Consider the following 144179-nt stretch of genomic DNA (forward strand, 5'->3'; position numbering starts at 1 on the left):
AGAAAGAAATGAGAAATTGCTTTATACAAAGGATTCATTAAAATACCTCTAGTCTATGCTCGTTCAAATAGACAGCTAGAATGGCTTGGCAATGTAGGAGTGTGAGTGCGGGCTCACCTACAAGATTAGGCCAACATTATCTTTCTCCCAGATGTAGCGTTCCTATTTGCATCACAGAAAGTACAAATTTGCATCTTATACAGTACATTTTCTAAAATGATCTTAAAAATCTACTCAGCCTTGTGTTGAATATTCAAAAACATTTACAAATGCACTTTTGCTAGGCATAGGCCATATCAATAAAGTGTTTTTCCATTAGTTCTCACCAATGTACTTTTCTTATTTTAAAATGTTTGGTACATTTGTGTTGTGAGGGAGACTAGCTCATCCTTATTATTTTGTAAGTGTTACAGTAACCAGGTTTCCATCCAACCATTTCATGCAGATACAATGTGTCGCTAGAACTTCCTAATGTCGACAAAAACAAAAAAAGTTAGACACGGAGGGATATTTATTTTGTTGATGAAGTAGATTATGCGACAGTGGAAACTCATTTATGAGCAAATAATGATAGAAAAAACATAATGATGCAGTAAACTTGGGAGTCACGAGATGCTGTAGCCTACTATTACCACGACATGGAAAAGCATGTCGAGTTTTTAGTCAGATAGAATAAGTTATGATGAACTACATTTGCATCTTACTACATAACTACATAACTTATTACTACATAACTACATAACTTATTACTACATAACTACATAACTTATTACTACATAACTACATAACTTATGGGACTCCCGGGTGGCGCAGTGGTCTAGGGCACTGCATCGCAGTGCTAACTGCGCCACCAGAGTCTCTGGGTTCGCGCCCAGGCTCTGTCGCAGCCGGCCGCGACCGGGAGGTCCGTGGGGCGACGCACAATTGGCATAGCGTCGTCCGGGGTAGGGAGGGTTTGGCCGGTAGGGATATCCTTGTCTCATCGCGCTCCGCCAGGGCGCAGTGCGCGCCAACCAAGGGGGCCAGGTACACGGTGTTTCCTCCGACACATTGGTGCGGCTGGCTTCCGGGTTGGAGGCGCGCTGTGTTAAGAACCTTCGTCTCTCCCGAGCCCGTACGGGAGTTGTAGCGATGAGACAAGGTAGTAATTACTAGCGATTGGATACCACGAAAATTGGGGAGAAAATGGGATAAAAAAATAAATAAAAAAACTACATAACTTATTACTACATAACTACATAACTTTTTCCTACATAACTACATAACTTATTACTACAGAACTTATTTCATAACTTACGGTGGTTAAGTGCACGATGATAAACTTCAACCAAATTTCCAATAGATAGAAGGTAGGCTATCATTTGAATGATGCTGGGGACATGATCCGTGCTTGGGATTATTTACTTTTTTTATTAAAAAAGGGGATCTTGGTTTGATCCATTTATTAACCAAGCCTGTACACTGTATCAGCAAACTTGTCTACAGAGCATGCGTCAAAACCAGATTGGGCAAGTATGCCATTTATCGCAACAGTTTGCGACAAAACCATCCTTAAGAGTTGAAAATGCAATGGATACACATTTGTTACACAATCCCCGTGCCGAGAGCGCTAATGGACACGATGTCACTGTTTGTGTGAGCATTTGTTTATTTGCTTTCTGGAGTCATGCTGTCTGACTCTCACCCATCCTCGCCCTTTCATTGTAAATAAGAATTTGTTCTGAACTGACTTTCCTAGTTAAATAAAGGTTAAATAAAATAAATAAATCAAAATTCTCCCCCTCACGTGAGAGATCGATATCTCCTCCAGCTCATGGCTCAGCCAATCGGACAATAGCCATGTGTCTCACCACTGTGCATGCTCTAGCCATGCAGTCTCTCCAGGTCCTGATAGGCTAGCCAGCCTGCCCCACACTCTCCAAGGGAGTAAATATTGTCAGGTACGGTGTTATTCCAGTCTGTGAGTGTGGGTGTATATATGTGCATGGGATGCGTGGACACAGAAAACATACCCATGTTCATCTTCTCCTGTGTGTGATTAAAGTTTCTGTGTGTGTTAACTCTTGGGCTCCTTTATTCCCCTCTAACCGGGGGCGGTGTCAGTGAGTCACAAACCAGTCAAATACCTAAAACTGGGTCGCTGTCTTTCAACATTAAAAGTCAGTTTGATGGAAACACATCTGGTGGGAAAATGCACATATTTTTCTATGCAGAAAATTTGTCGCCAATTGGATGGAAACCTAGCTAGTGGTAAGCTTTAATTCCTAGGTAAAATCTCTACAAATGTCTCAAAGAGGCGTTCTAATCCGTGTAATAAATGGTGTTATTGACTTAAAAGTCAATCATCCAAAATCAATATCAACAGGATATTAAGACCCTGGCAAAACATTCTGTTCAAACTAATAAAGTGTTCAAACAATGTCTGAGCTTAGCTCCAAATGAACAAATGCTGTATCTCAAATGTAGAACTAACCAAACAGGGAGGATAGAGATCTGACTTATACTCGAGGGTCTCATATCACATCAGAATTTGGGGCTCTAAATTCAACTGATTCAGAGCCCGCTAACTACAGTTTGTGTAATAGAGTAATTCCAAAAATGAGAGGGGAAAAGCCTTTGATACCAGCAAACAGGTTACTTTTTATTGCAAGTCGCGTTACGTCAAACAAACACAACAAAGGTTTGCGCAAACATTGTCCTAATCACTGAGACCACACAACCACACACTAAAACAAGGTACTGACATCCCTAGAATGAATAGGCCTACCACAGTGTCCTCTACTGGGCGAAAAAACAATATCCCACATCGCCTCGGCGCTACAGGATCAGTATGCACATGTATGGAGCTACAGGATCAGTATGCACATGTATGGAGCTACAGGATCTGTATGCACATGTATGGAGCTACAGGATCAGTATGCACATGTACAGAGCTACAGGATCAGTATGCACATGTATGGAGCTACAGGATCAGTATGCACATGTATGGAGCTACAGGATCAGTATGCACATGTATGGAGCTACAGGATCAGTATGCACATGTATGGAGCTACAGGATCTGTATGCACATGTATGGAGCTACAGGATCAGTATGCACATGTATGGAGCTACAGGATCTGTATGCACATGTATGGAGCTACAGGATCAGTATGCACATGTATGGAGCTACAGGATCTGTATGCACATGTATGGAGCTACAGGATCTGTATGCACATGTATGGAGCTACAGGATCTGTATGCACATGTATGGAGCTACAGGATCAGTATGCACATGTATGGAGCTACAGGATCTGTATGCACATGTATGGAGCTACAGGATCAGTATGCACATGTATGGAGCTACAGGATCTGTATGCACATGTATGGAGCTACAGGATCTGTATGCACATGTATGGAGCTACAGGATCTGTATGCACATGTATGGAGCTACAGGATCAGTATGCACATGTATGGAGCTATGCAAACGCCATCTGAGGGCAATGATAAAACAAAAAGACCACAATTAAGGCTGCATTATTAATCAAACAATAAGCCCTGCTCTGGCAACTTTCTAGAGATTGAAACATCAGATTGGTTTGATTTGGTTTTGTATGCCAATGTTGAGAATCAAGAAACAATGTAGAAAATGATTTTATAGCCTGTAAAATGCACGGTCAATGACTATTATGTCATCACCCAAGATATTTCATGCAATCAATACAAAGGCTATAGAAGTAGCCTAACTCGGTCAACATCAGCCTATTGTCACGGTTTCTCTCCTCCTCTTCGTCTGAAGAGGAGGAGTAGGGATCAGACCAAAATGCAGCGGGTTGAGAACACATAATGATTTATTTGACAAGACGAACACTGACACGAAATACACTTGATTAAACTACAAAACAAATAAACAATGTAGACAGACCTGAACTAACGAACTTACACAAACACGAAGAACGCATGAAACAGGTACAGACTACATAAACGAACGAACAAACCGAAACAATCCCGTGTGCTGCAACATACACAGCCACAGGAGACAACCACCCACAACAAACAATGTGAAACAACCTCCCTATATATGGTTCTCAATCAGAGGAAAACGTAAAACACCTGCCTCTGATTGAGAGCCATACAAGGTCAATTAAACCTGACACTTAACATAGAACAAACAACACAGACAGCCCACCCAGCTCACGTCCTGACCCACTAAACACAACTATACAAAAGGAAAACAAGGTCAGTAACGTGACACCTATCCCAGTTCCAATGTATCAAAATAGCACAGCATGATGTTATACATTTGTCTGGGGTTTGCAACTATTTCAAAGTCTTAAAACAATAAGGCTCCCCCAGTGTGCCTTTCTCACAAGGCTTATACAACATGTTTTTTAGGGTGACGTAGACGTAAACATTTCATATTTTCTGCAGGAGATGTAGGCGTATGAACAGTCAGGTTATAGGGAAAATATCATGGTCACTTTGCTAAACGTGTTATCCAGGCGCCAAGGTGTAGAACCTCAAAAGCGTTGCTTCTTGTTAAAAAACATTGTGCTCAATCAGAGCAGGGTAGCTGAGATTTGTTAGTGAAGATAACTATAGTTTGACAAGGCATCAATATAACACTTATCATATAGGGGCTGTCTGACAGCTGCTGCCAGCAAAGAAGAAAAATACATCTCAGAGGACACCAAGTTTCTACGATGCTCTTAAAATGTAGAGAATGTGCAAAAGGATGATCTTATGGAAATGATGCAAATAATAACACTGCCATCTCCTATAAATAAGTGACAGCATTACATTCTGCAATCAAACTAATGGTATTCCTCCTTAAGAATGATGGTGTGCATGCATTAAAGCAGCATACATTAACATCTGCTTATGAGAACATCTAGCAAAGGAATTACAGCCCTGCATTAGGCCAATTTACAATTCAGGAATACACTGCTATGCTGGTGTGACCCCTCTGCATCTGGAAATTTACTGCCAGTACTATGGATATGGAAGGACTAAAAACCTCACAAAATTAACCTTAGACTAGGCCTACTGAGTAGGTTTACAGGTTCACAGCCAACCTACATAATTGAACACTGTATTTTCTTGCACTGCAATAATGCACATTATAACATAATTCATATAGTAAACAAAAACAATGTTTTGAATTGTTTTTAAAAACAATGTTTTTAGCCTGCATATTTAATTTACCCATACCTGATTTGGTGGCGGGAAGAGTAAGATGTTTACGAAGTTAAAGTTTCAATCCCAACAAGGCTATTAAATACTGCAATATATTTTTGTTCATTTCCATAAGAAGCGCTTGTAGGCTAATAAATATCCTACCTTTGTAGACTCCTCGCGGTTAACGCAGAGTTGACTGACTGGCCTAGCTTCGAGACCTCGTGGTACAATGCGAGCTGACAGTTCTGGGTCTGGTAATAACTGGTGAGTTTTCCCTGAAATGCGAAGTACCGCGACACACATTGAAAAATACGGGTTATTAAAATCATAGGCTAGCTAGCCATTGCAATAAATACTGTTTTCCAGCTACACGTGGTAACATGAGAAACACGGGGTCAATGACTACAAATAAAAACTAATCTGAATACCAACTAAAAAAGTTACTTTTCTTAAAACAAAATTGGAGGATAACGTCATAGATTGAGTCTTTTGGGATAATGGTGTCATTTGACAATACGCACTAGCCCAAAACCGGCAGGTGACGATATTGAGTCGTGTCATTTTACATGATTCAATCTCGCCATCTGCCGGCCTTTGGGCTAGATACCCACTTGGACGTCACTAGTTACCACAGTCAGTCATAAACCCCGCATATTTCTACAATTTCTCTTAAAATGTGATTTTAAACCTAACCATAACCACACTGCTAACCTTAAATTAAAACCAAAAATAAAATGTTGGTTTTCATGAATTTTGACGGTAGTCAAATATAGCCAAGTATAGTCAAGTATAGCCAAGTATGACTTTGTGGCTGTGTTATTTAGTGGAAACCTACGCACTGGGGAAGAGTTTTTCGGCACCAACCGCTCGTAAATGTTTGTTGCAGCGTGTAAACTACACGCATATTTCTTCTGGTCACTTCGATAATATCCAGCAGCAAGGGCGTGCGTTTTGTAGTTATAACGTTGTATGTTGAGTGGTGAATTCCTCATATTTATTCGTCAAATGTTAATGTGATATTATATCCACATTTGTGGAAATGTTTTATTTGTTAGCCATCGATATTGAAACAAGTGAAAAGTAGGCTATTGATTATTGAAGCAATAATACATGCGAGGCCATGTGTTACGACATTTTTATCATGGCTGTGATGTGGTCATAACCAGGAAGCGAACCGAGTGGTGCCATGATTTAAAAAAGGCGTATCACATGGTCTCTTATGTATTATTGCTTTTATACAACGGTTACCAGAATAAAACATCTAGATTATTTCACAAACCATCCATTTTTCAACAAAACGTGATGCTACATTCACTAACACTGCTTTCTGCATGTATAACATTAACGCTGGGCCCAGGTTGCTGGTCCACTTTCTCTTGTTTAATATCTTTAATATCCTCCGCCTCTTCTTGTTGGCACCATTCATTAAACGTTAGTGGATAAAACAAAGGCCGTCATTGAGAATAAGAATTTGTTCTTAACTGACTTGCCTAGTTAAATAAAGGTAAAATAAAAAATAAATAAAACAGGTGCTAAGAATAATAGTTGTAAAAGTGATAGTGTGTTGCTATGTAACGATGTAAAGATGTCACTTTATAAGAAGGTGGCCTTGTGTATGTTGTCTCATATGTCATGGGCAGGAGAGGCTCTAACAATGGGAATTCCAAACCACCTGTTGTATAATACACATAATAATGTTAATTTATGAAATAACCTACTTGTTCAGTTGCATTTTGGATTATCCCAGTGTAACGGATGTGAAATGGCTAGCTAGTTAGCGGGTACCCGCTAGTAGCATTTCAATCAGTTACGTCACTTGCTCTGAGACTTAAGTAGGGTTTCCCCTTGCTCTGCAAGGGCCGTGGCCTTTGTGGAGCGATGGGTAACGATGCTTCGTGGGCAACCGTTGTTGATGTGTGCAGAGGGTCCCTGGTTCGCGCCCGTCTCGGGACGACGTAAAGTTATACTGTTACATTGATGCTGTTTACCCGGATCACTGGTTGCTGCGGAAAAGGAGGAGGTTGAAAGGGGGGTGAGTGTAACGGATGTGAAATGGCTAGCTAGTTAGCGGGTACGCGCTAGTAGCATTTCAATCAGTTACGTCACTTGCTCTGAGACTTAAGTAGGGTTTCCCCTTGCTCTGCAAGGGCCGCGACCTTTGTGGAGCGATGGGTAACGATGCTACGTGGGCAACCGTTGTTGATGTGTGCAGAGGTTCCCTGGTTCACGCCCGCGAAGGGACGAGGTAAAGTTATACTGTTACACCAGTGTTAGGGATGGGCATAGGGATGGGCCAGAAACATAAAACATATATTTTCTATAAAAAAATGTATGTTTGAATTTTCTATCTAGTTTTCATTGGGAAGACATATGAAGTGCTTTTATCAAAAGCAAGCACTTTTGCATGGTAAAAAACATAATCTTATTAATTACTACACACGCTTTATTATGTAACTATTGTTTTGAGCCAACTTGGACAGAGCTGGGCAAAACACGCCTACAAGGGCGCCCAGGCAAGATTAATTGAACCCTCTTATTGGTTTCCTAAAGCAGAGGTTCCCAACCTTTTTTTGGTTACTGTACCACCGACTGAATTTTGCCCAGAGTATTGCTGAAGTACCCCCTCATGTGTATTTTACCAGTAGGTCTATGGTCTTCTCAAGTATCCCCCGTGGATAGGCCAAGTACCCCCAGGGGTCCTAGTACCCTTGGTTGGGAACCACTGCCCTAAAGCATGCTCATTTGACAGCGTACTTCCTACCTAAAAGGCAGGATGTAGAACTATTGTTTGTTTTTAGGCCATTGCCCTATGCTTCTCTGAATTGAGAATTAATTTACTTAGATGCATACTTTTCTATCATCAGTGAGAACAAGAGTTTCTATTGGCAATTTCAGGTAGGCCCCTCCTCATTTCGTTCTGATTGCTTCCGTTTGGTTCTGTTTGGTTCCTAGTGAATACACCCCTGATGTTAACTTTCTGTAAGCTAATTCTACGTTTGCAACCAAGTGGGAAGTGGGGAATTTACCACATATAGGACTGGGAAAAGGAACCTTGAACGGCCCTCCAACTGGTAGGTACTAGTGAGAAAACTCGTCTATCATCCTGAGCTCATATTTCTCCCACATGCTGACCTCTGATGTCACCTACTAAGGAAATGACCTTGATAAAAGCATTTTTGGTAGTTTGATGCAACAGCAAAACATTATTTATAAAAAGCAATCTATTAATATGCACTCTAAAAAGAAAAGGTTCCTGGAGTATCCTTTAGGGGTTCTTCAAATTGAAACTGTTGGGGAATCCCTATAAGTTCCTCAAAGAACCCCTTAAAATGAATCCTCAAAGAACCTTTTGAATAACATTTTGGCGTTAATTTTTGAACAACCCCCCTCCCCTATTATTATTATTAATAATAATAATACACACAACAATAGCACAATACTTTAGTTGTCAGTGTTTATTATGATTTTAGTGGCAAAGCAGAAGAAAAAAAGATATATATGAGGTAAACTCCCAGCAGAGCCCCATGTCCAATATATCCTCTGAGGTATTGATATTAATGTGTTGATGTTCTCCTTATCCGTAGCCAGAATGTTTTTGCAGTGCATGGTGATCGAACAGGTTTCCTGTTATATTCATCAGAGGTGTAGGGAGGATGAAAAAATTGTAATTATACAGATGACTAACAAAACATGCACATGACAGTATTCATACCTTGGTTTTTGTGGTAAATGTGAATGAAAAAAACTTTGGGATAATGGTTTTCATACACATACCTTGTCCATAATGTAGAGGCCTATGGGATATTAATTGAATAGCTTCAGTAAGGGAGGAGGATGGTAAATGTGCTCTGCACAACATACCAATACCAATTGACATACCTTTGTATACCTCCTCGTCTGTATACCTGCAGACACAGACACAAAAGTGAGCAGTTCAGTCATCTGCACCCAATACAGCTAGCCTTCAACATATTCTTATAGCCTACATATTCTTACCTATTTGTTGATTGATATCCATTGAATTGTGTCCATTTTCTGCTTTAGAAATATTTGCACAAGTATGAAAAGATAGATGGTATCATCGTAAAACAATATAAATGTAGATCATACAAGGGACACACCTTACCTTAAATTGAGGAGATCTTTACATTGTTCAGTTAAGTGCCTGCACCTGCTGTCCTTTCAAATTCAAATCTAAATGTTTCAGTTGGGCAGTTAGGTTCCTGCAAGAACCCCCACCAACTAAGGAGGTTCCTCGATGAACCCCACCTCCTATGAGGTTCCTGGAAAAACCTTTTGGGGGCAATTTTCAGTACTAAGAACCCTAAGCTTCTTCAAAGAACTTTGAGGATCTTAGAAGGACCCTTGTTGAACCCCTAATGTTTAGACAATAACAATCATTTGTTTACAACCATGATAGCTGTACTTTTAGTTGATGGTTTACGCAGCTTGTTGGCCAATCGGTGTTTCCCAATGAGTTCAAAGCACTTGAATATATAAAAGCATTATTTACGACTTCACTACTGGTAAATTCCCACCTCCCACTTGGATACGAATGCAACATTATCCTGGGACTTGTAAATAAGTGAATGCCCAGTCAAATACATTTTGTGTGTAGGCTACAGGATTTAAATGTTGGCACACTACTCCACTATGCCATTTTGCTTTTGTTCAGTTCAGAACATTACAGCCCCTAAAAAGATGTGACAAGACAAAATGTCGAATGGTACACAGACATGTTGTCACTTGAGACACATTTCAAGACGTATTCCATTCTAATGCGTCAAACTAAAAGACATGTTCATGTGTGAATGGTTGTGAGATGTTATGGCCAAATCTTGCAATTCGCATGTACACATTTCATGTCATGGCATATTCTCTTTTTTTGTTCTCTCATAGACATTTGGAACATAGAATGATGTCTAACACAAGCCATGTCACTTTGGTATTTTCTTCATGCCAGAATTTATTGAAGTAGTGAAAAACTATGATGCCACCAAGAAGAACTGGCTACATGCAGAGCTGGAGCTGAAGAGACACAAGGAGCTGCTGGTGAAGTCAGACATAGCCCAGGCTGCCCTGGAGGTTAAACTGAAAAAATGTCGCAACCAGGTCAATGTGGAGATTAAGAAGCGCTATAAGGCCGAAGCATACTTTCAGCACTTGGTATGGATCCCTTTTTAACTTTGTTAGGCTGTCCTATTGGAGCTCATGATTTAGACTTTGAGGTCAAGAATGACTGCCACATTATCATGGTACGTGTCCGATTGTTATTAGCACCATCATCTCAAACTTCCCAACATGCTTCTCATAAACTGAAGCTAGTGACAGTTTGTTGATCAATAAATGCATGGTTTATTTGGTTAATGTTGTACTTTCTGCAGTCTGTAAGATGATGGAATAAACTCTTACTTTAAATGTCATACAGTACATTCGGAAGGTATTCAGACCCCTTTACTTTTCCCAAATTGTTAACTGACAGCCTTATTTTAAAATGTATTAAATCGTTTTTTTCCTCATCAATCTACACACAATACCCTATAATGATAAAGCAAATATCACATTTACATAAGGATTCAGACCCTTTACTCAGTACTTTGTTGAAGCACCTTTGTCAGTGATTACAGCCTCAAGTCTTCTTGGGTATGACGCTACAAGCCTGGTACAAATGTATTTGGGGAGATTCTCTCATTCTTCTCTGCAGATCCTCACAAGATCTGTCAGGTTGGATGGGGAGCGTCGCTGCACAGCTATTTTCAGGTATCATCAGATATGTTTGATCGGGTTCAAGTCTGGCTCTGGCTATGTTCTGTTGGAAGGTGAACCTTCGCCCCAGTCTGAGGTCCTGAGTGTTTTGGAGCAGGTTTTCATCAAGGATCTCTCTGTACTTTGCCCCATTCATCTTTCCCTCAATCCTGACTAGTCTCCAAGCCCCTGCCTCTGAAAAACATCCACACCTCATGATGCTGCCAGCACCATGCTTCACCGTAGGGATGGTGGCAGGTTACCTCCAGACGTAACACTTGGCATTCAGGCCAGAGAATCTTGTTTTCCAGGTCTGAAAGTCCTTTAGGTGACTTTTGGCAATCTCCAAGCGGGCTGTCATGTGCCTTTTACTGAGGAGTGGCTTCCATTTGAAAACTCAACCATAAAGGCCTAATTGGTGGAGTGCTGCAGAGATGTTTGTCCTTCTGGAAAGTTCTCCCATCTCCATAGAGGAACTCTGGAGCTCTGTCAGAGTAACCATCGGGTTCTTGGTCACCTCCCTGACCAAGGCCCTTCTCCCCCAATTGCTCAGTTTGGCCGGGTGGCCAGCTCTAGGAAGAGTCTTGGTGCTTCCAAACTTCTTCCATTTAAGAATGATGGAGGCCACTGTGTTCTTGGGGACCTTCAATTCTGCAGACATTTTTTGGTAACCTTTCCCAGACCTGTGCCTCGACAATCCTGTCTTGGAGCTCTACAGACATTTCCTTCGACCTCGTGGCTTGGTTTTTGCTCTGACATTGACTGTCAACTCTGGGACCTTATATAGACAGGTGTGTGCCTTTCCAAATCATGTCCAACCAATTGAATTTGCCACAGGTGAACTCCAATCAAGTTGTAGAAACATCTCAAGGATGATCAATGGAAACAGGATGCACCTGAGCTCAATTTCGAGTCTCATAGCAAAGGGTCAGAATACTTATGTAAATATGGTATTTCTGTTTTGTATTATTCATAAATGTGCAAACATTTCTAAAAACCTGTTTTCGCTTTGTCATTATGGGGTATTGTGTGTAGATTGATGAGATTCTTTAAATTTTTTAATACATTTTAGAATAAGGCTGTAATTTAACAAAATTAGGAAAAAGTGAAGTGGTCTGAATATTTTCAGAATGCACTGTATACCCTCACAGCGGCGACAATTGCAACTGATGTGTGATATACTGGTCCACGACAGCAAGTCCAATCCATGCCGGACTGATGAGCAGAGATCTATGCTGGCCAACTTCAACCACAGGGGAGCCAACGTCACCCAACACAAGAGCAAACGATAGGCTACTACCAGTATAGTCATATCCCAGTTATTTTTATATGACCTCATACTTTATTCATTTGGGTTTTGTTTCTATTGATTTCTCATTCGATTATCTGTCATCGACGAGTCTTCATTCCCGTCTCACTCTGATATTAGTTATGATGGAAATTATGATGACACTTTCTCACTGAAAATCCACATTTAAAGATTAAATTATTTTATATGTACCCTATATGACAGTGTAAAATCTTGTGGCTTGTGGATGGTTCTTGTATCACTCTTTCACATAGTGTTTCAATGTGTACAGGACCTCGATGTAACAGTGGTAAACCACTTAAGTCGAGGGCAAGAGAAAAAAGGCTAAGTGTGGGCCAGAGGACTCTAGTGGGAGGAGTTATAGGAGGATGGGCTCATTGTAATAGCTGGAATGGATTTAATGGAACGGAGTCAAACGTTGTTTCCATATGTTTGATGTGTTTTGTTACCAATCCATCCTCCCACCAGCCTCCTATGGTGTGGACCTCTTGAGGTTGAAGTTATGATTCATTTTGATAGATCTTTGACCCATGTTCTGCACTTTTGGGCATTCCAAGCTATCTTCCATGAGACCGAATGCAGGTGCTCCCGCTGGAAAGACAGGAAGAGTAGGTGGTCGCTCAGAAGATCACCTTGGTGGAAGACCAGTGGAAAAGGTAAGCAGAGGCATAATGTGGATTTGACCCCTACTCTATGGATTGTTTAACTTTAATAATTAGAAAACAATTCACTGGGGTTTCAGTTTCAACCACATAAAAACTATGAACTGAATTGTTCAAGTTGAAAATCGATTCTTTGTCCTTTGTTTCAAAATTGATGCTTCTGGTTTTACACTAAATCTTTTACTAATAAGTATTGGCCTTCACAATGCAATAGCAGTCCAGTTTTCTGAATTTTATTTGAACCACCTGGAGTGGACCTAAGGCCTTTTTACCAGGGAGACAGTTACTTGGTTCAGCCAGTCTATCTTAAGCCTTTGGCCAAAAACATGTATTTATTTTTAGTTCAAACGAATAGATTAATTTGATCAGCCGGTCGTTAGAGTTGACATGTCTTTGAAAATAAATCATTAGACATTGTGTGGGATAGAAAGAACCTTACTGGATAATCAATTAACAGAGAACCCTTAATATACTCCATGATTTGTCTAGTGTTACAGTTACAGAAACATGAATGCAGAATCATCTGATGTGTCCCTGTAGTTGGACCTAGTGTGTTGTCACTTCCTATTAGCTGGCGTATTCATCAGGCCCTCTGCTCAGCGTCATCCTCTCAGTGCACAGAGCAGCACACCTGTCTGCTCAGATGGAAATAGCACATGACCACTCGCATTGTCTGCGTCCCAAATGGCACCCTATTCCCTATATAGTTAACTACACTATATATACAGAATTATGTGGACACCCCTTTAAATTAGTAGATTCGGCTATTTCAGCCACACCCATTGCTGACAGGTGTATAAAATAGAGCACACAGCCATGCAATCTCCATAGCCAAACATTGGCAGTAGAATGGCCTTACTGAAGAGCTCAGTGACTTTGATTTTATTTTAGATTTCATTTTTTGATCTCTTTTAGTCCCCATTTGGACTAATCTTCCAAGAGTCCTTAAACATTAGAATACAATTTATAATACGAACACATTTCCACATATAACACACTATTACAAACATACATAATATACTAACATAATGACCCAATAAATACTCAATCTAAAAAAATATTGATTCTTCATCTACTATAGTCCCACAACATTTCTATGTATTATATTTAAATCGTTTTTTTAAAAAAAATTACATTTATTTATTGAAAGGTTTCTGGTTTGCTCAGTTAATTTATTCCATTTCTTTATTGCTCTAAATCGAAATGTTCTTTTTTCCTATTTCTCTTTTCTGTCTGGATAACACATAGATGGTGGACAATCTATTCCTAGTATTTACTGAATGTCTGTCTCTTACCAACTGAATACCGTTGTGAATATAACTTGGCCGTTTTAAACGATGTACATTATGAAATAAAATAAGCATGTTCCTTTCAATTATCTTATCGATTGATGACCAACCAAAAACAATCCTTGCTGCTTTGTTCTGTGCATTCTGCAGCCTCCTAACTTCACTTGATGATGCATTTCCCCAGACCACAGAACAGTAGTTCACCTGACTCTCAATTAATGCTTGTGTTATTTGCTGAATATTTTTTCCTGGTAAATATTTAGCTATCCTTCTGATTATGCATGCTGTTTTTATTTTATTTTTTACATAGATTAGTTATTTGAGACGACCATGATAAGCAGTTGTCTAGCTGCACTCCCAATAGTTTGGCTTCTGCCACTTCTTCAATTTGTACTCCTCCCATACTTAATTATATCCCATACTGTTTTGGCCTTTTCCTAGTTGAACAGACCAACATAACTTTGGTTTTCTTGGTGTTTAAAACAAGTTTGTTTTGGCAAACCCACTCCCTGATATTCTCAAAATCTCCTTGTAAAGCCTGCTGTACCTGTTGAACTGATTGTCTTGCTGCATAAATTGTAGTATCATCTGCAAATATAGTTGCTTGAGTTTCAACTAAGGCATAGGGAAGGTCGTTGGTATATATTAAATATAGAAGTGGCCCAAGGCAGCTGCCCTGCGGTATTCCACAGTTTAACACATGAGGGGAAGAACATGAACCATTGATATTGGTGGACTGTTTCCTGTCAGTTAGATATGACTGTACCCAATTCAATGCTACCTCCTTAAAACCATAATGCATTAATTTTGTCAAAGTTATTTAATGATCCACTAAATCAAATGCTGCACTGAAATCTAAAAATAGTACACCCACAAACTTGCAATTATGCATAGCATTGAGCCACTGGTCAATCATGTCAACCAATGCAGTGGTAGTGGAATGGTTTTTGCAATAAGCATGCTGATTGGCTATAATCAGATCATTCTTTTCCATTTATTCCCATATTTGTCAACTCACAATACCCTCCAATATCTTACTGAGTGTAGGGAGTAGACAAATTGGTCGACTATTGACCATCCCCTTTTCCAGTGACCGATTAAATATGTATCTCATTGGAACTGCAATCTGGGGAGCAGCACAGCGAAGCAAAAAATTGTCCATAAGACCATAACCTGTAGATTTACCATCAGGTAATGACTTCAATAGGTTTAACACCTCCTCCACTGACACCGTTTGCAGACTAAAAGAGCAGATCTTGTTGCTCATAATATGATCATCAATCCATTGGACAATAGCTTGTTTGGAAGAATGTATGTTTACATTGTTGTTCTGTAAATTAATTTTCTTTGTAAAAAAAATCAGCAAAATGATTGGCAATATCAACTCATTTTGTTATTATTCTCCCGTCAACCTCTACACTAGATGGGCATGATGAGATAGATGTACCAAGTAAGCCCTTAACTGTGTTCCATACCTTTTTAGAATCATTTTTAGAATCAATAAAAGCATTGTTGTAAAATAACTTTTTTTTCGATTCAATTTAACTGCATAATTATGTAATGTTCTATAATTCTGTTGATTAATTTCTAATTTTGACTTGGCTGCTAAGACTTTTGCCATATTTCTTTGAGAAAAAGCCTCACCCAGTTCATCATCAATCCATGGAGATGGACGAGCACCAACTGTACTCTTTCTTATAGGGGCATGATGGTCCATTACCTCAGTGAGCAAATCAATAAAACATTCTGTAGCGTGATTTAAATCATCCTTTAGATAAATCAGCTCCCAGAGTACAGCAGCCAAATCATTTAGAAATAGCTCATGATTAATTTTTTTTAAATTTCTCTTAACCACAATCCTAGGGGGTTTCTTTGGAACCTTGGTGTTCATGGTTATGGTCACAATATTATGGTCTGTCCAGCCCACTGGCATTGACCTGGCTTTTAAGCATTGCAATGGTATATTACAGAAGATCAGATCAATGCATGTGTCTGAACGATGACCCAACTTAATTGATGATCTAGTAGTATCATTAACTGCTTGTTTCAAACCACAGTTCTTGGCATATCTCATCAATGTTGTTACATTCAAATTATTATGATCCTTCCAATATATATTAAAATCACCCAAGATAAATACATCTCTGTTACTATCTGTGGCCTGGTCAAACCCAGTACATAAGTCACCCAGATAGGACACCTTAGAGCTAGGAGGTCTATACACACATCCTACCAATATGGGTGCCTGGTGAGGCAGATGTACCTGAGCCCATAGTGCCTCTACTTGACATACATTAAGGTCATCCCTCCTCTTAAAAGGTATATGATTCTGAATGTACAGTGCTACACCCCCACCATTCCTATTCCTATCTCTTCTCAGTAGACTATATCCATGAATGATAATTTGCCCATCATTTACAGATGCATCTAAATGTGTTTTGGTCAAAGCCAAAATATGAATATTATTAATGTTGACCAAGTTAAAAATCTCATGTATTTTGTTAGGAAGGCTACATACATTAACCTGAGCTATATGCAACCCTTTCCTTATCAAGTGAAGATCAATAGAGCATGTATTCGTTATAGTTGAAGTTGTCATGATACACTACAACACACAAACTCAGATTTGAACATTAAATTAAAATAGCCAGGGACTTACTCCAGAGTCCCGATACAATTGCCCGTTGATATAAAGTTTATCCATCACCATGGAGACTCGTTGATTCAGGCAACGCTTTTCTTTCATGATGGGACATCGTTTTTTTCTCCTTTCATTGATCTCGGTGGGGAAGTGATCATTCATTCCAAAATCAAATCAAATCAAATGTATTTATATAGCCCTTCTTACATCAGCTGATATCTCAAAGTGCTGTACAGAAACCCAGCCTAAAACCCCAAACAGCAAGCAATGCAGGTGTAGAAGAACGGTGGCTAGGAAAAACTCAGTGTTTCAGTGTGTTTCAGTGTTTCTGAGTTATCTGCCCATGTTCTTCGTCATTTCCTTTTGCTTAAATTTGTCAAAACATGCAATAATAGCCCGTGGCCTATTTCCAGAGGACTTACCTATTCTATGGACTCTGGAGAAAGTGACATTACGCACAACATCGGTGGGCAGTTTTAGTTTAGTTGACATAAAGTCTCGGACTGTGTCCTCACAGCCTCTGCTGTTGTCATTCTCCGTTATCCCTGAAAATATTAGATTGTTCCGCATTGATGGACACTGTACATCAAGTAAGGTTTCTTTAAGTTGTTTGTTCTCCCTTTGCACCACCTCCACCTTGCCAGGAATAGAGTCTACAGTACCTTTCAGCTCCATGTTCTCTTTCCTTAGATCATCAATCTGACGTTGGCTGAATTCTAGATTTGCACATAATGCATTGATGTCCTCTCGTAATATATCCAAGATATAAAGTTTGGCAAGCCTTTCATTGATGGATTTGAACAAGTCCACATCCATATCAGTAAACCTCCCCCCACTTGCGCCCTCTTACTAGGGGATGGTTTGGTTCCATCATTGATACCTATTGGCCAACCTGGTTTTGGTTTGTTTTGTTGATTGGGTTGGTTGTCCTTAACAATGCTTGAATCCTCCAACTTTCAACGTGTTACAGTCATAGGATGCCACCTTTCCAACAAGTCAGTGCCCCACTCAACTGTAAGTGCTGTTATTGTGAAGTGGAAACGTCTAGGAGCAACAATGGCACAGCCGAGAAGTGGTAGGCCACACAAGCTCATGGAACGGGATCGTCAAGCGTGTAGTGTGTAAAAATCGTCTGTCCTCGGTTGCAACACTCACTACCGAGTTTCAAACTGCCTCTGGAAGCCACGTCAGCACATAACTGTTCGTCGGGAACGTCATGAAATGGGTTTCCATGGCCAAGCAGCCGCACACAAGCCTAAGATCACCATGCGCAATGCCAAGCGTCGCCTGGAGTGGTGTAAAGCTCTCCCTCATTGGACTCTGGAGCAGTGGAAACGTGCTCTCTGGAGTGATGAAGCGCGCTTTACCATTTGGCAGTTTGACAGACGAATCTGGGTTTGGCGGATGCCAGGAGAATGCTACCTGCCCGAATGCATAGTGCATTCTGTTTTTCATGGTTCGGGCTAGGCCCCTTAGTTCCAGTGAAGAAAAATCTTAACACTACAGCATACATTCTAGACGATTCTGTGCTTCCAACTTTGTGGCAACAGTTTGGGGAAGGCCCTTTCCTGTTTCAACATGACAATGCCCTGTGCACAAAGCGATGTCCAAACAGAAATGGTTTGCTGAGGTTGGTGTGGAAAAACTTGACTGGCCTGCACAGAACCCTGACCTCAACTCCATCGAACACCTTTGGGATGAATTGGAACGCCAAATGCGAGCCAGGTCTAATCGCCCAACTTCAGTGTCCAACCTAACTAATGCTCTTGTGGCTGAATGGAAGCAAGTCCCCATAGCAATGTTACAACATCTAGTGGAAAGCCTTAACAGAATAATGGAGGCTGTAACAGCAGCAAAGGGGCGGCCAACTCCTTATTAATGCCCATGATTTTGAAATGAGATGTTCGATGAGCAGGTGTCCACATACTTTTGGTCATGTAGTGTATATACACTGGGTGTACAAAACATTAAGGACGCCTGCTCTTTCCATGACACAGACTGACTAGGTGAATCCAGGTGAAAGCTTTGATTCCTTATTGATGTCACTTTTTTAAATCCACTTCAAACAGTGTAGAGGTGGCAGGTAGCCTAGCGGTTAGAACATTGGGCCAGTAACCGAAAGGTCACTGGTTCGAATACCTGAGCCGTCGAGGTGCCCTTGAGCAAGGCAGTTAACGCTAATTTCCTCCAGGGGCGCCTTACTACTAAGGTTGACCATGTAAAACAACACATTTCACTGTACCTATCTGGTGTATGTGACAATAAAACAAGTTCTATTAGAGTTTTTTTCTACTACTTTTAGTGGGATGTAGCCTTTCTGACTGCCTCGGTCACATTTTTTGTCCTCCCACATGCACTGTAGAGATCACTTCACTCTGAGGGAGCAAAAACTATTCAGCACTGTGTGACTCACTCCATTAGCATGGGATCACCAGATTAGTTCATTAAATATGACTAGGCCCACTCATTAATCTTGAAAATGGCAAGTGTTTCATACTTTTATTCAGGAAGTTGAGACTACGATTGTGAAAGCAACCGTCACAAACCCAGAGACTTTCCGGCAAGAGCATTTGGAAAGGACAATAAAGCCTACTTAACTCAATCCCTGTGGCTCAAGCTGTTTTTCCCCAATTCCTATGCAATAGAATTGTCAATGTTTCTCCCAATGATGAAACCACTGATGACCCTGAAACTACCGTGGAGCTCGACACCATAGCAGAGATGGAAATGACCACCACCACAGAGCCCAGACTCAAACGGGTCTTCACTCCCACTTTGAGACACTACTTCCTGTCTAAAACAGTAAGAACTGTCTCATAGATACCATCTTCTCATGTTAAACTACAGTTGAAGTCGGCTGTTTACATACACCTTAGCCAAATACATTTAAAATCAGGTTTTCACAATTCCGGACATTTAATCCTAGTAAAGCTTCCTTGTCTTAGGTCAGTTAGGATCGCCACTTCATTTTAAGAATGTGAAATGTCAGAATAATAGTAGAAAGATTGATTTATTTCAGCTTTTATTTCTTTCATCACATTGCCAGTGGGTCAGAAGTTTACATATTAGTATTTGGTTGCATTGCCTTTAAATTGTTTAACTTGGGTCAAACGTTTCGGGTAGCCTTCCACAAGCTTCCCACAATAACTTGGGTGAATTTTGGCCCATTCCTCCTGACAGAGCTGGTGTAACTGAGTCAGGTTTGTAGGCCTCCTTGCTCGCACACGCTTTTTCAGTTCTGACCACACATTTTCTATAGGATTGAGGTCAGGGCTTTGTGATGGCCATTCTAATACCTTGACTTTGTTGTTCTTTTTTTTTTTTTTTTTTTTTATCCCATTTTCTCCCCAATTTTCGTGGTATCCAATCGCTAGTAATTACTACCTTGTCTCATCGCTACAACTCCCGTACGGGCTCGGGAGAGACGAAGGTCGAAAGCCCTGCGTCCTCCGAAGCACAACCCAACCAGCCGTACTGCTTCTCAACACAGCGCGCCTCCAACCCGGAAGCCAGCCGCACCAATGTGTCTGTGTCGGAGGAAACACCGTGTACCTGGCCCCCTTGGTTGGCGCGCACTGCGCCCGGCCCGCCACAGGAGTCGCTGGAGCGCGATGAGACAAGGATATCCCTACCGGCCAAACCCTCCCTACCCCGGACGACGCTATGCCAATTGTGCGTCGCCCCACGGACCTCCCGGTCGCGGCCGGCTGCGACAGAGCCTGGGCGCGAACCCAGAGACTCTGGTGGCGCAGTTAGCACTTCGATGCAGTGCCCTAGACCACTGCGCCACCCGGGAGGCCCGACTTTGTTGTTCTTAAGCCATTTTGCCACTACTTTGGAAGTATGCTTGTGGTTATTGTCCATTTCGAAGACCCATTTGCGACCAAGCTTTAACTACCTGACTGATGTCCTGAGATGTTGCTTCAATATATGCACATCATTTTCCCCCCCTCATGATGCCATCTATTTTTTGAGGTGTACCAGTCCCTCCTGCAACAAAGCACCCCCACAACATGATGCTGCCAAACAGTTCTATTTTTGTTTCATCAGACCAGAGGACATTTCTCCAAAAAGTATGATCTTTGTCCCCATGTGCAGTTGTAAACCGTAGTCTGGCTTTTTTATGGCGGTTTTGGAGCAGTGGCATCTTCCTTGCTGAGCGGCCTTTCAGGTTATGTCGATATAGGACTCGTTTTACTGTGGATATAGATACTTTTGTACCTGTTTCCTCCAGTATCTTCACAAGGTCCCTTGCTGTTGTTCTGGGACTGATTTGCACTTTTCGCACCAAAGTACGTTCATCTCTAGGATACAGAACGCGTCTTCTTCCTGAGCGGTATGACGGCTGCGTGGTCCTATGGTGTTTATACTTGCGTACTATTGTTTGTACAGAAATTGGAAATTGCTCCCAAGAATTAACCAGACATGTGGAGGTCTACAATTTCTTTTGATTTTCCCATGATGTCAAGCAAAGAGGCACTTTGTTTGAAGGTAGAATTTTCACATTCTAGTCATGCATTTGGGTGTTATTGGGAGACTAAGTGAAAATTTTGAGTTGAGTGGAAGTTAGGATTCCCCCCTGAGCGTGTGAAGCACGATTTCTGAGTGTTGCACGCAAAGTGATTTGGCCTCTGGTTTGAAGCCACACTAAAGTATCTGAACTACGTCATCTACATGAATATAATGATTGATGCAGTGCATTTGGCAGTAACGCTCATGGATGGATTTTTAATGAACATCTCAAAATCGCCTCGCAAACCTTTAGGTATGAAGTGTTGAAGAATGTTTACACTTAACCTCATCCATTCAGGGCAGATGGTTATTTCCTTGTTGTAATATGACTCCCTGATGACTGTAAAACTCCCTGATGACTAAAACAATCAACACTCAATATTTCTCTCAGCCCAGTTTGTCTACTTCCAGCATATTAATTTCAATCTTATATATGGTCTTGAGTGAAGAGTAAGTGGTCATTTGTGGCATGCTGGGAATGAGCCCATTTAAATCAGTCTCTCTCGCTCTCTGCCTCAAAGCCAATTGACTTTAGGACATAACACCAACCCTTTTGTAAATTGCATAGAGATGTCTGAAGGAGCCCAGGGCATATGCCATCCACAAAACGACTAATGCTACAAAGAACTATAATGTATCTCTAGAGGCCTTCTGAGTCATAATGTAGTGAGTGAATCAACGAAGAGATTATAATTGCCAGAGGGAGTGTAGATTTTGAGGTATAACGTTATTGTATGTCTCTCAGCATTTTTTTCTGCTGTTCTTTGTCCTAAGGGCCTCACTGATGGGCTGTGTATCGCTTACAGAGATTACAAATGACGACAACAGCGCAGCAATCATTTACCAGGCCATAGCAGATCTGCCAAAGCCTAGCAGAGACACACTGGCTTTCCTCATGCTGTATCTGCAGAGGTAACACCTAAGGGTGATGGGATACCTCTCTGTCTTTAGAGTGATTATTTTTTTTTTCCCCTGAGAGGGTACTATTTCCTCAACTTACAGTTCCATAAATGACGAATTCTATAACTTGTCAGGAAATTGAGCAAAATTGGACCACTCAGATGCAGGTTATTGCAAGAGTAAACAGGAAGTTTATATTCAATAAGAGGTTAATGTCTTCTTAATAAGTTTATTGCACACTGCCTTACTGCCCACTGTAGGGTCCGGCAGAGCCCCTTGTGTCAAATGGACCAGAACAGAACAATTTGTCCAGGATGTTTGGACCAACCATTTTGGGACATGGAATGGCAGAGCCCTTCCCTACGACCCTTATGAAACAAACACTAAGCCAAAGGTGGGCACTGTCTTGTGTATAAATGTCATGCAATTGTGATCTTCACTATTTCGCAGTGTTTCAGTATTTAAAAAAAATATCAAGTGCCACATTGAGTATTTCCATTGATCTGGTCCTTTCAGTGCTGTAACATTTCTGCAATGTCACCCATGTAGATGCATGCAATATGTGTAATGCCTCTGCATTTGTGAACCAGGTTACTGTTGATTTCATCATCTCTCAGATCACAGGCTGAATGCTGTCATTCCCTGCCGAGAACTGGAAACGCCACCTCATGGTGTAGAAACAGGTTATATCAGTGATCGATGCCAATGTCAGCCACAGCATAGACCGAGGGAAACAAACAACCTGACACCGACACTCAGCTGCTGTGTGCTATCGAAAAACTCACTGTCAATGACTACTCAACAGCCTTTGCCCAAATGTAACTGGGGTCATGTGTCAGTTTTAATGTACATGATGCTGGATTATGACAAAAGCTGAATCCTCATGGTGCCTCCAACATGATCTCTTCAGATCGTCTGTTTAACCCGCCGACTTCCCGAGCTGAGTAAATACCCTAAGACTCCTACCAGTGGTTCCCTGAAGGGCAGAACGAAGAATGCCTTCAATACATAAGACCACTTTTTCTTATTAAAATTGTTTTTGAAATTATTAACACTTTTGAAATTTGTTTAAATAGTTTTGCGGATGGCATATGACAATTTCCTACCTTTTCTCATTGTTCTTGTTAGAATTGACTTTTTTTGCAGTAGTAGGGCAAAGACTGACAAGGTTAAAAAGTTATTTACGTCCCTCAACTGATATCACTGTGGTTTCCTGACTTATTTAAATTGGATTAGTTTTGTGTGGATAGTTCAGTGGAATGAAGAACATTGGTATGTTGTTGGGAAAATAAAAGCACTTTACATTTGACTACATGTCTTTGTGTAAGTGTTAAATATTATATGAAATGTTAAGTATTGTAAAATGGAGTATGATGGTGCTGTGTACATTTGAGGAACTCTCAGCACTAATGCATGACAAACACAACTGGGTAGCTGTGATTGAATAAAACGGCATTATGAAACATTTCTGCATGATCGTGAGAATCAATGTTTTTTTTCTTAAACTTGGAGCTGATGGTTGCAATTCTGTTACAAAAAACACTTTTAGTAATAAAGAGGTAAAAACTCAGTCTGAAACATAAGTGATTGATTAAAGCCAAAATCATTCCATTTCAAATTGAGTCACGCAGGAACAAAATTTAACACTGGTTAACTATATCCCATTATGATTGTCACAAATAACAAAGTACAGAATCGAAGGCCAGAATCTCCAGGTCACCTGTTATGTTCAAATTTCAAGCAAACATTTCTTGATTGCTATTTAAAAGTGGAAACCGACGAATGGTACATCCATTTTGGGACTTTTGCAGATTGCCCCTTTAATCAAAAGAAACATGAGACGGACAACAATGTATTTCAGAGAAGAATGTCAGAATAACTCTTGCAATTAAAACGGTCACGTTTTAAATCAAAACACTCATGTTAAAAGGCCCCCAAATTACCCCTCATAATTAAACAGTTTGTAACCAATTCCTTCAATTTTGCAATCTTATAAAAGTCTGCAGCAGATTAGTTTACATTTTCAGGATGCAATTTCTGAGTAACAAAAGGTTAGCACCACCACCTAAAGAAAGTATTGCCAGTAACCCCATGACAAAATATGACCATTATTTTACAATTCCCCTTACATGGTAGTCAATCCATCATACAGAGCTCATTATAGGACTAGTGCAGAAATGTAACAGTTAAAATACATTTTATGAAATGTACGTTTCATAAAAGTGGTGGGATGACATTCAGACGTGTCGAAGTAATCAAACCAACCAACGCTCATCAGCCTCCCAAAGCATCTCAAATTATGGTAACGTCAGCTAATGCATAAAGGCAAAAAAACACACAATATCAAATCTAGAACTTTCCAAACACCTAAACAAGTGTCATCTCCTTTTTAGATATTTATCTTATGTACAATAACCCAGAGGAAGTGGCATTGTTTTTCAAGCTAAAATCCTTCATTTGGTTTGACACTAAATGAACAGAGCACACAGAAAATTAACTACAATATAATTTGGTTTTTGAAGCTCCGGTTGAGGTCTTTGTATGGCAGAACAATTGAGTTGAGAATGATTACCTCGGCCGGGATAGTTACATTACAACCTGAAAAAAATAGCAACATTAAAACATTGTAATGGTTACATGCTCCAAAAATCAACCTTTTCACACTATTGCCCTGAAACGCACTGTGCTGGCTCAGATATTTCCTTTTCAGCACAGTTACAGCAACTATGGTGGATGCGTAACCAGCCCAGCTCAACTCAATGTTATAAGTTATAGTCAACTTACCAAGAATGGTGATTGATGGCGTGAGTTTTCCATCTCTGAAGAGTGTTTCACTATCTATTTTGGCAAAGGGGTCATTTGGATTGGGGTCACTGGGAGTTCCTTCAACTCTGGCCCACTTGCCAATAGTGCTGTCCCATCCCACTATACAGTTCAACACACAACTGTGATCCTAAAAGAACCATATGAAAATGGAATTAGGTCAGTGTCAATTATCAATCCTACTTTAAACAAGTGGACATAATAAATAAAACATGATCTGTGAGCTATGATCATGGGAAGAACAGCCATTTCAGCATTTATTTTTTGACTGAGGAACTGGCCAATTTTTTTCCAAACAATAATTTGCCATAAAGGTAAGGTAGGCCAATAGGAACTGCTTGCCTGTAGAGTAGCCCCATGGAGAATGATGGACTCCCTCACTCGCACCCCAGCCCCGATGGTCACACCTGTGCCTATGGAGACGTTGGGACCCAACTATAGAAAGAGATTTATTTCGATGTTTTATTAGGTATCATTTATTGTCTTTTTGTTGTTGTAGCATGTAGTGTCTTTGACTGTTGAGTTGAATTGTATAGTATATACACTACCATTCAAAAGTTTGAGGTCACTTAGACATTACCTTGTTTTTGAAAGAAAAGCACATTTTTTGTCCATTAAAATAACATCAAATTGATCAAAAATACAGTGTAGACATTTTTAATGTTGTAAATGACTATTGTAGCTGAAAACGGCAGATTTATGGAATATCTACATAGGCGTACAGAAGCCCATTATCAGCGACCATCACTCCTGTGTTCCAATGGCACGTTGTGTTAGCTAATCCAAGGTTTTCATTTTAAAAAAGCTAATTGATCATTAGAACCCTTTTGCAATTATGTTAGCACAGCTGAAAACTGTTGTTCTGATTAAAGAAGCAATAAAACTGGCCTTCTTTAGACTAGTTGAGTATCTGGAGCGTCAGCATTTGTGGGTTCGATTACAGGCTCAAAAGGGCCAGAAACAAAGAATTTCTTCTGAAACTCGTCAGTCTATTCTTGTTCTGAGAAATGAAGGCTATTCCATGGGAGAAATTGCCAAGAAACTGAAGATCTCGCTGTGTACTACTCCCTTCACTGAACAGCGCAAACTGGCTCAAACCAGAATATAAAGAGTGGGAGGCCCCGGTGCACAACTGAGCAAGAGGACAAGTATATTACTGTGTCTAGTTTGAGAAACAGACATCTCACAAGTCCTCAACTGGCAGCTTCATTAAATAGTACCCGCAAAACACCAGTCTCAACGTGAAAGTGAAGAAGCGACTCCGGGATGCTGGCCTTCTAGGCAGAGTTGCAAAGAAAAAGCAATCTCTCAGACTGGCCAATAATAATAAAATATTAAGATGGGCAAAATAACAGACACTGGACAGAGGAAGATTGGGAAAAAAAGTGTTATGGACAGACGGATCTAAGTTTGAGGTGTTCGGATCACAAAGAACAACATTCGTGAGACGCAGAAAAAATGAAATGATCTGTCAAGCATGGTGGATGCAATGTGATGGTCTGGGGGTGCTTTGCTGGTGGTAAAGTGTGAGATTTGTACAGGGTAAAAGGGATCTTGAAGAAGGCTATCACTCCATTTTGCAACACCATGCCATACCCTGTGGACGGCACTTAATTGGAGCCTATTTCCTCCTACAACAGGACAATCACCCAAAGCACAGCGCCAAACTATGCAAGAACTATTTAGAGAAGAAGCAGTCAGCTGGTATTCTGTCTATATTGGCCAGCACAGTCACCGGATCTAAACCCTATTGAGCTGTTGTGGGAGCAGCTTGACCGTATGGTACGTAAGATGTGCCCATCAAGCCAATCCAACTTGTGGGAGGTGCTTCAGGAAGCATGGGGTGAAATCTCTTCAGATTACCTCAACAAATTGACAACTAGAATGCCAAAGGTCTGCAAGGCTATAATTTCTGCAAATGGTGGATTCTTTGACAAAAGCAAAGTTTGAAGGACACAATTATTATTTCAATTAAAAACCAATATTTATAATCTTGTCAACGTCTTGACTATATTTCCTATTCATTTTGCAACTAATTTCATGTATGTTTTCAAAGAAAACAATAACATTTCTAAGTGATCAAACTTTTGAATGGTACTGTATGTAGGTAAGTAGTAAGAGCAAGGATAAGCACTTACCACCGCAGTAGGGTCAATATTGGCTGTTGGGTGAATGTAAACATTTCCTGGGACAACAAAAATAAATAATTGGTATAAATACACTTGTAAAGACAACCAACAACTTCAAAAAGGTAACAAAAGGCAAGTACTGTACTATAACCTACCACTTATTCTAGGCCCCCCTTCCTTGTTTGTAGCCAGTCTTTCAGGGTGGGTTTTATGGTACTGGTTGAGGTACAAGCGACTGGCGTATATTGCAGACCTGTCATTTTTTTATTTACAAAAAGCAAATTGTAAAATGGGGAAATGTAAGATCACTAAAGTTAATGAACACAGCAAAAAAAGAAAAGTCCCCTTTTCAGGACCCTGTCTTTCAAAGATAATTCGTGAAAATCCAAATTACTTCACAGACCTTCATTGTAAAGGGTTTAAACACTGTTTCCCATGCTTGTTCAAAGTAAGACACTAACAGTTTACAGGCGGTAGGCAATTAAGGTCACAGTTATGAAAACTTAGGACACTAAAGAGGCCTTTCTACTGACTCTGAAAAACACCAAAATAAAGATGCCCAGGGTCCCTGCTCATCTGCGTGAACGTGCCTTAGGCATGCCGCAAGGAGGCATGAGGACTGCAGATGTGGCCAGGGAAATAAATTGCAATGTCTGTACTGTGAGACGCCTAAGACAGCGCTACAGGGAGACAGGACGGACAGCTGATTGTCCTCGCAGTGACAGACCACGTGTATCAACATCTGCACAGGATTGGTACATCCAAACATCACACCTGCGGGACAGGTACAGGATGGCAACAAATGCCCGAGTTACACCAGGAACGCACAATCCCTCCCGTGCTTAGACTGTCCGCAATAGGCTGAGGGAGGCTGAACTGAGGGTTTTAGGCCTGTTGTAAGGCAGGTCCCCACCAGACATCACCGGCAACAATGTCGCCTATGGGCACAAACCCACCGTCACTGGACCAGACAGGACTGGCAAAAAAAATGCTCTTCACTGACGAGTCGCGGTTTTGTCTCACTAGGGATGATGGTCGGATTCGCGTTTATCGTCGAAGGAATGAGCGTTACACCGAGGCCTGTACTCTGGAGCGGGATCGATTTGGAGGTGGAAGGTCAGTCATGGTCTGGGGCGGTGTGTGTCAGCATCATCGGACTGAGGTTGTTGTCATTGCAGGCAATCTCAACGCTGTGCGTTACAGGGAAGACATCCTCCTCCCTCATGTGGTACCCTTCCTGCATGCTCATCCTGACATCAGCATGACAATGCCACCAACCATACTGCTCGTTCTGTGCGTGATTTCCTGCAAGACAGGAATGTCAGTGTTCTGCCATGGCCAGCAAAGAGCCGGATCTCAATCCCATTGAGCACGTCTGGGACCTGTTGTATCGGAGGGTGAGGGCTAGGGCCATTCCCCCAGAAATGTCCGGGAACTTTCAGATGCCTTAGTGGAAGAGTGGGGTAACATCTCACAGCAAGAACTGGCAAATCTGGTGCAGTCCATGAGGAGAAGATGCACTGCAGTACTTAATGCAGCTGGTGGCCACACCAGATACTTACTGTTACTTTTGATTTTGACCCCCCCTTTATCAGGGACAAAATTATTCAATTTCTGTTAGTCACATGTCTGTGACTCAGTTGATAGTGAGAGGATGTTTCTTTTTTTGCTGAGTTTATTTAGTTTAGAGTGATCAATGCAAGGATTAGCATATTTTGAGTTTCTGTAATACACGATTTCCAGTGTTCTATTTGTAACTCCGGGTGCATGTTATTGGTCACTAGACTAGTTGCTGAATGTTAGGGATTATTCTCATATCTGTTGATAGCGAATGCCGCCAGACTGGAGGTATAAGGACAAAAGACACATTATTCACGGTTGTATTGATGACATTCGGTGAACACTGCATAGTTCTGTGGCAACTGACAAAATCACTGCCTTCTGGTTTTGAGCTCTTACAAGCCTCTCGGGCTGGCTTTTACAGAACTTTTGGTGATTTCTGATTAAGATATAAGGGCCTACTCAGAGAAGGCCAGTTAGACATTTTCCTGTGCCTGTTGCAACTCTTAATAAAAAATCTATCCGGCTTATTACCTTTATCTATGACTGGTCTCCTTTTTGTTCACCTGTAAATTCCTATTACACAGATTCAGAAGATGGTTGAGTATCCTACTCCAACATCTTCAGGTCCTGACCACACAAGTTATTCACAGATTGAGACGACCTACTCACCCTGCAGATTTGATTTGGCTCCAGATGGCAGGTGTTTTGTAGACATAGAGCTTGCCCTGCCCAGCCAGGGCTGTGAAGATGTCCTGTTCTAACCGAATGGCCTCAGCCCGATGCCAGCCGTTGCCATTGGTCTGCTCGTCTCTGTGAGGAAGAGACCAATCTATGAGACCATGCTCTTAACATTTATCTCTGGGCACGTTTGTTTTGCATCATCCGGTAGCCACATTTTAGACCATTCAATTGGTTTTAAAGTGATAACTCCACCCACCCAGAGCACCAGGCGATGCAAAACAAGCGTGCTAAATAATTCTCTAGTACAGTGTTTTCTAAATGTTAGCTCACAACCACTTCCGATTGGATTGTGACCTAAGGCTAGCTTGAAGGTCACAAGAAAGTTTGAAAGACTTTAGATGGGTCATTAACAGCACCAAAGTCACCAAGAAGAGTTGTCAAAAAGAGTAATTGATTCACCAAGTGCCCAAGGATACAGTGGGGATTGTTAAAAGTTGATAAAGCACGGTAGTATTAAAATGGATTGTGAAAGCAAAAGTAATTTGACAAAAGAGGGATCAGAGGCAACATGGTTGACTTGAGTAATGGAACACATACTCAAGGAAGTCCAAAGATATTCTTATATCAAGGTCAATGTCACAACAATCCCTTTGAATGGGTCCAAATTTGATATTTAAATATTTGATTGTGCGATTTACTACTAACAATTGTATAAATGTGTATGCCAACTCCTTCAATCTTGACAAATGATGATGATGATGTGCACATCAAAAGATAAGTGAGTGTGTGGAAATAAACCTTCCAAAACACACCTTTTGAGAGTGATTTATCACCCCATGCGCTAGTATTGTGAATCAAGGAAGAGATACGCTTTTTAGATATATATTTTTGTGTGACGTATTTGACTAATGCGTATCTCTACTCTAAAACCACACTGTGCAGTGGCCTAGTTGTACCGACTTACCCCTCGTATGGATATCTGGTGATGGGGGACGGGAAACAGAATGATGGCAGGAAAGGGAAAAGGGAAAAAGACAAATGAGGAGAAACAAGGATAGGATATTATCACATTTGCATGCACCACTCCCACACATAGAGATCCTAGGATGTCCCACGATAGGGTCCCTGAGGGATCCCTCCCACTCACAACAGCATGTCCTGCTGGTTCTTCTGGAAGACTGCCCCAATGTGTTGGAAGATCTCCGGGGTAAACAGGTAGATTCCACAGTTGATGATGTCACTCACAAAAGTGCTAGGCTTCTCCACATAATGTAAAACCTGAAATAAGAGCAAGAGAAATACTTGTTGGATCAAGTAATAACAGTCATAATTGTAAATATATAAGCGTGACTAAAATGTGCTGCATCACCTCATTCGTTTGCTGGTTTTCCACAATACAGCCATAGTTCATGGACTGCTTTCTGTTTGCCTGCAAAATCAAGAAAAATTAAACAAGTGAAAGACAAATAATGATATCCCATTGTCTCCAAGTATATTCCCAACTTTTCCCTGTATTGTTGAAGGCCTAAGCCAAGGACGTCTCCTCACAGTTGTCCCCAGGATGACGAAACTGCTAGGCTCTCCGTGTTCTTTCTGGAAGTTGAGCATCTCTGGTAGAGGAAACTCAGAGCACACGTCAGCATTCATAATGAAGAATGCCTCAGGGCCACCAGATAGAATCTGATCTCTGAAATGGTAGATGCCACCTCCAGTGCCCAAAGCAGCATACTCCTGCAAATACCTACATAGTTTCAACAAGTTTATCAATTAGACTACTGTCCATCCATGTGTTCTATGCTTTGTCTTATTATGACAACGTTGATACAAAATTACTATGATCCTCTCCTTTACCTGATTGAGATTTTGAATTCCTGCTGTGCGCTACACATGAATCTGGTAAGTTCTTCATTTGGCTGGTAAAAGCCAATTAGCAAAATCTCCTTCATATTTGGCACCTATGGGAAAAATGCAAACCATGTTTCTTTCTACCAATGATGAAGATGAAGACAGGGACATTTATTATTTTGTCAGTGCTAGCCTACCTTGGCACATTCTTCAACGTGATGCTGAAGCATGGGCACACCAGCCACTGGAAACAAGGGTTTCGGGACCTCAAAGGACAATGGTCGAAACCGTGTACCTGTATGACAAGTAGGGCAAAAGTCACCTCCTCAGTTGATCATAATTATATTTTGATGACCTGTCTATCCTCGATCAGCACACCAGTTCTTTCTGGAAATAATTAGAAGATACCTTGGGGAAAGTAAAGAAGCTATACTATCCTTGATTCTATTCTATGGAGTTGAAAGCACCCCTATTCTATTATTTTCTTATCTATTTTGGTCTAGTGTTGAAAGCACCCAACTTGTTCAATGTGACAATTCAAGTATCTAGCACAGAATGTCTATGCCAGGCTATCTTGACAGCTAGCTGTCAGCCCTTTTTCGACAACGCTTATCGGCAAAATTCTTAGATATGGCAAACTGCACCTGAGGGTTTCCATGATCACGCCACGTCATTCATTAGCCTACAACTCGGGTGTATTCATTATGCAGATTATCTTGCAACACGTTTTGCTCCAAACGCTATTTAACGTGACGGAGAAGTGGTTTTCTTAAACGTAAATTGTCGTTCATTTTAATTGTATGGTTTCCACACGTTGCCATTCAAATCTGTAATAGTCTGCGAAGTGTTTGGCACAAGCAACTATCATTCGGCTATGCGGTGAAGTTGAGTGAAGTCCGCTTATTTTTTATGAAGAGAAACACGACTTAACTTGAACTTCCGTTTATGAACCAAACGGAACTCAACAGCGTTTGGAATAAACGGTTTCTGTTGCAAAAAGTTTTGTAACAGAATTGTCGTAACGAATACACCCCTAGGTTAGCCCTTCAGAGCCAGGCTAGCTAACAGCTAGCTAGATATGTGGCTCTAGATAGCAGAACTGGAGGAATTAACATGTATGCATTTGCAAATTAGTAATTAACTTAACACTCACCTTTCTGTGGGCCTCCAATGAGAATCACAGATTTCAGCATCTTGAATTTGTTGTAGGTAATGTTAGCTGTCTACTAGTAATCTGGATCAAATCCTGACTTTCTTGTCTTCTTCCTGTTTGTTTTTGCTTATTACGTCATCACGTAAAACGGAGGCTTGTGGGAAGTGGTGTTTTGTATACCTTTGTATATCAGAGGCATGTCAAATAATGAGTGGATGAATGCTGTAATGTTATATTCTGCTAGTTGTGACATGAATTATATTTTATTGTAAAACTTTAATGGGGGATTTACATGAATTTATCCTGCTCATCACATTCTCTTTTTCCCACTACTAGGATTCCTTCATGTCTCTCCAAAGTCAGTTCAAACCGGGTCAAACACATGCTTCACACTGATACCTGTTGTTTCACATCATATTTATGCATGAAAAATGCCTAAGGTCAAAGAAGATCATGAACTTCAATAAAAGAGAACTATACATAAACAGATACAATAACAGAGGAGTTTACTTTCTTATTTGCTCATTAAAATGTAACCTGCAGTAAAATGATCTCCCAAGCGGTTTCTAAAGCACATCTTTTCCACGTTAACTATAACATATGCAAATCCACAGATAGTGTTTGTATCAAAACGAATGGAACACCATACTCTGCAATAATCATAAAATGAGATAAGAGTCTCTTTGGAGAAGTTAGGCCTCTTCAGCACTCAAAATATGCAATTAGAGAGACATGCTTATAGCAGCAGTAAGCATGAGGCTGGATCTGCTGCTATTCTTAACTCCTAAAGCATGTCATATAGGACTTGAATTTGAATAAACCAGCACATGTAAAGTACTCTATCTACCCATTTCCCTACCCTTCACAAGAACAAAAGGATTAACCACTAGGGTGCAGCAGCATAATAAGATTATGACATTTCAGGATGTCAGTACTGCATATGTTTAGTTAACGACAATGCAAAAAGTCACCTCCAAAATGTTTGGCACCTATAATAAAGATGAACAAAAAATATAATACCAGTAGTAAACTGTCATTTTCTAACATGTGGGATTATATTTTTCTCTATTAATGATTCAATGGAATTAAACAAAATGACACATCTCAAATCCAATTTAAAAAGTAGCCAAAAACGAAGTGTCATAATTATTGGCACCCCTGTTTTCAATACTTTGTGCACTGAGACTTTTCTGTAATGTTATATGAGATTGGAGAACACATTGGGACAGATCTTAGACCATTCCTCGATACAGAATATTTCCAGATCCTTGATATCCTTTGGTCTGCACTTAATGACTGCCCTCTTCATTTCAAACCACAGGTTTTTAATGGGGTACAAGTCAGGAGAATGAGATGGCCATTGCGGGAAAAAAATTTTTTTTGTCAACAAACCATTTCTTTGTGGATTTTCATGTGTGCTTGGGGGTCATTTTCTTGCAGGAAGATTCACTTGGGGCCAAGTTATAGCCTCCTGACAGAGGCAACCAGGTTTTTGGATAAACTGTCATTTTTGGGCACATTCTCACCATAATTCTGTAAATTCTGATCTTCATACTGTATATCTGGTACACCTGGGTCATTTGGATTTATATTCTACATCACTGTAAATATATATATATAAACACACACTCTACCGTTCAAAAGCTTGGGGTCACTTAGAAACATCCTTGTTTTTTAAAGAAAAGTGAATTTCAAAAAATGCTGTGATCTCATACAAACACCAGTCTCAACTTCAACAGTGAAGAGGCGTTGTACCAGATCTTCAGTTTCTTGGCAATTTCTCACATAGAATAGCCTTCGTTTCTCAGAACAAGAATAGACTGATGAGTTTCAGAAGAAATTCTTTGTTTATGGCCATTTTGAGCCTGTAATCAAACCCATAAATGCTGATGCTCCAGATACTCAACTAGTCTAAAGGCCAGTTTTATTGGTTCTTTAATCAGCACAACAGTTTTCAGCTGTGCTACCATAATTTGCAAAAGGGTTTTCTAATGATCAATTAGGCTTTTAAAATGATGAACTTGGAATAGCTAACACAACATGCAATTGGAACACAGGACTGATGGTTGCTGATAATGGGCCTCTTTACGCCTATGTAGATATTCCATTTAAAAAATCTGCCGTTTCCAGCTACAATAGTCATTTACAACATTAACAATGTCTACACTGTATTTCTGATCACATTGATGTTATTTTGAAAGAAAATTGCCTTTCTTTCAAAAAGCAAGGAAATTTCTAAGTGACCCCCAACTTCTGAACGGTAGTGTAGATACAGTTGAAGTCGGAAGTTTACATACACTTAGGTTGGAGTCATTAAAACTTGTTTCTCAACCACTCCACAAAAGTATTGTTAATAACAAACTATAGTTTTGGCAAGTCGGTTAGGACAACTACTTTGTGCATGGCATACTCATTTTTCCAACAATTGTTTACAGACAGATTATTTCACTTATAATTCACTGTATCACAATTCCAGATGGTCAGAAGTTCCCATACACTAAATTGACTGCCTTTAAACAGCTTGGAAAATTTCAGAAAATTAGGTCATGGCTTTAGAAGCTTCTGACAGGCTAATTGACATCATTTGAGTCAATTGGAGGTGTACCTGTGGATGTATTTCAAGGCCTACCTTCAAACTCAGTGCCTCTTTGCTTGACATCATGGGAAAATCAAAGGAAATCAGTCAAGACCTCAGAAAAATAATTGTAGACCTCCACATGTCTGGTTCATCCTTGGGAGCAATTTCCAAATGCCTGAAGGTACCACGTTCATCTGTACAAACAATAGTACGCAAGTATAAACACCATGGGACCACGCAGCCGTCATACCGCTCAGGAAGGAGACGCGTTCTGCCTCCTAGAGATGAATGTACTTTGGTGCAAAAAGTGCAAATCAATCCCATAACAACAGCAAAGGACCTTGTGAAGATGATGGAGGAAACAGGTACAAAAGTATCTATATCCACAGTAAAACAAGTCTTATATCGACATAACCTGATAGAACGCTCAGCAAGGAAGAAGCAAATACTCCAAAACCCTGATTAAAAAGCCAGACGACGGTTTCAACTGCACATGGGGAGAAAGATCATACTTTTTGGAGAAATGTCCTCTGGTCTGATGAAACAAAATTAGAACTGTTTGACCATAATGACCATTGTTATGTTTGGAGGAAAAAGGGGGAGGCTTGCAAGCTGAAGAACACCAAACCAATCCGTGAAGCACAAGGGTGGCAGCATCATGTTGTGGGGGTGCTTTGCTGCATGAGGGACTGGTGCACTTCACAAAATAGATGGCATCATGAGGAGGACAATTGTGTGGATATATTGAAGCAACATCTCAAGACATCAGTCAGGTAGTTAAAGCTTGGTCGCAAATGGGTCTTCCAAATGGGCAAAAGCCCCAAGTATACTTCCAAAGTTGTGGCAAAATGGCTTAAGAACAACAAAGTCAAGGTATTGGAGTGGCCATCACAAAGCCCTGACTTCAATCCTATAGAAAATCTGTGGGCAGAACTGAAAAAGCATGTGCGAGCAAGGAGGCCTACAAACCTGACTCAGTTACACCAGCTCTGTCAGGAGGAATTGGCCAAAATTCACCCAACTTATTGTGGGAAGCTTGTGGAAGGCTACCCGAAACATTTGACCCAAGTTTAAAGGCATTTTAATGGCAATGCTACCAAATACTAATTGAGTGTATGTAAACTTCTGACCCACTGAGAATGTGATGAAAGAAATAAAAACTGAAATAAATAATTCTCTCTACTATTATTCTGAAATTTCACATTCTTAAAATAAAGTGGTGATCCTAACTGGCCTAAGATTGGGAATATTTACTAGGATTAAATGTCAGGAATTGTGAAAACCTGAGTTGAAATGTATTTGGCTAAGGTGTATGTAAACTTCTGACTTCAACTGTATATATTGTGGCGTACAGCAGGTCAGATACCGGGGAGAGTCGTTGAGGCCTGGTGACAGACGGAGTATACATCACGAGGCGATGGCTCCATCTGCTGGACGTGCCAGGTCTCGACGGGCTTTCCAGCCTGGACTAATTGGGGCTGATTGGGAGCTGGTGAGTAATCAAGGGCTGATTGCTCACCAGCTGTGCAAGGTCCATAAAGCTGCCAGAAGGGCAGCAACACAAAGGAGTGCAGGGGAAGAAAGGACTCCCGTATAGTTGAGGACGGTTGCAGAGGTATGTGCAGGAAGTTCAGTTTTTGTGCCCGACAGGATACAGCAAGACCCGGAGCCCAGAAGACGGTTTCCCGGAGAGGGTCTCATGGGGGAGACCTATCCTTTTCTTTTTGATGTATTATTTAAATAAACACCCTTGAAACCGAGCTAATCATACTCTGTCCGTATCTGATCTGTGTAAACGTCTTGACCAAACCCCCTGGTCTGCCACAAGTGGTGGAGAAAGCGGGCATTCTGATAATGTGGTCAGATCAGGTTTGACGTTTACACAGCATCAGCATGGACGAGTTGATAGCTCAGTTCGTCCGGGCCCAACAAGCACAACAGGCGGTTCAGGAACGAATGCTGGAAGAACAGTGACTGCAAAATGTCTGCCTCGTTGAGGAAAACAGGAAGCTGCAAGGAGGAGCGTCTCCTGAATGACATCCCAACCAGTTTTTAATCAAGCTAACGGAAGACGATAACATCGAAACATATCTCTACGTTTGAACGGACAGTGCTACGGGAAGGATGGGCAAGGCCAAAGTGGGCTAGTCTGCTGGCCCCGTTCCTCTCTAGGAATGCCCAAAATGTGTATTGGGATCTGAACGACGAACAGGCAGCTAACTACGACGGACTCAAACGGGAGATACTCCGCCGATACGGGTACAGCCTGGCCCATCGGGCTCAACGGTTCCACGACTGGAGGTTCGTACCCGATGCATCCCCGCGAGCCCTTATAAGCGACCTACTGCGAGTCACCAGGGCATGGCTCCTAACCGACGTATTCACCCTCTCCATCCTCGACAAAATGGTCCTGGATCACTTCTTATGGGTGCTACCCCACGACATGAAGAGGGCAGCAAGTCTATGCGCACCCCAGACCTTGGAGGGCCTCCTGGAAGCAGTGGAGACGCATCAGAACACTCAGGCCCTGCTGAGTGGGAGCCGGAACGAGTCAGTGACCCGTTCGAGGGGACGGAAGGACAGCCCCACCGCTATATCCCTGAACCAACAGTCGGCAGTGCCAAAGGACCGCAAACCTTTGGAGAGACCTGCGGCCGACCCGCCACCAACGACTCCAGGTAGATGGAGACCAAAGGAAGTGTTTTGAGTGTGTCGCCCGGGGGCACATTGCCTGGAATTGCCTGGCTTGAGAGGAGTCGATGCCATCAGCTAGCCTCAGACACGAGGTGGGTCACGCCGTAAACTATGTGACCTCCTGTTGGGCGCACCACGAATCAACTGCACCCATGGTCCCGGTGAAGGTTGACGGACACGATACGGAAGCGCTGTTAGACTCCGGAAGTATGGTTACGCTCGTAACCACGAGCCTGCTGAACCAGGAGACCGAAGGGGGTAGGGAGACACAAAGTGGTATCCAATCATATGGACCAACCTCGTGACGCCACCAGGGAGCTGCCAGATGATGGTGGGTGCAGTACCAGAGTTGCCGGTACCTCTCCTAGTGGGACGGGATTGTCCGCTGTTTGCGGCCCTATGGGGGCACGAGTTGAGGAAAAATATACGAGCCGGCCGAAGAAGAGAGCGGGGACGACCCATAGCCTGTGCGGCCCGGAAGCAACCGGTTAACCAACCTGTATCGACAGGTCCGGAGTCGGAGGCGGAGGGGGCCAACTGAGGGGACAATTCGGGACGGCCCAGTGGGAGGATCCGAACTTGAAAGCCGCCCCCAGCCCAAGTGATAGCGGTGGATGGACAGCTACTTCCGGGGGTGAGTGACTGGCGATACCCCCATTTCCAAATCAAGAATAACCTTTTGTATCAGGTGACGCACCAACAGGGGGAACTTTGAGAGGTATTGTTGCTGCCCCGACGGTAGGTGGGAACCATTCTTCAGCTGGCCCACACCCACCTGTTGGGGGCACACCTGGGAATGGAGAAGACCCGGGAACGGATCGCTGCCCGATTCCACTGGCCCGGGATGAGGAGGACAGTGGAAGACTACTGTCACAGCTGCCCGGAGTGTCAACTCACTGCCCCGAAAGCCCACTTCCAAAACCCATTGGTCCCCCTACCGATCATCGGGGTGCCCTTTGAATGTATCGCCATGGACATAGTGGGACCCCTGGTTAAAACAGCATGAGGTCACCGGTACATCTTGGTGATAGTAGATTATGCCACCCGGTATCCCGAGGCCATTCCCCTACGGGTGGCGGTATCCAAGGGAATCGCCCGGGAGCTGTGCCACCTTTTTAGCCGGATGGTCATCCCGAACGAGATCCTGACCGACCAAGGTACTAAGTTTATGTACCGCCTAATGAAAGAGTGGTGTGCTCTCTTGCAGATTAAGCAGATCCAGACCTCCGTCTTTCACACGCAGACGGATGGGCTCATCGAGCGCTTCAATAAAACACTCAAACAAATGCTGCGGAAGGTCATTGAGTAGGACGGGAAGAACTGGGACCAGCTACTAACCCACCTACTGTTCTCAATCCGAGAAGTATCCCAGTCTTCCCCTGGGTTTTCCCTTTCGAACTCCTCTACGGGAGGAGGCCACGCGGCTTACTGGACCTCGCCAAGGAGGTGTGGGAAGCCCAACCGACCCCATTACACAGCGTGGTAGTGCACGTGGAGACGATGAGGGAGCAGATGACAGCCATATGGCCAGTCATGAGGGAACATATGGAGAAGGCCCAACGTGCCCAAGCCCAGGTCTACAAATCGGGGAGCCCAGCCCCGAGAATTCCAGGTGGGGTCTTAATCCCCATGGCCGAAAGTAAGTTCCTGGCAACATGACACGGGCCATACGAGGTGATCGAGAAGTTGGGACCGGTCAATTACCGAGTACGGCAACCGGGGAGACGGAAAACCCAAAATATTTACCACGTGAACCTGTTGAAGAAGTGACACGAGAGGACAGCCTTGGCCGTGTTATGGTCGGGACCCAGGACGCCAACAGTACCAGTGGTAGTCCCGAGCAATGAGGACCTTGACCCGGCCCAGAAGCAAGAGCTCAGGGAGCTCGTCGATCAGAACATGTGTTCTCCGAGAAGCGGTGTTCTCCGAGAAGCCGGGCCGCACAACCCTCATTGAACACCACATCCGTACCCGGCCCGGGGAAACAGTAGGATAAAGGCCATATCGGATTCCGGAGGCCCGAAGGAAGGCCGTGAAACAAGAAGTGGAGGCTATGCTGAGGATGGAGGTCATTGACGAGTCCTACAGTGCATGGTGCAGCCCCATCGTGTTGGTGCCCAAACTGGACGGTAGCTTCCGCTTCTGTAATGATTTCCGGGGTGTGAACGCCATAAGTTTATTCGATGCCTACCCCATGCCAAGGGTGGACGAGCTCATCGACCGATTGGGAAAGGCCCGGTACATCAGCACCCTTGACCTGACCAAAGGATATTGGCAGGTACCGTTGGCCTCCCAGGGAGTTCAGTTTTTGTGCCCGACAGGATACAGCAAGACCCGGAGCCCAGAAGACGGTATCTTTGTGATTTATTATTTAAATAAACACCCTTGAAACCGAGCTATTCATACTCTGTCCATGTCTGATCTGTGTAAACGTCTTGACCAAACCCCCTGGTCTGCCTCAATATATATATACACTGCTTAAAAAAATAAAGGGAACACTTAAACAACACAATGTAACTCAAAGTGAGTCACACTTCTGTGAAATCAAACTGTCCACTTAGGAAGCTAAGTGGTGGACAGTGGACAGTTTGATTTCACAGAAGTGTGACTCACTTTGAGTTACATTGTGTTGTTTAAGTGTTCCCTTTATTTTTTTGAGCAGTGTATACATATACTATATATAAACTCAGCAAAAAAAGAAATGTCCCTTTTTCAGGACCCTGCCTTTCAAAGATAATTAGCAAAAATCCAAATAACTTCACAGACACATTGTAAAGGGTTTAAACACTGTTTCCCATGCTTGTTCAATGAACCATAAACAATTAATGAACATGCACCTGTGGAACGGTCGTTAAGACACTAACAGCTAATATGTGGTAGGCAATTACGGTCACAGTTATGATGACTTAGGACACTAAAGAGGCCTTTCTACTGACTCTGAAATATAACAAAATTAAGATGCCCAGGGTCCCTGCTCATCTGTGTGGACGTGCCTTAGGCATGTTGCAAGGAGGCATAAGGACTGCAGATGTAGCCAGGGCAAAAAATTGCTATGTCTGTACTGTGAGATGCCTAAGACAGCGCTACAGAGAGACAGGACGGACAGCTGATCGCAGTGGCAGACTACGTGTAACAACAGGATTGGTACATCCGAACATCACACCTGCGGGACAGGTACAGGATGGCAACAACAACTGCCCGAGTTACACCAGGAACTCACAATCCCTCCATCAGTGCTCAGATTGTCCGCATTAGGTTGAGAGAGGCTGAACTGAGGGCTTGTAGGCCTGCTTTAAGGCAGGTCCCCACCAGACATCACCTGCAACAACATCGCCTATGGGCACAAACCCACTGTCGCTGGGCCAGACAGGACTGGCAAAAAGTGCTCTTCACTGACGAGACGCGATTTTCTCTCACCAGGGATGATGGTCGGATTCGCGTTTATCGTCAAAGGAATGAGCATTACACCGAGGCCTGTACTCTGGAGTGGGATCGATTTGAAGGTGGAGGGTCCGTCATGGTCTGGGGCGGTGTGTCACAACATCATTGGACTGAGCTTGTTGTCATTGCAGGCAATCTTAATGCTGTGCGTTACAGGGAAGACATCCTTCTCCCTCATGTGGTATTCTTCCTGCAGGCTCATCCTGACATGACCCTCCAGCATGACAATGCCACCAGCCATACTGCTCGTTCTGTGTGTGATTTCCTGCAAGACAGGAATGTCAGTGTTTTTCCAAGGCCAGGCGAAGTGCCCAGATCTCAATCCCATTGTGCACATCTGGGACCTGTTGGATTGGAGGGTGAGAGCTAGGGCCATTCCCCCCAGAAATGTCCGGGAACTTTCAGATGCCTTGGTGGAAGAGTGGGGTAAAATCTCACAGCAAGAACTGGCAAATCTAGTGCAGTCCTTGAGGAGAAGATGCACTGTAGTACTTAATGCAGCTGGTGGCCACACCAGATACTGTTACTTTTTATTTTGACCCCCCCCCCCCCCCCCCCCCTTTGTTTAGGGACACATTATTCAATTTCTGTTTGTCACGTGTGTGTGGAACTTGTTCAGTTTATGTCTCAGTTGTTGAATCTTATGTTCCAGTTGTTGAATCTTGTTATGTTCATACAAATATTTACACATGTTAAGTTCGCTGAAAATAAACGCATTTGACAGTGAGAAGATGTTTATTTGGGCAGTCTCCAATTATATTTCATACAGGTATGGTCATGCGAAATTGTCCCAAAGATCTCATTGAGTTGTTTGATGGTCCTTTTGAAAAAAGGCTTCTGTGGGGTTAATGTATAAATTATATGATGGCCCTGTATCTACACATCTTTTCAAAGCCCTGTTCTAGCCACGTTTGCGCAAGTTACAATCCAAACACATAGCTGCCCCAATACATGGAATTCTATGGCTAAGCTTCCAACATTCTAATGTCAATGCTCAATGGCACAATATGGGGGATTTTTAACTAATAGTTGTAGCTGGTGCTTACAAAGTTTGCTGTTTTGTTGATCATTTGAAAGGTAATTTCATGACCTTTCAGAACCAATTGTCAAACTGGTAATTCTGATATGCACCCTAGAGGTCAAAGGACAATGTTCTGTTGACCAGAACATTCTGAAAATGAATGGGATGGAGGGATGAAAGAAAGAGTGATAACACAGAAAGCTACCATTGCTGCACTGCTATCAAACATTTACCAACTCTCGGGACATAGACTTTCAAAAAAATCACTATGCAACATCGTCGGCCCAAGTGAGCCCGACGGTCCAAATTTGGGGTCTGGCTCATGGACTATTTGGTTTAAATATTAGATACAAGCATCATGAAACTGATGGGGGTCACCTTGGTGTCATGATAAGGGCTGCACCAAATGATTGATGTATTATAATAATTGCTTATGCTTATGTTGTATTAATAGAAGGGGAAGGGCTATAAGACCCTCCCCCACTACATTTATAGGGTCCTGGACCACAGATTAGCAATATATGCATCATAAGGTTTAATACTGTTCCACCGTTCTTTTCTAGTCTCTGCCTCTTATAAGAAACAGTCTGAGCAGATGTGTGAGCCATTGCAGTCAAAGCAGGGTGTCTGTGAGAAAGCACCTCAAAGGCTAAAAGAGATACATAGACACAGACCCCTACAGGGGAGTAAATAGATAAGAGACAGGTCAGACATACCACTCACTGTAAGCCACACGTGAATGGAAAATCACTGCTGAGCCCTTAGAAAACACGGGACTATTGTTTTCTCCTGCAGGTTTGTATAACAGTATATGCATGGGCTTGGTCTCATGAGTAGAAGGTGATGACGTAGGCAGTAACATCACTAGGGGTTGACTGCAAGTATATTAAAGCAACTTTGACCTTTTTATTTTGCAGAACTTACTCTGAAACGTGTGTGCTGTGTTTCCGTTGTCAACTTCTGTCTGCAATTTCATTAATAAAGGTTTGATTGATTTACTTAAAGAAGATATTGTCTGATTGCTGATTTCACCAATAAGCCAATGATTGACAAGGAACAAGAAACCTACCCCAACAAAACCTAACACAATAAATTCATTTAAGTTCATTTAAGTTAATTTAACAGTTTTTGGACATCACTTGCTCACCACTATTTCCATGTGGTTTCTTCCTCCACAGACTCCATGAAATGACCTCTTATTAACTCTTATGAATTTTGTGTATGGTTTCCTCGAAACAAGAGCAGCTCAACTTACCCCTATGACTCAACTTACCCCACTCTCCCCTGATTGGTAAAGTGCATGATGTAGTTGACCTTAGGTGTTTTTAACAACGCGGGTGCATTTACATACATTTAAAGCAACGCTAGTATATTTGGTTGCACGAAAACAGTCCATGGGAAGCCAGAAGTTAAATATAATTCCATTTCAACTTACTGTGCCGGTGGGCATGGTGGTTGGTCATTATGACGGGCAGAATTTGAGACAAAATATCTAAAGGATCAAATTATTAAACAGACTTTCCAAACGTGGGTCTGTTGTAGACCCACTTCCTCTCTGCTTACCTGTAAGAACTAACACATCTATCTGATCATACCACCATTATTCAAGTGCCAATGCCTTTTAGCAAACTCCAGGCGTTAACATTGGTTGGTTACTCTGAATAAAGGCTTTTTTCTGGCAACCCTTCCAAAGAGACTATTTTCATGGAGGTGGCGTCTAATTGTAGATTTGGAGACTTGGTGACCCCAAGATGCAACCAAGTTCTGTAATTCTCCAACTGTGACCGTTAGATTTTTCTTGGCCTCTGGAAACATCTTCCTCACTGTGTTTGGGGACAAGATACACTTGCATCCTCTACCGGGCAAGTTTACCACTGTTACAGTGGTTTTAAACTTCTTAATTATTGCCCTAATAGCGGTAAGTGGTATATTTAAGCTATAAGGCCCAAGGAGTTGTGGTCTATGGCCAATATACCACAGCTAACAGCTGTTCTTATGCACAACTCAACACGGAGTGCCTGGACACAGGCCGTAGCTGTGGTATATTGGCCTTATATCATAAACCCCCGAGCTGCCGTATTGCTATTATAAACTGGTTACTAATGTAATTAGAGCAGTAAAAATAAATGTTTTGTCATACCAGTGGGATACGGTCTGATATACCACGACTGTCAGCCAATCAGCATCCAGGGCTTGAACCACCCAGTTTATAATACATGTTAAATAATAAAAAATTGTACTACATTGGGTGATCTATGAAGGTCAAGAACCATTTGTCTCTTTTTGTTTGTGAGTTCTTTGCCTTTCATCATGGTGAAGGTGTAACGGCTGTCCTCCTCTTCTTCATCCGAAGAGGAGCAGGGATTGAACCAAGGCGCAGTGGAGTTTGAATACATAATGAATTTAATGACAAGACGAAAAAACACGAACTTGACTATACACTAACAAAACAAATAAACGGTGTAGAACAGATCTGAACGACGGACTCACATAACACACGAGAACGCACGAACAGGGAAAAAGCCTACACATAAATGACACTTAACAAACAAACCGAAACCAGTCCCGTGTGGCGCAACGACATACACAAACACAGGAGACAATCACCCACAACGAACACTGTGACAACGCCTACCTAAATATGACTCTTAATTAGAGGAACGCCAAACACCTGCCTCTAATTAAGAGCCATACCAGGCAACCCAAAACCAACACAGAAACAGAAAACATAGAATGCCCACCCAACCTCACGTCCTGACCAACTAACACACATAACAACTAACATAAATAGGTCAGGAACGTGACATTACCCCCCCCACAAGGTGCGAACTCCGGACGCACCAGCACAAAGTCTAGGGGAGGGTCTGGGTGGGCATCTAACCACGGTGGTGGCTCAGGCTCCGGGCGAGGTCCCCACCCCACCATAATCCATCCTAGCTTCCTCCCTCTAAGAATGTCCACCCTCTTTTTTCCCCCACAACATCCTCTTAATAACCTCACTAATAAGGACAGCACTGGGACAGAGAGATAAATCAAGACAGAGGGATAGATAAGAATATAGAGGTAGATTAAGATAGAGAGGGAGATCAGGATAGAGGGGCAACTCCGGACTGAAAGGCAGCTCCGGACAGAGAGACAGCTCTGGACTGATGGGCAGTTCTGGGTATCTAGCCGTTTCAGGCTGAAGGGCAGCTCATGGCTGACTGACGAATCTCGACGCTCATGGCTGGCTGACGGCTCTCGACACTCATGGCAGGCTGACGGCTCTCGACGCTCATGGCAGGCTGACGGCTCTCGACGCTCATGGCAGGCTGACGGCTCTCGACGCTCATGGCAGGCTGACGGCTCTCGACGCTCATGGCAGGCTGACGGCTCTCGACGCTCATGGCAGGCTGACGGCTCTCGACGCTCATGGCAGGCTGACGGCTCTCGACGCTCATGGCAGGCTGACGGCTCTCGACCCTCATGGCAGGCTGACGGCCCTCGACGCTCATGGCGCTCTGACGGCTCTGGCTGCTCATGGCGCTCTGACGGCTCTGGCTGCTCATGGCTCTCTGACGGCTCTGGCTGCTCATGGCTCTCTGACGGCTCTGGCTGCTCATGGCTCGCTGACGGCTCTGGCTGCTCATGGCTCGCTGACGGCTCTGGCTGCTCATGGCTCGCTGGCGGCTCTGGCAGATCCTGTCTGGTTGGCGGCTCTGGCAGATCCTGTCTGGTTGGCGGCTCTGGCAGATCCTGTCTGGTTGGCGGCTCTGGCAGATCCTGTCTGGTTGGCGGCTCTGGCAGATCCTGTCTGGCTGACGGCTCTAGCGGCTCCTGTCTGGCTGACGGCTCTAACGGCTCCTGTCTGGCGGATGGCTCTGAAGGCTCATGGCAGACGGGCGGCTTTGCAGGCTCATGGCAGACGGGCGGCTTTGCAGGCTCCTGGCAGACGGATGGCTCAGACGGCGCTGGGGAGACGGATGGCTCAGATGGCGCTGGGGAGACGGATGGCTCAGATGGCGCTGGGGAGACGGATGGCTCAGATGGCGCTGGGGAGACGGATGGCTCTGGCCGGATACGGTGCACTGTAGACCTGGTACGTGGTGCCGGAACTGGAGGCACCGGGCTAAGGATAAGCACCTTCCTACTAGTGCGGGGAGCAGGGACAGGGCACACTGTATTCTCAAAGCCCACTCTATAACTGATGTGTGGTACCGGCACTGGTGACGCCGGGCTGAGGACAAGCACATCAGGATTAGTAGGGGGAGAAGATACAGTTTGTACAGGGCTCTGGAGACGCACTGGTAGCTTAGTGCGTGGGGCCGGAACTGGAGGCACCGGGCTAGATACACGCACTACAGGGAGAGTGCGTGGAGGAGGAACAGGGCTCAGGATACGCACTGGTAGCCTAGTGCGTAGTGTAGACACTGTAGGTACTAGGCTGGGGCGGGGAGGTGGTGCCGGAAATACCGGACCGTGGAGGCGTACTGGCACTCTTGAGCATTGAACCCGCCCAACCTTACCTGGTTGAATGCTCCCGGTCGCCCGACCAGTGCGGGGAGGTGGAATAACCCGCACCGGCCTATGTAGGCGAACCGGGGAAACCATGCGTAAGGCCGGTGCCATGTATGCCGGCCCGAGGAGACGCACTGGAGACCAGACGCGTTGAGCCGGCCTCATGACACCTGGCTCAATACTCAATCTAGCCCTACCAGTGCGGGGAGGTGGAATAACCCGCACTGGGCTATGCACTCGTACAGGAGACACCGTGCGCTCTACTGCGTAACACGGCGCCTGCCCGTACTCCCGCTCTCCACGGTAAGCCTGGGAAGTGGGCGCAGGTCTCCTACCTGCCCTTGGCCCACTACCTCTTAGCCCCCCCCCCAAGAAATTTTTGGGAATTACTTACGGGCTTTTCGGGCTTCCGTGCCAGACGCGTTCCCTCATAGCTCCGGTTCCTCTCTCCGGTAGCCTCTGCTCTCCCCAGTGCCTCCAGCTGCTCCCATGGCTTTTCGGGCTTCCAGCCACGTCTCCTTGCTGCCTCCTCAAACCACCGCTCCTGGGCTTTAGCTGCCTCCCTCTCTTCCTGAGAACGGCGATTTTCTCCTGCCTTAGCCCAGGGACCTTCTCCATTCATTATCTGCTCCCAAGTCCAGAAATCCTTGTTTTCCCGTCCCTTTCTCCATCGACTCCGCTGCTTGGCTCTGGAGTGGTGGGTGATTCTGTAACGGCTGTCCTCCTCTTCTTCATCCGAAGAGGAGCAGGGATTGAACCAAGGCGCAGTGGAGTTTGAATACATAATGAATTTAATGACAAGACGAAAAAACACGAACTTGACTATACACTAACAAAACAAATAAACGGTGTAGAACAGATCTGAACGACGGACTCACATAACACACGAGAACGCACGAACAGGGAAAAAGCCTACACATAAATGACACTTAACAAACAAACCGAAACCAGTCCCGTGTGGCGCAACGACATACACAAACACAGGAGACAATCACCCACAACGAACACTGTGACAACGCCTACCTAAATATGACTCTTAATTAGAGGAACGCCAAACACCTGCCTCTAATTAAGAGCCATACCAGGCAACCCAAAACCAACACAGAAACAGAAAACATAGAATGCCCACCCAACCTCACGTCCTGACCAACTAACACACATAACAACTAACATAAATAGGTCAGGAACGTGACAGAAGGATGACATTGGGAGAATCTCAATTGTGTACTCCTCGCATCCTCACTTTTTTTAAACCCATTGGAGGAGAAGATGAGATGGAGGGACCTCTGGCTTGCTCATCCAACGGGTTTTGAGAAGGAAGCGAGAACTACGCAAATGACATTCTCCCAAAGGGAAACAACCCTTTGTGTATTTCACAATTTTTACACCCCAGTGAAAAAGTAAGCCATGGAAGAGCATAATACAGTTCCTAAAACCAAGATTATTATTTTTTTAAATGGTGACTAATGCAGTCTTTTTTTATATATAAGAATTTTTAGGCATTCAAATTATTTTGACATGATTACTTAAATTTGAGATTTTTGGTTCCAACAACCATGTCTTTGTGAGACACAGTAGGTGAACTGATGGATGGTTCCCACCGTGAAGCAAGGAGGAGGTGTGATGGTGCTTTTCTGGTGACACTGTCAGTAATTTTACTTAGAATTCAAGGCACACTTAACCATCATGGCTACCACGGCATTCTGCAGCGAAACGCCATCCCATCTGGTTTGTGCTTAGACTGTCATTTGTTTTTCAACAGGACAATGACCCCAAACACATCCAGTTTGTGTAAGGGCTATTTGACCAAGCAGTACTGCATCAGAGTGATGGAGTACTGCATCAGATGACCTGGCCTCCACATTCACCCAACCTCAACCCAATTCAGAGGGTTTGGGATGACTTGGACGGCAGAGTGAAGGAAAAGCAGCCAACAAGTGCTCAGCATATGTGGGAACTCCTTCAAGAATGTTGGAAGCATTCCAGGTGAAACTGGTTGAGAGAATGCCAAGCATGTGCAAAGCTGTCATTTTTAACCAGGTAAGCTAGTTGAGAACAAGTTCTCATTTACAACTGCGACCTGGCCAAGATAAAGCACAGCAGTGCGACACAAACAACAACACAGAGTTACACATGGAATAAACAAGCGTACAATCAATAACACAATAAGGAAAAAAAGAAAGTCTATATACAGTGTGTGCAAATGGCGTGAGGAGGTAAGGCAATAAATAGGCCATAGTAGCGAAGTAATTACAATGTAGCAAATTAACACTGGAGTGATAGATGAGCAGATGGTGATGTGCAAGTAGAAATACTAGTGAGCAAAACAGCAGAAAAGTAAATAAAAACAATATGGGGATGAGGTAGGTAGATTGGATGGGCTATTTACAGATGGGCTATGTACAGCTGCAGCTATCGGTTAGCTGCTCAGATAGCTGATGTTTAAAGTTAGTGAGGGAAATATTAGTCTCCAGCTTCAGCGATTTGTGCAATTCGTTCCAGTCATTGGCAGCAGAGAACTGGAAGGAAAGTCGGCCAAATTAGGTGTTGGCTTTGGGGATGACCATTGAGAAATACCTGCTGGAGTGCGTGCTACGGGTGGGTGTTGTTCTTGTGACCAGTGAGCTGAGATAAGGCGGCGCTTTACCTAGCATAGACTTATAGATGAACTGGAGCCAGTGGGTCTGGCGACGAATATGTAGCGAGGACCAGCCGACTAGAGCATACAGGTTGCAGTGGTGGGTGGTATAAGTGGCTTTGGTGACAAAACAAATGGCACTGTGATAGACTGCATCCAGTTTGCTGAGTAGAGTATTGGAAGCTATTTTGTAAATGACATTGCCGAAGTCGAGGATCGGTAGGACAGCCAGTTTTACGAGGGTATGTTTGGCGGCGTGAGTGAAGGAGGCTTTGTTGCGAAATAGGAAGCTGATTCTAGATTTAATTTTGGATTAGAGATGTTTAATATGAGGCTGGAAGGAGAGTTACAGTCTAGCCAGACACGTAGGTATTTATAGTTGTCCACATATTCTAAGTCAGATCCGTCCAGAGTAGTGATGCTAGTCGGGTGGGCGGGTGCGGGCAGCGAATGGTTGAAAAGCATGCATTTGGTTTTACTAGCGTTTAAGAGCAGTTGTAGGCCACAGAAGGAGTGTTGTATGGCAGTGAAGCTCGTTTGGAGGTTAGTTAACACAGTGTCCAAAGAAGGGTCAGATGTATACAGAATGGTGTCATCTGCATAGAGGTGGATCAGGGAATCACCAGCAGCAAGAGCGACATCGTTGATATATACAGAGAAAAGAGATCAGATCAAATGTGATGACCAATTTATGCAGAAATCCAGGTAATTCAAAAGGGTTCACATACTTTTTCTTGACACTGTATACAGTAGTGGTGGAAAAAAGACCCAATTGTCATACTTGAGTAAAAGTAAAGATACCTAAAATTACTCAAGGAAAAGTGAAAGTAACCTGGTAAAATACTACTTGATTAAAAGTCTTCAAATATTTGGTTTTAAATATACTTAAGTATCAAAAGTAAATGTCATTTCTAAAATATACTTAAGCATTAAAAGTAAAATAATTAATAGTTTCCAATTCCATATATTAAGCAAAACAGATGGCACCATTTTTATTTCAGGATAGCCAGGGGCATACTCCAACACTCAGACATCATTTACAAACAAAGCATGTGTTTAGTGAGTCCGCCAGATCAGAGGCAGTAGGGATGACCAGGGATGTTCTTTTGATACAGTGGAAAGTATTCAGACCCCTTGACTTTTTCCACATTTTGTTACGTTTCAGCCTTATTCTAAAATTGATTACATTCTTTTTTCCCCTCATCAATCTACACATGGGGCGGCAGGTTGCTGGAGGTTGCTGGATCAAATCCCAGAGCTGACAAAGTAAAAATCTGTCGTTCTGCCCATGAACAAGGCACTGTTCCCCGGTAGGCCATCATTGTAAATAAGAATTTGTTCTTGACTTAGTTAACTGACTTAGTTAAAACATTTACATAAGTATTCAGAACCTTTACTCAGTACTTTGTTGAAGCACCTTTGGAAGCGATTACAGCCTCAAATCTTCTTGGGTATGACGCTGCCTGTATTTGGGGAGTTTCTCCCATTCTTCTCTGCAGATCCTCTCAAGCTCTGTCATGTTGGATAGGGGGCGTCGCTGCACATCTATTTTCAGGTCTATCCAGAGATGTTTTTTTTATTTATTTTTTTATCCCCTTTTCTCCCCAATTTTCGTGGTATCCAATCGCTAGTAATTACTATCTTGTCTCATCGCTACAACTCCCGTACGGGCTCGGGAGAGACGAAGGTCGAAAGCCATGCGTCCTCCGAAGCACAACCCAACCAAGCCGCACTGCTTCTGTAACACAGCGCGCCTCCAACCCGGAAGCCAGCCGCACCAATGTGTCGGAGGAAACACCGTGCACCCGGCCCCCTTGGTTAGCGCGCATTGCGCCCGGCCCGCCACAGGAGTCGCTGGAGCGCGATGAGACAAGGATATCCCTACCGGCCAAACCCTCCCTAACCCGGACGACGCTAGCCCAATTGTGCGTCGCCCCACGGACCTCCCGGTCGCGGCCGGCTGCGACAGAGCCTGGGCGCGAACCCAGAGACTCTGGTGGCGCAGTTAGCACTGCGATGCAGTGCCCTAGACCACTGCTCCACCCGGGAGGCCCCCTCCAGAGATGTTTGATCAAGTTCAAGTCCGGGCTCTGGCTGGGCCACTCAATGACATTCAGAGACCTGTCCCGAAGCCACTCCTGTATTGTCTTGGCTGTGTGTTAAGGGTCATTGTCCTATTGGAAGGTGAACCTTCGCCCCAGTCTGAGGTCCTGAGCGCTCTGGAACAGATTTTCATCAAGGATCTCTCTGTACTTTGCTCCCAGTCCCTGATGCTGAAAAATATCCCCACAGCATGATGCTGCCACCACCATGCTTCACCGTAGGGATGGTGCCAGGTAACACTTGGCACAGGCCAAAGAGTTGAATCTTGATTTCATCAGACCAGAGAATCTTGTTTCTCATGATCTGAGTCCTTTAGGTGCCTTTTGGCAAACCTCAAGCGGGCTGTCATGTGCCTTTTACTGAGGAGTCGCTTCCGTCTGGTGGTGGAGAGACAACAGAGTTGGTTGTCCTTCTGGAAGGTTCTCCTATCTCCACAGAGGAACTATGGAGCTCTTTCACTTGACCATCGGTTTCTTGGTCACCTCCCTGACCAAGGCCCTTCTCCCCCGATTGCTCAGTTTGCCCGGGTAGCCACCTCTAGGAAGAGTCTTGGTGGTTCCAAACTTCTTCCATTTAAGAATGATGGAGGCCACTGTGTTCTTGGCGACCTTCAATGCTGCAGAAATGTTTTGGTACGCTTACCCCAATCTGTGCCTCGACACAATCCTATCTCAGAGCTCTGTGGACAATTCCTTTGACCTCACGGCTTGGTTTTTGCTCTGACATTGGCTGCTGTATTTAACATTCAGAAAAAAAAAGCTTGCGTCCCTCCTGGAATAGTCTATTGGTATAAGAAATGTCAAAAAAATATCCAGCAAGCTATTCTAGTCTAGCTTTTCCTGCATGGCACTACAAGAGCTAAGGAGCGTTTTTTAAAGAGGCCAGTAGAGCACAGATACTTGCGTATTGCACAAGAGACAGAGGCTATAAGTTAAAAGCTTATTATGCATAACCCATCGTTCAATTCAATACATATCAGGCTAATACTCCATTGAATGTATTACCTGAAAATGGTAGGCTAGGACATCTATATATATGGCAATATATCAATCTAGAACAGGATTATGTATTTTGGATGCAATTTTAATGGAGTTGATGGAGAGAGAGTGCTCAAGCATGCACTGATTTAAAGCAACGACATTCGAGTGATGGGCTTTTTTAAAAACTTTGCAGCTACAATTAAAAATAAAACATTTTTACAAGTAAAAATAAAGGTGAGGCCAGGGGTTTTCAAACTGACCCCCGAAAGCCAGATGGAGATGGGTAAATTAGACATGAATTATATTACTGTAGCATAGGCTATGCTGCAGCAAATGTAGGCCTACATGTCACAATAATAAAAGATTCGATGATGAGATGATAAGTCTACATGCATTGTGAACTGCGCTGGCTGTCCCCATCCTGAGCGTTGATTCATCATACAGAGGCCGTAGAGAAACTAATTTCATTTCACGCCATGGTGTTCATGTAAATAATTTACAGGTTTCTCGCAGTTATTTATCTCAGGAAAAGGGAGTGGTTTTGGGCGGTAAATCTTGGTAACCGTGTTCCCGCCATTCAATCCTAATTGACACCGCCTCTAGCGTTGCAGTGGTCATAGACTCTGCAGACCCACAGAGAGTTGAGGTGGGTGATGGGTCATGGTTATGCCTACTTTGTAAATATTACTTTTTCTCTCTTGAAATAATACTCCCTCTTGAAATAGTTGGGACACTATGAAGTCTATATCATGTTAATATACAACACATATGGTGAGGTAGGAATACTACATGCTATACAGTGGATTTCAGTAAATAAGTCACTATCCACAAGGTTATTTGGGGGCGATTGATGCAACCCAGAGCAATACATTTTTAGATGTAAATTTATGGATGAGCCTCTGAAAGTGCTTTTACTGACTGTCATAATGGCTCATTATCTCATGTGGCACTTCCTCTTTGCCGGAATAAGACCCTCTTTGATTGGATGTAGCCAGCTCTGGTGCCAATCTGGCCTCTGTCCCATATGCATACAATGATTGCTTAGTCTGGATTAGGCCAGGGTTTTCAAAATTTTCTTGCCCAGAGACCCCCGCACAGGCAAACCAGTGACCCCCATCATGTCAGCAAGAAAAAAAGAGTCACGTCTTATCATTAGGTGAATAATACTGGCAAGTAGAAGTAATCAACGTTTTAAAATGAATACATTTGGTAGACAGTTTCATTATTTATACCTCCCCACAGTTCATTGGAAGAGGAAGTGTAAAATTCTAACATAGTGTATTAGCTAGAAAAGAGTCTTGGCAGCGTAGAGAATGTTCCTGTTGTAAAGCACATTTTCAGCAATTCTACACATATTTCCATTGAATTGAGCATTTTTTTGTTGCTGCACTTTTTAAGGTAATTTCCAGTCATTTAACACTGTTTGGCATAGAGCAGAGAGATAATGTCACGATCGTTGTATGAGTGAGACCAAGGCGCAGCGTGGTATGCGTACATTCTCTTTTAATGAATGATACACTGAACAAAAACAACAAAATCAACAAACGAAACGTGAAGCTATACAAATAGTGCAGACAGGCAACTAAACATAGACAAGATCCCAAAAACACAAATGAGGAAAATGGCTACCTAAATATGATCCCCAATCAGAGACAACGATAAACAGCTGCCTCTGATTGGGAACCATATCAGGCCACCATAGAAATACAAAACACCTAGTTGACCCACCCAAGTCACTATCACGCCCCAACCAACACAGAGGATAAACAGCTTACTATGGTCACGGCGTGACAGTACACCCCCCCCCCCCCCCCCCCAAAGGTGCGGACTCCGACCGCAAAACCTGACTCAATAGGGGAGGGTCCGGGTGGGCATCTATGATGGATGACACAGGGCGTCGGGGGCGGCTCGGGTGCGAAGCTCCGGACCATGGATCGTCGCCGGAGACTCCGGACCGTGGATCGTCGCCAGAGGCTCCGGACCGTGGATCGTCGCCGGAAGCTCTGGACTGGGAACTGTCGCCGGAAGCTCTGGACTGGGAACTGTCGCCGGAAGCTCTGGACTGGGAACTGTCGCCGGAAGCTCTGGACTGGGAACTGTCGCCGGAAGCTCTGGACTGGAAACTATCGCCGGAAGCTCTGGAATGTGGAGGCTGGGGTCTTTGACCATTTTTATGGCCTTCCTCTGACACCGCCTGGTGTAGAGGTCCTGGATGGCAGGCAGCTTAGCCCCAGTGATGTACTGGGCCGTACGCACTAACCTCTGTAGTGCCTTGCAGTCAGGGGCCCAGCAATTGCCGTACCAGGCAGTGATGCAACCAGTCAGGATGCTCTCGATGTTGCAGCTGTAGAACCTTTTGAGGATCTCAGGACCCATGCCAAATCTTTTTAGTTTCTCGAGGGTGAACATATTTTGTCATGCCCTCTTCACAACTGTCTTGGTGTGTTTGGACCATTTTAGTTTATTGTTGATGTGGACACCAAGGAACTTGAAGCTCTCAACCTGCTCCATTACAGCCCGGTCGATGAGAATGGGGGCGTGCTCGGTCATCCTTTTCCAGAAGTCCACAATCATCTCCTTAGTCTTGGTTATGTTGAGGGATAGGTTGTTATTCTGGCACCACCCGGCCAGGTCTCTGACCTCCTCCCTATAGGCTGTCTCGTCGTTGTCGGTGATCAGGCCTACCACTGATGTGTCATCTGGTGTTAATAATGGTGTTGGAGTCGTGGGTGAACAGGGAGTACAGGAGGGGAGGATAAGTGTTGAGGATAAGCGTGGCAGATGTGTTGCTACCTACCCTCAACACCTGGGGGCGGCCCATCAGGAAGTCCAGGATCCAGTTGCAAAGGGAGGTGTTTAGTCCCAGGATCCTTCGCTTAGTGATGAGCTTTGAGGCTACTATGGTGTTGAACGCTGAGCTGTAGTCAATGAATAGCATTCTCACATAAGTGTTTATTTTGTCCAGGTGGAAAAGGGCAGTGTGGGGTGCAATAGAGATTGCATCATCTGTGGATCTGTTTGGGCGGTATGCAAATTGGAGTGGGTCAAGGGTTTCTCGGATGATGGTGTTGATGTGAGCCATTACCAACCTTTCAAAGCACTTCATGGCTATGGACGTGAGTGCTACGGGTCTGTAGTCATTTAGGCAGGTTGCCTTTGTGTTCTTGGGCACAGGGACTATGGTGGTCTGCTTGAAACATGTTGGTATTACAGACTCAATTAGGGACATGTTGAAAATGTCAGTGAAGACACCTGCCAGTTGGTCAGCGCATGCCCGGAGCACACGTCCTGGTAATCCGTCTGGCCCCGCAGCCTTGTGTATGTTGACCTGTTTAAAGGTCTTACTCACGTCGGCTACGGAGAGCGTGATCACACAGTCGTCCGGAACAGCTGATGCTCTCATACATGCCTCAGTGTGGTTTGCCTCGAAGCGAGCATAGAAGTGATTTAGCTCGTCTGGTAGGCTCGTGTCACTGGGCAGCTCAGGGCTGTGCTTCCCTTTGTAGTCTGTAATAGTTTGCAAGCCCTACCACATAAGACGAGCGTCGGAGCCGGTGTAGTATGATTCAATCTTAGCCCTGTATTGACGCATTGCCTGTTTGATGGTTCGTCGCAGGGCATAACAGGATTTCTTGTAAGCTCCTGGGTTAGAGTCCCGCACCTTGAAAGCGGCAGCTCTACCCTTTAGCACAGTGCGAATGTTGCCTGTAATCCATAGCTTCTGGTTGGGGTATGTACGTACAGTCACTGTAGGGATGCCGTCCTCGATGCACTTATTGATAAAGCCAGTGACTGATGTGGTGTACTCCTCAATGCCATTGGAAGAATCACGGAACATGTTCCAGTCTGTGATAGCAAAACAGTCCTGTAGTTTAGCATCTGCTTCATCTGACCGCTTTTTTATAGACCGAGTCACTGGTGCTTCCTGCTTTAATTATTGCTTGTAAGCAGGAATCAGGAGGATAGAGTTGTGGTCGGAGGGCGAGGGAGAGCTTTGTACGCGTCTCTGTGTGTGGAGTACAGGTGATCTAGAATTTTTTCCCCTCTGGTTGCACATTTAACATCTGGATAGAAATTTGATAGAACTGATTTAAGTTTCCCTGCATGAAAGGCCACTAGGAGCGCCGCCTCTGGGTGAGTGGTTTCCTGTTTGCTTATTTCCTTATATAGCTGACTGAGTGCAGTCAACCCTACTCCTCTGATCAACCCTACTCCTCGTCCAGAGAATCCAGTGTGGCTCAGAACGTTCGGAGATCGAAACGATCGAATTTACCAATGGACAATCTGACAATGCACTGAATTTACAAACACTCAAAGCGCACTCTGAGCACACTCTGGCACTCCAGATTGAATTTACAAACACACCCTTAATATATGGTTCTGGTGTAGCCTATTTAGTGATTTAATATGATATGGATGTTTACCCTTGTCACGCCATGACCATAGAGAGCTTTGTATTATCTATGTTGGTTAGGTCGGGGTGTGAGTAGGGTGGGTTACCTAGGTGTTTTATATATCTATGATGGCCTGGTATGGTTCCCAATCAGAGGCAGCTGTTTATCGTTGTCTCTGATTGCGGATCATATTTGGGCAGCCATTTCCCCACTGTGCTTTCTGGGATCTTGACTATATATAGTTAGTTACCTGTGAGCACTATTGTAGCGTCACGTTTTACGATTTTTTTTTTTTTTCTTTGAGTTGCTCTTCAAAAAATAAAGAGAATGGAAACATACCACGCTGCATCTTGGTCCACTCCTTATAACGATCGTGACAACCCTGTTGATGATAACTGATGCTTCTCTAACCCTTTAGGCAGTCCTTGAGAATGAAAGGGTGATTTTAGAAGCAATCCTCTGCACACAAAAACACTGGTGAGAACAGAGAGTGTAACGGATGTGAAATGGCTAGCTAGTTAGCGGGTGCGCGCTAGTAGCATTTCAATCAGTTACGTCACTTGCTCTGAGACATTAAGTAGGGTTGCCCCTTGCTCTGCAAGGGCCGCGGCCTTTGTGGAGCGATGGGTAACGATTCTTCGTGGGCAACCGTTGTTGATGTGTGCAGAGGTTCCCTGGTTCGCGCCCGTGTCGGGGCGAGGGGACGTTTTAAAGTTATACTGTTACATTGATGCTGTTGACCCGGATCACTGGTTGCTGCGGAAAAGGAGGAGGTTGAAAGGGGGGTGAGTGTAACGGATGTGAAATGGCTAGCTAGTTAGCGGGTGCGCGCTAGTAGCATTTCAATCAGTTACGTCACTTGCTCTGAGACATTAAGTAGGGTTGCCCCTTGCTCTGCAAGGGCCGCGGCTTTTGTGGAGCGATGGGTAACGACGCTTCGTGGGTGTCAGTTGCTGATGTGTGCAGAAGGTCCCTGGTTCGCGCCCGGGTCGGGGCGAGGGGACGACGTAAAGTTTATACTGTTACAAGAGCACCATTGCTTTTAATGCAAATTACTATGGATCTATTCAAATATTAAATGCAATGTGATATTAAGTTCACATGTTCTGTTTAGGTTCATTTCCACACATTTATAATGGGATATAAAGTACCTTTTTTTTTTATTATTGACATTTTTCCATTTTAACCCTAGGGACCACAGTGGGGGTGACAAAAGACTTAAACTCCACAGCTCATGTCGTGTTTATGGGGAATGCAACAGAAAACATTCCTGGCCTCACACAGTAAGTCTTGGCCACAGCTGCTTAGTAAATCATTATTCTATCTTCGACTGCTTTTTGTTGTACAACATACGTTGTAGTGAAAATTCTAGTTAAGGCAAACTTTTTCTATGGGAAATTGCATGTAATATGCCCAATTCTGTGATACAATGTCAAAGGAAGTTGGAACGTGTCATTGATATTGATCCAGAGGGCAAACATGCATTTCACTTGCTAAACAGAATGTCAACAGCAGTTTCCATTCCACTGTCTTTTAATTGGTCTTCTATAGATATGGAGTATAATTTCTTCTCCGATGACAAAATCTGTAAAAGGTCCAATTACTCACTGTGATATCACAGTTTCTCAGTATCATTGGCTTGTATTAACCGTGTGAATCAGTAAATATGAATCCAATTATTTCAGATTTAGGCCACATGAACTACTGTATATCAGTGGTGTAAAAACACTTGAAACTTCAGCTTAAGTAGTTTTTTAGGGAATCTGTACTTTACTATTTATTTTTGACAACCTTGACTTTTATTTCACTACATTCCTAAAGAACATAATGTACTTTTGACTCCATATATATTCCCTGACACCCAAAAGTAATCGTTACATTTCGACAATTGTCTAATTCACACACTTACAGTGCACTTGGAAAGAATTCAACGCCTTTTTCCACATTTTGTTACATTACAGCCTTATTTTAAAATGTATTAAATAAATTTTTTCCCCTCATCAAACTACACACCCATAACAACAAAGGGGAAATTGAGCTCAGGTGCATCCTGTTTCCAGTGATCTTCCTTGAGATGTTTCTACAACTTGATTGAGTCCACCTGTGGTAAATTCAATTGATTGGACATGATTTGGAAATGTACACACCTGTCTATATAATGTCCCACAGTTGACTGTGCATGTCAGAGCAAAAACCAAGCCATGAGGTTGAAGGAATTGGCTTCTGTAGAATTTAATTGAATTTTCCATAGATGGACTCCAATGAAATTGTAGAAACATCTCAAGGATGATCAACGGAAACAGGATGCACCTGAGCTCAATTTAAAGAGATCTTCCGTAGCCAACAGATGGCCTTTTCGCTTCGCATCCCTAGGAAACTATGCAGTATTTTTTTATTTTATTATTTCTTACATTGTTACCCCAGGAAATCTTAAGTCTTATTACATGCTAATTAACTCACTCACCGAATCAGCGTATTCAACAATGTTTTTGTCCGACGCTATCGTGATCGAGGCAATTTTGAAGCGTGGAATCCGATTGGTATCCGAACCAGCGTTGAACAGACCTGAGCACGAGCGTTTCCTGTTTTAGTTTCTGTCTATAGGCTGGGAGCAACAAAAGGGTGTCGTGGTCAGATTTTCCAAAAGGAGGGCGGGGGAGGGCTTTGTATGCGACCCAGGAGTCATATTAATGTTTTAGACATGTTTCATGGGAATGTTGCAAAAACATCCTATTTCTTTGGGACCGTCTGGAAAGGACCTGATGACTGACACACAGGAATGTTCTTGCAACGTTCCAATGAAACATGTCTAGAACATTATCTTATATTCTGAGAATATTCTGAGAACATGGCAGTCGTGTTCTGTGTATGTTTGGTGGGACGTTGATGGAAAAAAAAAATGGTATGTGGATGAAGGTCATGCTTAGGGAAATAAATGCATTTAGCTATTTTATGAAATGTTGTTTTTAGAAAAGGGATGTATTTTTGGGTACCGGGGTACAAGACTTCCGGGTCAGTTGGCATGTATCAACCACTGTATCTACGTCTTCAGTTACATCCTTTGCACCCAATTCTAGTGCCACTCCAGAGAAAACCCTATTGATAGGCACCCTGCTTCCCATATCCACACATGACACATTCCAATCTGATATTTTTCAGGTGCAAAGCACACTCCTTCTGCTCCTTGGACGCACAAAGTAAAAATATGTCCACTTCTTCTTAACCTCTGACACAAGCGTATCCAACCCATCTGCAATGTGTTTGCTGCTGTAATCCATTCCTTCTCACGCTCATCTCCGCCATCAGTATCAAACAAAACATCCGCTTCCGTCATCTGTGCTACCCTTTCCCCTCCTCCTAGTCATGCTGTGTTGTCCATGCCAACCACGAACCATAGCAAAGTCTGAATTCCCATTTATACACTTATATTAATTACATATTGATTACACATACAGTTTAGCGCTGTCAAGTGAGAGTCTACAAGCAAAGAAACGGAAAACTAGCTAACCCACCCAAGGGTCCGCCAATGTGGTGTTAGGTAATTAGCCCAGATCCATTTCGGTCACTATTCCCCTATGCCTCCACTTCTACAGTGAAGTGTTATCTACTGGTAGTGTATGAAATGTAAGTAATATTGTAGGCTATCAAACTATGAAACATTGTTGACACATTCTTACAGATTAAGGGGAAATGTAACTATTTTGTAGTGACTAATTCAAAGGTTTCTAGTTGAAAGCTGGGTTATTCAGATGGATAATATATTGAACTACACTACCGGTCAAAAGTTTTAGAACACCTACTCATTCAAGGGTTTTTCCTTTTTTTTGATATTTTCTAGAATAATAGTGAAGACATCAAAACTATGAAATATCACATATGGAATCATGTAACCAAAAACGTGTTAAACAAATCAAAATATATTTTATATTTGAGATCCTTCAAATAGCCACCCTTTGCCTTGATGACAGCTTTGCACACTCTTGGCATTCTCTCAACCAGCTTCATGAGGTAGTCACCTGTAATGCATTTTAATTAACTGGTGCGTCTTGTTAAAAGTTAATTTGGTGGAATTTCTTTCCTTCTGAATGCGTTTGAGCCAATCAGTTGTGTTGTGACAAGTTAGGGTTGGTATACAGAAATAGCCCTTTTTGGTAAAAGACCAAGTCTATATTATGGCAAGAACATATCAAATTAGCAAAGAGAAACGACAGTCCATCATTACTTTAAGACATGAAGGTCAGTCAATACAGAAAATTTTGGAGAAGAACTTTGGAGAAGTTCATTAGAGTTGCCAGCCTCAGAAATTGCAGGCCAAATAGATTCTTCACAGAGTTCAAATAACAGACACATCTCAACATCAACTGTTCAGAGGAGACTGTGTGAATCAGGCCTTCATGGTCAAATTGCAGCAAAGAAACCACTACTAAAGAACACCAATAAGAAGAGACTTGCTTCGGCCAAGAAACACGAGCAATGGACATTAGACCAGTGGAAATTTGTCATTTGGTCTGGAGTCCAAATTGGAGATTTTTGGTTCCAACCGCCGTGTTTTTGAGAGACGCGGTGTGGGTGAACGGATGATCTCCGCATGTGTATTTCTTGGCCCAAGCAAGTCTCTTCTTATTGGTGTCCTTTAGTAGTGGTTTCTTTGCAGCAATTTGATCACGAAGGCCTGATTCACATAGTCTCCTCTGAACAGTTGATGTTGAGATGTGTCTGTTACTTGTACTCTGTGATCTGCTGGGTATTGTGGAAAAGATGATGTTATCAAACGTGTCATGTCAACTATGCAAGAATCCCATAACCTATTTGATAAGAAGTTACTGCGACTTTGTATTTTAAACCCCAAATGCCCCACCTGTCATTTGTAATTATGTGATGTCATTGTCGTAGTGTTTTCCTCTTACCCCTCTGTCTTATAAAGGTGCCCATATCGTATCATAATGTCAAAGTCGGATTTCCCTCTAGCCTATGAAGATGCACTACATGGCCCCAGGCATGGGAACTACCCACAGCCCCGACCAGGATACGGGTTACCTGCACCCCAAACACCACCATCTGATGGACCATACCCAGCTCAGTCCTCAGCTCAATACCCAGGACAAGCAGGGTACCATCTGGGCTACCCTCCATCCTGGAGGCCCTATTCCATTCCTCTAGGAATGCTCACCTCCAACCCAGGTTCTGGAGCTATGTAGCACAAAGAAATTATGTTGATATGTGAAGTTTGCCAAAATAGTTTTACTTGGTCATTACTGACTTCATGTCTTAACTCACTTATTTCTAATGCAGTGGAATATGATGAATTTACATATTCTACTGCATGGGAAAGCACTTCTATTCGAGATGCATTCATCTGAAAAGTATGAGACCTTATACCTTTAACACATTAAACTCATACCTACTTATACTTGCTGTGATCATTATTTTTATCAGGTATATATTACGTCACTGTATCAATTGTGGCTGTGTTAACATTTGTGTAAGTGTCAACAATGTACTGTATCGTTTCTGTCTTACCATTTCATATTAATGTGAGCTGTTTTCTGTTTGTGTTTTCATACATTTTTTGTATTTGTGTAATGGTAACATTTTAACATTTAATCTATTTTACAGTGAGGAAGTACGTGTTTTTGTAATTAAAAACCCAGTTGTGTATTGGACATCATTGTAAGTACTTCATATTTAATTTAGCCTTCATTAAGGCCTTACTACATTCATTACTCATTAATTATTACTGAATTATATAATATCGTAACACATTTCTACATGAGAAACTTTGAGGTTGAAATATTTTTTACCTATCATAGTAATAGCTTGTTTTTCTTACAGCACATTTTTTTTTGTCACCTACTGTATTGTTGTCTGCTGCAAAGGGCCAATATAATATTATCCATGCCCTTTTCATACTGTATATACACAACAGTACAGTGTTAAACATCGGAGATTGATATTTGATCTTAATAATCTGTGTTTAGGAGGCGCTTTCCTTTGAATTTCGTGCTGCTGGCCATTTTTGTCAGTATTGATTGCACAAAATAATCTCATGTTTTAACCGATGACAATACATAATGGAAATATATCTACAGTATAGATATTTTAAGACTTTGTTTTATATTTCATATTTTAGAAAGTGGCCATGTCCTACATGACAGGAACAATATCAAGGTTTGTAATAGCGTTTTAATATTTTTTTATATTGTTTTTACACAATGCTACTAGAAATACTCATGTAAGGTGCAGTGTAATTTTTGTTTTGTCACTCAATCTACTTTGAATTTCTTGCAGTTACTATGACACAAAAGCAGTGTTTCTGACCGATGGAATAACAACAATTGTGCGTATAATTGTCAGTATCTTCTGCATTCAAACTAAGGTACATGTTGTAATAACCCTGCCTCTTTAGAACCGACAGCGTTGTTTGTGAGAGTGTCTTTGTTGTCAGTGTCAAATGCCTCCTTTGTCTAGGATTACAACGGGCGACTGTTTTTAAGACCTGTTGGGTAAGATCTTGCGCAATTCCTCCTTATGAAACCAATGATCTAAATAGCATAAATGTATGCTTATTGTACTGTTACACATTCCACGGTTTGTTTTTTTTAGACCTTCTATATGAAGTTAGTTCATAGCCCATTCATGTGCCATCTTATGAAACATTCCAACAATTTGACCTTATTGTCGTATGACCAAGGATGTGAATAACATGTAGCTATGTCTATGCTCATGGCAGGTGGATTTTACATCTTGTGGGGGACTTTTCGGTATTCTTGCCATCGTAGTCTTAGTTACTGGGATAATCACCGCCATAGTACTATCCTTCACGTATGTAAGTGCCTCGGTGTGGTCAAATGTTAAACTACTGAAAAAAAAGCTGAAATAATAATATGCATGCATCTTTTTCACATCAAATGCACTTCAATAGTAAGGTGTATCTCTATTTGTAAGTACACTATATATACAAAAGTAGGTGAACACCCCTTAAAATTAGTGGATTCGGCTATTTCAGCCACACCCGTTGCTGACAGGTGTATAAAATCGAGCACACAGCCATGAAATCTCCGTAGACAACCATTGACAGTAGAATGGCCTTACCGAAGAGCTCAGTGATTTTCAATGTGGCACCGTCATAGGATGCCACCATTCCAACAAGTTCATGAAATTTCTGCCCTGCTAGAGCTGCCCCGGTCAACTGTAAGGGCTGTTAATGTGAAGTGAAAACGTCTAGGAGAAACAACAGCTCAGTCGGGAAGTGGTAGGCCACACAAGCTCACAGAAAAGTACTTCCAAGTGCTGAAGCGCGTAAACATCATCTGTCCTCGGTTGCAACACTCACTACCAAGTTCCAAACTGCCTCTGGAAGCAAGGTCAGCACAATAACTGTTTGTCGGGAGGTCCATGAAATGGGTTTCCATGGCCGAGCAGCCGCACACAAGACTAAGATCACCATGTGCAATGCTAAGCATCGGATGGAGTGGTGTAAAGCTCACCACCATTGGACTATGGAACAGTGGAAACGCATTCCCTGGAGTGATGAATCACGCTTCACCATCTGGCAGTCCGACTAACGAATCTGGGTTTGGTGGATGCCAGGAGAACGCTACCTGCCCGAATGCATGGTGCCAACTGTAAAGCTTGGTGGAGAAGGAATAATGGTCTGGGACTGTTTTTCATGGTTCAGGCTAGGCCCCTTAGTTCCAGTGACGGGAAATCTTAATGCTACAGCATACAATGACATTCTAGACAATTCTGTGCTTCCAACTTTGTGGCAACAGTTTGGGCAAGGCCCTTTCCTGTTTTAGCATGACAATGCCCCCGTGTGCAAATTGAAGTCCATAAAGAAATGGTTTGTTGAGATCGGTGTGGAAGAACTTGACTGGCCTGCACAGAGCCATGACCCCAACCTCATCGAACATCTTTGGTATGAATTGGAACGCCAACTGCGAGCCAGGCCTATCACCCAACATCAGTTCCCAACCTCACTAATGCTCTTGTAGCTTAATGGAATAAAGTCCCTGCAGCAATGTCCCAACATCTAGTGGAAAGCCTTCCTATAAGAGTGGAGGCTGTTAGGCAGCAAAAGGGGGACAAACTCCATATTAATTCCCATGATTTTGTAATGAGATGTTTTATTTTTATTTAACTAGGCAAGTCAGTTAAGAACAAATTCTTATTTACGATGCTGGGCCAATTGTGCGCCGCCCTATGGGACTCCCAATCACGGCTGGTTGTAATACAGCCTGGATTCAAACCAGGGTGTCTGTAGTGATGCCTCTAGCACTGAGATGCAGTGCCTTAGACCGCTGCACCACCCGGGAGCCCGTGTTTGACAAGCAGGAATCCACATACTTCTGGTCATGTCGTGTATGTGATAAATGTAGGCCTATACATACCGTACAGAAGGTCCTGTGTTTTCTTCTACTCGCAGGTCTCACGGCTTCACATGCTATATGCTGTAATCTGAGCTGTCGTTTACACACTGGTTGAGTTCATTGAAAACCCTCAGTATTTCAGAGGGAATTGGAGAAATTGACATTTCTCTTGAACCAACCTGTATGGAATTAACCATTTTTATTTTGACATTTTAGCACCTAGCTACTCATCGGAAAACGTGAGCTTTCCATCACCCCAGAGGAGTGTTTTTGGAGTACTTTCACTTTATGTTGACATCGTCCAGATCTTCATTTTCCTCTTGCAACTAGTTGGCGCTTCCACAGAACAAAGGCAGGAGGATGACATTTGACCTGGTGTGGATCATCCTTCTATTGTATTTATTCACTCAATCTGTCGCTGCTCCTAAACAAATTTTTTTTTTGTCTTTTGACACCATTAACATGGTAACCTTATGAGAGTGCTGCACACTTTCAATTAAGATGAAATGTATATTTATTATTCCCAGAATGGATGTTATGAATGCAACAGGCTTGTCTGAATGACATGACTTGACCTATGTTTTTTTTTCAAAAACTTTGTCCTTACGTTGCCTCTTTTCCTGAAACAGAACACATTTAAAACATAATTAAATATTGTCAATACAGTAAATGTTAAAAAAGCTCAATCAACTGTGCGCTTGTATGCATCCATTGATACTATATTACAAATGACAGTGTATTCTAACATCGCTTCTCTTAGAAATTGTATGTGATACACTGTAGAAAGGGATGAAGTTTCCTTGATATACATTTCTGATGATCAGAAGCCCTCCTTAATCGAGACAAGTATATATCAGAAGGATTCTGCAGTTCGGTCTGTGAAAAAGCAATTATTCCATGGGGACTTAATTACAACCCAATCACCAACCTAACTGATTTAGGATGGAATAGAGGGGGGATGTAATGAAAAAAGCATGTTCTCATATACAGCTTATCAGTGTAGAGACTTTTCCAATTATGAGCCTACTGATGAGTTCTTCCCTTGAGTTGATTTCAGACACTATTCCTTTCAGTGCCATTTCACCATGGTGCTTTTCCTGACAAAAAGCGCTTTATCATGTCCACCAATTATAAAAAGTATAATGAACCCTGAAATATGTTTCAAACATGACATCAGACGTCCCCACAGGTAATCAAAAGACTTCTACATTGTTTCTCAAGTAACCAGGCTTGTAGTGATAAAAACGCCCGAATGAATCACTGGAGAAAAGCAAGCTCCTTGGCACATTGTCTATAGCAAAGAATGTGTGGAATACGATAGGGGTTGTTTCTCCCATAAAAGAACGCAAAGAAAGTGAAATGTGCTTTTGAAGTTCTTAATACTTTTTACTTTAAAAACATCAAACAATTACAACTTAAATGTCAACAGACCATGATTATTTATTAGTCATACCTCGTAGTGTGACGAAGACTGGTATCAAAGTTGATCAACCCCATAGAAAAGTGTTAAGAAATACAACACATGTTTAGTAATCCATAGGTGAGCCTAAGCCAACACATCCCTTAATCATATTCCACTTCTGTATTGTGTATTAAGACTCTTTCTACCTTATATTATCAATCTATTTCTTCATGTGTCATTTTCTATTACTGAATACCGTTGACCGTAGTACCCTGGCTTGGTTCTCTATTTGTTAATCGCAGTAGCACTTCAGTGTCGTGGCACTAATTTCTCAACTCTGTCTGGTGTATTGGAGATGAATATAGATTCCCATGTCCTGCATCTGTCTCCAGTGGCGATGGCCGTTCAGGGGGTCAAGCGTTTGGGGTCACGGGGGAACATGGAGACCTGGCGGATATTGTGAAGACCCAGGTAGAGCATGCAAACTCTTTCCAGCCCTGAGGGAGAGAACTCACCGTCACCGTACACTTACGATGAGTATATTTAGAGTACCTTTATTTTTTCCCCCATAATGACTATATTTACAATAGATTTCATATTGAGAGGGTATGGATTTAGAATAAGCATTTCATGTCTTACCAATGCCACCACCTCCGTGTGGGGGAGCTCCGTAACGGAAAGAGTCGATGTAGGACTTGATCTTCTCCAGATCTGCATCAACACTTTACATATCAGCACCAGCCACCAGTGTATTGGTAACATAGTAAAAATATGCTTATTTTCTAGCAATCGCTTGAGATTTCTAGCAATCGCTTGAGAGGGAAGGAAGCATTTGAGTGACAAATATTGCCGCCTTGAATAACAAGGCAGAGTTGTCTAATTACCGATGTTGTGGTGAATGGCCCTCTCAGTGAGCAGCTGGGCATCGTGGATCCTCTGAGCGCCGGAGAGGATCTCCTCTCCTCTCATGAACATGTCGTAGGAGTTGGAGTATTTCTGAGGAGGAAACATCAGTCGTATAACAAGTTCAATGAATGCCACAATGGTGTCATGAGCATATGTTGTGTGTGTGTGTGTGTGTGTGTGTGTGTTTAGTGACGCGCATACTTTGTCATTGGGGTCAGGCATGGTGTAGAAGGGCCTCACTGCCAGGGGGTACTTGTCGAGCACATAGAAGTCAGTGTCATACTAACAGAAAGGAAACAGAGATGAGTTAGTCCAAATTACAGACAGAAAAGACCTGCATGTGTACCTATAAGTAACTGCCAAAAATAAAGGAAACACCAACTTTAGTATCTTAATAGGGTATAGGGAAACCACGAGCCCAACAGCTTCGATGCACCTTGGCATAGATTCTACAAGTATCTGGAACTCTATTGAAGGGATGTAACGCCATTCTTCCACAAGAAATTCCATAATTTGGTGTTTTGCTGGTGGTGGGAAATGCTGTCAGGCGCCGCTCCAGAATCTCTCATAAGTGTTCAATTGTGTTGAGATCTGGTGACTGAGACAGCCATGGCATATGGTTTACATCATTTTCATGCTCATCAAACCATTCAGTGACCACTCGTGCCCTGTGATTTGTTATCCTATGGGGGCACAGCCATGGTAGCCAAAATAATGGCCTACCCAGCATTTTTACACATGATTAACTCAGAAACCACACCTGTGTGGAAGCACCTGCTTTCAATATACTTTGTATCCCTTGTTTTTTCAAGTGTTTCCAATATTTGGGCAGTTACCTGTAGATACAAAGAGTAATATAACTACATTTGTTGTCACCCCAAGAAGTCAATGGCATGATAACATACCTTTTCTTTCACCAGACGACCGAGCAACTTCTCATTTGGAGTGCTGTGAAAAACGTTCAACAATTTACTTTAGATCAATTAAAAGATAAACGAGAAAAACATCAGTTCCCGACTTAAAAACAAAGCTGTCTGTATTTGAACTTTACTTTAAGGTGTTATCAACAACAGGTTTAAACGTAACACTGCTGCAAACTCTTGACCTGCCACAGACCTGAGGTCCTCCTCGTCTCCCATGTCCACCCCGGCCTCCCGGAGCATGGCCACGCCCTCCGTGTACTCCAGCCTCAGAGTGGGCTCCAGGAACTTGAAGGGCTCACTGGAGTACTGCTTCCCCACCGTCTGGATCTCAGTCTGGAACCTGGACAACACACACACAGATAAACAAACAAGCGAGTGCACATACACATCGCCGAGTCATTCAACGGACACCTGCTACCTCAGCACAGATGCCGTGCCCTTCCAGCGGTGTACTTTCTATAGAGCGTCATCCATGTGTTCAGTTATAGCCCTGTAATAGGCCTAAAGATTAAACCGTACTCATTCACTTTGCTTGCAAATATGGGTTAGAAGTGCATCACATCTTACTTGTCTCTGAGCCCTTTGAAGATCTGCACCATAGTGTCGGTGATGGACTCGATCACTTCGTGGTAGTGGTAGTTGAACGCCAACTCAATATCCAGACCTACAAACTCTGTCAGATGACGATGGGTGTTGGAGTCCTCTGCTCTGAACACTGGAATGGAGAACATCTTCAGTTAGTATCAGCACCACTGTATTTCACGAAGAGGATTAGATCCATCACCCCAGAGGTAAACATAGACATCGGAGGCAGCGTCTCAAATGGCACCCTATTCCCTTTATAGTGCACTATTTCGACCAGGGCACATTGACCAGACATATGAGACTGCAGTGGGGGGAAGAAGTCATTACTCCCCTGGTTATGTGTGGATCTGGCCAGGTGATGGCCCTGTTGAGCTACCTCACAGAGAAGAGACTGGGGACATTATGCAACCAAGCACAAGCCAGTGAGATAAATGTTTCCTATTGCTCAACATGTGCGTAGTCACAACACCATCTACATATGTATCAAATAATCTGTGTATATGTGGTAATCCGCCCAGGTTTAATATTGTGTCGGTCACTTTTCCTGAATACTGTTTGTTTGTTGACTACATAACTAGCGACTGATGTATTCAACACAACAATTTAATGAATTCCCATTATTGGATAGCGTTCATTGGGGAGTGAAAAGGGGTTAGGTGAAGGGCTTAGAGATGTTGTCTTTTCAATATATATATCTTTTTATATTTGACACTTTATTCAGATGGCTTGAAACAAAAGGGGAGACAGTCAAGCAGGGGCACAGAAGTAAGGGAGGACGCGAGGATTGAACCCTGGTCTCCGGTGGGGAGTAAAGTATATGTACCTGGCGGGAAGCATTACAGCCAGACCACAGGTTCTGCACTAGATATTGCCTTACCTGGTCCCACACAGAACACCTTGTCAAAGTCAGCACAGATACACATCTGTTTGTAGAGCTGGGGAGACTGGGCCAGGTAGGCGCTGGTTTTGAAGTAGGACACAGTGAAGACGTTCGCACCACCCTCACTGGCAGCTAGCGAGGAGAAAGATACCTTTTAGTCAAACTATCCCAGAAGAGAAGCAACACATGACCCAAAATAATATTTTTTAACTAACCTATGTGATAATTCAATTTCCTACCAATGTAAGCATTTCACTGTTAATCTACAGCTGCTGTTTACGAAGCATGTGACAAATACAATTTGATTCAATTTTGATTCCCACCATTAAAAGAGATTCTACAGCACTTTTAGCTAGTAGTTCTAAAAGTAGCGGTCACGGCCAAAAGTGGTCCCCGGGAAATTGTGTATTAGTTCACAACAGATATGTGCCCCACTTCATTGCTCTCTCACTCTTTAAAATGTTGTATATGTTTGTGTTTTTTAAACTAATTTACCGACTTCGGTTCAATTATTTTAATTCCATTATGTTTTTTTCCTTTCTGTGAGCTCAATGTGCAGTTTCTGTAGCGATAAATCAGATCAAGCCTAAACTGTGCGATGTTGTCGTTTCCAACAGGCCAATATTCTACATAGTTTAGTGCAGGAAACGTGGTAATTAACAACAATGACCATAATCCATTGCGCGTTTGCCTACTTGTACGGTCTGTATTGAGCTATAATAAGAACAGTGTGGGAAGACATGGAGACAGGAGGAGAAAACTTGCGATCAAGAGGGATAGAAAGCAGTTGCTTCGTGAGCTATCACTACCTGAAAATACCTGATCTAAGTGATTGATAGTTGGTATTCAGCAGTCATAAAAGTATGCCTTTTACTTCTGAAACTTGTGATTTTGTCAGGCAGCAGCTTTATAGAGATGAGATGACTTGGAATTAAATAAAGTCATGTGAATAAATTATGGTTAATAAAGGATAAGCAGTAATGGGCAGTCAATACCCTTAATTTTAGATTAAAGAAAAAACCTGTATTTAATGTAAGAAGATTGAAACCGAAACCAGTGGTTATTTTTGTAGAATCTAACTGTAACCAAACCAACCTCGAAAAAGCACTAACATTGACACATCCAGCCCAAAGCGGGGGGTTTAAAAAAATACATAGTAGGCACCACATTTCTGGAGCATGTCTCTAACTTACGTATGAGCCATATTTGACATTCACATCATAGTAGATCCTGTGATAGGTGTTGTCCTTTACAGAAGGGTGGTCACAGAGTACATTTTGTACAGTGTACGTGTGATGGGTGTTGGCAGAGGAAAATGTGTTTTTTTTTTAGTAGTACACACTGTTGATACACAGCTGCTTGCATCTAAAAGGCGGCAATTTTAAATGTGTCAATGACAGGCTGGGCTCATTTCATTGGCTCCTACAGTTGAGGAAGTGAAAGGAACACGTGTTACACCACAGCTCAGTACACTACACGAGGTTGTACATGTTGTGCTGTGGTGGAATGTACAGCAGTAAACAACACTGTTATGTCTTACATTAGTTTAAAGCTTATTTCTATCGCTACAAAATATGACACATGCTCACTCATTAGGTGCTCACACTTGTGACGTGCAGTTTAGCTCATCAATAAGAGCACGAATGACCAGACAAAGTCGAGCCTGCACTGCTCCATAAGATAACTGGTAGACATAATCCTACTGTGAATTATCTCAAGGTTATGTGAACTAGAAACCCTATCAGCAATAGAGGAATAAATGGCCTTTTGAGCTTGAATTTCTACTCTACTCCCCACCCTCCATTACCCAAACCCATCTGAACATGAAAGAGCATGTATCCTTGAGTCAGTTTGCACTTTGCAGCCAAAATAGTGGAAAAGTACCTCGTCTTCCTACTACCTGTACTTAATAGAAGTCAAGTAGTCATCTAAAGGCCAATATTGTTCGCCTTTAAACTTTTAATTGACAAATAATGTCCAGTCTAAGACACAGGGGCACGTTGGTGGTACCTGATATGATTTTGGGGGTCTGGATCTCCACAAAGTCCTTGTTGGTCAGGGTGTCTCTAAAGAGCTGGCAAACTCCAGCCTGCAGGCGGAAGATGGCCTGGCTGGTCGTTGTCTACCAGCGGAGAAACAAGCATAAACAACAAGAGTCAACAGAGGTATTACACAATGGCAAAGATGAGTCAATAACACTGCTTTGTGTCACATCTTGCCTCATACAGTCTCGACACCTTTAATTTCATTAAAGGGAGTGGAAATAGTAAAGGCTTGGCCTATTTTCAAATGGAAAACTCAATTTGACCTTTTTATTTGACTTTTTCAAATTGGACTTTTTGCCGTTGATTCGAGTTAAAGAGTAGGGTGCATTTCACACTAATGTAAGCCTTTAGAAAATAAACAAGAGATATCAAGCTTTGTTCTCTTTTTAAAACCTAACATTGGCAAACAAGTTCATCTGAAATTCCCTATTCACATACAAATATACAGTCACATATAAAACCAGCTTTGAGCAATCTGGTTGTATACAGAGGTCAACTTAGTTGCATAGAAAAAGAACCCGATCATCAAAACAACTCGTGATGAGGCACGTCAATGAGCTGGGTATCACACAGAACAACTGGGAAAGAGCAGAGGAACAGTTGAAAACCCCCCCAACCCTGTGACCGTTGGGCTACAAACAGCATTGTGAATAGGTGTGTTCTTTCTTAGTTCTCAGTTGACTCATTTCTTAATATGACTGGTGTTATCAGTAAGGATTTATTCAACCAGTTCTATCTGGTTTCATGCATCTACATAAAGCCAGGGCCGGGCACTTTGATGAATACAAAAAGCTCAACATCCTGAATCGAAAAATGGCTCACATTTCTATCTTCTAGACTTTCCCGGGAGTTTTCTGTGTGACTATCCTATTGTCAGACAATGAATCTGCAGACAATGACTCTGGTCCAGTCAGACTTTAGTCCAGGGCCCTGTTAGAAATGGTCAACTCATGGATTATATGTATAGTTTGACATAGGTCGGAAAATAACTACTGCTCTGATGAATAAAAACACTTCTGAGGAACCCTAGAAAAAAACACCAGACAAATACCCAGCGAGCCAACCAACTGCTATGATAGCCTGAGTAGGAACTGACATATCAAAAGTATTTACATAACTCTTGTGATTTCCTGTGTAAAACACCTCTCTACTGTGAGCAGATGGGCGGGCTGTGGTGTCATCACTTCTCTTTCGACATCCCCACACCAGGGTGGAGGGTATAAAAGAGAGTGAGAGCAAAATAGCTCAGTGCGTCACTCTCGTTGACATTCAAGCTCTCAAAACAAGTCTCTAACGGGCCATGGCTTGTGGTTTGTCACCTGCCACCACCACCACCACTCAGATTGTGACTTACTGCTATTGTCTTTCATTACAGTGCAGCAAATTTATTTTCATCAAAATGTCTAGCTAATATATCTATTTCTCAAAGGGAGTTCCCAAACAAAGTCTGTGAACTAATCCTTCCATTTTCACAACAACTTGGAAAACCGAGCCTGGTGTGTTAGGAGCCGTTTCATTACTTTTGACCCTTGATTGTTGAGCCGGGTTTGGGGTGTGTGTGAAAACCTGTTTACGGGTTTACTGTTCATTTAAGTGTGGTTGTGATAACAGGCCCAAGTCCATGAGCTCAAAGAGACATTGTGTAGAAACAGGTGTTGTGACAAAGCCAGTCTGAGGCGAGCGCTAGAGCTGTTTCCCTGCTGCTGCCACATCAGTGTGGGCGCCTCAGAACAGAGCACAACAATGAGACCTCTAGCAAACCTTTCCTTTCCTCTCTGAATCCCTGCAGTTCTATACTGCACTCTACAAGCAGGCTAACTCGGTGCCTGCCTGCGAAAAGGGACATATGCCATGATTCTGTCACAAATGCCATCTCATCATTACAATATTTTTTGATGCAAATGTAATGTCTTCAAACCCAATAAAATCATTATATTTATTTTTGGTGTAATTCATTTGTCATCGAAGAAGGTAACACTGGCTTAAGAGTGATAGTGTAGAACTTACTCTGAGATCAATGACTCGGTTGTCCAGTCTGGTGTCCTGGTTGACCGTCGCTCTTCCATCCTGAGGAGACACACAACCATAATTTCACCATATTACAAAACATTGAAGTATTTAAGACATCTGAAGAACATTGGAACAAGCTATTCAATTAGACAAGTGAGAAAACTGTACCTACAGTATGATATTTAAATGTATAAAATGTGTCCTACAGTATACGTACACTGAGCTATCCAAACATTAGGAACACCTTCCTAATACTGAGTTGCGCATCCTGGTCATAGAAACCCTGGTCACCTGACCAGTCATAGAAATAAAAAGTGTACTTAATGTTTTGTACACTCAGTGTATATCTATGTCTGCTTGTATATAAACAAAGCAGGTCTATAAGGTTTAAAAATAGAACAGGGTAGCACACCAAAAAATATATTATAGCAGTAAATATACAAATAGTATGTAAACATTACTAAAGTGACCAGTGTTCAAAGACTATGTTCATGGAGCAGCAGTCTCTAAGGTGCAGGATAGAGTACCCGGTGGTAGCCGGCTATTGACAGTGACTAAGGAGCAGAGTAGGGTAATGGGCAGAGGCCGTCATGTGATGGCTGTTTAAAAGTCTGATGGCCTGGGTGTGGAAGCTGTTTATCAGTCTCTCGGTCCCAGCTTTGAAGCACCTGTACTGTTGCCGCCTTCTAGATGGTAGTGGGGTAAACAGGCCATGACTCGGGTGGCTGAGGTCCTTGATGATCTTCTTGACCTTCCTGTGACACCGGGTGCAGAAGTTGACCTGGAAGGCAGGCAGTGTGCCTTATGCTTGATGATTGAGCTGGAGACGTGCATGGCCACGCAGTCATGGATGAACAGGGAGCACAGGAGGGGGCTGAGCACACACCCATGTGAGGCTCCCGTGTTGAGGATCAGCGTGGTTGTGGTGTTTGTTACCGTACGCCACGGTATTTAGCTGGCAGCCACATGCATGGCCATCATATTTCTAATGTTTATCATAGAAAGAATGTTTCCAACTACATTTCCAATATTTTTTGCTTAAAGTTAATCTTTCATTTTACCAGAAAAAAGTAGGTTGGCTACACTGACAAAAGTACCGGAGAAAAGTAGCTACACATCAGCCGGAGCGCTGTCTGCTTATCGAATGCCCGTTTGTGAATTCTCATCCGAGTGGAGAAGTGCAACTGAAGCCCAAAATGAGTCTGATGCCGAGCAGAAACTACAAGAAGCATTTAAGATCTGCGTTTTATATTTTGTTTTTCCTGTGTGGAAAAAAACACAACTCTGCGTTAACACGACCTCTAAGTTGAAGCAAGTGGCTGAATAAATAAGTTGACGGGGCATTATATAGTGTTCACTTTCTGCTGTATTTGAGAAGTCCAAGCTCAATGGGCGAGTTATCTGTACAGCTGATTTCCTTGAGTTTTTTTCTCCTCTGTTCTCGGCCTGTCTGCTCCTCCCCCCTCTCCTCCGAGCAGAGCCGGCAGGCCCGTTGCCCTAGCGACTCCATACTCCACACAGACAAAGCGTGTACATAGTACTGTTCTTCCTTCAGACAAGCATGTGTCAAAACTTTGTTCATTAGCACAATGTCTCTCGTTCACGTTCACTTGTATATGTCTTCCCGTTTTCCCCACTTGCTTCAAGATGTCCGACATCGTCCCTGTACCCAAGAAAAGAGAAGGTAACTGAACTAAATTACTTTTGCCCCGTAGCACTCACTTCTGTAATCATGAAGTGCTTTGAGAGGCTATTTAGGGACTATATTACCTAGATCTTACCCAACACACTAGATACACTACAATTTGCATACCGCCCCAACAGATACACAGACAATGCAATCACCATTGAACTGCATTGAATACGACCAATTCCAATCATATAAAAGATTAAAAGAGCACAGAAGCTCCTAAATATGCCCAAGGCTGTCAGGCTTCCTGGAACTCACGTGGGGTTAAAACGGCCTGTGAACACGGTTCACACATCCTGCTCAGACAGGGAGACAGAGCCAGCCCTCCCTGTAACGGACAGACAGGCAGACAGGCCCAGCCCAATCTCCTCCCCAACGGCAGGTGCTGTAACGGACAGACAGGCAGACAGGCCCAGCCCAGTCTCCTCCCCAACGGCAGGTGCTGTAACGGACAGACAGGCAGACAGGCCCAGCCCAGTCTCCTCCCCAACGGCAGGTGCTGTAACTTAGTGACAGACAGACAACACCTGGGCCGCATCTGCAGCTGGGTTTGGCTTATTGCATAAACACTGACATCCTTCAGCTGTCTCTGAACTGAACCATACTAGAGAGAGACGACCCTTTAGACAGACACCGACCGAGAACATGGCGGTATAGAACCAACACAACTCCAAAACAACAGCGACAGGCCTTGATTGTGGGGACCAAGTCATGTATTTTTCATCCAGTGTCTGTGTTGAACTGGAACAGCATTAGAAGAGAGGAACATCTCTGAATGCAATGTGTTTGACATTTGATTAGCTACAAAGGGCTGCCTGCGGGAGGCCCAGGAGCCCTGGCCCTCATCCTCACCTCATCCCCCTCTCCTTCCGGCCTCACACAATCCTCCAGCTGCAGGGGCAGACGAGGCTCGGCCTGGCTGATCACAAAAATCTGAGACAGGGAAAAAATGTGATTTTTTTTAAATATTTAGAAGAGAGATGTTGGTTCAAATAGATTTACAGTTAGATTACCTCTAAATTCACGGTACTTTCCAAGTTGAACTTCTGAGTGGAAAGGAAAGTACCACAATTCCAAAATCAGAAAGCAAATAAAGTCTCATACAGTTATCTTTTAACCAGTAGTTTCTCTGGTTAATAATGAAAGTCAATGGCTGTCCCTTCGTCACAGTAAGTCTGTTGGTCTGTGGTGTGGTCAGAGCATCAGACAGCCCTACCCTCTCAATGTGCAGCTCCACATCCTGCTGAGAGCAGCTCTCGATCTTCTGCTCCACATTCCTCACCATCGCCTCCACGTCCACAATGCTCTCCTTATTGATGCTACAGACGGAGGGGATGAGAAGCACAGCATTTAGAAGTCTACACAGTTCAATTGAAGTCAAACGAGTGGGAGGCTAGCTGAGAACTGAAAGTTTCCATTCAAAACCCTGAGTGAATTTCAAACAGTCACAGAGGTGTTTCAAGAGCTGTGAAAATTGTGTGTGTGTGTGGGGGGAGGGGTGTAAAATTGGAAATAAACAAAAAAAAGAAAACAAATCATAACACTGACACTACTCTTCCTGAGGTAAAATGTCACAGGATCACGTTGTTCGGATGGTTTCAATATGACCATCTTGACAGATATATTTCCTATTTTCTTTTGATTGAATCAGTCTATTGGGACAACGTGTAAAAAAACAAACATCATGTGACACCGATATGAACTACAGTAAAACACCAGTGGACACACAACAGTAAGACAGAGGTTAATCAACTATCAGAAAGACATGTTGAGAGAACACCAGAATAGGCCACCGCTGTCCTTTCTCACTGTTCTAGATCCAACAGAGCCTTGTAGAAATATGATGAACTGGCAATTGTCACATAACATGGGGCCAGATGGAACACGCCCAGTGTAATCCTTCACCTCTTCTCATTAAAAAGCAGTAACGAGAGACAGGACAGTGGTGAATGGTGATCCCAGTCAGTCCTCTGCAGCTGTCTCAGTCACAGACATCCACTACGAGGATCAGCTAGACAAATAAAGCCCACATGAATAACCTCCTCCCTCAAACACCCTGCCAGCCTGCCTGGGGACAATAAACACTGCCCATCAACTAATGAGTCATACAAGTAAGGCTTTTGATTGACCGGACTAGTGTCTTGTTCACGGGCTGTACTTGTACATCAAGCTGCCTTACAATACAGAAAAAGGAGATCCTATGGACCGCTCTTGCTCAGACAAGGCTTACTATACTCTTAGCGAACAACGGACTATGTATTATAAAGATATGTGAAACCTTTCAATGCATTGTTTAACGCGCTCTAGTAAGAGAAAGTAAAACGAGATACGTAGAGGAAATTGTTGACGGGGACGCAGAGGATACCCTAACCCTAATTTAACTCTGTATGGTGAAGTTGAAATACTATATGTGACAGGTGTGGCAAGCTCTTCTCTATATGTCACCACTAACCTGAATCAACCTTGATGAATATGAAAGGACTCCTCTCATGCAAAGCTTACTAAGCGTCCATAGAATTCAAGGAACATAGAACATTAGGAGGCTTGATTTGAACAACTTGTCAGGGCCAATAGTTTTGCAGGTCAAATTATGTTGGGCAGAGTGCAAAATGCATTGTGTGGATTGTTAAGATTGGGGGCAGGATGTTTAGACCTCTGTGGATTTAGTGAAGAAGCTGCGGGCCTCAACCCTGACTATACATTTGTCTTGGGTGTGCTTTGATAGAAGCTGGTTTGTGACTGATGCTTAGTCATGGATCAATGGGTAGTATCCCAAATGGCACCCTATCCCTATATAGTGCACTACTTTTGATCAGAGCAGTCAAAAGTAGTACATTATGCAGGGAACAGAGTGCTATTTGGGAAGGAGCCATCCATGGGGTAAGTGATTGCATGCAATAAGTGCAATACAATCAACTGCCAAATCAAACCACATGACATTACACAAGCAAAGGAAAAAGGAACCAAATCAGTTTGGAGGAATCGCGCCACAAGATTTCTACGAAACACGCAATCTGATAAACAAGATCAAGCCAGAGCATTATTGTCCTTAAAGAAGTAAAAACCAGGGTCGTATTCACTAGGAACCAAGCGGAAACAAATGGGCCAAAACAGGGGCCTTGCTGAATTTGTCCAATAAGAAACGCTTGTTTTTGTTGTCGGATGCAAAGAGTTTTGCTTCGGCCTGCACTAATGAATACGAGCCAGCTCTGAAGCAACCTTCAGATTGTATCATTACACACAAAAGGTCGAGAGGAAACAGTGGTCAAACCACTCTGATACAACTTTACAAGGTTGGTCAGAAGTTTCCGTCAATGAGGTGGACCAGTGTGACTTGGGCCTTGGCCTAACTAGGCAAGTCAGTTAAGGATAAATTCTTATTTTCAATGACGGCCTAGGAACAGTGGATTAACTTCCTTGTTCAAGGGCAGAAAGGCAGATTTTTTACCTTGTCAGCTCGGGGATTCGATCTTGCAACCTTTCGGTTACTAGTCCAACGCTCTAACCACTAGGCTACCTGCCGCCCCAAATACGCATGGAAGGTGCGTCCCAATCGCTACATGTAAACAACTGGAGACACCGCCATTTTTGGAGACATGTTATTGGCAAAGCAGCGCTATTGTAGCTAGAATATGAGTGTAGGAGTGATTGTTAATTGTAAAAAAGAAATGCTGGCTAAATGTGGGTCTAACTTTAAACAATTCACTTATTCACCATTAATTAGCCACCACAAATCTCTTTGCTAGCCAACTGTCTCCAAACCGCAAGGTGTCTCCAAATCGCAAGGTGTCTCCAGTAATGTTAACGTTTTGACGTTTGTCTCCACTTTCCAAGCGTATTGGACTGATTTACTGATCACAAAAAAAGTGGCGTTTGACCTATCTCGTCCTCCCGTTTACACTTCATAACGAGTGTTAAAGAATCATTCATCACTGTCAGGTGCAATCAAGTCAACTGAAAGAGATGAGAACATATCACATGCTTGATATGGAAAAGTACAGTATCCTCTTAATGCTATGCTTTTCATAAAAAGCTCCAGTAATGGACTAATTTGACTCTGACCGCAGAATGACTAATGATGCTCAGGCTCTTAACTACCTCTTCAACTTTGATGTACTGTATATATTGTATCTACTCTGTTATCTGGGCAGGAACGGCTCCATCAAACACTTCTGTACTGTATCCCATCTGAAAGTGGACCCTTTTGTCGGGAGCTGAAAAATGAATTCTTTCAGAATGCGTGAAAATGAAATTGGGAGCCCATTAGGATCCAGCTTTTCCCACCATTGTTTGTCGGGGGCCACCAGGAAATGCAGTCTTGTACTCACTTGGCGGCAAACTTCACCATCTGCTTGCTGGCACGCTCCCCCACGGCGACTAGGGCTTGTACGTTAAACTGCTGCTGACGCAGGACCAAGAAGCACTGCTTCCCTATAATGACCACAACAACACAATAGACATCAGCTGGGTACCTCTAATTGGGTCTAGCAACTCCTAATGCACGTGTCAAAACAGGAGCCATGGTTCTACTTAATGCCAGGTCACTATCTCAGGCCAACATGGCAGAGGTCCTACCTGCTTTAGATACCACCTCTCGCCCATAAAAATAAACATTTTCAATGCATTTCCAGGTAACTGTCAGAGAGCAGTGAACAGACGACCCTTTCAAGAAAGGTGTATGGGGGGGAGGGGGGGGTGTTGAGAGCCAATTCCCAACCACACACCTTGAGACCAAGGTAAACGAAGTTTGTCAACTATCATGCCAACATCAGAGACCACCCAAGTGCTTTGATGTGGTTTCCTCTGTTCATTGACGGGGGGGGGGGGGGGGGGGGGTAATCGCCCCCCCCCGGGCGATTACAAAACATTCACAAAAAAACAAAACATTCACTTCATCCCAGTGTAAATCAGGATGTTATTCGGCTCTCAAGGACATCCTTCACTATAGAGCTGAATGAATGAACGGAGGGGTTTTCCTGGAAGGAAGCCGCCGTGAGATCACCACAATACGATGGTTTATTGATTAGCATATTGTTAGTACAGATGTGTACGTGCTCGATGTTTCTAATTATTCTGGATGGGATCCGACTAAGGCAAGTCTCACTGAGTTCATGGTATTAGAACCACAAGCTCGGAAAAAGACTACATTTAATCCAAATTTGTGGTGCCGTTTAAACAACTGAGCTTTGGTCTGAGTTTTCTAACTTTTCAAAAAGGAACTTGCATGCCTGTGTAATACCCGCAGAGGAATCTGTACTGAACAAAAATATAAACATAACATGTAAAGTGTTGATCCCAAGTTTCATGAGCTGAAATAAAAGATCCCAGAAGTGTTCCATATGCACAAAAAGCTTATTTCTCTAAAATGTTGTGCACAAATTTGTTTACATCCTTGTTAGTGAGCTTTTCTCCTTTGCCAAGATAATCCATCCACCTGACAGGTGTAACATATCAAGAAGCTGATTAAACAGCATGACCATTCATTACACAGGTGCACCTTATGCTGGGGACAATAAAAGGCCACTCTAAAATGTGCAGTTTTGTCACACAACAGGCCACAGATGTCTCAAGTTTTGAGGGGGGTGTAATTGGCATGCTGACTGCAGGAATGTCCACTAGAGCTGTTGCCAGAGAATTTAATGTTCATTTCTCATTACCATAAGCCACCTCCTCCAACGTCATTTTAGAGAATTTGGCAGTACGTCCAACCGGCCTCACAACCGCAGACCAAGTGTAACCACACCAGCCCAGGACCTCCACATCCGGCTTCTTCACCTGCGGTTCGTCTGAGACCAGCCATCCAGACAGTTGATGAAACTGTGGGTTTAAACAACTGAAGAATGTCTGCACAAACTGTCTCAGTGAAGCTCTACTGCGTGCTCGTCGTCCTCACCAGGGTCATGACCTGACAGCAGTTCGGCGTCGTAAACGACTTCAGTGGGAAAGTGTTCACCTTCGATGGCCACTGGCACGCTGGAGAAGTGTGCTTTTCATGGATGAATCCTGGTTTCAACTGTACGGGGCAGATAGCAGACAGTGTGTATCGCGTCGTGTGGGCGAGCTGTTTGCGGACGTCAACGTTGTGAACAGAGTGCCCCGTGGTGGTGGTGGGGTTATGGTATGGCAGGCATAAGCTACGGACAATGAACAGAATTGCATTTTATCTATGGCAATTTGAATGCACAAAGATACTGTGACGAGATCCTGAGGCCCATTGTCGTGCCATTCATCCGCCGCCATCACCTCATGTTTCAGCATAATAATGCACGGCCCCATGTCAACAGCCTGATCAACTCTATGTGAAGGAGATGTGTCGTGCAGCATGAAGCCAAGGGTGGTCACACCAGATACTGACTGGTTTGCTGATCTACACCTCTACCTTTTTTTAAAGGTATCTGTATTCCCAGTCATGGCAAATCTGTATTCCCAGTCATGGGAAATCCATTAGGGCCTAATGAATTTATTTTAAATGACTGATTTCCTTTTATGAACGATAACTCTGCGAGTTATATAAAACTTTGCACTCTGCGACCCAAATCCCCATGGTCCCTCACCACCTGGGCTGCAAATAAGGTGAAAAACTAAATTCTGGTACCATGCAGTTATTTTCCTAAATTGTGTACATTTCTAGTAGCTGTTGACCACATTTGCCAACCCGAGGAGAGTTGACTGAAAATAATGTCTATTTCACCAGCCATGTTGGCGGGTGGTCAACTTGCAGGGCTCTACAGTGTCAGGGTTACATTTGAGAATAACAATGGTCAAAAGTCAAGTATGTGGAAGTCAGGGTTAGAAAAAAGCTGCAGTAGCTGTTTTCAAAGTATTTCCGCTGTTCTGTTTCAAAATTGCTAATCGCACAAAGAAATAGGAATCCTATAACCCACCTCGCAAAGTAACACTGCTTGGCAGGAAGGCTGTGCGCACTGAGTGAAGAGCCGATGGAAAGCTGTGCGCACTGAGTGAAGAGCTGATAGATTCATTTTTGGAGGCGCTGAGCACAGGCATAAAAGTTGGTCTAATTTACTCAAAAGTTTGCTAAGTTAGACTTTGTCCTCGTGTTTCTTGGCTATTTACATTTAACAGATACTCTTATCCAGAGCGACTTACAGGAGCAATTAGGGTTAAAATGCCTTGCTCAAGGGCACAGACAGATTTTTCACCTAGTCGGCTCGGGGATTCGAACGAGTGACCTATCGGTTACTGGCCCAACGCATTGAAAATGTACATTGTTTGTTCACAAGCTTGGTTGTTTTTCAACGTTAGTTTGAGTCTGCTGCTTCAACTGATAGCGAAGAGACGCCCTAGTCAGAACTCAAATCTCTCACACACACAATGACTGGAGTGGACCCATTACCACGGAAACCGCACGCCCTTAAAGGGGCAGCTGAACTTTTTGGTTAAAAGACTCCAGTAACAAAAACTGAAATTAAATTGAACAATTTAGCACATTACTTCTTACGAATACATTTCTTGTTTAAGAAACATTAGAAAGCATGGTCATCTGTTATTTTGTGATTTTTTAATGTAATTATGACAAATAAACATTTTTGTTGGTTAAAGATCTGAGTGGCTGGTAGATTTTTGATCTACCTGCCACAGTGACTGGTGAACCAAATAGTTAATTTTAGGCTCTGATATTTGGCCCAAGGACAGTTGGTGATCTGTTTGGTAAACCCTAAGGTTCAGTTACAGAGCCATTTAGATTAGAAGCAGTGGTTTAAAGTACTTAAGTAAAAATACTTTAAAAGTACTAAAGTCGTTTTTTTTTGTATCTGTCCTTTGCTTAAATTATTGACAACTTTTACTTCACTCCATTCTTAAAGAAATTATTGTACTTTTTACTCCATACATTTTTCCTGACAACCAAAAGCACGTGTTACATTTTGAATGCATAGCTGGACAGGAAATGGTCAAATTCACACACTTATCAAGATAACACTTGGTCATCCCTCCCTACTGACACTGGGCTGGCGGACTCAAACACACAAATGTATATTTTGTAAATAATGTCTTGAGTGTTGGAGTGTGCCCTTGCTATCCGTACATTTTAAAAACAAACATTATGCCGTCTGCTTTGCTTAATATAAGGAATTTTAAATTATATACTTTTACTTAAGTATATTTTAGCAATTACATTTACTTTTGATACTTTAGTATATTTAAAACCAAATACTTTGACTTTTACTCAAGTAGTATTTTAGGGGCTGACTTTTACTTGAGTAGCTTTCTATTAAGGTATCTATACTTTTAATTAAGTATGAGAATTGGGGACTTTTCCTACCACTGATAAGAAACCTGGCTGTGGCCTGAGGAAGTGTGTTATGAAGCTGGACAAAGATGGAGAATCTCACCTTTAGCTCTGCTGGTGTGAATCCTGGCACGCACCCAGATCAGCTGGTCAGCCATCTCAGGTGTCAGCTTCTGGACACGCACCAACACCCTGTCTGGCTCACAGGGCAGAAAAGAACACCTTTCAATACAACTTAAAAGACCATATACCCCCCTCCCCCCACACACACACACACACACACACACTCATATTACGAGAACAAAAGTCATAAATATGAAACACTGCATAGAAGTTGCCCCATTCTCTGTGCCTTATGACAAATGGACTCGGCTTCGCCGTGTCACTCTGAGGCATGCTTAACGTTATTATGATCAGCTAGAGAGAACGGCCTCATGCGCCCCGACGGCTGTGAGCCGCCCATTTGGCTGAACCTGATTCCGCCCACATGAAAGGCAGGCTGGCTGTCTCTATCGTTCTTCATCCCCGAGGACAGGCATGCAGGTGAGAAGCAAACTTTGTTCTCTGCCATTGGAGCTGAAAGAGCAGGCAGACAGGTGGACGACCCAGTTTCTTTCACTATTATCTGGGAGCAATGGCAGGCTATTAGTCACCACAATCATCTTTGATATCGAGGCCGTCTCTACTACTACTGCCACTACTGACGCCATGTCCCTGAGTCACTCAGATATAATCACGTTGTCTATATTACTTAACAAGTAGTAGTAAACATGGTTGTTGAAATGGAGATATCCTCTGTATATAATGTTTGTTTGGAAGAACAAAGAAGAGGAGGAAGTTGCTGACTGTACTGACCCAGTTTCTGCTGGGACTGGACCATCTGGGGGATACCGTACCGATCCTTGGCAAAGTCCTGCACAAATAAGAAATAATCTGCTAAGCATTTAAATATAATAGCATTATAGGAAACATCAGAGGTGCATAAAATGTAATATTCCTTTAACATTCCACCATATAGAAAAGGTGTAAATCAATAAGTAATATCTGAAAACTGATCCTCCAGGATATTTACATCTTCATCTGTGCTTTGTGAGTCAGCAGCCTGAAAACAATAGAGGCAAAACAGTTAGTTAATGCAACGGGACATCCTGATAAATCCTGATAAAGGGCCTTGTATTGGAAAAAGCTAGTGGACTGATATTATGACAAATATAACTGATAAACAATGGAACCCTCCTCCCTTGCCCGATTGTGCCGTCCGCACGTCACATCAACAGCTGTAAGGGGCAGAGAGGCAGATAAAACCCACTGACCAGCTTGGCCTGCTTCTCAGCTTTCTTCGCCGCTTTCTCCGCTTCCTTCTGCTGTTTCTTCAAGCCTTTCTTCGACTGGGCCTGGTCCGCCTCCTCCGCGGCTCTGCAACAGGAAGTCCAGAACAACGCAAAACATTTAAGTCAACTTCCTAGGTCTATTTTTCCAGCTTCCTGTAGGAAGTTTTTGACTGGTTAATTCAAGCCATCACCACCTCTGGCTTGCTGTCCCAATGACAGGCTTTTAAGTTTGTCTACCTTTAATCCTATTGTTTTCACATGCTTTCAAAACACAGCATTTAGCATGTGAACTCTGGGATGGAGCGGGGGAAAGGTGTTTACACTGTCACACAGTGAGATTAGCTGGAGAAACACAAAGCAGGTATGAGCTGGGGAGTAGAACAATGCTTTTACTATTCCTCTCTAATCCCCTCAAAGGAGAAAAGCCCTCAAAATGAATAGTGAATACGGATAACCTTGTTATGATAGCATTCATCTGGATAACTAGTGGTGCCTTTATTTGCAAACAATGTGTAATGCTGACAATTCAATAACTCAAGGGGAGCTGGGCAGAATACAATCAGTCTACAGTGAAGACAAATAAGGACGTGGACATTAATTGCTAACGACATAGCCTGGACAGCAACATGGCTCACCAACCTAACAATGGACACAGCTATTAGGGAACTAATAGGTTGCTTCAAATTCTAGGTCAATGGGATTAATAAGGACTACAAGGGTGTCAAGCCTACAGTTGAAGTCGGAACACATACTCATTCAAGGGTTTTTCTTTATTTTGACTATTTTCTACATTGTAGAATAATAGTGAAGACATCAAAACTATGAAATAACACATATGGAATCATGTTGTAACCAAAAAAAGTGTTCAAAAAAATCAAACTATATTTTATATTCTTCAAATAGCCACCCTTTGCCTTGATGACAGCTTTTTGCACACTCTCGGCATTCTCTCAACCAACTTCATGAGGTGGAATGAATTTCAATTAACAGGTGTGCCTTCTTAAAAGTTATTGAGGTCACTTGATAAATTAACTTCAAGATGTAGATGAAGGGGAGGAGACAAGTTAAAGCAGTATTTTTAAGCCTTGAGACATGGATTGTGTGTGTGTGCCATTCAGAGGGTAAATGGGGAAAACAAAAGATTTAAGTGCTTTTGAAAAGGGTATGGTAGTACGTGCCAGGCGCACCAGTTTGTGTCAAAAACTTCAGCCCTGTTAGGTTTTTCAAGCTCAACAGTTTCCTGTGTGTATCAAGAATGGTCCACCACCCAAAGGACATCCAGTCAACTTGACACAACTGTGGGCAGCAGTGGAGTAAACATGGGTCAGCATTAGGGTTGCAAAGAGTCGGAAACTTTCTGGTAAATTTCCAAAATGTTTCTTTCATGGGAAGTTAAGTACAGGAATTTGGGGAATTTTGCTTAAATTCATCAAAAAGGTTAGCTTATAACAATGAACCTTTTTTGTGGGATACACAAGGCAATCCTATGTCTTGTAGCATATTTTGGTTAAACTATCCCCAATTCAATGGAATTGCAACCCTCTGCATGCACATGTGTAGTGCACTATTCCATCACAAGTACAGCTGATTCTCAAGATCTTGCACACTACTGAGATTATATTGAGCCCACACTATTACACTGACTGAGCCAATGACTACATGCTTTCTGGTAAGTTTTGATTGGGGTGAATATATTTGATATGACATACATGATTTTTTGTTTACTAGTAAATAGTAGCCTACAGCAAAGTGTGTTTAAATCAACTTGTTAGCAATTTCCGCTAGTTAATTTTTGCTGCCATGTGGGTTTTAGCTTGCTTGAGCCTGCTCACTGAGGAGTGTTAATTCACCTGTTTCCATACATATTTCATTTTAAAACATTTGTCTTACAAAGGAGTTGTTTAATCTAACTGCTTAACTATTTATCTATACATGGAATTGTATTTGGTTTTTACAGGAAAATGCCACGGGCACTATCTGATGTGTGGAGACATTTCACTGCAGCTAATGTAGAAGGAAAAGCTGTGTCCATTGCAACTACTGTGCCAAATCATATGTGAAGAACACAACAAAGTGAAGTGAAAATGATGAATCAGACACCTTATCGAAAGCAACAGCTCATGGTCCTCCTGGAATCAGAAGTATTTTTGACTCAGTGGAGGAACGTAGTCAGAAAAATGCTGATGAATGTCTTGCTCGAGCTGTGTATGCAACTTGTTCACCTCTGATGTTCACAGGCAATGTGTATTGGAAGACATTTCTGAATGTTCTTCGCCCAGCGGACATGGGACCCCTCCAACCAGACATGCTTTATCTACTCATTTGCTGGATGCAGAGTTCAACAGATTTCAAGTGAAGGTCAAACAAATCATAGAGAAAGCAGACTGTATTGCAATCATCTCTGATGGGTGGTCGAATGTTCGTGGGCAAGGAATCATTAACTACATCATCTCCACCCCTCAACCAGTATTCTACAAGAGCACAGATACAAGGGACAACAGACACACTGGTCTCTACATTGCAGATGAGCTGAAGGCATTCATCAATGACCTTGGACCACAGAAGTTATTTGCACTGGTGACAGACAATGCTGCGAACATGAAGGCTGCTTGGTTTAAAGTTAAGGAGTCCAACTATCACATCACACCCATTGGCTGTGCTGCTCATGCATTGAGTCTGCTCAAGAACATCATGGCACTGAAAACAATGGATACACTCTACAAGAGACCCAAGGAAATGGTTAGGCATGTGAAGGGTCATCAAGTTATAGCAGCAATCTACTTCACCAAGCAAAGTGAGAAGAATAAGAGCACCACATTGAAGCTGCCCAGCAACACCCATTGGGGTGGTGATATCATCATCTTTGACAGTCTCTCCAAGAAATAGCCATATCACAGTCTGCCGATATGGACAGCCCCATCATGAGGATCCTCCTGGATGATGTATTTTGGGAGAGAGTGGTAAGCAGCCCGAAACTCCTGAAACCTATAGCAGTAGCCATTGCATGGATTGAGGGAGACAATGCCATCCTGTCTGATGTTCAGACTCTGCTTGCAGATGTAAGAGAAGAAAACCGTACTGCCCTGCCTACTTCACTGTTGCTCCAAGCAGATGAAACTGCAGTTCTGAAATACATCAAAAAGCGTGAAGACTTGCCTGAAGCCCATACATGCCGCAGCGTACATGTTGGACCCCAAGTATACTGGCAAGAGCATCCTGTCTGGTGCAGAGATCAACAAGGCTTATGGAGTCATCACTACCGTGTCTCGCCACCTTGGCCTGGATGAGGGCAAGGTTCTTGGCAGTCTGGCAAAGTACACTTCCAAGCAAGGGCTTTGGGATGGAGATGCAATATGGCAGTCGTGCCAACATATCTCATCAGCCACCCGGTGGAAGGATATTTGTGGATCTGAGGCTCTTTCCCCTGTTGCCTACATCATCCTCCAAATCCCACAAACATTAGCCGGCTCAGAGCGCAACTGGTCCTTATTTGGGAACACACACACCAAAGCACTCAACAGGCTGACCAATACAAGGGTTGAAAAATTGGTGGCCATCCAGGCAAATTTGAGGCTTTATGAGCCTTACAACAAGCCATCCTCAACAAGGTTGGAAAGTGATAGTGAAGATGAGGCCTCAGAGTCTGATGTTCAAGAGGTGGACATTGAGGAGGTCCAGGGAGAAGACATGGAAGCCTGAGAGGAAGACAACCAAAGCTTTACTTTCTAGACTATCATTTTACAGATGTATGTTGAAAACGTTTTTGGGAGATGCCATGGATCATTGGGGATCATTCAATATTCTCTTTATTTTGTTGTTCAGTGAAATCATCCCATGTGTAGAGTCAACTCGTTTAATTCAATTTGTAACTAAATTATATGTTAAAAATTATTCTATTGGAAGGATTTAATAATTTGCAATTATGTCTACTTATGATAAGGTAAAAGGTTTACGTTTCAGTCTCCACTTGACATGGTAAATATAATCAACGCAAAAAAACATCTACATTTAAATGGTATTAATAATAATTTGCATACATTTCTGTTAATTCCCATGGAAAGTTTGCACCTCTGAATATTCCCCAAAATGTGCTACCCTAGCCAGCATCCCTGTGGAACACTTTTGACGCCTAGTAAAGTTCATGCCCCAACAAATTGAGGCTGTTCTGGGGGCAAAAGGGGGGTTGCAAATCAATATTAGGAAGGGGTTCCTAATCAAAATGAAATCAAAAGTTATTGGTCACATACACATATTTAGCAGATGTATTTGCAGGTGTAGCGAAATGCTTGTACAAAAAATGTTCCGGGCTAATAATGTAAGGAATAACGCACAAAAAAAACAAACACAGCAAAGTTGCTTAGGAACTAGAAGCAGAGCTGCCATATCTGTCGGCACCATCTTGTTCTTGTTTGGTATACTCAGTGTATGTCTGCTGCAGGGAGACAAGAGAGAGCATGACAAAACATAATAAGTCAGCGGATAAAAAAACTGCTGAAAACATGTTGGCTCACAATTAAAAAGATGGAGAACAAGCTATAGGATGAAGAATACCTGAGTTGTGTCGCAGGTACAGCCAACTAGCGCTAGCTAACGCTACCTACAGTAGCATTTTTTTAAATTAAATATATGTAATTGTAGCGATTTTTCACCCCCATCATTAGAGTACATTACATTATACTGTACTCTACTCATGTGGGCTCTACTGTAATGAACTGCACTTTTCTTTACTGTGCTCTACTCCAACTGTGGTTTGTAACTACTATGATTTCCCATTGTGGCCAATTCAAATGTAGTAATTTTGTTACAGATTATTCAGTCACTACCGATTTGGTAACAGGGTGATGAGTTTGAATCATTTGAAGGGGCAGTGCAGTTTTTAGAAAAATATATTTCCACACTATGGGATCAAAATAATACTGATATTGTGAAAATTATGATAATGTCCTTTTTGTGTAAGGGCTGTTTGAAATAAATGCCTGGAATTTCAGCCTGTTCGGGTGGGATTGAACTTTTGGCCACATCATGACGTCGCAATGTGATCAGATTATAATTGACCAATGACTGTTCCTACGGGTAAGGGACTGGGCTCTTGACCACCCTATCAACCAATCAAAGCTTTGTATGTAAATATCTTTAAATTTGTTTCATAACTCACACAAATCAGACGGAGCATTTCAATGGACAAAGGAGGCTCAGGGAAATAATTAAAACTATATATTTTGGAATTATTTTTCATTAAATAAACATACATTGATTTATTCGATATACAGTGATTTAAAAATAGACTGCTTGGGTGCTTTAATAATTCATGACCAAAGTTTTTACTGATACAATTTAACTAATTGGTAGGTCTACCAGTTACTTCTGTGAACTTTCATAATCCTCCCTCCTAATGGGGGAGAGAAAGTGTCACTAGGCAATAATTCCTAAACTAACGAAGGGAAATAACTTCCGCAAAAATAAATATATGTTGATATTAGTTGGCAGGGGGCTTTACTTCAACATTATTGTGTTTTGATGTATTTTCTAATACCTCAAGACTTTTTCTAGTAGATGTTTTTTTCAGACCCCTTTAAAATCTGTGTGACCAGATATCAAAGCCTTGCTTTATTAATAATTTTTAGGATAGAAAAATGGTTGAAAAACGTAACAATGCCTTAATTTCCCAAAAATACAGACTCTTAGCATTCATTTAATACCAAAATGGATATGCTCCTATAAACTTCACATTGGTGCTCATGGGGTCATTTACATGGAAATGACCTTTAGGCAATCTTTCACCAAAACACAAAATTCCTGACATTGAATTATGTGGCAAATCCTTATATTCTGTAATACGATCACAGCAACCCCTGGGAACCATACGAGTATGTCAATAGACAATTTAGCCAGGATGAGTGAGGGGAATTAAGCACACTCACACCCATCTACATATCCAGTGGCATTAAAACACAATGAGGATAGGAGGACATTGGTGGTAGGACCCCTGACTAGGCTGCAATATAGTTAATGCCATCTAGCTTCACAGATGACATATTCCTCCAAACGGAAGACTCAGGGAGTCAGTCTAAATATGTTAACAGGAGCCATCATGCACAGACGAATATAGTACTAATCATTAACAGAAAACAAAGAATTGAATAAGTTAAAGTAAAATGTCTTTAACTGATTCATTAGGCACATTACTCATTCTTAACTTTCATCATGAATGGGCCTGGGCTACTGTACACATAGGCCTAGGCTAACTTTCACTCATTATTACAGTATTTCAACTTTTTTGGGACTGCTGCTGCCCCCATGACACCTTCCCTCTGCTGTCAAATCACTTCTGGACTAGCCTACACCTGTTGTGAGCATGGTCTTCATTACATTAACACCGCCAATTGTAGTTGTTTAATGCACAGTAAATGCAAATATATACAGTACGAGTCAAAAGTTTGAACACACCCACTCATTCAAGGGTTTTTCTTTATTTTGACTATTTTCGAATCATGAAGTATCCAAAAAAGTGTTAAACAAATCAAATTAAATTTGAGATTATTCAAAGTAGCCACCCTTTGCCTTGATGACAGCTTTGCACACTCTAAGAGCGCTACAGGGAGACAGGACGGACAGCTGATCATTCTCACAGTGACAGACCACGTGTAACAACACCTGCACAGGATCGGTACATCTGAACATCACACCTGCGGGACAGGTACAGGATGGCAACAACAACTGCCCGAGTTACACCAGGAACGCACAATCCCTCCATCAGTGCTCAGACTGTCCGCAATAGGTTGAGAGAGGCTGAACTGAGGGCTTGTAGGCCTGTTGTATGGCAGGTCCTCAACAGACATCACCGGCAACAACGTTGCCAATGGGCACAAACCCGCCATCGTTGGACCAGATAGGACTGGCAAAAAGTGCTCTTCACTGACGAGTTGCGGTTTTGTCTCACCAGGGGTGATGGTCGGATTCACGTTTATCGTCAAAGGAATGAGCATTGCACCGGGGCCTGTACTCTGGAGCGGAATCGATTTGGAGGTTGAGGGACCGTCATGGTCTGGGGCGGTGTGTTCATCATTGGACTGAGCTTGTTGTCATTGCAGGCAATCTCAACGCTGTGCGTTACAGGGAAGACATCCTCCTCCCTCATGTGGTACCCTTCCTACAGGCTCATCCTGACATGACCCTCCAGCATGACAATGCCACCAGCATACTGCTCGTTCTGTGTGTGATTTCCTGCAAGACAAGAATGTCAGTGTTCTTCCATGGCCAGCGAAGAGCCCGGATCTCAACCCCATTGAGCACGTCTGGGACCTGTTGGATCAGAGGGTGAGAAATGCCCCAAGAAATGCCCAGGAACTTGCAGGTGCCTTGGTGGAAGAGTGGAGTAACATCTCACAGCAAGAACTTGCAAATCTGGTGCAGTCCATGAGGAGGAGATGCACAGCAGTACTTAATGCAGCTGGTGGCCACACCAGAAATTGACTGTTACTTTTGATTTTGACCCCACCTTCATTCAGGGACACATTATTCCAATTATGTTAGTCACATGTCTGTGGAACTTGTTCAGCTTATGTCTCAGTTGTTGAATCTTATGTTCATACAAATATTTACATGATAAGTTTGCTGAAAATGAACACAGTTGACAGTGAGAGGACGTTTCTTTTTTTGTTTAATTTATATACTGTATTCTATTCTATTCTACTGTATCTTAGTCTATGCCGCTCTGACATTGCCCGTCCAAATATTTATATATTCTAAATTTCATTCCTTTACTTTAGATTTGTGTGTATTAATGTGAAATTGTTAGATATTATGACACTGTTGAAGCTAGAAACACAAGCATTTCGCTCCACCAGCAATAACATCTGCTAAACACGTCTATGTGAAAAACTTGATCTGGTACACGATGGCACAGTCAGAAGACATTGGCATGCATGCATGGTTAGTTTGCTAATGCTAGCTAGCTCATACTAACAAGTTAGTTCACTGTCGTTAGCTGCTAACGTTAGCTAGCTGTCAAACTTTAACTGTAGCTGCTATTCTTGACTTTTTCTATGTAAAAATGGCCAGTTATATGTTTTCAATTGTCTAGCTAGCAAACTAACGTCAGTTTATTTATTGGTAGAAAACGGATCAATTCAATTGCTTTAGAAATCACCTGCATTAGCAAGCCAGATGCTAACGTTAGCAATTAACGTAAACACATTGAGAAATGAGAACGCTGATCATTTTCTCTTACCCTTGGACAGCGTCTTTAGTCATGACACTTATCGTTATTTTGGGAAGTTAAGGTGGCTAGATATCAAACGTTTCTTGACTATTATTCACTGACAGAGTCACCACATCATCTGTTCACAGAGCATGCATTGGTGGTAGTAGAAAGACCTGATGCACAGGAAAGGAGTTTCACTCAATCCGGGTAGAAACTGTGGCAAAGAACAAATAGTTCCGCAAGAGCTGTGGAAATCTCTTTTTTTTTAAATGATAATGAAAGATCGATAATATGGATGTTTACACTTTTTTATTTAAGCAATAAGGCACGAGAGGCAGTGCTATATCATAAATACAGTCACAGGTAAATGGCATTGTCGCGCCAGAGCAATCAACCCATTTACCTGTGAGGGCCAGTCGACCAATTGACCTGTGACTGTATTCATGATAGCACTGCCTCGCATGCCCTATTGCTTGTTTTAAACTGTTACCAACATATTTAAATAACAATGATTTACATATTTTAATTAACGTTATACCATGGCATTGTTGAATAGTTGTTTCTGATTGGCTTGAAGGTCATTCTGGAGCGTGCATTATTTCCATATAACACACAGTATATTTGCACGATAGAATTCAATGGCTATAGGTCATATGAAAATGCCAATATACCAAGTCTAAGGGCTGTTCTTACGCACAATACAATGCGGAGTGCCTGGATACAGCCCTTAGCCATGGTATAATGACAATATGCTATAAACACCCATCATGCTATTATAAACTGCTTAACAACATAATTATAGTAATACAAATAAATGTTTTGTCATACTTGTGGTATATTTAAGCAATAAGGCCGAGGGGGTGTGGTATATGGAAAATATACCACGGCTAAGGGCTGTTCTTATGCACGACTCAACGCAGAGTGTCTGGATACAGCCCTTAGCCGTGGTATATTGGTCATATTCCACAAACCCCCGAGGGGCCTTATTGCTATTATGAACTGGTTACCAATGTAATTAGAGCAGTAAAAATAAATGTTTTGTCATACCCATGGTATATACGGTCTGAAATTCCACGGCTTTTAGCATTCAGGGCTCGAACCACCCAGTTTATAATCATATATTTCCCTATAACACACAGTGTATTTCAAATCAAATCAAATTCTATTTTGTCACATACACATGGTTAGCAGATGTTAATGCGAGTGTAGCGAAATGCTTGTGCTTCTAGTTCCGACAGTGCACTAATATCTAACAAGTAATCTAACAATTCCCCAACAACTACCTAATACACACAATAATAAAAGGGTGAATGAGAATATGTACAGTACATGTAAGTATATGGATGAACGATGGCCGAGCAGCATAGGCATGGTGCAATAGATGGTATAAAATACAATGTATACATGTTATATGAGTAATGTAAGATATGTAAACATTATTAAAGTGGAATTATTTAGAGTGCTTTGTATAAAGTGACTAGTGATCCATTTATTAAAGTGGCCAGTGATTGGGTCTCAATGTAGGCAGCAGTATCTCTGAGATAGTGATTTCTGCTTAGCAGTGTGATGGCCTTGAGATAGAAGCTGTTTTTCAGTCTCTCGGTCCCAGCTTTGATGCACCTGTACTGACCTCGCCTTCTGGATGGTAGCGGTGTGAACAGGCAGTGGCTCGGGTGGTTGATGTCCTTTTTGACCTTCCTGTGACATCGGGTGCTGTAGGTGTCCTGGAGGGCAGGTAGTTTGCCCCTGGTGATGCGTTGTGCAAACCGCACCACCCTCTGGAGAGCCTTGCGTTTGAGGGCGGTGCAGTTGCCTACCAAGCTGTGATACAGTCCGACAGGATGCTCTCGATTCTGCATCTGTAAAAGTTTGTCAGGGTTTTGGGTGACAAGCCACATTTCTTCAGCCTCCTTCACCACACTGTCTGTGTGAGTGGACCATTTCAGTTTGTCTGTGATGTATACGCAGAGGAACTTAAAAAGTTCCACCTTCTCCACTGCTGTCCCTTCAATGTGGATAGGGGGTTGATGCCTCGGCTGTTTCCTGAAGTCCACGATCATCTCCTTTGTTTTGTTGACGTTGAGTGAGAGGTTATTTTCCTGACACCACACTCCGAGTGCCCTCACCTCCTCCCTGTAGGCTGTCTCGTAGTTGATGGTTATCAAGCCCACTATTGTTGTGTCATCTGCGAAATGGATAATTGAGTTGGAGACGTGCATGGCCACGCAGTCGTGGGTGAACAGGGAGTTCAGGAGGGGGCTGAGCACGCGCCCTTGTGGGGCTCCAGTGTTGAGGGTCAGCGAAGTGGAGATGTTGTTTCCAACCTTCACCACCTGGGGGCGGCCGTCAGAAAGTCTAGGACCCAATTGCACAGGGCGGGGTTGAGACCCAGGGCCTCCAGCTTGATAATGAGCTTGGAGGGTACTATGGTGTTGAATGCTGAGCTGTCGTCAATTAACAGCATTCTTACATACAGTTGAAGTCGGAAGATTACATAAACCTTAGCCAAATATATTTAAATTCCTGACATTTAATCCTAGTAAAAATTCCCTGCTTAAGGTCCATTCGGATCACCACTTTATTTTCAGAATGTGAAATGTCAGAATAATAGTAGAGAGAATTATTTATTTCAGCCTTTATTTCTTTCATCACATTTTGGCTCATTCCTCCTGACAGAGCTCTGTGTAACTGAGTCAGGTTTATTGGCCTCCTTGCTCGCACATGCTTTTTCAGTTCTGTTTAGGTTTGAGGTCAGGGCTTTGTGATGGCCACTCTAATACCGTGACTTTGCCACAACTTTAGAAGTATGCCTGGGGTCATTGTCCATTTGGAAGACCCATTTGCGACCAAGCTTTAACTTCCTGACTGATGTCTTGAGATGTTGCTTCAATATATCCACATAATTTCCCTACCCCATGATGCCATCTATTTTGTGAAGTGCACCAGTCCCTCCTGCAGCAAAGCACCCCCATAGCATGATGCTGCCCTTTACGCACCAAAGTACGTTCATCTCTAGGAGACAGAATGTGTCTTCTTCCTGAGCGTTATGATGGCTGCGTGGTCCCATGGTGTTTACACTTGCATACTATTGTTTGTAAAGATGAACGTGGAACCTTCAGGCGTTTGTAAATTGCTCCCAAGGATGAACCAGACTTGTGAAAGTCTACAATTTTTTTTCTGAGGTCTTGGCTGATTTCTTTTGATTTTCCCATGATGTAAAGCAAAGAGGCACTGAGTTTGAAGGTAGGCCTTGAAATACATCCACAGGTACACCTCCAATTGATTCAAATTATGTCAATTATCCTATCAGAAGCTTCTAAAGCCATGAAATAATTTTCTGAAATTTTCCAAGCTGTTTAAAGGCACAGTCAACTTAGTGTATGTAAACTTCTGACGCACTGGAATTGTTATACAGTGAATTATAAGTGAAATAATCTGTCTGTAAACAATTGTTGGAAAAATTGCTTGTGTCATGCACAAAGTAGATGTCCTAACCGACTTGCCAAAACTATAGTTTGTTAACAAGAAATTTGTGAAGTGGTTGAAAAACAAATTTGAATGACTCCAACCTAAGTGTATGTAAACTTCCGACTTCAACTGTAGGTGTTCCTTTTGTCCAGATATGAAAGGGCAGTGTGGAGTGCAATAGAGATTGCATCATCTGTGGATCTGTTGGTGCGGTATGCAAATTGGAATGGGTCTAGGGTTTCTGGGATAATGGTGTTGATGTGAGCCATGACCAGCCTTTCAAAGCATTTCATGGCTACAGACGTGAGTTCTACAGGTCGGTAGTCATTTAGGCAGTTTACCTTAGTGTTGGGCACAGGGACTATGGTGGTCTGCTTGAGACATGTTGGTATTACAGACTCAGACAGAGAGAGGTTGAAAATGTCAGTGAAGACACATGCCAGCGTATGCTCGGAGTACACGTTCTGGTAACCCGTCTGGCCTTACGGCCTTGTGAACTCACATCGGCTGCGGAGAGCGTGGTCACACAGTTGTCCGGAACAGCTGATGCTCTCATGCATGTTTCAGTGTTACTTGCCTCGAAGCGAGGCATCTGGTAGGCTCGTGTCCCTAGGCAGGCTCTCAGCTGTGCTTCCCTTTGTAGTGTGTAATAGTTTGCAAGCCCTGCCACATCCGATAAGCGTCGAAGCCAGTGTAGTACAATTCGATCTTAGTCCTGTATTGAGGCTTTGCCTGTTTGATGGTTCGTCAGAGGGCATAGCGGGATTTCTTATAAACTTCCGGTAGATAGTGTGGTCTACAGCTTATGATGAGATACTCTACCTCAGGCGAGCAAAGCCTCGAGACTTCCTTAGATATCGTGCACCAGCTGTTTTTACCTATATGCATAGGCCCCCGCCCCGTGTCTTACCAGAAGCTACTGTTCTATCCTGCCGATAGAGTGTATAACCCGTCAGCTGTATATTCGTAATGTCGTCATTCAGCCACGACTCTGTGAAACATAAGATATTATAGTTTTTAAGTTCCCGTTGGTAGGATATATGTGCTTTCAGTTCGTCCCATTTATTTTACAGCGATTGAACGTTAGCTAGCAGGACGGAAGGCTAAGGCAGATTAGTCACTCGTCGCCTGATCCTCACAAGGCACCCTGATCTTTTTTCGCGAAATCTCTGTTTCCTTCTCCAGCGAATGACGCAGATCTGGGCCTGGTCGGGTGTCTGTAGTATATCCTTCCCGCCCGACTCATTGAAGAAAAACTCTTTGTCTAATCTGAGGTAAATAATCGCAGTTCCTATGTACATAAGCTCTTTTCGGTCATAAGAGACGGTAGCAGCAACATTATGTACAAAACAAGTTATGAACAACGCAAAAAACAAACAAAATTGCATGGTTGGTTTAGAGACGATTAGACGGCAGCCATCCCCTCCGGCGCCATCCTATATAATACAGCCTGGATTCGAACTAGGGTATTTGTGGTGACGTTTGAGCTGCTTTTAAAAGCAAAAGTTGAATTGAAAACATTATTGGCATTGTTGAATTTGATTTTCATAATGGCAAGCTAGGACCGATGGTTTGCTTAGCTAAACTAGAAATTATGTTTGTTTGGTTACCATGGCAACTACTGTAGCTCTCTAGTAAACTTGGTAGCTACTTCAATGGATGTTGAACACATTTCTACCTGCAATTGAACACATTTCTAGTACAAATGTGTTAAATTATAGGCATGGTATAAAGGGATAATCAACTTGGGGTAATATGTATTCTCTGGAAAATAATGCAACTCCATGGAAGGTCAGTTTCTCTTGGAACACACCTTCCATGTCATTCATTATTTTCCATAGAACGCATAGCCCCATTATCACATATTTATTTTAAGTCAACTTATACAATTTAATTATTCCACCAGAAGATGGTTGTTAGTTCTTTTGGTCATGTTGCTACAGACCCAACCCGGTCTTTCATTCATTTGGCTTAGTTGCTATGCAAAAGCACCGTTCGTCTGTTCTGAACAAAATGGTTGCTATGCAGGTTTGGTTAACTTCTTGTCACTTGCTAGCTATCTAGCTAACTTCAGTTAAGTCAGTCATATCAAATATTGAACATGGAATGACAGTACGACAGTACACTAGCTGAATTTTTGTTTGTTTAAGCTTTTTTTCTTTTGGCATTCACTTGGATATGTCCATGATAATGACATTGATGCGTGATTTCAACTGGCTCAGAAAAAGTTGTCTCATCTTGTCTGGGCACCATTCACTGTATGGTACTACAGAGATTGAAATTCAAAAATTAAACATTGTTTCTGAGGTCTGACAGGCAGACAGTGCGGCTTATATTAACCCCCACTGTTAACCACGGCCTGTTCACACCGCTACCATCCAGAAGGCGAGGTCAGTACAGGTGCATCAAAGCTGGGACCGAGAGACTGAAAAAAATATTCTATCTTAAGGCCATCAGACTGTTAAATAGCCATCAGTAGCTGACTACCACCCGGTTACTCAAACCTGCACCTTAGAGGCTGCTGCCCTATGTACATAGACATGAAATCATTGGTCACTTTAATAATGGAACACTACTCACTTTAATAATGTTTACATACTGCTTTACTCATTTCCTATGTAGAGTTGAAGTCGGAAGTTTACATATACCTTAGCCAAATACATTTATACTCAGTTTTTCCAAATTCCTGACATTTAATCCTAGTAAAAATTCCCTGTCTTAGGTCAGTTAGGATCACCACTTTATTTTAAGAATGTGAAATGTCAGAATAACATTAGAGAAAATTATTAATTTCAGCTTGAATTTCTTTTATCACATTCCCAGTGGGTCAGAAATCTACATACACTCAATTAGTATTTGGTTGCATTGCCTTTAAATTGTTTAACTTGGGTCAAATGTTTCGGATAGCCTTCCACAAGCTTCCCACAATAAGTTGGCCGATTTTGGCCCCTTCCTCCTGACAGAGCTGGTGTAACTGAGTCAGGTTTGTAGGCCTCCTTGCTCGCACACGTTTTTTTCAGTTCTGCCCACAAATGTTCTATAGGGTTGAGGTCAGGGCTTTGTGATGGCCACTCCAATACCTTGACTTTGTTGTCCTGCCATTTTGCCACAACTTTGGAAGTATGCTTGGGGTCATTGTCCATTTGGAATTTGCGACCATTGTGACAAAGCGACCAAGCTATACTGCGACCAAGCTTTAACATTGCGACCAAGCTTTATCTTCCAGACTGATGTCTTGAAGTTGCTTCAATATATACACATAATTTTCCTTCCTCATGATGCCATCTATTTTGTGAAGTGCAACAGTCCCTCCTGCAGAAAAGCACCCCCACAACATGATGCTGCCACCCCCGTGCTTCACAGTTGGGATGGTGTTCTTTGGCTTGCAAGCCTCCCCCTTTTTTACTCCAAACAGAACGATGTTCATTATGGCCAAACAGTTCTATTTTTGTTTCATCAGACCAGAGGACATTTCTCCAAAAAGTATGCTCTTTGTCCACATGTGCAGTTGAAAACCGTAGTCTGGCTTTTTTATGGCGGTTTTGAAGCAGTGGCTTCTTCCTTGCTGAGCGGCCTTTCAGGTTATGTCGATATATGACTCGTTTTACTGTGGATATAGATACTTTTGTACCTGTTTCCTCCAGCATCTTCAGGAGGTCCTTTGCTGTTGTTCTGGGATTGATTTGCACTTTTCGCACCAAAGTACGTTCATCTCTAGGAGACAGAACGTGTCTTCTTCCTGAGTGTTACGACAGCTGCGTGGTCCCAAGATGTTTATACTTGCGTACTGTTGTTTGTAGAGATGAACATGGTACCTTCAGGCGTTTGGAAATTGCTCCCAAAGATGAACCGGACCGGAAATTACTTGTCATGCACAAAGTAGATGTCCTAACCGACTTCCCAAAACTATAGTTTGTTAACAAGAAATTTGTGGAGTAGTTGAAAAACTAGTTTTAATGACTCCAACATAAGTGTATGTAAACTTCCGACTATGCTGTATTCTATTCTACTGTATTTTAGTCAATGTCACTTCGCCATTGCTCGTCCTAATATTTAATAAGTAATTATTTTACTTTTAGATTTGTGTGTATTGTTTTAAATTGTTAGATACTATTGCACTGTTGGAGCTTGGAACACAAACATCTGCTAAATATGTGTATGTGACCAGTACAATTTGATTTGAACATGTGATCCACACAATATATACAAAAGTATGTGGACACTCCTTCAAATTTTGGGATTCAACTATTTCAGCCACACCCGTTGCTGACAGGTGTATAAAATCGAGCACACAGCCATGCAATCTTCATAGACAAACATTGACAGTATAATTTATGCCCTGTCAGATCTGCCCCGGTCAACTGGAAACTTTTAGGAGCAGCAACACTAAGCCACTAAGTAGTAGGCCACACAAGCTCACAGAACGAGACCTCTGAATTGTTTTTTGTTTTTTTCCCCCCACCTTTATTTAACCAGGTAGGCCAGTTGAGAACAAGTTCTCATTTACAACTGTGACCTGGCCAAGATAAAGCAAAGCAGTGCAAAGTGCGTAGTGTTAGTGTGTAAAAATAGTCTGTCATCGGTTGTCATCGGTTACAATACACTACCAAGTTCCAAAGTGCCTCTGGAAGCAATGTCTGCACAAGAACTGTTCTTAGGGAGCTTCATGAAATGGGTTTACATGCCCGATCAGCCGCACACAAGCCTAAGATCACCATGCGCAATTGTCATGCAGGATATATTTCATCTCCAATGTTTTTTGAAAACAAATACATTTGCACAATGAGCACTTGTTGTCTCTCAAATACATCACTACAGTTATTAGTTAGCTAGCTAGCAAATTTTAGCCAAATTAGCATTGACATGAAATCAGTCAAAACACCTGGAAACAAGACATGGAATCAAAAACAAGATGAAACTATCTGAAACGACTCACTTAAGATTCCCTACATTGCATTTTTTGTCATTGTTGGTAGCTATCTGGCGAACCAGAATCACAACATACGGACTTCTGCCCCATTGAAGGTGCGCATTGTCTTCGTGGCGTTGTCAGCTAACACATCTATTGTACCAGTCATATTATTAAATCAGGTACAGCTCAAGTATTTGAAATAAATTAGTATCAAGTAGTTTATGTGTTTGACCCAGGTCTGATACACAACACTGTTTTTCCACAGTGTGTGACCCCGCTGATATTTTCTTTTACATTAATGGCCTCGACAACTAAATTACTTTGACACCCCTGCTGGGGGAGCATGAGTATTTTCACAGGCTGTTGGCCACAGGAGCTCCTGATGCAGGAAACAGTCTTCCTGCTGGTCACTTCCCAACTAAAACAATGTAACCGTTTAATAATAGGTTAACGCCCCAGAGGTACCTTGTCTGTTTGTTTTACCAAAGCCCCCAACTCACAACACTATGTGACACTTCCATAAGATTAACATGAAGGTGGTCTTGCTATTCCCCAATAATGTCATCCCACAAGTTTCACCATAGCTAAGGATAAAATCTTGCAATGGAATTGATTTTTATACAGTATGTCCATCGATTGGAACCTATCAACAGTTGAATGCATATTGATAATGAACCCAGGTTAGACACAATGTCCTGTGCATGTCAACAGCTTGTCACGTTCCTGACCTATTTCTGTTAGTTTGTTGTATGTGTTAGTTGGTCAGGACGTGAGTTTGGGTGGGCATTCTATGTTTTCTGTTTCTATGTTGCTTTTGGGTTGCCTGGTATGGCTCTTAATTAGAGGCAGGTGTTTGGCGTTCCTCTAATTAAGAGTCATATTTAGGTAGGTTGTCTCACAGTGTTCGTTGTGGGTGGTTGTCTCCTGTGTCAGTGTTTGTCGCACCATATGGGACTGTTTCGGTTTGTTTGTTCATCGTCATTTATGTGTAGGCTTTTTTCCCTGTTCGTGCGTTCTCCTGTGTTCTGTGAGTCCGTTGTCCAGATCTGTCTACACCGTTTGTTGTTTTGTTAGTTTAGTCAAGTTCGTGTTTTTTTCGTCTTGTTTTCTTTAATAAATTATGTCTTCAACATCCGCTGCATCTTGGTTCCCTCACTACTTCGTTACAGAACCACCCACCGATCCAGAACCAAGCGGCATGAAGTCGAGCAGTGGCCTGCTACACAGGAATCATGGACTTGGGAGGAAGTATTGGAGGGTAAAGGACACTGGGCTCACATTGGGGAATATCACCGCGCTCGTGAGGAGATGGAGGCAGCGAGAGCCCAAGAGCGGTGGTATGAGGAGGCAGGAAGGAGACGTGGCTGGAAGCCCGAGAGGAGACCCCAAACACGGGCAGGCGCCGTGTTACGCAGTAGAGCGCACGGTGTCTCCTGTACGAGTGCATAGCCCAGTGCGGGTTATTCCACCTCCCCGCACTGGTAGGGCTAGATTGGGTATTGAGCCAGGTGTCATGAGGCCGGCTCCAGGCGTCTGGTCTCCAGTGCGTCTCCTCGGGCCGGCTTACATGGCACCAGCCTTACGCATGGTGTCCCCGGTTCGCCTACATAGCCCGGTGCGGGTTTTTCCACCTCCCCGCTCTGGTTGGGCGACGGGGAGCATTCAACCAGGTAAGGTTGGGCAGGCTCGGTGCTCAAGGGAGCCAGTACGCCTTCACTGTCCGGTATTTCTGGCACTACCTCCCCGCCCCAGCCCAGTACCACCAGTGCCTACACTACGCACCAGGCTTCCAGTGCGTTTTCAGAGCCCTGTTCCTCCTCCACGCACTCTCCCTATGGTGCGTGTCTCCAGCCCAGTGCCTCCAGTTCCGGCACCGCGCACTAAGCCACATGTGCGTCTCCTAAATCCTGTGCACACTGTTGTTTCTCCCCGCACTCGTCCTGAGGTGCGTGCCCTCAGTCCGGTACCACGCACCAGGCATATAGTGCGCTTCGAGAGGTTAGTGTGCCCTGTCCCTGCTCCCCGCACTAGGCTTGAAGTGTGTGTCCTCAGTCAGGTGCCTCCAGTTCCGGCACCACGCACCAAGCCTACAGTGCGTCTCAGCCGGCCAGAGTCTGCCGTCTGCCCAACGGCGCATGAACTGCCTGTCTGCCATGAGCCTGCAAAGCTGCCCGTCTGCCATGAGCCTACAGAGCCTTCCGCCAGACAGGAGCAGCCAGAGCCTTCCGCCAGACAGGAGCAGTCTGAGCCATCCGTCTCCGCAGCGCCATCTGAGCCATCCGTCTCCGCAGCGCCATCTGAGCCATCCGTCTCCCCAGCGCCGTCTGAGCCATCCGTCTCCCCAGCGCCGTCTGAGCCATCCGTCTCCCCAGCGCCGTCTGAGCCATCCGTCTGTCCCGAGCCATTAGAGCCGCCCGTCTGTCCCGAGCCGTCAGAGCCGATAGTCAGTCAGGAGCCGCTAGAGCCAGTCGTCAGTCAGGATCTGCCAGAGCCGCCAACCAGACAGGATCTGCCAGAGCCGCCAACCAGACAGGATCTGACAGAGCCGCCAACCAGACAGGATCTGCCAGAGCCGCCAACCAGACAGGATCTGCCAGAGCCGTCAGTGAGCCATGAGCGTCCAGAGCCGTCAGCCAGCCATGAGCGTCCAGAGCCGTCAGCCAACCATGAGCGTCCAGAGCCGTCAGCCAGCCATGAGCGTCCAGAGCCGTCAGCGAGCCATGAGCGTCCAGAGCCGTCAGCGAGCCATGAGCGTCCAGAGCCGTCAGCCAGCCATGAGCGTCCAGAGCCGTCAGCCAGCCATGAGCGTCCAGAGCCGTCAGCCAGTCATGAGCTGTTCCTCAGCCCAGAGCAGCTATTTATTCAGAACTGCCCCTCAGTCCAGAGCTGTCTATCTGTCCGGAGCTGCCTTTCAGTCCGGAGTTGCCCCTCTATCCTGAGCTACCTCTCTATCCTGAATTACCTTACTATCCTGATCTATCCCTCTGTCCTGAGCTATCCCTCTGTCCTGAGCTATCCCTCTGTCCCGGTGCTGCCCCTGGTGTCGATGTTACCAAAAGGATTTAGTGGGGGTAAGATGAGGGTGGGCATTCATAGGGGGAAATGGAAGCTGGGATTGACTATGGTGGGGTGGGGACCTCGCCCGGAGCCTGAGCCACCACTGTGGTCAGATGCCCACCCAGACCCTCCCCTAGACTTTGTGCTGGTGCGCCCGGAGTTCGCACCTTATGGGGGGGGTTATGTCACGTTCCTGACCTATTTCTGTTAGTTTGTTGTATGTGTTAGTTGGTCAGGACGTGAGTTTGGGTGGGCATTCTATGTTTTCTGTTTCTATGTTGCTTTTGGGTTGCCTGGTATGGCTCTTAATTAGAGGCAGGTGTTTGGTGTTCCTCTAATTAAGAGTCATATTTAGGTAGGTTGTCTCACAGTGTTCGTTGTGGGTGGTTGTCTCCTGTGTCAGTGTTTGTCGCACCATACGGGACTGTTTCGGTTTGTTTGTTCATCGTCATTTATGTGTAGGCTTTTTTCCCTGTTCGTGCGTTCTCGTGTGTTCTGTGAGTCCGTCGTCCAGATCTGTCTACACCGTTTGTTGTTTTGTTAGTTTAGTCAAGTTCGTGTTTATTTCGTCTTGTTTTCTTTAATAAATTATGTCTTCAACATCCGCTGCATCTTGTTTCCCTCACTACTCCTCCTTTTCGGTTGAAGAGGAGGAGGACCGCCGTTACACAGCTTCAGCCTTTAACCCCTCAAAAGGGCAAAGCATCCTATCCAAATGTTGACTCAAAGTATTTTGTCAACTGTTTACCTTAAAACAAAAAATATTAGAATTTCAAATCATTGATTTGTGTTGTAATCAAGGTACATCTAAATTATTCTGTCTAAATTAGAGGATAGTGATGATTGTGATGGTCACATTAAAACTGAATTGTTTTTCTGACAAAATAAGCAAATCATTTCTGTATCATTTCAATACAATACATTTTCGATCACATATCAAAGGAATTGATATTCCATCACCAAAATGTTTAGATGGTGTATAAACAGAAGTGCTTGATCAGTGACAAGCTTTGTACGATGGTATGAAGTTGGGGTATCCTCTAAAGTACTCTGGAAGCCTCCCATCTGTCATATAGAGCAGGGGTTCCTAAACTTTTTAACTCGGGGCCCCCTTCCAGCATTGGGAAACACTGTTCATGACACAAACTGTTCACACTCCCCTTGTTGGTGGAGAGAATTTTGCAGGTTTAAAGCTTATTTCCTGCAATTCTCTACATTTTGCCATGTCTAATGTGAATTGATGTGATATTTAAGTGACAAAAAAATGACAGCAATATCTATGGGCTAAAAATCCAAAAAAATAAAAACATTAGCTGACATGGGCTAGTTGATCCGGACATTTCTGACAAGTTATAAATATCTCTCTAAGGTATGCAATGGCTAACATGACAAGATGAACTACCCAATTTGGAAATTGCACTTTGTGCATTCCACTATTACAATTTTCAAGAGTACGTTTAAAGCCAGACTGAGTTCCTTTAAAAAATATGTATCTTTTTTTTGGGGGGGGGGGTCCCTCCCTGTCCACCCCTCGCCCCACAGTTTGGGAAACACTGATATAGAGGTTTCCAGGTGAAGGTTAAGAGGCAGAAGTGGTGAGCCCATCTGAACTCAATGGAGTGTGAATGGCACAGGACTCCTTCAGCTCATTATGCTAATAGGTGGACCATTCCAACACATTAACAAATGAAAAAGCACTTCTTATTTCATCCTGTTTTATTGTGAGCAGACTATAAGAACCTAGACCAAAAAATAAGCATAAACTTCTGGGACTGTTGGGGGTACTTTATACCTTTTTTAATGTAAAGATATGGTAATGCGTCCTAGTTGGACTCTGGTGAAATGACTGTGAACACCACAATGCATTGAAGCCATACAGCTACTTAATTCACCATAGCATCCTTTGTTGTGGCTGCCTCCAGTCTCCAACTTGATCATCAGCCTTTCATCATTACAAATGAATACATTCACCAATGGTTTAGGAACAATTAACGTGTCTGTCTGCTTATTCGTTTCAAATTCTATGGGCCTGCATGAAGTCCATGAAAAATAATCAGTGTGTTTCCTATTGTATTATTATCACAATTTTTCTTTAGCCTTTAGAGTTCAAGAAATCAATTATTAATCTCAATCTTTGTTCGTCAACATCAACAAAGCACCAATCTGGGATTGGTTGGTGGACATCGTTCAGCATCTCTCATAAACTCAGATAGTTTAAAAATGACATCATTGAGTCGAAACACACTGGGCCATTACGCTCTCAGTACATTATTGGGGGAGGGGTGCAGTCGGTCTTATAAAAACATTTTAGGCTAACTAAACACCCATTATTCTCTTACTCCAGCAGAAGCCACATGGGTGCTCGTTCTGACTCAACCTCAGAGCGTTTGTACTGCCGCGGCTGATTAAGATGTAAAAGTGCACAGATGTCATTGCAATTACAAGGCTCTCTGGTCAGTCCTCCTCAGTCAGATAAGGTGGAGGCATTTGTGTTGGAGATCTGACACACCTCCCCCCTCTACTCAGACCTCTCCTTACCCCCCAGGGGACATCAATCACCCACTTGGAAGAACATTTTTTGGGAAGAAATTAACACGAAATTACATGTCCTTTCTCAAATTTTTATTTCAGAATACTTGAACAAAAATGCAATGACTTTGAAATGATACAAACACTTAATAACAAAATACAAAAAAAAATATTAAAAAACGTTCAGCATGAGCGACAGCAATAAATAATAACTTCTTATCGCACAACTTAAGTGCGAACACAAAGGCAAACAACTATGTACAGATCTTTAAAAGAAAACAGATAGTATCCTATAGCAGGTATGAAGAAGAATTGTATGTCCCAGCATATTGCTAGAACAATGCATCCTTTATAATGATCTGCAAGGAAATGTAGCAGGAGTAATATATACATTTGACAAGTCAATGGCCACCAGGCTCTGCCTGTAGATTTAAATCATCTATGTACATACAACAATTTGATTTACCGAGAACAAAAACTCAAGTGGCAACTACAAATAGACAAATCTTTAAAAACTGTACAAAATGTAGTTAGTCCCTGAAAATATAGCTTGGTTTTAACCTGAAAGTTAAAAGTCATTGGTTGGTGACTGTTAACTGGACAGGGCACTTGAAGACTCAGATTCAGTAGACACAGATGAAATGGGTCCTCTCTTTTTTGTCAGTATCTTATGACTTGATCTACTGCTGACATTCAGTGCATTCCGGGCAGATTTCTTAAACTTAACACCCAGGAAAGCATAAAGGATGGGGTTGAGACAGCAGTGAAAGTATGCCAGAGCCTCTGTGATTGAGATCCAAGTCTGCAGACTCTGCTCCAGGGCACAGCTATGGGAGATCACATTGAGCAACATCAGGGTGTCCACGAAGATCCCCACACAGTAAGGCAGCCAGCAGCTGAAGAAGCACAGGACAAGGATGACAGTGGTCTTGAGAGCCTTTCTCTTCAACACCTGACCCTTGGACCCCTGGGACAGCTTGGCGATGATGATGCAGTAGCAGGTGAGGATGACCAACCCGGGAAGGACAAAGCCTACCAGAATGTGCTGGAAACGGAACCCCGCCATCCAGTAGAAGCTAGTTTCCTGGGGGTAGATGCGTTGACAGATGGTTCTGGAGACTCTATTCTGAGCTGTGGCAAACACTATGTCAGGCACAGTGAGAATCACAGCAGGTAGCCATACAGCTACATAGATCACTCTGTCTGCAAGAAACTTCCTGGTGGTTTGACTATTGGTGGCATGCACCACTGCCAGGTACCTGTCCACACTGATAAAGGCCAGAATGAGGACGCTGCTGTACAGGTTGATGGTGTAAATCACATGCACAGTGGTACAGAGGAAACCGCCAAAGTACCAACTGCTGGCCGCATCCACCGCCCAGAAAGGTAGAGTGAGGACGAATAGGAGGTCAGCCACCGAGAGATGCAGCCTGTATTTATCAGTCATCGTTTTGACCTTTTTCTGGTAGCCCATCACTATCAATACCAGTCCATTCCCGACGATTCCTAACAGGAATATTATTCCGTAAACTGTCGGTAAGAAGATCCGTTGAAAATCTTCACCACTGACTCTGTTGCACGGCTCCTCATAGCCCAAATCATAATCCCCTGATTCTTCCGAGCTGTTGTCGTTGTAAAAAATGATGGTCTGCTAAAAAAGGAGGGAGAAAGTATACGTTTATAATCGTTATCAGACAGTTATCATGGAATAATGTATGCCTATTATAGGGCTACATCTGCTCTATTTGAGAAACGTCCATAATTCACTTGGAGAAAATTAAATACACACAAAAAATGTGGTCAATTATTGACGATATAATCTGAGAAACATTGTCTAATTGATTCTATAGAAAAACGATATATAGCCCTATCCCTATATTACATCTATAGAGAGTATTAGCTACGTTTTTGAATGACTGAAATGGTAAACTCACCTCGTAATAAGTAGACATCGTGACAGAAAGAGAGCACTGTTTCTCCGCGGGTGTAACTTTGGTGACCTGAAGATTCGAATGCGCCTAAATAGCCTACTCCCCTTGCAATATCCCCTTGCGCTCCTCCCAAAGGCGGAGCCCTTGGTCGCGTGTAACACCATGCCGTTTTTAGGGTTATCACAGAAGTGGCCGACGCCCCCTAAATGCGTAGACTATGAGACATCTAAGTAGCCCGTATTTTACACTGGACCGATTCGACGCATGATTTTGAATGACGCCTAAATTGGGTTTGGAATCTCCGTGCACGGTGCAGCTATGTATTTTTTCTCACAATAAATCAACGACGCTCCTCTCAACATTGATTTGGAGTGCTGTCAGGCATTTGCTGTGATGTGATTTGTCTGATAGCAGTTTTCTCCAAACCCAGCCGCGACTCTTTCCACAGGTTGTCACTTTCTAAGTAGGCTACTGTTGTGTCTACACTTTCCAAGTGCTGATTGACCCAACGCTTTTGAAATATCCCTCTCTCCCTTATGTACTCATTCCCAAGACAGATCATAACCCCGAACTCCATTCTTCTCGCCCTTTTTCAAACAAAGTACTCTCACCATCTCTTATTTCAGTTGAAGTAATCTCCAGCAAGGGTTGGGTGATGACAAGGGGGGCAGGTCACTACGATCTTTAGTGAAAAAAAATGGTCACTCTGTAACCAAATAGCTGAGTATAGCGAAGTTATCCTCTTTGAAATCTGATATGACTTATTGATTGAATGACTCCACCCACTTCACCAGTTCAATGTATGTGGGTTGTAAAGCAAGTGTTTTTATGCACCACACGAATCCCATCAGATACTCTACAGAGTGCAGACCACCAGTTGATGTGGATAGGAGGAGAAGAGGAAGCAGTTTTATTAGGAACACTTCTAACCATTTCTTTGCACTTTGGCTCCATTCTGTTTTCTGCAGGTCCTGGACACCTGAGGAGAGGGCCGGAGAGAGAGAGAATGCCCAGTGTATGGGAATGGATGTGCTGCCCTTATCAAAGCTAGCCACTGGCAAACAGTTGTTTTCTGTCCCTTTGAAATCAAAAGCTGTGGTTGAAGAAGTGCTGATGGATTAAATGTAGAAGTAGTGTCTTCCTACATAGAACCCCACACTCTAAAACCACCTCACGCCACACGCAATGACGAATAGAGATTGCAGAGATTTTTATTGCAAAAGCATACCATCAGACAAAAATAGTGAATCTGACAGTTTGGGAGGAAGTGAATGCAGACTTGAAAACCTTGTTCTAGGGCTCATAGAAGGTAAAGAAGACCATTACAAACACGTTTTGTACCTTCAGTACAAATGTTTACCCAACTATTCATTGCATTTTATGTACACTCGTGTTTTCGTAGATAATCCACCATGCATGGAACAACACAGAAATTACTGTAAAATACATTAGTCTTGCCCACATTGTTTCTAGTGACCCTTGCATGTAAATCAACCCACTTTGGTTTTAGAGACCCTAATGCTAGATTGAGAGATATGTTTGTGGAGATAATTAAAAAAATATAAATGTACTTGATATTTTCACTCTCTTTGTTGTTTTCATTGGCATGTACTTTTCCTTTTTTGCACAATCTCTAATGTTTTTCTCTTCCAAATGACTGCAGAAAAAGTCTGCAGGTCTGCAAACCCCAGTGTAAACTGCAGGAGATTGCAGATGGCATTCGGCACTCAGCATACCAAATAACTATGAGCTACTTACAATACAAATCAGAAGTGTGAACAGCCGTAAGAGGGCCCTTCAGTCTAGAATGGGTATTAAAATGAAGTAAGAATGCAGGGGAGATAAAGAGAAGAATAAGCAGAGTCTTGTAGAGGTTGAGTCAACAATGGTTGTTTCCCAGTCACAACTCATCCTTGGCCCACAGCAAGTTAGCAGAGAACATTTTCATCATGATTGAAGCACTCCAATATCACCTTCACATTTCTGTTACCACATAGAAAATGAGATACACCCTATGTTTTTGACTTTTGGGTTTCCCCCAAAATAAAGTGTTTTTGAAATATGCTTTTCATCTGTCTGTAAGGAATGCCAACTGGTTGCAGCATATTTAAATGGGTGTGTCTTCAATAGAAGTGTTTTGATTAATTACACAATATGGTTCTTCTATGGATATTTGTCTTGAATGCAAGTACATACCCATTTGAATCCTATACTGAAAAATTAGGAATACAGTCTGGTTTACAGAGCTTTTCCTTTTCTCTCTGTTTATTGTGTTCTCTTTGCCGATAGGTTGATTTACCGACGTAAAACATCTGTCAAAGCCTCTGGTTTATTTTGTTGTTTGCTTCAACATGTCTGAACATTAAGGTATTCTCAGTATTCATATTGGAATGTACAACTCCAGTATCTAAAGTGATTTTATCGGGGTACTACTGTTCTTCATGGTCTGTGGAGTCTTGGGGGAGGGGAAGCTGTTTGCCATCCAGTAGGAGGTAGTAGGGATGAGAGATCCCTCATGCTTGTTTTGGCCTGCTCCCTGTGCCTTTGTGCAAAGTTTGTCTCCTGTAAAGAGGGATGAGGTGAATTGAACATAACACCTGAGTAGGTGACACCTCACCCATATGAACAGTGGTGATGTTGACAATTAGCCATAAAAACAAACATGTTTGGCTTTACATAACTCCGAGTAGCTGAAGTTAATCGGAATTAATGTAGGAGGGTGCCAACAAAAAAACGTAATTCCTCATTAAATTGGCACTTTGAAAAATCTTAAAGATTACATTCTTCTTGTGTAGATTTTTTGTTGTTGTTCAGAAAGCTTCCGGAATGCATGTTTGAATGCTTGTGTTTATAGAAAGCCCTAACTATGTAAACAATAGACCCGCTTTAAGGACAAAGGTTGTCCTTATCTGAGAAAGGCACCTTCAGAAACGTCCTACTTGGGTGTGGGGTGACTGTATTGACCTTAGGAAAGCTCCTCCACTGACATCATTGGTCACAATACGCTGGTCAGCAGGGGCTTTGCAGTATAGGAATCACCTGTCTGTCAGAAATATCCCTTATTTCTGAAGTTCTGTTGAAGAAAAACAACAACTTAAAACTTAGGTATGAATTGGAATGTTTCAGACAGTTGTGAAACAAGAGGGGGAGACGGGCAGGTGGGAGAAATAGTGGGAGGATGAGGATAGAAGAACCACGGTCTCCGGTGGGGAGATGCATATGTGTGGTTAGAGCTGGGGAGTGTTTACAGCTACATCCCAGACTCTGCGTGTGAAGTTCTGTTTTATCAATAAAGCAGATTCTCTTTAGAAAAAAATATGTATTCTGCTGTATTCTGCTGTTTTATGAACAGCAGCCTATTTGTGACAGGAGGAACGCACCCAAACTTGTCTGAACAAAAAGAGGTTTTGGTTTCACCACCTGTTTAGGGTGAGACCTGTCTACAGTATATAATTCTTACAAGCCAACTCGTTGTTGCTGCTGGCCAAGGAACAGCCAAACAGACTCTTAGCTGATGTTTAGCATGGTTCCTGTCACAGAGTTGACAGTCTACTTCAAATCAAAGACTGGCTCTGATTCATTGTTTAAATCTATAAAACAGTAATATGCAACATATTGGTGAAAGTGCTCATTGGGAATAAACTAACACAGTCGGTGTAACTCACTGTTGAAAAGTACTGTGTTATTGCATTTTGCTGTGATAGCAGTTGCCTACATCAGAACTGGCAGTGAAAGTACAACTGATGACTGTGTCCATCCTTCACTTCATGCTTATAAGCGGTCATTTAGCGCTTCTCATTCAGAAATATAAAGAGACCTGTGTAAGGTCAGCAAACACAACTTCCTCTGTGAAGGTGGGGTCAAACAGGAAGTGGCAGGTTTTCAGAACATCTCTTCCTCTACCTATCTCTACATCTATCAGTTCTGTATAGAGCCAAGTCATTGTGGAATGCTCTGCCACCAGAGGTTACTCAGGCAAAAAGCAAGTTTAGGTTTAAAAAAACAAATAAAAAATATATTGTATCACAGTGCCACTCCTCTTTCTAAATATCTAATGTAACTGTACTGTATATAAGAATACGAATATGTGTATATGAATACTGTGTAAATAGTATTTTTGTTGTCTCTTGCTATCTTTCCTATACCTGTCTTAGTTATTTATTTATTTAAATTAATTTTGTGTAATATCGTATGTTGTTCTTGTCTATTACTGTTCTGTACTTTGAAATGTATTTGTACGTTTTATGTGAACCCCAGTAAGAGTAGCTGCTGCATGTGTTGTAGCTAATGGGTCCTAATAAACTGAACCCTGATGACACAAATCCTGCCACTGTGTGACCTGACATGGGATCACTCAGTAGTAGAAGCTTGAAAAAAAGTCATGAGCCAATAAAATTGAAATAGGTGACACTTTCCGTGAGGCTGTTGGGGAAGTGTATATCCAACTGGCTTGGAGCCCAAGTATAAGCCACAGCAGTGGTTGAGAAACGTAGTGTTATGTTGTATAAGGGAAGGGTGTTTTTCATGTGTGTCCATGATAAATGCAACACGGGTTCCCTTTCCTTTGTTTATAACGGCTAAATTGTGGTTTGCGGTGTGCAATAGCCTTAACAAACACCCAGTCTTCTTTTGTGAGATCTCAAATACTACAGTTGATATTACAAAAATAGACAATGCAGCTCAAAGAATTCTGTATTTAGGCCTACCCCTCTCAATGTAAACATTAATTTCAGTGGTTTCTAAAAGAATTCTAATTTAGTTCTTTTTGTGCTCTAGAACACCGGTTCTCAATCCTGGTCCTGGGGCTGCACATTTTTGTTTTTGCCCTAGCCCTACACAGCTGATTCAAATTAAAAACTCATCATGAGGCTTTGATGATTTGAATCAGGTTTGTAGTGCTAGGGCAAAAACAAAAATGTGCACCCCTCTGGGTCCCCAGGACCAGGATTGAGAACCACTGCTCTAGAAGATAACTCTTTTCTGCTTCAATGTTCAATGAAGGACAGGTGATTTAGCATATAATTCAATAGCTCCCCATCAGTCTGAGTGATTCTCCTTCAGTGCTCCTCTTTCCATGGGCAGCAGGAGAGCTCCTTGCAGCACCTATTTGTGACAGAAGGCAATGAAAGGGATCACCACAGGTTGCCTTTCAAGCTTTCACTGGTCTGAGACATCCATATGGCCCGGGTAGCTTTTAGAGGAGAGGGAAGGCCCCATCCAATGTATAGGCAGGTCAGCACTGCCCTGATCTACTTAGATAAGAGGAACAATAGTCCAGATGACAGTAGATAAGGTTTATAGACAGTCTGAGGAGATCAAGTCATAAACCTGCTGTTAATCCAGACTTAATTCAAATCCCCTGCATTAGCACTCAGTGAGACATCAACATGCGGATAAGCCTCACTATTGAACACATTCATATCTTCATTATTAATTGGTGTATTGTTACAGAATATATCAAATTATGCTTTATTCATTGAAAAGGGAATAGATGTATTTCAGCATAGCAGAGTGAACATTTTTAATTTAAAAAAGTGTTTTGATTTAAAATTGCTTGTCACTTTCCTTTCTCTCGGATGAGAACAAAAATAGCTTTAAAACATGGGAATCATGTGGTGAGCATGGATACATCTGACTATTAGCACACTGTTTCACATTAAGATGAGGTCTTCATTAGCTTCATAAATGTTACGTAGATGGAGCATTTTTATTAACATCCTCTCTGCATAGACACAACGTTACATCAGATCTGTCACCTCTGGCATTTGCTTTTAGGCCTGATTTATAGCTCCACTCATCACGGTCGGACCGAGCCCATTAACTATTTAACTCTGATGGAAATACAACATATATGATCATTCCTGTCAAGGCATGACCCTTTCAATGAGTAGATAGTTGGAATATACGATGTTATGGCATGGATCTGTCCCAAACACTAGAAAACAAAGAACCAATGGATGGATATCAGCCCAGCTAGAGAGACACTTTTTACTTCTGCTCTGGTGCCTTGAAGTCTAAAAGGCGACACAGAGGGTCCTTCTTGCCTGAAGCAAGAACAAAACAAATAGTTGTTTTATTTTTATCTTCCTGTTGTCTCTAGGAAAGGGTAATAGAAATTAAAACAGGCACCTGGTTTGTTTTTGCTCTCTTTCACAGGAAGTGAGCAATATTTATGAGCCCCCAAGTGAAACTGTACTCCTAATTATAGTGCGTTCAGTCGTCTGGTGCTCCCAAGGAGCCAGTATGAATGGGTTGCCAGCTGGGGTTTGTGTTTGAGTAGGAACAAAAGCAGTTTCTCACACTGATTATTGGTCATGTTCATTATTTCACTCAATTTTTTTGGGAAGTGAATGCGACAGTTGATTTAGGCGTCCTCTTTAGAACTCAAACTAGCAGAAATGAACAGTGGTATGATACAACACTTTTTTGTTGTATTCCGGAAGATTAAGGTAGTTTCCCATGAGAATAATACAATTGGTGGGTTTTTAAAGCAAAGTAAACAACCCTCCCTCCCCCAGTGGTATAGTTTCCTCCTTGTGTAGTCTCTGTGGACAGATCCTAAAGGATCTCACTCTGGGCCCGAGGGCTTTGTAATCTGCTGGCTTTTGGTTTATTTTCCCAGAGTTTGAGGCACAATAGAAATATTTTCTTGCTAAATACTTAAGATCCCTTTGCTGATATGGAGGGTTTATTTTCCTTTCTTTCTCCCCTGAATCCTTAGAGGATTTTTTTGGACTAAATATAGATCTGGTGTAAATAATACATTTGAGTTTACTGCTCATTGACCAGTGTCCTGTCTACCTTGTTGATTATTTAATAGTGATATGTTAGGCCATTTAAAACAGGAGGTAAATTATGGTTTACTGCTCATTGAACATCAACATCTCTTTTTATGGAACACAAACATAGCCCTTTAATGAGTCAGAGCTTCTTCTTTGGTTGGTTAATTGTTTCATGAGGTGCAATTTGTTGAAAACTCAGCTCAGTTATATTGGCAATATTTGTGTGAAATGTATTTCTGAAGGAAGTCTGTTTTTACTCATTAGATGTGACGTGCAGGTATTTTGAGAAGGAAAATAGGACTGTCTGGAAATGTCCCATATGTCTCTGTAGAGATGTTTGTTGAACTCTCTCATAAGACTCCTGAGCTTACGGCAATAATTAAATCATCTTTTTTCTATCTTCCAACCTCGAGATAATCAAGGATTTTACAGAGCTTGTTAGCAGCCACGTATAAACTGATACTGTTTTGACTGATTGTCATCTGTCAAGGACCCGGACACTTTGATATTTGTTTTGGGCTATAGGCATCTAAGGCAGACCACAGGCTTATCAAGTGTCAGCAGCAGACACTCTCGGTTATCAGCTGCATCTACATGGCTGTAAGAATTGGGTCCTTCAGTTATCTTTGTCTACAGTGGTCATGTGTTTACTTTGGTCTTGTATCAAGATAAGCCTTGTATATTTGGTTGTTTTATAATACATTAATATACTGTAGCTACCACATATGCTATACATCTGTGTCATTCCCATAGTAGAAATATCTTGTATCAAAACGTAATGTAAAAACATTTGTGTGCCTGTTTTAAGCTCAATGATCCAAATGGGTCCTGTTTGGTCAGGAATCGCACAGAAATTGTACATATGTAGTTATAGCCATGTTCATGAAGCAGAGATTCCTTTATATTTCACACTCATTTGTATCAAAGGTGATTGTTCAGAACAGGCTGCCTGCCAACTTACAGTATTGCAGTGAAACCTCTGGACACTCATCATTCAATCATCGTTCACCTCTCCAACAGAGGGCACAGACATCGGCTTTCACTCTTCCTTCAAATCAAATCAGTGTCTGTTCCATCATGGGGCCCCATTGCTTCAGGGGCTAGTTAGGATCAATCTGCAGGGTATTGTCTTGCAGGGTGATGTCTGTTCACTAGCTAGCTGCTTATATCTGGGACTGAGGAACGTGTGTCTATAGACTAATTGAATTATCAGGGGTAGCACGCTCCCTTGGGATATTTCCATATGGTTTCATATGTATCTGACAATATTAGGTGATTAGAAGATATATGGGGCGACAGGTAGCCTAGTGGTTAGAGCGTTGGGCCAGTAACCGAAAGGTTGGTGGATCGTCTCCATGAGCTGACTAGGTAAAACTCTGTCCTTCTACCCCTGAACAAGGCAGTTAACCCACTGTTCCCCACTAGGCTGTCATTGTAAATAAGAATGTGTTTTAAACTGACTTGCCTATTTAAATAAAGGTGAAATAATATTTTTGTATTATTTCATTTTATATATCAGAACTGTCTTCTGTGTCTTAGTGGAGATTCTCAGTGCATATCAAGTAGTCCTTAGACGTTATTAAATTATTGTGATTATGATCCAAAGGTGATCTTTTATGTATTTCAAATAACTTGCTTGTGTCCTCTCCTGTGACCTCCAACACCCCAGTATGTCAGTCAGTACATCAGTCTTACTCGCCTAACAATGTCCAAAAATAGTTACTCAATCACAGACTCACCGCCTGTGCCTCTCCCTCAAGACAACAGTCTCCCATTTCCAAGCTATTCTCTTAGTCATGATCCATTGAATGTGGTACTTTTAGTGCCCACGGGCAGGTTTTCATAATAGGCAAAAGAAAGGTTGTTTAGTAAATCATAATTTATCTCAGGCCACTTCAGGGCATTCTCTCCAAAGGGATTATGATGGCATATTCCCTTTGTAACTGAGAGTAAGATGAATACAATAAGTCACATCATAAAATTAATACACTTTGCAGTCAGTTAGATACTGTAATGTTGGGTCTCAGACAACTATTTAACTTATTCTACTGCTGCAAAAATGATCTTCTAGTTGTTTAATGTAGGATCAGTGCGGCAACATCTCATTCCATCCAAACACAAGGTCCATCTTTATTTCAGAGGGAGAAAATCCCAAAAATCCAATCCAGGAAGTGTTATGGCTGTGTAAGGGAGGCGAAGTCAGGTGCAGAAGAGCAGAGTAGAGTAAACAGGCGCACTTTTATTCCACTCAACAATAAGCACAAAAAATGACATAAGTGCCCAAAAACACGGAACATAAACTATAAAAGTATCGCGCGTGAACATACACCATTAACAATGAACAATTACACACAAAGTCATGATGGGGAACAGAGGACTAAATACATGTAGATTGATTGGGGAATGAAAACCAGGTGTGTATGGAACAAGACAAAACAAATGGACATATGAAAAATAGAGCGGCGATGGCTAGAAAGCCAGTGACGTTGATCGCCGAACGCCTCCCGAACAAGGAGAGGAACCGACTTCGGCGGAAGTCGTGACAGTACACCTCCCTTGACACCGGCCTCGGGGACGACCCGGAGGGCCGAGGCGCAGGGCGATTCGGCCGACGACGGTGAAACTCCCGCAGCAGTTCGGGATCCAAAACATCCGGAAACGGGAACCCAGCACCTCTCCTCCGGACCGTACCCCTCCCACTACACGAGGTACTGAAGGCCCCCCGCCCGGACGCCTCAAATCCAGGATGGAACGAACGATGTACGCCGGGGCCCCCTCGATGTCCAAAAGGGGCGGAGGGACCTCCCGCACCTCAGATTCCTGGAGCGGACCAGCCACCACCGGCCTGAGGAGAGACACATGGAACGAGGGGTTAATACGATAATCAGAGGGAAGCTGTAATCTATAACATAGCTCGTTCACCCTCCTCAGGACTTTGAAGGGCCCCACAAACCGCGGACCCAGCTTCCGGGCAGGGCAGGCGGAGGGGCAGGTTTCGGGTCGAGAGCCAGACCCGGTCCCCCGGTGCGAACACCGGGGTCTCATTGCGGTGACAGTCGGTGCTGGTTTTCTGGCGAAGCGCGGCTCGCTGGAGGTGTACATGTACGGCCTCCCATGTCTCCTCCGCGCGCCTGAACCAGTCGTCCACCGCAGGAGCCTCTGTCTGACCCTGATTCCACGGTGCCAGAACCGGCTGGTACCCCAATACACACTGAAAGGGGGAGAGGTTAGTGGAGGAGTGGCAAAGCGAGTTCTGTGCCATCTCGGCCCAGGGCACGAACGCCGCCACTCCCCCGACCGGTCCTGGCAATAGGACCGCAGAAACCTGCCCACATCCTGGTTGACTCTCTCTACCCTCGGGGTGAAAACCCGAGGTAAGGCTGATCGAGACCCCCAGACGTTCCATGAACGCCTTCCAGACTCTCGACATGAACTGGGGACCCGGATCAGACACTATATCCTCATGCACCCCGTAGTGCCGGATGACATGAGTAAACAGTGCTTCCGCAGTCTGTAGGGCCGTAGGAAGACCGGGCAGAGGGAGGAGACGACAGGACTTAGAGAAATGATCCACAACGACCAGTTGTGAAAATCCACAGACAGGTGTGACCAAGGTCGTTGTGGAACGGGTAAGGGGTGTAGCTTACCTCTTGGCAGGTGTCTCGGAGCCTTACTCTGGGCACACACCGAGCAGGAGGAAACATAGATCCTCAAGTCCTTAGCCAAGGTGGGCCACCAGTACTTCCCAGTCCGACAGCGCACCGTCCGACCGATCCCCGGATGACCAGAGGAGGGTGACGTGTGGGCCCAATAAATCAACTGGTCACGGACAGCAGACGGAACGTACATACGCCCGACTGGAGACTGGAGGGGAGCAGGTTCTGTACGCAACACCTCCTCAATGTCCGCGTCCAACTCCCACAGGACCGGCGCTACCAGGCAAGAGGCCGGGAGTATGGGAGTCTGATCCATGGGCCGCTCCTCTGTGTCATACAGCAGGGACAGTGCGTCTGCCTTCGTATTCTGAGAACCTGGTCTGTAGGACAGGGTAAGTACAAAACGAGTAAAGAACATGGCACACATTGTCTGACGAGGATTCAGTCTCCTCGCTGCCCAGATGTACTCCAGGTTGCGGTGGTCAGTCCAGATAAGGAAAGGGTGTTTAGCCTCCTCAAACCAATGTCTTCACACCTTCAACGTTTTAACCACAGCCAACAGCTCCCGGTCCCCCACATCATAGTTACGCTCCGCTGGGCTGAGCTTCTTCGAGAAGAAAGCACAGGGGCGGAGTTTTGGTGGTGTACCCGAGCGCTGTGAGAGCACGGCTCCTATCCCAGTCTCGTATGCGTCCACCTCCACTATGAACGCCAGAGAGGGATCCGGATGGGCCAGCACGGGAGCCAAAGTAAACAGAGCCCTTAGCTGCCCAAAAGCCCTGTCCGCCTCAGCCGACCACTGCAACCGTACGGGACCCCCCTTCAGCAGTGAGGTAATGGGAGCAGCCACCTGGACAAAACCCCAGATAAATCTCCGGTAGTAATTGGAAAACCCTAAAAATCGCTGCACCTCCTTTACCGTGGTGGGAGTCGGCCAATTACGCACGGCTGAAATGCGGTCACTCTCCATCTCCACCCCTAATGTGGAAATGCGATACCCTAGGAAGGAGACAGCCTGGTGAAAGAACAGGCATTTCTCAGCCTTGACGTACAGGTCATGCTCCAACAGTCGTCCAAGTACCCTTTAATCTTGGCCCAAACAAGCACATAAACACAGCTTTTCGTTTACAGTCTCTTTTTTTGTGACCAACGTTTTATTCAGTTTCGTCATTGTTAGGAGGCCACCTTTCCAACAAGCCAGGTCGTTAAATTTCTGCCCTGTGTGAGCTTCCCCGGTCAACTGTAAAGGCTGTTATTGTGAAGTGGAAACGTCCATGAGCAACAACGGCTCAGCCATGAAGTGGTAGGCCACACGAGCTCACAGAACGGGACCGGGGTGCTGAAGCACGTAGCGCGTAATAATTGTCTGTCCTCGTTTGCAACATCATCAGCAGCATACCACCCTGCATCCCACTGGTGGCTTGCTTCTGAAACTTAGCAGGGTTGGTCCTGGTCAGTCCCTGGATGAGTAACCAGATGCTGCTGGAAGTGGTGTTGGAGGGCCAGTAAGAGGCACCCTTTCCTCTGGTCTAAAAAAATATCACAATTCCCAAGGGCAGTGATTGTGGGCATTTCCCTTTGTAAGGGGCCATCTTCAGATGAGATGTTAAATGGGTGTCTTGACTCTCTGTGGTCACTAAAGATCCCATGGCACTTATTGTTCCCAATCTGACCTTCATACCATCATGGCCACCTAATCATCCCCAGCTTACAATTAGCTCATTCATCACCCTTCCTCTCCCCTGTAACTATTCGCCAGGTGGTTGCTGTAAATGAGAATGTGTTCTCAGTCAACTTACCTGGTAAAATAAGGGTTAAATAAAATAACACTGCCTCTGAAAGCAACGTCAGCACAATAATTACTAGTCGGGAGCTTCATGAAATGGGTGGCCGAGCAGCCGCACACAGGTGTAATATCACCATGCGCAATGCCAAGCGTCGGCTGGAGTGATGTAAAGCTCGTCGCCATTGGACTCTGGAGCAGTGAAAACATGTTCTCTGGAGTGATGAATCATGCTTCACCATCTGACAGTCCGACGGACGAATCTGGGTTTGGCGGATGCACCAATGAATAGTGCCAACTGTAAAGGTTGGTGGAGGAGGAGTAATGGTCTGGGGCTGTTTTTCATGGTTTGGGCTAGGCCCCTTAGTTCCAGTGAAGGGAAATCTTAACGCTACAGCATACAATGACATTCTAGACCATTCTGTGCTTCCAACTTTGTGGCAACAGTTTGGGGAAGGCCCTTTCCTGTTTCAGCATGACAATGCTCCCGTGCACAAAGCAAGGACCATACAGAAATGGTTTGTGGAGATCGGTGTGGAAGAAATTGACTGGCCTGCACAGAGCCCTGACCTCAACCCCATCGAATACCTTTGGGTTGAATTGGAACGCCGACTGCGAGCCAGGCGTAATCGCCAAACATCAGTTCTCGACCTCACTAATGCTCTTGTGGCTGAATGGAAGCAAGTCCCCGTAGCAATGTATCAATCCAAGGCTTTTGATTGGGGAAGCATGGAAGTTGGGCATCAAGTGTCTTAGTGACACGGAATTAAAATAGCCGGAAACCAGAAAAGCAGCCGCTGGATATAGGTTTTCTTGTTTGTTTATAGCTCATAGTCTATACCTTCCACCTCGCTGGAGTTAGCACACTAGCTGGTGTTGACGTAGAGGAAACCCCCCCCCCCCCCCACGATTTCCCCGGCTCCACTTTCCTGTCCGCCTGGTGAATGGAGAATCTATCGAGTTGGATAGTATCTGTCCAAGAGACATGTTTCAGAAAAGCAAAGAATATTGCAGTTTCGAGAGTCCTGTGTTGGTAGCAAATCTGCGATCGGAGGTCATCCATCTTATTTTCAAGTGACTGTATATTGGCCAGTAGAATGGAGGGGAGAGGAGACCGGTTTTCCCTTAATACAATTTTAAGTTAGGTACGAATAGTCCTCCTACGTCTTTCTCTCTTTGTAAATGTGTTCATTTTATCCTGGATCGTTTACGTTGCCATATATATTTTGAAACCATACTATTAATTTTATACCAATAGCCGGAAGGGGGAGGAGCCATGGGAAGCATTAAACGACAGAAATTCAGCCATAGCAATATATATTTTTTGACAATAGGTATTATGCCGGTTAAAGCAACTGCGATATTATTCCAGCTACTGAGGTCGAGTTTAATTGATTTGAGCGTTCTGTTAAAGTTTCTGGCAATGGTTTAATCTAAAGAAGGAAATATCTACTCTCAAATATTTAAAATGGGAACAAGTGGGATTCCATAAGTAGAGATCGAGTCCTCCATTGGGGTCTTGAGAGGAAGTAGGGCTGATTTGGCTAGATACATTTTATAACTTGAGAGGAAGCTGAATTTATCCATTATCTTCAATGCGTTTGGGAGCAATTGAGATACATTGTCTAGATATAGTAAAATATTGTCTCCGTATAATGAGATGAAGTGATCAGTAGATTTGAGAGATATTTGTGTTATTTCCTTCAATTAACAAATTGCCTGGGCCAGGGGTTCCACGCATAACAAGAATGGTAGAGGTGAAATTGGATCACCTTGTCTGCTGCTTCTAGTGATTGTGAACGGAGCAGAACAGATATTGCCTGTTATAACTATGTCTGAGGGATTGGCATATAGTACTTTAATCATATTAATAAAATTGGAGCCAAGTCCCATATGTTCCAAGACAGACCAGAGATATGACCATTCAAGCCTATCAAAAGCTTTTTCTGCATCGAGAGATAATACAGCCAAGGAGCTGTTGTTTCTGATGAAGCATCTAAGATATGTAATAGTTGACTGAGGTTATCCGAGGATAAACGCTTTTTAACAAATGCACTTTGGTTTGTGTGTATCAATTTGGGTAAGTAAGTCTCGAGACGGGACGACAACATTTTGGAAAATCTGTGTTTATCAAAGATAAACACAGGGCGATAGTGGGAACACTGGGTGGCATCCTTACCTTTTTTTAATAAAAGTGAAATTAGTGCTGTATTCACATCTCTCTCAAATGAATCTTTGTGAATGGCTCTATTAAGAATTTCAATCAATAGCGGACCTAATAGATTCCAACATTTTAAATAGACATCAGGAGGAATACTGTCCCATCCAGGTGATTTGCCTTTATTCATGCTATCCAATGCCTTTTTGAGTTAATTGAGAGAGATTTGGGCTCCCAGCGAGGTGTCTTCCTCTGTTGAGATTACCATGGAAGTAATGGTGGAATCTTACTCGATGGATGGCAAATTCTGCTCTCTGTCTTGTCAATAAATTAAGCTCTGTCTTGACTTTGGAAAGAGTAATAGCTACCTTGTCTAAAAAGAGTGTTTGCTTTAACACAGTTAACAACATTTCCAATTCTGATATCTTCTTTAATTGTGATTGATTCAACCCATATGCAAATGCAGTTGCATTATTTTGTATAAAACCTTTGGTGGCATCCCATAGAATCCAGGGGGTCATCGACTGAATGACAGAATGTAGAATTTTGCAGTAATGACATTTTGTAATAATGAAATGCTGAAATGCCCTGTTGGGGCTCTTTTAGGGGGAATTCTGACATTTGAAGTTGGCAGTAGTAAGCGTGGTGGTCAGACAAAGCTCATATGTGGGATTTCTATTTTTTTGATCAAAGAAAATAGATGTGTAGATAATGGTATGATATCAATTCGTGAGAACGATTTATGCCTGTTTTAGTAGAAAGTGTATTCTTGCTTTAGGATTATGTGCTCGCTAAGCATCAATTAGGTTGTAATCAGAGTATATGCTGGAAAGCTTTGGTTGCATGTGGATTGTAGTTGATCTTATTACATTTGTCCAGCGTGTAAAAAAATATATACATTTTTATTTATTTATACCTGTCCCAATAAACAGATGGAATTCAGTTAGTTCTAACAATATCCTGTTCAATCAAAAAACGTAGTATCATATGAATTTGGATCATATACATACATTTTCTTTCCATTATGGATACATTTATGGAAAGTGATTCTGCCTTCTTGTTCTTCGCCTTTACCCAAGATGGTAATTTTGAGTTTCTTATGTATCATTATGATTACACCTTTAGTTTTTTGGGGGACTGATGAAAAAGCAGCCAGTTTGCCCAAATTGTTCTCTGTTCTGTTTTTTACAGTCTCTCCTGACAAAACTCCTACTAAACAGTCAGCAGCTGTTACCTCGACGACAGTGGTGTCCCACAGCTTGTTGTTGTTGTCTGTCTGCTCACTCATTACTGATCACACCACAACTTTGCCTTTACTTCTGTCTGTCTCCTGAATATGTGTGTCCTCTGATAGATGAGCCAGATGCTGAGAGCCGAAGGGGCTGCTGTGAAATCAATAGGCCTCACAGATTGATGAGTCACTATCACACAGACTCATCTACCCCACCCCTTTCGCCTTCCCTGATCTTGGTTTTTGTGAGAGCTAGAAGAACAAGAAAGACGAACCCAGCTAACAACAAATGTTCCCACAACAAGAGAGAATGTTCCCTTAAGAGTCTCATTAGTTCATTACCTAACGTTTTCATAGGAACGTTCCAGTGATGTTTCCAAGAGACCATTCAAACAGAACTTACCCAGAACGTGGTTGCCATGTTCTCAGAATATTCAATATTAATGTTTCATTGGAACGTGTTTTCCGAGGGTTAGGGGAATATTCCATCAACCTCACACCTAACATACACAGAACATGGTTACCATGTTCTCAGAATATAAGATATTAATGTTCTAGAAAGGTTTCATGGGAATGTTGCAAAAACATTCCTGTGTCCAACTATGTTTCGTATTTTTTTCATTAATCCACTGTTTATACAGTGCCAAAATGTTTTGCATGTCAGCAGTCAAGTTTTCAAGATATAATATTTGTCACTTGCCACATCATCATTATATAGTTTTTGAGCGGATTGTACCTTTTAAGTGAAAATTCTCCTAACTCAAAATGCAAAACATGCTAAATAGATTCTCAGGCGGTTTTTAGCTAACATACATAGAATGTTCCCGTAACTAACGGAAAACTGGACACTCAAACACCAGGGGAACATTACAGGTAACATTACAAAAACGTTCTCTCTCCCTATAATTGTTAGTTGGGAAGTGGGTGTACTTGTTTTTGTGTCTGCTGCATGCACACTGTCGAACTGATGACAGATTGTGTCAAAATACTCTTCCTGTTTACACCATCATTAATTGTCAGAGACCATTTGGAAATTAAGGATCTGTCTTATCAGGCTAAAATCAGTAGTCTGTAAAAAGGTAATAGTTTACCAAGTGAACTCTAAAAAAGGTCTCCTACAATACTGTGGTATACAGTGGAACTAATCCTGTGAAAACAAGTGGCGACTTTCCCTTCCCACAAATTAACTAAACCAAACAATCTCTGTACCGAAGGCATTAACCCTTATAGAAAGAGACACTGGATAAATATTTAATGGCTCTGAAGTCCTCCTCATTAGTGTGTTCCTGTGATTTGGTCATTGTGCTTGAATAGTACCCTCTATAAGGCAGATGGCCTGTTCTCCCAGTTGAGGATGGGGGAGGAGGGGGGGGGTGAAGTGTGCCTCGTCTGTAGTCAATGGCCAGTGCTTAGCTCAACAGGCCATAGACACAAAGTCCAAAGGCATTAAGGCGGTGACATCCCCAGGTCACTGTGAAAGCCTACGAGTGGAGCCCGGTCAGTGTGCTTTGTGGCTCTGGACAATGCAGGACAGCATATATGGAGCAGGGCCATACTCAGCTCAGTGTGGCAACCCTCCTACTGAGAGGCTTTACACCAGCTGTTCATTGAGCAGAAAAGGATATATCCATGGGTTGTGTTATTACCAGACGATTGGTGTGCAGTATTTATATTTGTTCAACTGAAATGAGGAATACTCAGTTTAGCCACACATTTGTGGGACTACAGAAATTAGACATTCAGAAAATACACAGTTCAATAATTTGAATTTGTTTTGGACCGGTCAACTGAAAACTGTCTCTGTGATGGTAAGGGAAAGATTACCCTGGCTGACCCTTTCAGAGATTATGTGTTTACTCAGTGTGTGTCAAGTTATTAGTGTAGCTAACAAGCTCTTACAGGTGCCTAAGCTCTCACAGGGGCCTAACTTTAACCCTTCAAGTGACCCGCAAATAACGCACATAAAAGAGTTGCAAATGTGAGGAGATGCTCTTTTACACTGTTACCGTGGTTCATCCATCCCAACCCTGATAAGATTTAAAGCTTGGGCAAGTTAAAACAGTAGACTTTTTAAGGTCATCAGTCATTTACAGATTACATCACCATCTAATTTGTAAAGATGACACAATGTCAGACCTCTGGTTTTGGTTTTAAAGTAATATATAACACCACTGAAATATGTATAATAATTAAAGAGGTGGTTGGAATAGCATCAATCACAGTGAAGTATAGTAGGCCTACTAGTTCTAAATGACAGTGGTGAAAAAAGTACACAATTGTCATACTTGAGTAAAAGTATAGGTACCTTAATAGAAGGTTACTCAAGTAAAAGTGAAAGTCAGCAAGTAAAATACTAATTGAGTAAAAGTCTAAAAGTATTTGGCTTTAAATATACTTAAGTATCAAAAGTAAATGTAATTGCTAAATTATACTTAAGTATAAAAGTAAAAATATAAATAACTTAAAATTCCTTATATTAAGCAAAGCAGACTACACCATTTTCTTTTCTTTTTTAAATTTAAAAAAGAAAACGGATAGCCAGGGGCACACTCCAACACTCAGATATTATTTACAAAAGATGCATTTGTACTTAGTGAGTCCGCCAAGCCAGAGGCAGTAGTACGTGAATTTGACTATTTTCCTGTCCTGCTAAGCAATCAAAATGTAACGAGTACTTTGGTTGTCAGGGGAAATGTATGGAGTAAAAAGCACAACATTTTATTTAGGAATGTAGTAAAGCTAAAGTTAAAGTTGTCAAATATTTCAACAGTAAAGTAAAGTACATACACCCTAAAAAAACTACTTAAATACTTAAGTACACTACTGCTAAATGATAAGAGATATATTTTGACATTAGGACCCACTGTGGTTGACACAAATATAATTGTTAACATTGTTGGGAGAAGTGGTTCTAAGAGAGCACAACTCAAAACACAAACACTGGAAACAAGGTGTCACATGAGGTTCGATGTTGTTTTTGAGTTTTATTCTTTAAGAACAATTCTCATGCTGGCTTTCAAACATGTTCTCCCCAGTTTCAGCTAAAGCTGTCACTATAGATTCTTATTAAGTTGAATTTATAACGCAGTAAATGAGGTTCTAAGCCTCCCTCTTGGGTCACTCTAGGGTTGGACATATGACACAGTGACCATAAATCTCTGCCCCAGCGACCCCTTGTCACTCTCTAATGCCTGTGATTGGTTAACAAAGACAGATCAGGGTCAGACCTGGTTGTTTTGACTTCAGTGATATAATTACTCTGCTTGTTAGAGATTCACCCCCCCCCCCCCTGCTCCAAGTCACAGAAACACACAAGTAGCATGTGCATTACCAGTTAGACAACTGTCTATTACATAATTATGTGTGCACTGTTGTGTTTTTGTTTGTGTATACTTTTCACTCTCTAAAGAGAAGCACCAAAAACACAGAGACAACTAACTGAAGACCTGGCAGGGAAAACTATGTAAAGAATCACCCTTGGGTGGTATTTTATGACGCCTACCTAGACCTCTGTTGTAAAAGAGAATCCTGTCTGTGCAGTGATTGCTCTTCTATTCACATTTGTCTGTTGTATATTATGTGGAAGGACTGAAAGCCATTGGAGGAATTGCCTGTATGCTCCATTGTATCTGATATGAATTATGTTTCAGGCCATGAAGAGAAAAGCCAATAGATGGTGCTAATCTTTTCCTTTATTTATTCATTTATATAATAATTTAGTATCTACATAACTCATGCATACTTCTACTGATCTAGGATCTTAATAACAACTAATTCGTAACATATAGTACAAATTGGATTCGTAACACATATCATAAGAATTGCAAAACCCCAAAAATTGCAGAAAATAACATGAAATTAATTATGTAGTACACAATTTGATGACATAGTACACAAAAAAACGGGGACCACAAGTGTTAGAGTTAGGAGAACATTCCCCTTTCCTGCAGTCAAATGGCCTAGTGGCCTCATGGGTGGAATATTATAAATATCTTTCATAATTTCATAATTCAAAAACCTTATATTTTTTTAAATGCAAAAATCCAGTGTTTCTATGTCAAACGGTTTTGTTATACTGTATTTCAGTCTTCTGTTATGTATATAAAGTGTAGAATTAGGATGCAAACTCAACATTGAAAATATTTCAACCCTATATCTGACATGATGCAGGTGTATTATTTTTTTAAGCCCATAACCATGTATGTGAGGTGTATACTTTTGTTTCAAAGTGTATTTGTTTAAGACTACCAAGAAACACTCTGTGTGACACTGATTTATCCCACTGCAGTAAAAGGTTCATGTCAAACAGAACTTACCCAGAATGTGGCGGCCATGTTCTCAGAATATCTAATATTAGTTTTCTAGACATGTTTCATGGGACATTGCAAAAACCTTAACGTGACCAGTTTTCCGAGGGTTAGGAGAATATTCCATCAACATCATACTAAACGTACACAGAACATGGTCGCCATGTTCTCAGAATATAAGATATTAATATTCTGGACGTGTTCCATGGGAACGTTACAAGAACATTAATGTGTCCAGTTTTCTAATGGTTAGGATAATGTTCCATCAATGCACATAGTCCAGGTAGCCATTTGATTAGCTTTTCAGGAGTCTTATGCCTTGGGGTAGTCCTCCAGCGATTTTTAAAAACTTTTACTGTTGAAAAGTGATATCCCAGGTATAAATACAGTAAAGTACACACTAAAGGGTAACAAAAATTAGTTTTGAGCAAAATAGTGCAAACTTCAAAGAGTAGGGCATTCAAGGAGGTGGTTTGATGCGAATCCGTGATGTCATCGGCCTCCCCCCTTGGTTGTGGAACAATAGAGGAGCAATAGAGAACAAAAGAGGAAAGGCCCACCACCCACTTGTGCTATGCCATGACTTACCGTGACCACCTACTGAGATTTGCCTTTTGTTAATAAGTAAATCTGGTGTTAAATAAGGTGAAAATGAGACTGGAGTTCCACTCCCAACTCCCAATCACAGCAGCTCCCGAGTGGCACAGCAGTCTAAGACACTGCATTTCAGTGCCTGAGGCATCTCTACAGACACCCTGGTTCAAGTCCAGGCTGTATCACAACTGGCTGTGATTGGGAGTCCCAGAGGGCGGTGCACAATTGGCCCAGCGTTTGCCAGTGTAGGCAGCCAATGGAAATAAGAATGACATCTTAAACTGACTTTTCTAGTTAAATAAATAAAAATTATGTTCTAGACATGTTTCATTGGAATGTTGCATTAACATCCCTCTGTCCAACAACGTTTAAAACACAGGACATTCTGCCATAGTCCCCTGGAGGCTTTTGGCTTGCTCAAATCAAATCAAACTTTATTTGTCACATGCACTGAATACAAGTACCAAGTACCTTACCGTGAAGTGCTTACTAACACGTCCTTAACCAAAAGAGCAGTTCAAGAAGAGTTAATAAAATATTACCAAATAAACTAAAGTAAAAAAATTATAAAAAGTAACACAATAACATAACAATAACGAGGCTATATACAGGGGGTAGCAGCAGTTTACAAAACAAATGGAGGGGGGGGGGGGGGTCAATGTAATAGTCCGGTGGCCATTTGATTAATTGTTCAGCAGTCTTACGGCTTGGGGTAGAAGCTGTTAAGGAGCCTTTTGGTCCTAGACTTGGCGCTCCGGTATCGCTTGCCTCTGACACCGCCTATTATATAGGTCCTGGATTGCAGGAAGCTTGGCCCCAGTGATGTACTGGGCCGTATGCATTACCCTCTGTAGCGCCTTACGGTCAGATGCCGAGCAGTTGCCATACCAGGCGGTGATGCAACAGGCCAGGATGCTCTCGATGGTGCAGTTGTAGAACTCTTTGAGGATCTGGGGACCCATGCCAAATATTTTCAGTCTCCTGAGGGGGAAAAGGTTTTGTCGTGCCCTCTTCACGACAGTCTTGGTGTGTTTGGACCATGATAGTCCGTTGGTGATGTGGACACCAAGGAACTTGAAACTCTTGACCCGCTCCACTACAGCCCCGTTGATGTTAATGGGGGCCTGTTCGGCCTGTTTTTTCCTGTAGTCCACGATCAGCTCCTTTGTCTTGCTCACATTGAGGGAGAGGTTGTTGTCCTGGCACTACACTGCCAGGTCTCTGACCTCCTCCCTATAGGCTGTCTCATCGTTGTCGGTGATCAGGCCTACCACTGTTGTGTCATCAGCCAACTTAATGATGGTGTTGGAGTCATGTTTGGCCACGCAGTCATGATTGAACAGGGAGTACAGGAGGCGATTAAGTACAATCCCCTGAGGGGCCCCAGTGTTGAGGATCAGTGATGCAGACGTGTTGTTGTCTACCCTTACCACCTGGGGGCGGCCCGTCAGGAAGTCCAGGATCCAGATGCAGAGGCAGGTGTTTAGTCCCAGGGTCCTTAGCTTAGCGATGAGCTTCGTGGGCACTATGGTGTTGAATGCTGAGCTGTAGTCAATGAACAGCATTCTCACATATGTGTTCCTTTTATCCAGGTAAGAAAGGGCAGTGTGGAGTGTGATTGAGATTGCGTCATCTGTGGATCTGTTGGGGCAGTATGCAAATTGGAGTGGGTCTAGGGTTTCCGGGAGGATGCTGTTGATGTGAGCCATGACCAGCCTTTCAAAGCACTTCATGGCTACAGACATGAGTGCTACGGGGCGGTAATCCATCTGGCCCCTCAGCTTTGTGAATATTGACCTGTTTAAAGGTCTTGCTCACTACCGAGAGCGTTATCACACAGTCTTCCAGAACAGCTGGTGCTCTCATGCATGCTTCAGTTTTGCTTGCCTCGAAGCGAGCATAAAAGGTATTTAGCTCGTCTGGTAGGCTCGTGTAACTGGGCAGCTTGCGTCTGGGTGTCCCTTTGTAGTCCGTAATAGTTTTCAAGCCCTGCCACATCCGACGAGCGTCTGAGCCGGTGTAGTAGGATTCAACCTTAATCCTGTATTGACGCTTTGCTTGTTTGATTGTTCGTCTGAGGGCATAGCGGGATTTCTTATAAGCGTCTGGATTAGTGTCCCGCTCCTTGAAAGTGGCAGCTCTAGCCTTTAGCTCGATGCGGATGTTGCCTGTAATCCATGGCTTATGGTTGGGATATGTACATACGGTCACTGTGGGGATGACGTCGTTGATGCACTTATTGATGAAGCCGATGACTGAGGTGGTGTACTCCTCAATGCCATTGGATGAATCCCAGAACACATTCCAGTCTGTGCTAGCAAAGCAGTCCTGTAGCATAGCATCCGCGTGGGGGCGAATCTGACCACTTCCGTATTGAGCGAGTCACTGGTACTTCCTGCTTTAGTTTTTGCTTGTAAGCAGGAATCAGGAGGATAGAATTATGGTCAGTTTTAACAAATGGAGGGTAGGGGAGAGCTTTGTATGCATCTCTGTGTGTGGAGTAAAGGTGGTCCAGAGTTTTCACCGGGGACGTCCCTAAAGAAGTTTTTAGGACATCACCTTATGGTCCCCCCAAAAAGGGCTTGTTTTATTACACATCACCCTTTGTTACTGTTGTCAAGCACTTCAAGTCTCTGATTGGTGAACCACTGATTCATTCCAAGCTCTTTGTCTGTTGGCAAGGTTAGGGACACCCACATAGTGCTTTCAACATACAACATATTTGGCACGCAATTACCTTGGGAATTTTCAGTTATACAGTAACTATTATTCAACATGTCCTCACATGGGTTTTGAACTTGAACAACCTCTTAGTTCACGGAATTCCGATCTCCCTGCTACGCCACCATGTCCGTGTGAATGACTGAATTCACCTGTATTGCTACACTTTGCACTTCAAAGTAAATCTCAGCTCTGTTAAAGGTACTGACACAGACATGGTGGCTTAGCAGGAAGATCGGAATGCCGTGAACCAAGATGTTGTGAATTCAAATTAACTTAATCAATGTAATCCTGTTAGTCAAATATGTACTTTGAAAGCACTGTTCATGTGTGTGGGTGTCCCTAACCTTGCCAGCAGACAAAGAGCTGTGAATGGATCAGTGGTTCACCAATCAGGGCCTTGATGGGTTTGGAAAATTTAAATTTCTTCAAGTGCAGTCGCAAAAACCATCAAGCGCTTTGATGAAAATGGTTCTCAAGAGGACCGCTACAGGAAAGGAATAGCCAGAGTTACCTCTGCTACAGAGGACAAATTCTTTAGAGTTACCAGCCTCAGAAATCGGCAATTAACTGCACCTCAGATTGCAGCCCAAATAAATGCTTCACAGAGTTCAAGTAACAGACACATCTCAACATCAACTGTTCAGAGGAGACTGCGTGAATCAGGCCTTCATGGTTGAATTGCTACAAAGAAACCACTACTAAAGGACACCAATAAAAAGAAGAGACTTGCTTGGGCAAAGAAACACGAGCAATGGACATTAGACCGGTGGAAATCTGTCTGATGAGTCCAAATTTGAGGTTTTTGGTTCCAACCTCCGTGTCTTTGTGAGATGCAGAGTAGTTGAACAGATGATCTTTACATGTGTGGGTCCCACCGTGAAGCATGGAGTAGGAGGTGTGATGGTGTGGGGGTGCTTTGCTGGTGACACTGTCAGTGATGTATTTAGAATTCAAGGCACACTTAACCAGCATGGCTAACACAGCATTCTGCAGCGATACGCCATCCCATCTGGCCTGCGCTTAGTGGGACTATCATTTGTTTTTCAACAGGACAATGACACAAGACACACCTCCAGGCTGCGTAAGAGCTATTTGACCAAGAAGGAGAGTGATGGAGTGCTGCATCGAAGGACCTGCCCTCCACAATCACCTGACCTCAACCCAATTGAGATGGTTTGGGATGAGTTGGACCGCAGAGTGAAGGAAAAGTAGCCAACAAGTGCTGAGCATATGTGGGAACTCCTTCAAGACTGTTGTAAAAGCATTCCAGGTAAAGCTGGTTGAGAGAATGCTAAGAGTGTGCAAAGCTGTCATCAAAGCAAAGGGTGGCTATTTTGAAGAATCTCAAATGTAAAATATATTTTCATTTCTTTAACACTTTTTTGGTTACTACATGATTCTATATGTGTTATTTCATCGGTTTGATGTCTTCACTATTATTCTACAATGTAGAAAATAGTCAAAATGAAGAAAACCCCTTGAATGAGTAGGTGTGTGTCACAAGTGTAGAGAAGAGTAGGCAGGAGACAGTCGCAGGTTTAGAACTACTGAATTTATTAAAGCACCATACATAAAAGCGGGACGAAACCCAAAGTGCAAAATAATAAAGTACTCAGGAAATAGTAGGAGAGATTCCTCTCAGGAAAACAAGGAACATTTTACTACATGTTTCCATATGTGTTATTTCATAGTTTTAATATGATTTCATGTTGCTAAAATGCTGTCAGTTCCACTTTAAGATTCTCATTAACTAATGTCAAAGTGTGTCAAACATGTAAGTTGAAAACCTTGTATGGTAACCCTTTCCTGCAGTCAAATGATCACATCGCATTCTAGTGGGCTCATGGGTGGAATGTTATTCATATTTTTCAAAATGTCATAATTAATAAACATTACTTTTTTTTAAACGCTGAACATTGGTGTTTCTACGTCAAATGGTTGTATTAGATTTCAGTCTTTTGTGATGTATATAAAGTGTAAAATTGGGATGCAAACTCTAAATGTAATACATTTCAACTCTCTATCGGACATGGTACAGGTGTCTTCTTCTTTTTAAGTCCAAAACCAGGTGTGTTTCAAAGTAGATTTGTTTGACTACCAACAAACCCTCTGTGTGACCCTGATTTAAAGGTTGTTAAAATATCTGCTTGTTTCTGTGTGGATGTCCCTGACCTTGCCAACATACAAAGAGCTATGAATGGATCAGTGGTTCACCAATCAGGGCCTTGATGGGCTCAGCAACAGTAACAAGACGTGGTGTGTAAAGAAACGTTTTCTTTTTTTGGAGAACCATCAAGCAACGTCCTAAAAACGTCTTTAGGGATGTCCCAGAACAAGCTGGGAACTATACAAAACCTGCAGGGTTTGTTCTTGCAACTTTCCCATGAAACGTGTCTGGAACATTAACATCTTATATTCTGAGAACATGACAACCATGTTCGTTGTATGTTTGAAATGTGACATTGATGGAATATTCTCCTAACCCTCAGAAAACTGGACACATGGTAACCAAGTTCTGGGTAAGTTCTGTTTGACAATAAGGGAATGGTCTCTTGGAAACAGTCCTTGCACATCACTGGAACATTCCTATGAAAACGTTAAGTAATTACCTAATGAGACTCTTAAGGGAACTTTTTTTGTTAGCTGGGTCACTACCAAGAGTTCAGGCACTCATAGTTTAATGTTTCACATCGGATATTTATTTATTTATTTAACCAGGTAGGCCAGTTGAGAACAAGTTCTCATTTACAACTGCGACCTGGCCAAGATAAAGCAAAGCAGTGCGACACAAACAACAACACAGAGTTACACATGGAATTAACAAACGTACAGTCAATAACACAATAGAAAAAGTCTATATACAGTGTGGGCAAATGGCGTGAGGAGGTAAGGCAATAAATAGGCCATAGTAGCGAAGTAATTACAATTTAGCTAATTAACACTGGAGTGATAGATGTGCAGATGATGATGTGCAAGTAGAAATACTGGTGTGCAAAAGAGCAAAACAGTAAATAAAAACAGTATGGGGATGAGATAGGTAGATTGGATGGGCTATTTACAGATGGGCTGTGTACAACTGCAGCGATCGGAAAGCTGCTCAGATACCTGATGTTTAAAGTTAGTGATGGAAATATAAGTCTACAGCTTCAGCGATTTTTGCAATTTGTTCCAGTCATTGGCAGCAGAGAACAGGAAGGAAAGGCGGCCAAAGGAGGTGTTGGCTTTGGGGATGACCAGTGAGATATACCTGCTGGAGTGCGTGCGACGGGTGGGTGTTGATATGGTGACCAGTGAGCTGAGATAAGGCGGAGCTTTACTTAGCATAGACTTATAGATGACCTGGAGCCAGTGGGTCTGGCGACAAATATGTAGTGGGGGGCTAGCCGACGAGAGCATACAGGTTGCAGTGGTGGGTGGTATATGGGGCTTTCGTGACAAAACTGATAGCACTGTGATAGACTGCATCCAGTTTGCTGAGTAGAGTGTTGGCGGCTATTTTGTAAATGACATCGCCGAAGTCAAGGATCGGTAGGATAGTCAATTTTACGGGGTTATGTTTGGCAGCATGTGTCACGAATCCCGCCGAAGATGGTGCCTCTTCCCGTTCGGGCGGCGCTCGGCGGTCGTCGTCTCCGGCCTACTAGCTGCCACCGATCCCCTTTTCTGTTTCATTTAGTTTTGTCTGATTTGTTGCACCTGTTTTGTGTTTAGGTTTATTGTGGGCTATTTAAACCCAGTTGGCCCGCTGACTTTTGTGCGAGCTTGTTTTTCTGTTTGTGGTGTTTCGTTATTTCTTGTGGTGTCTGTTCCGATTAGATTTAGTCCTGTTTGTTTTGGACTGGGACTTGACGCGCCCTTGTGTGTGTGGCGTAACCGTCTCGCTGTTATTTTTGGAATATTAAATCCACGTCCTTCTGAACTACCCTGCTCTCTGCGCCTGACTCCTTCAATCACCACTTTTGGAACTGTGACAGCGTGAGTGAAGGAGGCTTTGTTGCGAAATAGGAAACTGATTCTAGATTTAAATTTGGATTGGAGATGTTTAATATGAGTCTGGAAGAAGAGTTTACAGTATAGCCAGACACCTAGGTATTTATAGTTGTCCACATATTCACAGTCAGAACCGTCCAGAGTAGTGATGCTAGTTGGGCGGGCGGGTGTGGGCAGCGATCGGTTTAAAAGCATGCATTTAGTTTTACTAGCGTTTAAGAGCAGTTGGAGGCCACGAAAGGAGTGTTGTATGGCATTGAAGCTCGTTTGGAGGTTTGTTAACACAGTGTCCAAAGAAGGGTCAGATATATACAGAATGGTGTCGTCTGCATAGAGGTGGATCAGGGAATCACCTGCAGCAAGAGCGACATCGATGATATATACAGAGAAAAGAGTTGGCCTGAGAATTGAACCCTGTGGTACCCCCATAGAGACTGCCAAAAGTCCGGACAACAGGCCCTCCGATTTGACACACTGAACTCTATCTGAGAAGTAGTTGGTGAACCAGGCGAGGTAGTCATTTGAGAAACCAAGGCTGTTGACTCTGCCGATAAGAATGCTGTGATTGACAGTCAAAATCCTTGGCCAGGTCGATGAAGATGGCTGCACAGTACTGTCTTTTATCGATGGCACACCCGTGACCAGCTCGGAAACCGGAATACACAGCGGAGAAGGTACGGTAATAGGTAATAGGGGTTGCAACAATGGCGGCGGATAATTTTAGAGAGGGTCCAGATTGTCTAACTGATTTGTACAGGTCCAGGTTTTGCAGCTCTTTCAGAACATCTGCTATCTGGATTTGGGGGAAGGAAAAGCTGGGGAGGCTTGGGCAAGTAGCTGCGGGGGGGTGTGGAGCTGTTGGGCAGGGTTGGGTAGCCAGGAGGAAAGCATGGCCAGCCGTTGAGAAATGGTTATTTAAATTCTCGATTATCGTGGATTTATTGGTGGTGACAGTGTTTCCTAGCCTCAGTGCAGTGGGCAGCTGGGAGGAGTTGCTCTTATTCTCCATGGACTTTAAGGTGTCCCAAAACTTTATGGAATTAGTGCTAAAGGATGCATATTTCTGTTTGAAAAAGCTAGCCTTTGCTTCCCTAACTGACTCTGTATATTGGTTCCTAAAAGTTGCATATCGCGGATACTATTCGATGCTAGTGCAGTCCGCCACAGGATGTTTTTGTGCTGGTCAACGGCAGTCAGGTCTGGAGTCAACCAAGGGCTATATCTGTTCTTAGTTCTACTTTTTTTGAATGTGGCATGCTTATTTAAGATGGTGAGGAAAGCACTTTTAAATGAGGTCAATATCCTTCCAGGATACCCGGGCCAGGTCGATTAGAAAAGCTTGCTCGCAGAAGTGTTTTAGGGAGCGTTTGACAGTGATGAAGGGTGGTCGTTTGACCGCGGACCCATTACGGACGCAGGCAATGAGGCAGTGATCGCTGAGATCCTGGTTGAAGACAGCAGAGGTGTATTTAGAGGGCAAGTTGGTCAGGATGATATCTATGAGGGTGCCCATGGTTATGGATTTAGGGTTGTACCTTGATAGGTTCCTTGATAATTTGTGTGAGATTCTAGGCATCTAGCTTAGATTGTAGGACAGCCGGGGTGTTAAGCATATCCCAGTTTAGGTCACCTAACAGAACGAACTCTGAAGATAGATGGGGGGCAATCAATTCACACAGATTTGCATACTTTTTAGTAAAAGCCAATGAGACGAGCTCAAGATTTGAAAGAGAAAATAGGTGGGTCAAATGAGCATTACAATAAAGAGTAAACTGACCCAGGGATGAATGATGGCTGCTACACCACACAGCACCTGCATGCTCTCTCCCACGCCCACCCCTCCAGCCACTGTTTGGCCATTGACTCCATGCTTTCTCCTGTTTCCTTGCGATTAATAATTGGACCTCTCTCTTGGTTTATCATCCTCTTTGCCCCATAAATCAAGAGAGGAATGGTACCAACTCCAGCATAGAGCTCCACTTTGCCCTGCAGCCATGACAGGGGCTCTGCACTCCAATGACACAGAGTATTCCCATGTGTATCTGTGTATGGATCCCAGGGTCAGTGCTGCCAAAAGAAACAAAAGATGGCTTGTAATGTTGTGACCAAGGGCCCAAAGGCTAATTTGTAAGGAAAAAGAGAAACTTTCATCCAAAGATGCCTTGGGAGGCAAATCAATCAAAGTGATGAGGAATATGTCTTGACACTAAATAATACATTACATGTTCTCTCTTCCAAACTGTTTTTTTTGTACATTTTGTTGTATTTATTAATAAACATCACATTCAAGCATTCATTGAGGTCCACTGTGCAAGGGAGAGCAGAGTTCCACTGAAGTCCACAGTGAGAATATTAGAGAAGCGACTGTGGAATGATTTCACTATGAAACCTTTACTGATGATAGCATGTGACAGTCTGCTGAGCAAACCACTTCCTGAATTGGGTAGAACATATTGTGCTTTGCCATGTTGTGCTATATTTTCCAAAATATAGCTATTTTTAGTCTCCCTTTACGTAAAACTTTATCTATGTAAACAACAACTTTCTACTTCAGGAAGTTGACATCTAATACACAGGTGAATCTGCTCATACATAAAATTCTAGATTATTTTCTCATAAACTATGTACAATACAAAGGCTAATACTGTATCAATTGGCATCTGTTTCTATTTCCTGTTGGAATATGCTAGCAAGGTTAGAGTCAGAATAAGCTAGTCTGCGCACATTCAAAAACAAATCTTTAATCTTTTTAATTAAATCTTTAACTATGAAGTTGAACATTTTTATGAATGTATTTTAGGGAGGATAGGGAGGATTGCATCAAGTGTCAGAGTTCAACTTCACAATAAATGTTTTTACATGTTGTAAGGGCCATCTAGTGGAAAGACTGCTGTCATTACACAATGGGTGCACCCTACAAGGTTACTTATTTTCTCAGAATGGTCTGAAATGTGTCCAGTTCAGTCTTATTTTCTTTGCACAATTGAGAACAAATCAGATAAAATCCCCAGGGAAAACAAAGCAATGTTGTGACTCTCGTTGTGACTCACCTAATGTGTAAGCTCCTATCAGGAATAAGAGAGCTTAAATTCAATACAGGATGTCATCAAGTGATACTATTAGGTTACCGACGGACATTGGCTAGTAGTGAAAAGGTTTGTGAGAAGAAAGTTAGGCCCCAATCGTTGGATTAAATAGCAGCTCAGAAGCTCAGTAAATAGATGACAAATCAAATTGTAATTGATTTACTACTATTTGTGAGTAAAGTATGCACTTTATCTGAAAATGGTGAATGATAATATAAGTGAAGTCCAATGATGTATTTCAGTGATCACGTTATGTGAGTGCAAACTCTAACCAGATCCAAAATAAAAGTAGTTATCATTAATAGCAGGCTAAATGTAGGCCCGCTGTTGTTTGTTGAATACTGTGTTGTTGTGTGTAAATGTGGTGAAATGTACAACCTAGTAGTGTTTGGGAGAATCTCAATTGCATTTCCTTGATTCCTCAATTATTCTCTCCTTGTCACCTACTCAAAACCCACTGGATGAAAAGGTCAGTGGGGCGGGATTGGATGAGAAGGTCACAGGGGAGGAACCTCTGAACTTTTGAGAAGGAGGCGAGGAGAGGAACCAAGAAAATGCCATTTATATTCTCAATTTTCATGTCGTTTGAGACAAGGCCTCTAGATGGCATGCTAACACAGACATAAATGTACACAGAACAAAAATACAAACTTAACATCCAACAATTTCTAAGATTTTACTGAGTTACAGTTCATATAAGGAAATCAGTGAATTAAAATCAATTCATTAGGCTAATCTATGGATTTCACATGACTGGGAATACAGATATGCATCTGTTGGTCACAGATACCTTAAAAAAAGAAAACCAGTCAAAAAACCAGTCAGTATCTGTGTGACCACCATTTGCCTCATGCAGCGCAACATCTCCTTTGCATAGAGTTGATCAGGGTGTTTATTGTGCCCTGTGGAATGTTGTCCCACACCTCTGCAATGGCTGTGCGAAGTTGGTGTATATTGGCGGAAACTGGAACACGCTGTCCTACATGTCGATCCAGAGCATCCCAAACATGCTCAATGGGTGACATGTCTGGTGAGTATGCAGCCAATGGAAGAACTGGGATATTTCAGCTTCCAGGAATTGTGTACGGATCCTTGCAACATGGGGCCATTATCATTCTGAAACATGACGTCATTGTGGCGGATGAATGGCACGGCAATGGGCCTCAGGATCTGGTTTGAATGCCATTTTATCGATGGCATTCAAATTGCCATCGATAAAATGCAATTCTGTTCGCTGTCTGTAGCTTACGCCTGCCCATACCATAACCCCACCACACCATGGGGCACTCTGTTCACAATGTTGACATCAGCAAACCGCTCGCACACAATGCCATACACGCTGTCTGCCATCTGCCCGGTACAGTTGAAACCAGGATTAATCCGTGAAGAGCACACTTCTCCAGCGTGTCTATGGCCATCGAAGGTGAGCATTTGCCTTCTGAAGTCAGTTACAAAGCTGAACTGCAGTCAGGTTAAGACCCTGGTGAGGACGAAGAGCACACAGAGGAGCTTCCTTGAGACGGTTTCTGACAGTTTGTGCAGCAATTCTTCGGTTGTGCAAACCCATAGTTTCATCAGCTGACCAGGGTGGTTGGTCTCAGACCATCCCGCAAGTGAAGAAGCTGGATGTGGAGGTCCCGGGCTGGCATGGTTACATGTGGTCTGCGGTTGTGAGGTCGGTTGGACGTACATCCAAATTCTCTAAAATGACGTTGGAGGCAGCTTATGGTAGAGAAATTAGCATTCAATTATCTGGCAACCGCTCTGGTGGACATTCCTGCAGTCAGCATACCAATTGCACAATCCCTCAAAACTTGAAACATCTGTGGCATTTTGTTGTATGACAAAACTGATCGTGCTGTTAAATCAGCATCTTTAAAAAATATATATATATTAACTCATCCACCTCTTCGGAGGACAAATATATTTTTGTTTTCTTTGACAGCTTTTCTGCTCCATATACATACACTTTACATATACATTTTACATACACATTTTACATACATAGTACTTTTATATAAATCAGCCCCATAACAATAATACATTGCCAAACATAAACTCTTTAATCCCACCCCTCAACCACTCTCAGCCTATCCCACCTATCAGCATAGACCACTCTCGTTTGGTTTCCATGTGGTTTTAATCATTCCCATCTGTTCATTTCCAGCTGCCAAAGAGAAGTGGAAAATTGGAAAGTGGTCAGAAATGTCAGTGTAAAGTATAGCTGTATTAGACACATTATTCAAAGAATTTGTAAAAACTATTATCAATAAAGGTGGCATATGATTCTCACTTTTAAATAAATGTATGTTGTCATCACCCAATAGAAAACAAATTGTATCGTCATTATTAATCAAATCCAAGGTTGATGCAAGGATATCAATGAAACTACCAATGCCAGAATCAGGTGATGAAGAAAAATGGACACTCCTCTCACTCTTGATGTTCTACAGTGGTGAACAGCATTATAAGGAGACATGTCATAAAGCATGGTTGTCAACCATGTTTCTGAAAGGGCAACAATGGAAAGTTCATGACTGAGAGAAGACAGATAATGAACAAGGTGGTCATGATTTTTAGGAAGACTGAACATTCATATGAAAGTTAGAAAATAAGCTTGTCTTGGAATTAGATAAACTGCTATACAGGTTGTAAAATTGCTTAACATTAAATTACTTATTTCTGGTAAATGTCAGGAAATTTTAATCTGGATCAAACACAATCATTATATTTATAATTGACTTCATTAATATCTAATGGGTTAAAAACCATGTTATCAGGTTTGACATCCTGCCCAACTAAGTGATTGTGGACTACAGGAAAAGGAGGACCGAGTATGCCCCCATTCTCATCGACGGGGCTATAGTGGAGCAGGTTGAGAGCTTCAAGCCCTCAAGATTTGGCATGGGACCTCAGATCCTCAAGTCTTTCACCGTTGCCGCTTGTTATAGACCCTCCTCAGCCCCCAGCTGTGCCCTGGACACCATATGTGAATTGATTGCCCCCCATCTATCTTCAGAGTTCGTACTGTTAGGTGACCTAAACTGGGATATGCTTAACACCCCGGCTGTCCTACAATCTAAGCTAGATGCCTAGAATCTCACACAAATTATCAAGGAACCTATCAAGGTACAACCCTAAATCCATAACTATGGGCACCCTCATAGATATCATCCTGACCAACTTGCCCTCTAAATACACCTCTGCTGTCTTCAACCAGGATCTCAGCGATCACTGCCTCATTGCCTGCGTCCGTAATGGGTCCGCGGTCAAACGACCACCCCTCATCACTGGCAAACGCTCCCTAAAACACTTCTGCGAGCAGGCCTTTCTAATCGACCTGGCCCGGGTATCCTGGAAGGATATTGACCTCATCCCGTCAGTAGAGGATGCCTGATTGTTCTTTAAAAGTGCTTTCCTCACCATCTTAAATAAGCATGCCCCATTCAAAAAATGTAGAACTAAGACCAGATATAGCCCTTGGTTCACTCCAGACTTAACTGCCCTTGACCAGCACAAAAACATCCTGTGGCGTTCTGACTAGCCCCCGCGATATGCAACTTTTCAGGGAAGTTAGGAACCAATATACACAGTCAGTTAGGAAAGCAAAGGCTAGCTTTTTCAAACAGAAATTTGCATCCTTTAGCACTAATTTCAAAAGGTTTTGGGACACCTTAAAGTCCATGGAGAATAAGAGCACCTCCTCCCAACTACCCACTGCACTGAGGCTAGGAAACAACACCGATAAATCTACGATAATCCATCACTTCAATAAGCATTTTTCCATGGCTGGCCATGCTTGCCACCTGGCTACCCCTACCCCGGCATAACAGCTCTGCACCCCTGCAGCAACTTGCCCCCCCCCCCCCCCCCTCCCGCTTCTCCTTCACCCAAATCCAGACAGCTGATGTTCTAAAAGAGCTGCAAAATCTGGATCCCTACAAATCAGCTGGGCTAGATTTACATTTACATTTAAGTCATTTAGCAGACGCTCTTATCCAGAGCGACTTACAAATTGGAAAGTTCATACATATTCATCCTGGTCCCACCATGGGAATTGAACCCTGGTCCCCCCGTGGGAATTGAACCCACAACCCTGGCGTTGCAAGCGCCATGCTCTACCAACTGAGCCACACGGGACCGTAGATAATCTGAACCCTCTCTTTCTAAAATTATCCGCCAAAATTGTTGCAACCCCTATTACTAGCCTGTTCAACCTCTCTTTCGTATCGTCTGAGATCCCCAAAGATTGGAAAGTTGCCGCGGTCATCCCCCTCTTCAAAGGCGGAGACACTCTAGACCCAAACTGTTATAGACCTATATCCATCCTGCTCTGCCTTTCTAAAATCTTCGAAAGCCAAGTTAACAAACAGATCACCGACAATTTCGAATCCCACCGTACCTTCTCCACTATGCAATCTGGTTTCCCGAGCTGGTCATGGGTGCACTTCAGCCACGCTCAAGGTCCTAAATGATATCATAACTACCATCGACAAAAGACAGTACTGTGCAGGCGTCTTCATCGACCTGGCCAAAGCTTTTGACTCTGTCAATCACCGCATTCTTATCGTCAGACTCAATAGCCTTGGTTTCTCAAATGACTGCCTCGCCTGGTTCACCAACTACT

General features: G+C 42.8%; 4 protein-coding genes and 1 pseudogene across 6 annotated transcripts; 1 reads left to right on the forward strand and 4 right to left on the reverse strand.

The window, feature by feature from the left end:
- Positions 1-8589: 8589 nt before the first annotated feature.
- Positions 8590-23915, reverse strand: LOC129816360 (uncharacterized). Its single transcript, XM_055870766.1, has 2 exons — positions 8929-23915; positions 8590-8778 (listed from the first exon to the last, which is right to left on the reverse strand). Exon 1 carries the CDS (start codon positions 16756-16758, stop codon positions 15574-15576), a length of 1185 nt encoding a protein of 394 aa, XP_055726741.1. The 5' UTR covers positions 16759-23915; the 3' UTR covers positions 8590-8778; positions 8929-15573.
- Positions 23916-24002: 87 nt separating this feature from the next.
- LOC129816359 (mannose-1-phosphate guanyltransferase alpha-A-like) lies at positions 24003-32546 on the reverse strand. Of its 2 annotated transcripts, XM_055870764.1 has the most exons (13): positions 32407-32546; positions 31451-31548; positions 31260-31363; positions 30957-31149; positions 30778-30837; positions 30556-30686; positions 30373-30387; positions 29397-29537; positions 27320-27417; positions 27174-27220; positions 25378-25470; positions 24997-25165; positions 24003-24810 (listed from the first exon to the last, which is right to left on the reverse strand). In XM_055870764.1, the coding sequence occupies exons 1-13, from the start codon at positions 32444-32446 to the stop codon at positions 24710-24712; spliced, it is 1290 nt and encodes a 429-aa protein (XP_055726739.1). In that variant the 5' UTR covers positions 32447-32546; the 3' UTR covers positions 24003-24709. The 2 variants fall into 2 exon arrangements, with proteins under 2 accessions (XP_055726739.1, XP_055726740.1); XM_055870765.1 differs by lacking the exon at positions 30373-30387.
- A 7194-nt stretch (positions 32547-39740) lies between these two features.
- Positions 39741-65492, forward strand: LOC129817010 (protein lifeguard 3-like; annotated as a pseudogene).
- A 1044-nt stretch (positions 65493-66536) lies between these two features.
- On the reverse strand, positions 66537-93550 carry LOC129816361 (aspartate--tRNA ligase, cytoplasmic-like). Its single transcript, XM_055870767.1, has 18 exons — positions 93372-93550; positions 85124-85226; positions 84883-84912; positions 84666-84723; positions 83914-84006; positions 79891-79993; positions 76779-76881; positions 76415-76495; positions 73870-73929; positions 71828-71939; positions 69815-69949; positions 68920-69067; positions 68546-68692; positions 68335-68377; positions 67631-67711; positions 67408-67519; positions 67163-67234; positions 66537-67020 (listed from the first exon to the last, which is right to left on the reverse strand). The coding sequence occupies exons 1-18, from the start codon at positions 93392-93394 to the stop codon at positions 66929-66931; spliced, it is 1596 nt and encodes a 531-aa protein (XP_055726742.1). The 5' UTR covers positions 93395-93550; the 3' UTR covers positions 66537-66928.
- A 13838-nt stretch (positions 93551-107388) lies between these two features.
- LOC129816362 (C-X-C chemokine receptor type 4-like) lies at positions 107389-109473 on the reverse strand. 2 transcript variants are annotated; one of them, XM_055870769.1, is made up of 2 exons: positions 109245-109473; positions 107389-108958 (listed from the first exon to the last, which is right to left on the reverse strand). In XM_055870769.1, the coding sequence occupies exons 1-2, from the start codon at positions 109260-109262 to the stop codon at positions 107903-107905; spliced, it is 1074 nt and encodes a 357-aa protein (XP_055726744.1). In that variant the 5' UTR covers positions 109263-109473; the 3' UTR covers positions 107389-107902. The 2 variants fall into 2 exon arrangements, with proteins under 2 accessions (XP_055726744.1, XP_055726743.1); XM_055870768.1 differs by having other exon boundaries at positions 107389-108961; positions 109245-109468.
- Positions 109474-144179: the final 34706 nt, after the last annotated feature.

Source organism: Salvelinus fontinalis, chromosome 19 (assembly GCF_029448725.1).
Source record: "Salvelinus fontinalis isolate EN_2023a chromosome 19, ASM2944872v1, whole genome shotgun sequence".
NCBI lineage: Eukaryota > Metazoa > Chordata > Actinopteri > Salmoniformes > Salmonidae > Salvelinus > Salvelinus fontinalis.

Bases quoted from the DNA above. Each gene is read 5' to 3' on its own strand.
- LOC129816360 (XM_055870766.1), bottom strand. From the start codon at position 16,758: ATGACAACTTCAACTATAACGAATACATGCTCTATTGATCTTCACTTG.
- LOC129816359 (XM_055870764.1), bottom strand. From the start codon at position 32,446: ATGCTGAAATCTGTGATTCTCATTGGAGGCCCACAGAAAG. The intron at 31,549-32,406 runs GTGAGTGTTAAG...CTTGTCATACAG, and splicing joins CATTGGAGGCCCACAGAAAG to GTACACGGTTTCGACCATTG. The intron at 31,150-31,259 runs GTAAAGGAGAGG...GAAACTATGTAG, and splicing joins GAATTCAAAATCTCAATCAG to GTATTTGCAGGAGTATGCTG.
- LOC129816361 (XM_055870767.1), bottom strand. From the start codon at position 93,394: ATGACTAAAGACGCTGTCCAAGG. The intron at 84,913-85,123 runs GTCAGTGGGTTT...TATTGTTTTCAG, and splicing joins CTGAGAAGCAGGCCAAGCTG to GCTGCTGACTCACAAAGCAC. The intron at 69,950-71,827 runs GTACCACCAACG...TCTCCTCGCTAG, and splicing joins GACCCCCAAAATCATATCAG to CTGCCAGTGAGGGTGGTGCG.